We start from the raw sequence: 143,347 nt of genomic DNA on the forward strand, positions 1-143,347 counted from the left end.
TGTGAGTTTGAAATAAGATACAAACCCAGCTGGGAAAGGGAGTGACGTAACCCATAAATTTGCCACTTCTGGAACATTATCTGTAATCAGTGTTTTCTATTGTTTAAGTTTCACATGTAATCCTTGTCTTTTCTTGTTTGATTAGTTCTTTTATGACGTATCACGTATACGTCATAATACATGCCTTTTGCTTTTGCCTCAATTGCTGTGTGATTCGTGGCTTCAGGTAGGCAAAAAGCCACCATTGCAAAGTTAGTCTCTCTCCCAAATTCAGGGACCAGGTTTTTAGCAGCTCCACGCCAGACTCGGGTGCCTGGGTTTCTAGGCAACATCAGTACCCTGCGCATGAACAGGCCCATTTTAGGCCAACACTGTGCTCGTAAGAAAAGGAAAGTGTGCTTGCTTTTCCTTCCTTACTGCTGTCCACCAGCCCCATATGGCCTTGACTCCTCCTGGACAGAGACTTTAGCGATGAATGGAGTCTTTCCTTGCCTTGTTATCTGGGGCTCCTTTGGTTCTGTGGCCTCTGAAGATAGTCAGATAGTCGCTCGGTTGTCTCCTGCCATTTGCGGGTTGGATCACTGCCCTCTCCAACCTCCCACCCACCCACCCACCCACCCCTGCGGTTGTATAGGAATCAGGAGTGGTGATGACCACTTGGGTCTGGAAAATTTTCAGTGTCTTGTTCCAGGAGACGCAACTGCTGGCAGCCTGAAAAAAGCTGTGGTGCCTTCCTTCCTGAAGAGGCCATTGCTGGACCTGGTGATGTTAGACAACTACTGACAGGTTTGCGACCTGTCCTTTTTGGGGAAGGTTGTTGAGATGGTGGTGGTGGACCACAGCAACCTAGATGAAGTGAATTATCCAGACCCTTTTCAAGCCTGGTTTCAGGGAAGAGACAGCATTGATTGCTCTCCTAGTTGACCTGTGTTGGGAACTGCATGGGTGAAGTGTCCCCTCCTGGTCTTGATGGCTCTCTCTGTGGCTTATCATACCATCAGCCATAGTATTCCTTTCTACCACCTGTGACACTGGGGTTTGGAGGTGTTTCTTGCAATGCTTCCATTCCTTCCTTAGTAGGCAGTGTTGGTGCAGGAGATGAGTATCCCCTGACTCGTTGGGTGTCACAGGGTTGCTCTAATCTCCCCTGCTTTTAACATCGATATGAATCCACTGGGAGGCATCATTCCACATTTTGGGTTGCAGCATCATCAGTGTGCATCTATTGACTGTATATCAGTACCATAGGCTGGGGGAGTGATGCTGCAGACTCCCTTCCCCAGTACCTCAAGACTGTTTGGGTCTGGATGAGAGGAAACAGTCTGAAGGTGAACCCAGGCAAATCAGAGTTGTTGATCCATCAGGACCTGCTGTCACTGACAGAAATATTCCTTGATGAGGAAATATTACCTGGTTCATGGCTCATGGGAACAGCTTCATGCCTCATGGCTCCAGAAGGTGGAGTCTGTGGACACACTTCTACACCCAACTCTGCTTGGTATGCCAGTTCAAACTTTATTAGGGGGAGAAACACCTGGCAAAGGTAACTCATGCGTTTACCACCACCTGCCTAGACTACTGTAATGTTCTCTACATGGGGTGCCCTTAAAGGATATTAGGAAACTGCAGTTGGCTTCAAGCAACACACATACTTTTGGCCACCAAGTTTGGGGACATTTCATTGGTTGCCAGTTGCTTTCTGGGTCCAATCTAAGGTGCTGGTTTTGACCTACGAAGCCCTTTATGGCTTGGCACTTGGATAGCTAGAGGACCATCTTTCTTCTCAAGGCACTATCATCCTGATCAATTAGATCTACCAGGGGGAAAGAGCTGCAGATCCCACAATTTTGAGAGGTGCCTATTCTGTTGCAGTGCCTCTATTTTACACAGCCTCCCTGTGGAGATCCGGCTGGCTCCCGTCGCACTGGTGTTTCAAAAGCTCCTGAAGGCCAAGGTGTTTTAGAGAGCCTTCCCCTGATGTGATGTGATGTGATGTCATAATTTCCTTTGCATTGTTTCAGTGCTATTGCTCACTTATTATGCAGTGGATACATTTTGTATTGCACTGATATAAAAATATAAAATAAAAGGAATAGCTCAGAGGGAATGGGAAAACCTTGTCAACTATTCTGAGTTAACAACTGAAAAAGATTCTGAAATAAACTGCTAAGATTTTTCGTCATAATTATGGGAATGTTAGGCACTCTTGCAATGGAATTGGCAAAACAACCAACAAAATTAGAATTATTGGACCACAGAACTTTTAGTTTGCAAAAACAGTTTGCTTAGAATCACATATAGATTACAACAGACACAAAGCTTGATTTGTCTCTAAATTGCTAGCATTTGGGGAATATGCTTCATAAGAGACAATAGTAATAACAAATTGGATGGGAGGAGATGGGCGGGGACAAATTGGATAAATAAATCAATAAAATAAAATAAATGACAATGACAATATCCTTAAGAACAGTTAAACTACTATCCTAAACACGTAAAAAATACTTCCTGCTACAGTGGAGATTCTCTCTGTCTCTCTCTCTCTTCCTTTCTTTCTCTGTCTCTCTCTCTTTCTTATCTATCTATCTATCTATCTATCTATCTATCTATCTATCTATCTATCTATCTATCTATCTATCTGGTAATTAAATATATTACCAACCATCTCCCCCAAAAGATTGGTCTGGAACAGGGTTTGCAAACCTTGGCAAATTCAAGAATTATTGATTTCAACTCCTGGAATACCCATCTTGCATGGCCATTTCTACAAATTTTAGAACTTGAAGTCCACACAGCCTAAAGTCTATCAGAAATGTTTTTTTCAGGTGGCAGAGAATGGATGTCAAATTATGGTCTGGAAGGGGAAAAAAGCAGAAAATGAATCAGATATTACGTTTTCACTATCAGCTGCTCCTTTGTATTCAGATCTGGTCTTAGTAAAATAATGTAGCACTTCGGGAGAAAGATGCAGACCAGCAGGCCAGCGCTGGAGGTCAAGATGGAGAAGACCTGCACAGACACCATGTACTTGCCCTTGGTGCTCAGGTACACAGGCACAAAGGAGAGCCAGACACTGCAGAAGACCAGCATGCTGAAGGTGATCAGCTTGGCTTCGTTGAAGGCCCCGGGGAGGTTCCTGGCCAGGAAAGCCACCATGAAGCAGATGGCAGCCAAGAAGCCCATATAGCCGAGGGCACCATAAAACATAATGACGCTGCCTTCATTGCATTGCAGAACAATCTCTCCAGGCTGGGAGTGCATATCAGAATCAGGAAATGGGGGAGACATGCCTAGCCAGATGCTGCAGATGACCACCTGGACACAGGAAGAACAAAGGATGATGAAGTTGGCCAAACTCCTTCCCAGCCATCTCCTCACCCTGTTTCCAGGTTTTGTGGCCAGGAAGGCCAGGACCACTGTGATCGTTTTGGCCAAGATCGAAGAGACAGCAACTGAGAAGGTGATGCTGAAGACTGTTTGTCGGAGAAGGCAGGTGGCTCTCCTTGGCTGTCCAATGAAGAGGAGGGAAGTCAAGAAGGAAAGCAGGAGGGAGGCCAGGAGGATGTAGGAGAGGTCCCGATTGTTGGCTTTCGCAATGGGAGTGTCTGTGTATTTAAGAAAGATTGCTAACACTACGGCAGTAATGAAGGACCAGAAGAGTGCAAGTGAAGCCAAGATGATTCCCAAATCTTCTTTGTAGGAGAGAAAAGTTATTTTCTTAGGGAGACATTTATCTCGCTCCTTATTTGGATGCTGATCTTCGGGGCATTTGGTGCAGTAATCTGCATCTGAAGAGGAGAACAGTAACAGTATTTTCAACCACTGATTTAGCCTCTTCCAGGCCAGTAACAAGAAAACCTTATGGGGTAACCACTTAGCAGAAGGAAGAGAAGAATAAAAGTTGGGTATGAACTGAGGCTAATGAGGGACCGTGCAGCTCATCACCTTCAGTTCCATGAGCAGAGCGAGCCAGGTAGAATGAGGTGGCAGAACATTTACACAAAGGACCTGCTAAGTACTTCCCTTTTGTCAAAGCGCTGCCCATTTCCTCTGGAGTCACCCACCTTCCTGGGTGGAGAAGGTCCCTTCCGCACAGGGAACACAGCTGTAGCAGCAGACGGGCTTCCCTTCTTGACCCACCTTGAAAAATCCAGACCGACAACTTTCCACACACCGCGAAGGAGGCAGACTCTAAGCAGAAAAATGGGGAGCATAGAGGAATACAGTTTAGGGCTGGCTGATTGAAGGAAAGGAACAGTAAGGCAGAGTTGGCAAGGCCCTCATGGGAACTTCAGATCCCAGCCAAGCGTGACTTGACTTAAACTCAGAATCAATTGTGAACATTTTCATGATGGTATTTATCCTGATCAGGTTACTGTATTATAGATTCTTTATTCCATTTATTAAACTGAGCATTGAATCATGGCGGGAGTTTAAAATATCCCAGAAAAACATTACATCTGCCTCATTTTCCCATCTTTTCTACTATTCATTATAGGTTTTATTCTGTAGGCATCAGAGGACTACCAGCTCCCCGATCTGATCTGTAACGGGTGACATTTGGAAAGAGTTAAAAAAAAAATGGCAGTGTTTCAACCAGGAATCCAAAACCGAGTCCCTGAACTGGGTACAACATGGGAACATTCTTATTGCGTGTCTGAAGCACCTACCAAGATGTTTCTATACTGAAAGGATTTGCCGGTGACATCACCGTTGCCCGGGGGACGACCAAGGGGGCTCCTTTCATGTCCCTGTTATTTTCCCACTGAAGTCGTACCTATTTATCTACTTGCATTTGTATGCTTTCGGACTGCTAGGTTAGCAGGAGCTGGGACAAATTGACGGGAGCTCACTCTGTCACGCAGCTCACGCTCTTAGGTTTCGAACCGCCGAGCTGCCGACCTTAATGGTACTCTGACTCAGCGTCTTAACCATATAAATTAAGGCACGCACATTAGGGAGAGACTCTGCAGCCATTGGCAAGTTCTCCCCTTACACTTATTAGAACTGTGGTGACAAAAAGTGGAAATGTGGTAAATGAATTGCTTTTTCCCACCTTGTTCAACCATTGGGGCCACATAACAGCATCTTGGTCAACAACAAACTTGGCTTCCTGCGATCTCTGTCTTGCGAAACTTCCAAATTTCACTCTGACAAGGGACCCATTGGGAAACCTCAGATAGTTCACAATGTCAAAGTCAGCTGCCAGCTGTCGCTTCTGGTCCAGATATACCCCGTCCATGGAACTGTTGTGAAACTGGGGGTTTTGCAGGAAAGGATGAAGCTGGAATGGTAAGAACAACATTATCAACAAGAGAAACCTGCAGCCTTTTATGGAAGTATAACTTGATTGCCATTACACCATTCTCAAGCTTGGGTTTTCTGATTTACTAGATAAGTAGGAACTTCAAGTCCATTTCTTCATTTATTTCTTCCTTTCTTGAAGTGACTTTTAATTTCTGGTCATTTTCTGGACATATCAATGCAATTTGCTCAGCAAGGACATGGAAATACTTTGCCATTGCTGTCTCCTGAGCTGCTCTGTAACTCCTTACGCTGGTCTGCAGCCCTGGGATTTTCTGTGCATCTCCCACCCAAGCACTCACCAAGCCCAAGCCCACTTCGTTTTCAAGTCCAGACAAGTTCAACCAAGTGACGTCACCTGCCCCATCCTGATTGATTGCTGCTTCTATATTCCAGTTCCTTTGAACCCTCTTCATATTGGGAAGGAATCTGATATTTTACATATCATTTATGATCAGCATTTTATTTATTTGGTTAATTTCCTGCTTCTTCTTCATTGGCCTAAGGATGTATACAGTACATAGCATCCCCACTCTGCTTTTTGTCCATAAGAACAATCATCTGGATCTCCACAGTTCTGGTCCAAAATCTTCACTACTACTCTGAGAGTTAAGCCACGACCCAGAAGTTCCCTGGTCAGAGCTGTTAGTGATAGAAAGAAGCAACAACTCCTCGGAATACCTTTCTCTCAACGGCTGGAAATAACTTTAGACTTTCTGCTAAGGCAGCAATTAAGGTTTTCAGTAAGCTGGATAAATATGTGGTGTCAGTAGAGACACATAAACTTCCCCTTAAGAAGCCCACTCCATGGGGCCCATTTTATTCCCCAAATCTAACTATTCCATGCTGTATTAGTCTCAGTTTCGATCTATATAGTATGCAGTATTTATTCTATTGACTATACAGTAACTAGTCAATAGAATAAATATTTCTTGAGAAACCTGTGAGCCCCCCCTTCGCCATCGTCAACAGCTGATAGTAAGTAGTAGTATTGCAGTTAGTGATAGTGATTGTTGTGTTCAGCTGAGATCTCTTTGAGGGAGCAAGAAATACCTGCCAAGGTTGCACCCTTTCCAGTTGCCAGGCATTTCCGCCTCCCCGCAGCATCCTCGTCTTGGACCTGGAGAAGCAGGCAGCATCTAAGGCCCTCGCCACGGCCCAGATGCTGCTGTAAACATGGTAGCTGTCTAGAGAAAGGGTGTCTTCAATCTCCTCCTGCAACAGAGTATCCAGATGTTCTCTCTCTTTGCATCTAAGCCACTTTTTAGCAGGGAAGGCATGCTTTTCAGATGAACACGGAAAAGCTTTCATGGCAAACTGAATGATTGAAGAGTAAAGGACATCAGCTTTGTCATATTTTATCCAGCTCTTTGTTTGGATGGAGAAGGAGAAAATGCTGTCAACATGTCGGAAAGTTTGTTGTCTCAAATTCAAAGTGAGATCCCAGATAGCTGTTACCACCCAGATTTTTCTGATGGAAGGTTTCATCGAGAATTGAAATAATTTGTCGATTATTTCCATACCATAGAAATACATTCTCTGCAAAGTAGGCTCTGCATAGTAAATAAAGACATTGACTTGTTTCCATTTGTCGTATAAAGTAGATTCTAGGTTAAATGGATTTGTCCCCACCATTGTGATCCTCTGCATGAAAACAGCACAAATGCGATTTCTGGCCAGAAAAGGTGCCAGAGTTTTCAAGAACGTTTCTCCGCTTTCAGTTTCTGGAGCAACAAGAGCCACTGAGGTCCATCTGAAATAGTGTAGCAGTTTAACCATCCCTGCATATTGGATTCCTTCCTTTGGGAGCATCCGGTAGAAAAAGGGAAGTTGGGTTTTGTCATTCGCATCATCAGAAACAAAAGCGTACGAGATCTGGAGACAATGGATGGAAGTGGCAATGCCCAGTGAAATCAAATTTCATTAATTTTTCACTCTAAATTCTAAGTATTTCTAAATTGTAAACTGGAGGCACATAAAAAAGAGCAGGTCCCCAGTTCTAAATACTTGGGGTTTGTTCTGCACCATTCTGGGAAGCTCAGGTTGTTTCAAATGCCAGAGGAGTCCAGCAGCAATTCAATCCTTTTTCTTCAGAGGTGCCCAATAGATACCAGTTGCCCTCAAGGTTTTTGAAGCCAAGACATTATCCCAGCTGTTATATGGAGCTCAGTTAAACCCAGGAAATAATTATCAGAACTTGGAAAAGTTACAGTCAACATTTCTAAGAAAGCTATTCCAAGTGGCAAAATCTGTGCCTAATACTGCCCTGTAGCTGGAGGAAGGACTTAAAAAATCTTGAAACAAGGACATGGCTTAAATATCGGCTGAAGTTTCACTTCCAACCTCAAGGTCTGATGCAGCTAATATTAATTATTAATTATGATTCCTCCTGGAAAGTTCAAATTGAGGAAAAAAATAAATAATTGGTGTTTTGAAGGGAGATACTCATGTCCATGGGACAAGATGAGGCCATGGCAGATCCTTGATATAGAATTATAGTTGGAATGGAGTAAACCAGTGTTTCTCAACCAGGGGTCTGTGGAGCCCTGGGTTTCCACGAGAGGTCAGTAGGCATTCCCTGGGAGATCACAATTTATGTTAAAAAATATTTCAAATTCAGGCAACTTCACACAAAAGAGGTAAGTTTCGTTCTTTATTTTTAGTTTAAGAACACTGTTAATACATATAGACAGGCCTACAAATAAAACAAACCTAATAATTTTGTAACTACTGATCTATATTTGAGACTGAATGTGCAGGGATTCCCTGAGGCCTGAAAAATATTTCAAGGCTTCCTCCAGAATTGAAAAGTTCAGAAAGGATGTAGCAAACTGTCACCTGGGGTACAATTGGGACCCAGCAATGCCCATTTAAAAGCAGCATTGTACCTCGATCAGTGGCACTCATTTCACATGCCAGTAAGGTAATGCTCAAGATCCTGCAAAGTAGACTTCAGCAATTCATGGCTCAAGAATTGCCAGATGTACAAGCTGGGTTTAGAAAAGTCAGAGGAACTAGGGACCAGATTGCCAATATCCGCTGGATAATGGAAAAAGCCAGGGAGTTTCAGAAAAACATCTCTTTCTGTTTTATTGACTATTGTAAAGCCTTTGACTGTGTGGACCATAACAAATTGTGGCAAGTTCTTAGTGGTATGGGGATACCAAGTCATCTTGTCTGCCTCCTGAAGAATCTGTATAACGACCAAGTAGCAACAGTAAGAACAGACCACGGAACAACGGACTGGTTTAAGACTGGGAAAGGAGTATGGCAGGGCTGTATACTCTCACCCTACCTATTCAACTTGTACGCAGAACACATCATGCGACATGCTGGGCTTGAGGAATCCAAGGCTGGAGTTAAAATTGCTGGAAGAAACACTAACAATCTCAGATATGCAGATGATACAAGTTTGATGGCTGAAAGCGAAGAGGAACTGAGGAGCCTTATGATGAAGGTGAAAGAAGAAAGTGCAAAATCTGGCTCGCAGCTAAACCTGAAAAAACCAAAATTATGGCGACTAGCTTGATTGATAACTGGCAAATAGAGGGAGAAAACGTAGAGGCAGCGAAAGACTTTGTATTTCTAGGCGCGAAGATTACTGCAGATGCTGACTGCAGCCAGGAAATCAGAAGACGTTTAATCCTTGGGAGAAGAGCAATGACAAAACTGGATAAAATAGTTAAGAGCAGAGACATCACGCTGATAACAAAGGTCCGCATAGTTAAAGCAATGGTCTTCCCCGTAGTAACATATGGCTGCGAGAGCTGGACCATAAGGAAGGCTGAGAGAAGGAAGATTGATGCTTTTGAACTGTGGTGTTGGAGGAAAATTCTGAGAGTGCCTTGGACTGCAAGAGGATCAAACCAGTCCATCCTCCAGGAAATAAAGCCAGACTGCTCACTTGAGGAAATGGTATTAAAGCCAAACTGAAATACTTTGGCCACATAATGAGAAGACAGGACACCCTGGAGAAGATGCTGATGCTAGGGAGAGTGGAAGGCCAAAGGAAGAGGGGCCAACCAAGGGCAAGACGGATGGATGATATTCTAGTGGTGACAGACTCATCCCTTGGTTAGCTGGGGATGTTGTCGACTGACAGGAAGCTCTGGCGTGGGCTGATCCATGAAGTCACGAAGAGTTGGAACTGACTAAACGAATAAACAACAAAACCTAGATCAACTAACAAATAATACATTTTGATAAGCATTTACATTACTATGATTCAATAGTATAGCATCAGCAGAGCTGGATGGAAAATTCCATAAAATTCCATATGTGGAAAGGTTTTGTCCCTGTAAAGATGGTAATAGACAGTCACTCTTGTCTAGTGGTTAAGGTGCTGGGCTAGAAACCAGGAGTCTGTGAGTTCTAGTCCCACCTGAGGCATGAAAGCCGGCCGGGTGACCATGGGCCAGTCCCTCTCTCTCAGCCGAACTCACCTCACAGGGTTGTTGCTGTGGGGAAAATAGCAGGAGGGAGGAGTATTAGGTCTGTTTGCCGCCTTGAGTTATTTATAAAAATGATAAAGGTGGGATAAAAATTAATTAATTAAATAAATAATATTGAAAGGCAAACTCATATTCTGTTATATTGTAATTTTTATTTAGAGATACACAAAACCTGTTAACTCCTCTTCTAATTCCATTTCTGGGATGGCCTGAAGAATTTTATATGCATTTTTACTAGCAAATGAGGATTCCAAGATAATTCTTCCTGTTGCCAAGTTTGTTTTTGCCACCTGTAAAACTCACGTATGACTGATAGCAAAATAGTCCAAGCATGATTGTATATTGTTTATCCTATATGCCTTCTTTTATTTTGTATGTTCTGTTTTGCAGCTCAGCTCTGTAGGTTTTATTTATTCAGTTTTATTTAGTCTGGGTCATTGACTTGTAGTAAAGGAGTTGATTTAATTTGAAATTGTAAATTGGGAGATCATTGTGACAAGGAATAAGACTGGTTCCACTTCTTCAAAGGAGGTCCAATTAGTGAGGACATGCATTCCCCACTCATACTATTTTTCACTGACTATTTCTAACTATGCATTGAATTATACTGTTTAATACAGTATTTGTGTGTGTGTGTATCCAGAGGAAGAACTATCTTCTGATGAATACCCATCTATGCTTCATAGTGAAGTCGAAACCAAAAGATGGAGGATTCCCTAATCTTCTCCTTTGCTTCCAAAAGAGACGAAGCTTTCCAGAATTTCATCCCACTTCCCCAACTGTCTTCCACAGCACCAAGAAACACATCTCAGAATGGGGACCTGCTCACTTCTTAAGGACAACCAACAGCCAAAGAATGCATATCTATACCAGTGCTCAGTTAATTTTGTGGAAATACCCATTCTGCTCTTCTGGAACGTATCCATGTATTTATGTATATTTAGGGATCCCAGACCAGCCTATGACCCTGGGGGTATTCCATCCAAGTTCTAAGCAGATTCTGGTTGCTTCGGAGGAGGAGGAACAAGCAAGGTTTCCAAAGAAAATAGTGATCATCTCTTATCTTCCACTCTTTTCTTTGCCAGCCCACATGATTATTTCTCCACCATGTTATCCCTCTTTGTATTGCTTTTAAAGTTGAAATAATGTATCTGATACAGTATATGACCTCTAAACATGCTTGCTATGGAGAAAGTCCACAGCATTGCAGTAAAACACTCATAAATGGCTGGAGCCAAATGGTAGTATTTTTCACTGTGCTCAGTGAAGTCAGATTCAACTTTCAAGAGGTCGGCACTGATTTGGCATTTCAAACTTCATTGGCATAAAGAAGGAAAGTGAAAGACAAATTTCTGCCCAAAAGCAAGAAACCTCTATAAAATCATTTATGATAACCCTTTAAAAACAATATATCCCCTAGTCCAGCTTGGGGATATCTCTTGCCCATTTGCTAAATGCTCTGTGAGATTCCAAAGTCAAAATCAACCATGTCCTTTCCTCAAATCCAGAACTTTCCACACTTACCTGTGGGATTTTGTAGATGCTGAGCATGGTTGCAGTATGGTGGGAAAGGTCATAATCGGTCCCTTCAAGGACAGCCAGCAGGTTTTTCCGTCTTCCACATTTGTAGTTTGGAACATTGGCCTCCCCAGCAGAAAGCAGGTCCAGCAAGACTTCAGCATTCATTTCTGCATTGAAATTGCTGTCGTGGACATTGTAGCCCAGAGTGATGTTGGGCAAGATCAGGGGATTCTGGTTGATCTGGCGGACAGCGATCAGGAAGGACAAGAGGTACCAGATACTCACCGTTTTTCTCCTGCAATAATGTACAATATATAGTATCACTATCCTACATTCATTCTCAATATCAGGTTCACTTCTTGCTTGTTCAAGATAAAGAGGAAGAACGAAAAATCCTAACCCAGAGACATAAATATGATGTGACAGGTGTTACTGAAACATGGTGGGATGGCACTCAGGATTAGCACATAGCACTGGTAGGCTACAAATTACTGACAAGGAACAAACACAACCAATAGGATGAGTGTGTTGAACCAAAGCTATAGAAAAATGCCCCTGCAGAGAAACCCAGGAAGAGGAGCTTGAATATGAATGAAAGGAGCGGAAACAAGTGGGAGATGATCATGCACCCCGTAGGCAGTCAGAAGGTATGGAGGAGACCTTTCTCTCAGATGGCCAGCATTTCAGGCAGAAATGGGTAAGTGATGATACCAGGAAATGTTAATTATGCTGGCATCTGCTGGTAATGGAAGCAGAGCCAAAGGTCTACCACATTCTTGTCACCTCTTGCTGACAGCTTCAGTTTCCAGTTGTGTATATTGGAAGGAAGAGTCCTTTCTGCCTATCTGAACAGCAGACTTAGGTTTGTGCTTTGGATCTGAAAGTCCTAATGCTCTGTTCTCTTTGCAGATTTCAAAGGAGCGTAGCCAGCCGCATATTCTGAAGAAACAAGTTACACCCTTGGCAGTGCCTTGATCTTCATGCATCTGCAAAGCCTTTGTCCCCTCCAATAGCAATTTAGATACTGGGAAGAGGCCGTATTAAATTAGGAAAAAGTAAAATCAGTTGTGGGTGGATTAGCAGCAAGGCCATCCCCACATAATGACTCACCAGAGAAAAAATTTGCTGGAGGGAATCACACTGAAATTATACAGTGGCCGTATAGCGTTCCTGGCAGAGATGACTCCACCAATGACATAATGGCCGGGTCTGAAGTGATTTCTCCAGGCTGGTCCATGTTCTCCTAAAGTCAAGGGGCATTTTCTCTTTGGCATCTCCCAGGATATTGGGGGAAGCAGAAGCAGTAAAAGGAGGAGAACCTCTGTGTGCATATCTGTCACAGCCACTTGCTCCTCACAAGCAATTAAGAAAAGGGTCAGAAAGAGCTCAGATCTGAGGCTTTGATGGGTTTCCTAATGCGAAAAGAACCTGGGAGAAGCTGTATGTCTGAAGGAGATCTTAAAGAATGAATCCTTCTCATGTCCCCTTGTTTTGAACTTCAACGCTCAGTGGTCCAGGAGGCATATATGGTGTTCTGTTTTCAGAACTGGGGGCATGATGTCATCCAATGATCCTTTATTCTGATGTTTGTTTCAAAGGCAATCTTGGGAAAAATCCCTGGAGATTCATGAAGGAGCTAAAGTTAATTGCTATCATTTTCAAAATTTTGACTCTGTGGCATCCTGAATTCACTCTGTGGTTGCATGTACAGCCAGAGAAAACATGTTTTCCAAAGTTTCCAGTTGTGGCTGCCTTCCATTTTGTCACATTTAGTGACAAGCTTGTCAAGACAATTGCATTCTTATCACAGTTTGTTTGAATGATTAAACTCACGTTTAGGGTACATAAGAAGCCAGTAGCTAGCCATGTACCTGAGATTCTCTTGGATCTGAAAATGTTCCATTCGGTTCCTGTACCTTGGCATCTGTAACTCCATGGGTCCTCTCTATCTGGACTGTACGAATGTTGCCAATATCTCTATCCCAGGTTCTCCTCATGAAATCTCCCACGCCTTTCCCTAAGATTGTCTGATCCAAACCTCCCAACAGGCAAATCAACATAGGTCCCCTTCACTGGCATGAGGCTAGCCCAGTAAATGTTTCCAGAAGATGTGTCTGTAGGGACCCATCCTGTATCTCATTGTCCACCACAAAATTTGTGTCTTCTCTCTTATCCTGTTCCAGCTCTTGCATGTGGGCAATATCGTCCCTTTTTTGGACTTTCTGCATGAAACAGAAAATTATGAAATTATGATATATGGATTTGATGATTAGTAAAATTAGTTGATAACAGAAAAACATGGATGTCCCCCTTTCTGGGGGGAGATGGGCGGTAATAGAAATTTGAATGATAAATAAATAAAATAAAAGTTATGTTGTAATGAGTAAGAATTTAATGTATGTTTTACCTTTATCTGTTGTAAAAGAACTCAGAAGTTATTCTTTTTTTTTAATTTGTTTCTTTGTTTCTTTTCTTCTGCACTTCTGTTCTCTTTCTTTATTCTTTATTCTTTATTCCTTATTCTTTTCCATATTTTCCTTGATTATTAGGTTCTGTTTCATTTTATCCCTTTCTTTTAATACTTAATAAAGTTATTACACAAGGATTATTCTCATTGTTATGGGACAGACAAACAATCCTGATCAGCAGAGGTGAGACTTCTTATACTCACACAGCTTTTTTAGGGTGGCAGAGAAGAGAGGTCCTTCAACATGGCATGAAAACAGTGGAAAGGAAATGGCAGACAACCAACAGCCTCCATGAAACAGGAGGGCAACAAGCCGCCTTTGGAGGTGCGGGAGGTGCCGCATGGGTCTGGGAGGTTACAAGAAGGGGATTCTCAATATCTACCTGCACCTTCTCAGCTCCCCTGTATCCACCAGTGAAGATCAGAAACAAGGGTGGAACAATTTCCGAAAACATGTTCTGGGGAAGAAGCTAAAACCATAATTAAATCATCTCATTGTATTAAAAAAGCCAGAATTGCTTGAATTCTGTCAGTATGGAGCCGTTTAAGAACTTGGTCACATTGCTTATTCTGTTGACACCCCTTGACAGGTCAAAAGACGAAGGCTGTTTCTGCTCTGTCTGGCTCAGCAGGAAGCCTTTGGCCAAGGCCCCCACCTGGGAACAGGTCTCCACTCTGACTTAGCTGGTCTGGCACATATTCATGGAAAGGGAAGAGTGACGAAATTAAGGAGATGGGGGCAATGGTGTGTCTGGGAGGGTATGTCTGACGGCCTCAAAGTATTGAATAAATACATATGCAGGGATTTTTCGTTTATTTTTCCTCACAGCCTGGCAAAAGCAACATTTCCTTCCTCAGAGACACAATTACATTCTCACTCTGACATGCAGATTAGGTACAGACAACACGTCAAAGCTAAAACATTAAATGTCTGCCTTCAAACAAACTGCAGTGCCCAGATAAACCGGATTGTGGCTTAAGGTCATGTCCACACAACCTGCTAGGACAATACCTGAATTGTCAGAACAGCAGAGCCATAAATGGTGCATTGCCACTTTCACCTCCTCTAGCATAATCCTGTGAACCCCCTCACCCAGTCCCCTTCGGGCCTCCGTTCCCGCAAAACGTTTGTTTGTCCCCTTGAGTTTTTCAATGCAAAATCTACCCCGTTTCCCCCCATTCATCAGCTTTTTTCAACATCTCCCAGAAATGAAAGGGGGGGAGGTAATGATACCTCCAGATCACATGCTTTGATCAGATTTGGTCAAGCTTACGGTTTTCCTTCTTGCCTGTCACATGCATGGAAAGCAGGGGGATATGGGACCTCTTCCCAAGACTCAGAGCCTTGATGAGGACTTGTTCGGTTTTTAGTTTCCTCCCCAGCAGGAAGCCCTGGATGTTCCCCATCCTAACCCAGTCAGAATCATGTCCAGATCCCCATTCTTGCAAGTTTCCTGCAGCCTGGGAGTCTCTGTCTAAGATTTAAAGAGAGGGAATGCAGATTCCTAGAGAGGCAAGACACTTAGTACATCCTTCATTCCTTATTTTCCCTTGACAAAACCCATAACGCCAGGTACACAGTCAACTGTCTGAAGTGTGGGAGTGCCCAGTCCTGATATGTTTGCAAGGCCACAGACTCCTGCAAGAAATGGGTATCATTTCTTCATTAAAGTCCTGGGCCTCACTCGAAGGAGGGCAGAGCAGAACAGGGGTTCTGTTAGGTTGTTGCCAAGCAACAGAGTAAACATTCCGGTGAGTGGCAGTTGGCTGCAGCCTATAGGAGAGGCTCGGCTGCCTCGGTTCTCTTTGCTGGAAACCACGTCTAGCTCAGGGGTCATCCCTGTGTAGGAAGGTCACTGTTGATCCTTAGACCCGGGCACTGGCTGCCAACCTCGACCCGGCTCTTGAACCTTGGACCGACTTTAGACTTTGCAGGCAAGCCCTTGCTTTGTTTGACATTCCCAAGTCCATTGCTAACTCTCTGACCTGAAAATAAAATGGGTAATCTTCCCCGAAATTGTGTATGTGTGTGAGGCTGCAACCCGAAGTGGGACATCCACTCTGCTGGAAGCAGTAGACAGCAGCATACAAATAGCTCAACATAAAGAAAGAAAAACCATAACCCTGGAGTGATCACCCACTCAGGCACCTTGCCTAGGAAGGGAATGTTGGTCAAGGGTCTATAGCGGCTTTCATCCGGTGTGTCCAGATTTGCTTTCCTCAAAAGCAACCTGATCACTGCCTCTGGGGCTGGGAATTGCTCCCTCTTTCAATGAGGCCTTTGCATCTTCCGTGACCCAACTGGAGAGCCCCTGCCCACACCAGTGCCAGACCAAGCGTGTCTGCAGGGAGGTTGATGGGTGGCAGGTTGGCAGCACTCAGGCTATCCCCCCCGTCTGTCCCAATTGTCCAATCTAAGGTACAGACATAACAGTCCTCTGCGAAAGTCTGAGGCCACTATTAGATTTGCTGTTTGAGCAATGGTATGATGACCATATACTGTAGAATTATTCTCAGAGCCCAAGTCTATGCATGACTACTCAGAGGTAAGTCCCATTCTACTCAATGGGTTGAGGTGTTTGTTTCTGGTAAGTAGGAGCGTATTACACCTACTTCCTGCTGAATACAAGGGGCTGACTTCGGAGTAAGGTAAATAACCGTTTTCAAAAACACCTCTATCAATGGGGCTTACTCCCAGGTAAGTGTGGATAGAGTTGCAGCCTCAGTCTCTTTAGGCCAAGATGTTCTGGAAATTGTTCCATTCGGTTCCTGTACCTTGGCATCTGTAACTCCATGGGTCCTCTCTATCTGGATTGTACGAATGTTGCCAATATCTCTATCCCAGGTTCTCCTCATGAAATCTCCCAGGCCTTTCCCTAAGATTGTCTGATCCAAACCTCCCAACAGGAAAATCAACATAGGTCCCCTTCACTGGCATGAGGCTAGCCCAGTAAATGTTTCCAGAAGATGTGTCTGTAGGGACCCATCCTGTATCTCATTGTCCACCACAAAATTTGTGTCTTCTCTCTTATCCTGTTCCAGCTCTTGCATGTGGCCAAGATGGTCACTCTTTTGGACTTTTCTTTTTTTCTTTTCTTCTGCACTTCTGTTCTCTTTCTCTTTCTTTATTCTTTATTCTTTTCTCTTTTCCATTCTTTTAATTGATTCTAAGGTTCTGTTACATTTTATCCCTTTGTTTTGATACTTAATAAAGTTATTACAGAAGGATTATTCTCATTGTTATGGGACAAACAATCCTGGTCAGCAGAGGTGAGACTTCTTATACTCACACAGCTTTTTTAGGGTGGCAGAGAAGAGAGGTCCTTCAAAATGGCATGAAAACAGTGGAAAGGAAATGGCAGACAACCAACAGCCTCCATGAAACAGGAGGGCAACAAGCCGCCTTTGGAGGTGCAGGAGGTGCCGCATGGGTCTGGGAGAGAGCAGAGAGCTGTTGTCATGAGCACTGATGGGGAGCAGGAGGGGGCCCCTATCCAGGGGGGAAAACGCATGCGTAGTCCTGAGGAGTTAAGCAGCCATTCAGAGAGAAACAGATCAGACCCGCCTTGACTTTTGGGGTTTATCTGTCTGGGTTTTTCCCACGCTTCTTCAGTTTGTTAGGATTTTCTGTCTAATGTAGCAGTAATAAACACTAGAGACCTATTCCTTGTCTCAGTGTGGTTCCTGGCTGTTAGGACAGCTGCAGCAGGGGCCATGAAGGGTGCGCGGGGGTGTGCAAGAGCTGCCACATCAGTCGGGGCACGGGGGAAGTGGCGCAAGTCAGGAAAAGTGTGAAGGCTGTGCAAGAGGTGCCATGCAGGTCACGGAAAGTCTGTGAGGGTGTGGCAGAGGTCAGGAAAGTTTTGTGGGATGCACAAGAGGTGCTGTGTAGGTTGTGGAGGGCATGCGGGGGTGTAGCACAGGTCAGGAATGGTGCACGGGGTGCGTGAGTGGTCGACACAACTCAAGCACAGGGGGCTGGGGGGTTGTGTGGGAGGGGAGACTTACCTAAGCAACTTGCAACCTTCCCTGCCAGGTTCTCCACTGACTTGTGGGAAGCTGTCACGAAGCATTGGAAATGAGGATCACATCACCGCGGTAGCAGGGCAGCGCTGAAGGGGCTACAATTTCCCCAAATTTCAATCCCAGTGGAGTAATGGGTTCCAGACTTTGGATGCAGTCTGTAAGTTTGAGGTAGCTTAGTTCAAAAATTGTTGCCCTATCATTTGCACTGTTCCTTCCAAATGAAAGTTACAGACAGGAGAATTTTAGTAGTAGATAGATGGATGATGGATGATGGATGATGGATGGATGGATGGTCCAACATTGTGATTAGGTAATGGGTGACCCTGAGCAGGTCCTCCCAGTGAGCTTAGGAGAAACTCCAAATTGTGGATCATTCATTGATATATCAAATGTTCAAAGTCAAAAATAAAAATTCCCTAGAATCGTAAGATCTACAAACCCCAAACTACTCCATCTTGCAGAGATTCACTCAGTCTGTTCCTCCCCATCCAGACTCTGAGAGCCTCTAAGTCAGCACTTCCACCTCATTACCTGTTTGGCCCGGGGATGTGAAAACTAACTGGGTATCATCAGCATATGGAGGATACCAGACTCTAGGCCAACACATGACCTCCTCCAGCAGTTCCATGTAGATCTGAAAAAGGAGCAGTATGTGGAGAGATCCCTGGAGCACGCACATAACAGAGGTCTCTGGACAGATCTCTCTTCCACTATCACCACCTCAGGAAGGAGGAGAACCATGCAAAACAGTGCATTCCCTCAGAGGTGTTGCAGGAGGAGGCCAGGGTGTGGTACTGGAAGCCCCTGAGAGATCAAGGAGGGTTGCACTTCCCCAACTCTGCTCTCTCCATAAGTCATCCCTAAGTGCATCCCATACAATTTCCATGCTGTATCCCAGCCAGAAACTGAAGGAGCCAAATCATCTGCTTCATCTAAGGCTCTCTGCAGTTGCATGGCACCAGCCCTTTCAAGGACACCAGGTCAAGAATTGGACATTGCAAGGGCTAATGGAGCTCTGCAGTATTGTTGTGGGGTATAATAACATAATCTTGAAAGCCTAAGGTTGTCAAAAGCAGTTGGATTGAGAAGCCTTCCTGATCAGGGGGGATACGAGAGCCCCCTTCTTCCTGGCCCCCCATGGAAAATGCCGCCTTTCTCCCCTCTTTGCATGAGCACCTCCATTGCATGCAGAATCCACCAGGGGGCTCCTCTGCAAAGGGAAGGGAGGGGCCTGCGCTTCAGCACATGGCCACTAGAGGGCGAATGCCAGAGGCGGCTTTGCAGAGGAGGGAGGGAAGGAAGGAAGTGACCGCGCCAGGCCTTGCCCCTCTAGGACGCCCCACTCTCTCCCTTTAACCCTTTGGGCTCAGCACGCGGGGTCCCCGGCCGTTCAGCGCGGCGAGGGCGGGCGAGTGAGCGAGGGCGGCGCCTCCCGCCCCGATCTGTCGGGCCCTGCGGCGGGGCGGCCGGTCCGGGCTCGGGGCGGGTTGTGTGAATCCGACTGCCTGCAGCGGCGTGACTTAAAAGGCTCGGAAGAGGCGGACCCTGAAGAAGGGGAAATGGAAACCAGGGTCTTTTCACTGGCATTTCGTTTTATGGGAACGGAGCTTTCTTGGTTTGTTAACCTGTTTGGGGATGGCATGTTGTGTGAACCTTGCTGTAGGTAAATGTAGATTGAGGTTTTTAAAAAGCAAGTCCTTCGTTCTGAGGAAAAAAAATAGAAAATGCTCCGAAATTCATTTATTCGTACTATATTTTGCAACACGCACACACACTCAGAAGACCAATCTGCTCAATGCCACTGCAATCCTATATCAGCTCTGGGAGATACTTCCTTCCATGGGGATAAGTGTTGTTCAGTGGTTAAATCCACCCCTTCCTAAACCTTGGCATTTATTTTCCTTTCCATCTCAGATACACAACCTGAGGCCTTTGTCCATCCTCACATACAGACAAAAGTATATCTGGGGCACAGAGGGCTGAATGGCCTGCTGGGGTCACTCCTGCCGCAACAGGAAGGGTCCTGTGAGTGAAAAGGCGTTCAGAGATCCCTAAGATTCCTCGGACAGATTTGGAGTTGTGTTGCAGAACAGAGGAAGAATGGAGACACAACCTTTAGCAAGAGGTGGGAGCTGTGGGGAGATCTGGGCAAGAACTGGGCAGAAGACCCTGGAGGCGGAAACCCTCCATGCAGAAGTTCAGCCCTGGAACTGCAGGAGCGTCCAATACCAGGAGGCCGAGGGTCCCCGAGGACTTTGCAGCCGGCTCCACTCCTTGTGCAGTCGATGGTTGAGAGCAGAAAAGCACACCAAAGCGCAGATGCTGGACCTGGTTGTTCTGGAGCAGTTCCTGGCCCTGCTGCCCCTGCAGGTGGAGCGCTGGGTGCGGGAGTGTGGAGCAGAGACCAGCTGCCAGGCGGTGGCCCTGGCCGAGGGCTTCCTCCTGAGCCAGGCGGAGGAGCAGAAGGAGCAGGTCGGGTTGCAGGTGAGAGACCCTCATCCTGGGAGCCCAGAAGGGTTTGAACGCTCATCCCCTCCCTACCAGAGTTCTCTGCCATTGGTAATATATGGAGAGGCTTCCCTAATTCTTGTAGGACACTGTTCCATTATCAGTTCTTGAAGATAGATTTGGGACAGCCTCAGTCCCTTTCTTACTTTCCAGCCTCAGTGTTGGAGATTGGGGGCTTTGAAGTTGTGTTCAGAGAACAAGAATCCCCTTCATGATGTGTGAAGTGCATTAATTCTCCTTCTTTTCTCCTGCCTACTATTTCAAGTCCTTCACTGTGGAGATCAGAGATCCCGAGGGAAGGAGGAATCCATCCAATCCCCCTCCGGAGATGTTTTTCAGGGGGATCTCTCAGGAAGATCCAGGTCAGGACACCTCAGCAGGTACTCAAAGGTCCTCCCATTCCCCAGAGAGATCCGAACTGTCTCATTTTCTCTTCTGTAGAAGACCTCCGCCTAGTTTATTAATTGTGCATTTTAAAATTCTCTCTCCCTCACAGGGAAGACTCAAACAAAGTTGACTGCTCTATACGGTGGAGCTGAAACACTTGTTGGACCTCCAAGTCAAGTAAGAGGAGCAAATTTAATGATTAGACTTGTATTCTCCCTTTCCTCCAGAAAGACAAGCTGCTGTACGTAGTACTTTCTCCTTCAGTTTTTCCCTCTCGTTTGGGCTCGGGTATTTCCGTGTTCCTGAGCAACATGCAATGGAGAAGAAGAGGTTCAAGTTGCTCTCAGTCAGCATATCTTCCTCCCAAGTCTGTCGTTGGGAGGCAATGGTTTCTCATTTCTACCCTGAGATTCTCAGTAGGAAATATTTTTTTAAGACTCAACTCTCCTTTTTGCTGGTTACTCCTCCTACTATTAGTGTACGATAACTAATGTTTGAAAAACGTCCTTCAGCAGATAGAATGCTACTACTACAGCTGTAGCGACTGCTGAACAGAGACCCATTCTTTTTGTACTCCCTTCATTTGGAATTGTACAAGGCTGCCCAAGAAAAACTAAATACACTGGCACGCTAAAAGATAAGGCGGACTATTAAAATCCATTGAAGGTGGCCCAGTACAAAAGTCTCTAAGGAAAAATTGTCCGGAAAGAGCATATAATATATATGCTATAAATTTAATAAATAAACAAACAATCAATCAATCATCAAGGCACTTTTGGCTTGCAAAGTAATTTCTAAGGTCTGGATTTGGAGGCCAAAGTGTCCTTCTTTGCAAAGGTTGAGAAATGTCCTTCCCAGGAAATTTTCTCTGCTTTTTTTGACCGCAGCAAATTCCTCTGGCAACTAGCAGCTTCCGTGCAGCCTGAGGAGGAGCAGAAACTGGGTTGTGTGTCTTTGGAATCTTACCAAGTATAGACGTTTAACTTAGTGCAAATCTTTGCTCTGGGAATGAGTGGACAGTAGGACAGACCTTGCAAATCCTCCTGGGCTTATTCTGTTCTTTGTTCCTTGTTCAGGGGGGTCCTGTGTCCTTCGAGGAGGTGGCTGTGTGTTTCTCCGAGGAGGAGTGGTCTCTCCTGGATCCTCACCAAAAAGCCCTGCATTGGGAAGTCATGCTGGAGAATTATAGCAACGTGGCCTCTCTGGGTAAGGGTTTGCTACTCTCCAATCAGAGAATTCGGGAAGACATTTGGCAGTCAGATGCCCTCAGCTGTTTCTCCAACCAAATGTCATTTCCTGGGAGGGAGAAGGAAAAGATCCAGCCTTGCCTCCTCCAAGGCAGAAAATAGGTCAGTAGCTCTCTGCTTGGATGCATCCTGTGCCATTTCCCATCTGGTGAATTTTCCATTTCTGTTTAAACAGATGAGTGACAACCTCACTCCTTGGCTTGAGGAGATGCTAAATCCCATCACACGGATTGCAGCTTCTTGGGCTCCGATGCTTCCCTCTCTCTCCTAGGAAGGATTGTCATTTATTCAGGCACATGGGTTAATGACTTTTTTTCCTTTTTCACTTCTTTCCTGTGCCTTAGGATTAGGGCAAAATGGTGCCGTTTTTCCATTGCAAATATGCTGTTTTGGGTTCATAGAAGAACTTTAGATTTTTTCTGTGCAGCGATGTGATTTTGGCAAGAGAAAAATGAATAGCAGGTGGAAGTAGTTCAGGTAGGAAGAAAAGGCCGAGTTTCAAAATGCATTTAGTGCTCACAGGTCTCTGTAGGAATTGACCCCTCTCCAATAAATATTAGGTTTTCTTCCAATATGTCCTTGGATGTTTCTCCTGATTCTTCCTTTACTTACTGACTCTGGGTGAGATTTCACTATATAAGGATAATTCTAAGGACAAAGGATGTGTGAGATGTTTTCAAAGCTTTTATGGCTTACGAATACAGAAATTATCATTTCTATGGCATACCACTGTAAGCATGCAAAAGCGCAACATACTGGAATTTGGCAAAATTTCAGAAGGAAATTTATGACTTCCTAGCATTTGACCTTTTTCCCTAACCTTGCTGTCATTTTCACTCCTCTTTCCCTTTGAAGGTAATCGTGGGCAGGAGAATAAAGATTGCAGTGAGCCATTCCTGATGACCACGCAGGGAAAGAGAACAGGGGAGCCTTCAGTGCAAATGGAACTACAGAAACACGAGAGAAACGGGTCAGATAATTGGAATCAGGAAAGCTCATCTTCCATTGATGCTGCAATTCAAGACCTTTATCCCCCAGAAGGACAAATCCAGAAAAAAGATATTGGAAAAGGAGTAATATTATTCAAAGGCAAATTAGATGTCAATGAGCACTATCCAACCCACACTGAGAGAGATTATATATGCAGAGAAAGTGGAAAAAATTACAATTGGACTTTCACTCCTTCCTGTGAAAATGTGGGCCTTACATCTCCTAAAAGGATGCACACAGGTGAGAAACCACATGAATGCAAACAGTGTGGAAAGAGATTCTGTCGAAGTGCTTCCCTTACTTATCATAGAAAGGTCCACACGGGAGAGAAGCCATATAAATGCATGGAGTGTGGAAAGAGCTTTAGTACTAGCAGTTACCTTACTTCCCATAAACGGTTCCATGCAGGGGACAAACCATATAAATGCATTGAGTGTGGAAAGAGCTTTACTACTAGCAGTCATCTTACCTCCCATAAACGGATCCACACAGGGGAGAAGCCATATAAGTGCACGGAGTGTGGAAAGAGCTTTAATACTAGCAGTTATCTTACTTCCCATAAACGGTTCCATGCAGGGGACAAACCATATATATGCATTGAGTGTGGAAAGAGCTTTACTACTAGCAGTCAACTTACTTCCCATAAATGGATCCACACAGGGGAGAAACCACATGAATGCAAAGAATGTGGAAAGAGATTCTGTAAAAGTACTTCCCTTACTTACCATAAAAGGATCCACACAGGGGAGAAGCCATATAAATGCATGGAGTGTGGAAAGGACTTTACTACTAGCAGTCATCTTACTTCCCATAAACGGATCCACACAGGGAAGCCATATAAGTGCGTGGAGTGTGGAAAGGACTTTACTACTAGCCGTCATCTTAATTACCATAAACGGATCCACACGGGGGAGAAGCCATATAAGTGTGCGGAGTGTGGAAAGGACTTTACTACTAGCAGTTATCTTACTTCCCATAAACGGATCCACGCAGGGGAGAAACCACATGAATGCAAAGATTGTGGAAAGCGATTCTGTAAAAGTACTTCCCTTACTTACCATAAAAGGATCCACACAGGGGAGAAACCATATAAATGCTTGGAGTGTGGAAAGAGTTTTACTACTAGCAGTTATCTTAATTCCCATAAACGGTTCCACACAGGGGAGAAACCATATAAATGCATGGAGTGTGGAAAGAGCTTTACCACTAGCAGTCATCTTACTTCCCATAAACGAATCCACGCAGGGGAGAAACCATATAAATGCATGGAGTGTGGAAAGAGCTTTACCACTAGCAGTCAACTTACTTCCCATAAACGGATCCACACAGGGGAGAAACCACATGAATGCAAAGAGTGTGGAAAGAGATTCTGTAAAAGTACTTCCCTTACTTATCATAAAAAGATCCACACGGGATAAGCCATATAAATGCTTTGAGTGTGGAAAGAGTTTCTGCAAAAATGGGATTCTTGCTGTCCATAAAAAGATCCACACAGGAGAAACCACGTAAATGCACCGAGAGTGGAAAGAGCTTCAATCATCAGAGAAATCGTACTTCCCATAAAAGGATCCAAAGAGTGAGGAAGCCACATAAATTCAGAGTGTGTGGAACGAGCTTCAGGACAGGCGGTCCCCTTATTTCCATAAAAGGATCCCTGAAGAAGAGAAACCATAGAAATGTGTGGAGTGTGGAAAGAGCCTCAGGTGGAGCAATGACCTAATTTCACATACTCTCATCCATTTGGGTGGGAATCCATGTAAGGTCGCGATTTGGTTATTTAAATCTATGCATTTCCTTTTTGCCTATACTGAACTAGGAAGGGAAGGTTTTTTTGAGTCTGACCCTCACAACTGGCAGTCCGAGAGATGAATTTACCGATGCAGACAAAGACAGTGGGTACCTGCCGTTTTAATTATGAGCTGTGGATTTTTGGAGGTGCTGTCATTTAAAGGTGGCCAGCGCTATTGAGCCTCAATAACAGAAAATCTTTGTTGTTGTTGAGTTTACATTTTTCCCATTTTCCTGTTGATTCTGGCTCTGGGAGGGATGTGAACAGGCAGACATTTAACAGGGGCTGCTTCCCCAGGCAGTAGTAGCAGCTCCCTGATGCATCTCTTCAAGGCAAAGCTGTATTCGTCTTTCTTCCACTATAGTAAACCTGCAGATAGAAATTTAACTGATCCACAATCACTTCCCATAATTTAAGCTTGACTTCTCTTGCCTAGTCTTATTATAATTGTTTCCCCCTTCCTTTCTCATTCCTTGATACACTCGCAGTTTATCAGAGGACCCTATACTCCTCTCTCCTCTCAAAAAGTTGGAAATGGTGCAGCATAGATTCTGGGATCTGAAGCAATATTTTAATCCAAAGGGAACTCAAGTTCCATCAAAGTAAGCAGAGATCGAATGTGATATTGAATTGTCCCCTACAATAATTGTGATGTTGAATTAAAAGTGACAACTAAGAGCATTTGTACTTTAAATTTCTCATGACCTCCCTCCCTCCCTCCTTCCCTCCCTTTTGTCCCAAGTCAGGGATGCTCAGGAGAATGAGAACGAAATTGACTCCAGTGTGCTGACATTGCAAACAAGGAGACCTTTGGAAATCAGTGGGAACCAAAATGAAATAATATGAAATTAAGGAAAACTACTTCAGAAAACGAGTTCAGTTCCTCCGGACCAAGCAGAGAGAAATGAGAAGGGGAACTGCCTCTGGGATGTGAAGATAGCAAAAAATAATCAGGCTCACCTCCACGGGGTAGAACTGAGACCTGAGTCAACCAGTCTGAACGCAGAAGCTGAGAGACTGGGCAGGGAAAGAGCCAGACTCGAGTCTGCTAGCCCAGGCAAGCCCACTGCATGCAGCTGCCCAGGGCCGAGCTCTGCAAACAATAGCTGTCAGTCTCCAAACGCTGGCCTCTCATTTCCCTGTCTGCTTGCTGTTTTCTTATCTCCTTTCTCCTACACACCCATCCACGCTCTGTCTTAGCATTCGCTTTCTTAAGCTAAGGGTCTGGGTGGGGTGAGGCTGCCTCCGGACGTCGACAGGTCCTTGAAAATGCCGGAGTGCGGCCCAATTAGCCAGTAAACGGCAAGTGGGGAATGAACCTGTGCACGATTGCATGAGCCCGTCACTCAGGTTTCTGGGGCTGGAAACCGACTGCCCTTTGGGGAAAAGCATGAGCTGGGCAGAGCCTGGGGGAAGCAGGGTGGGAAGCGTTTCTGCCCGGCTGCAGCGGCTCTCGCCAAGCGCAGAGAGCCATCCCAGCTTCACTTCCTCTCAGGCAGACGCTCAAAATTAGGCCGCGATTACACGGAACATTGACAGGTAAAGAAATGGGCCAAAAAGAACAGAGACGTGAATCCCGTTCCTTTTAAATTGCTCTTTAACCACTTGTTTCCCCTCCATTTAAATCTCTCGTTTCGCTAATTTAGCCAAATCTCCTTTTTCTTGCATCGTCGCCTCCAAATGCAGAGGAAACTCTTCAAGCCAGTGGAGCCTTCAGCTCCTTTGGCTAGAACAAACTTTGTACCCCCTTTTCCTCTGTTTATCTGTAATCTGAGAATCTTCCGGTTGCCTTAAATTCTCCAAAGCTCCTAAGCTTCCTATTTCCCGAGCTATATTCCCTACCCAACCCCCACTCAATCTGTAAAACAGGTTTCTCTTTTTTTGCCTCATGGTATTTGAGCTTTATATTCACTCTTCACTACTTGCCTGCCTTCGTTCTGTAACGCCCTTTTTTCCAGTCACATGTGCAACACCACCATTCTCCCGCTCAATTCTCCACCAGGGCGCCTTGTTTTGAGGTAAAACTTCTAGAATGTCCATGAGTTTGAGCTTTTTCTCCAATTTGGAACTTGTTTTCTTTTGCTGCTACTTTTTCTTCAGGATTGTTTTCATTGTTACGGGCTGCTACTTGGTGTTTCAGGCCATCATTAGCCGCCCAGTCGTGAATATCAGAAGGGCAGCTGTATAAATTGAACTCACTAAATAAAAATCAATAAATATCTTAATTTTCCTAACCCGTCGCTTCCCTCCCTGTGTCCCTGCCAGCCCCCATCTCCCATCACTTCGGGCCTGAGTTTGCTAACAACCACAAGGCACAAGCCATGTTTCAAAGAGAGGCTCCTTGTTCTTGTTTTTGGACTGCCCTGCCGTTTCTGACAGGATTTTGCTCATTTTTGAGGCCTCCCTGAATCTCTACTTATCCTTCAGAGCGGCTGCTCTTGAACAAAGCGAGTTTTGATCCTCCACCAAGATTTTCTGAAGGTTCACAAGATCACAGATGGTTCCTAGACTTAGATAAGAGGAAGATCCAGAAACTGCAATGTGCTGAAGATGCCACCACCTTTCTTAGCTAGGCAATAAGTTAGAGGGGCCCTTTCCTTGTACTCCGGTTGGAATAATTTATTTCCTTGCAAATGGTGGCGCTCATTCTGCAAAATCATGAGGTAAAAGAAAGGCATGCTTTAAAGACAATGGACCAGTCGTTAATGTACAGGTTTCCTCAACAGCTCATTCTTTTCCCCCACCCCAATTATCATTCTTAATCCTTGTAATTTGAAATCATTTTCCCCTGAGTGCAGAGCCAGTAAAGAAGAACCTCCAGTACCAAGTCAATCTCAATCTCAGGGTTTGCACTCTGTGCAGGTACAGACACCCAGTGAAATCTTGGTGCAAACTCAAAAGATTGGATTGCGATGAATGCGAGGCTTGCAAAGCAAGGAGCAAATCTCAGGAAGTTATAAAGCTCAGTTTCTAAAAGTAGTGCAAATCTCCTGAAGGCGGGAGGGGGATCAGCTCACATCGGTTGTACGTGGAGGCCTGGTCTTCCCCTTCTGGCATTCATCTTCTCCCCCTCTGGTCCTGCCCTCCACCCATGGACCTTGCAGGCAAGAGGCAGGCCCGGGGAGAGCCCATCCTGCAAATGGGGGAAAGAAGAAGAAAGGGCTGAGGGGGAGACGTCGGATGGGCAAAGAGCCTCAGCTCAAGTTAGGGCAAGAAAACGCAAAGCCAGATGCCACCAACAAATCTCTTCTTCTGAGTGCTGAAGCCGTTCAGGAGAGACAGCAGCACCTAGCCGCTTACGAGCCACACACCTTAACGGAGCACAGGACTTCCCACACTTTTCGAGCTTGCAACCGATGAGTTCACACACCTCAATTCCTCCCGTGTACTGTAGCTGTGAAATCAGACAGACAACCCTGACCAGCAGAGGGGAGAGCTTCTCACTTGGACTCATGCGGCTTTTTTAGGGTGGCAGAGAAGAGACGTTGTTCAATATGGCATGAAAACAAGACTCACACACACTTCAAACAATGGAAAGGAAATGGCAGACAACCAACAGCCTCCATGAAACAGGAGGGCAACAAGTTGCATCAGGACACAGATCCTCATGGCTTCTTTCAAAAAGTCCGTGCATCCACACACAGACTCAGTGGGCTTAGTAAAAGATGCAGAGGCTCATTATTAACACTAAGCCAATGAGGATGATTAATAGCCCCAAGGCCAAGAAGGCAGCCAGAGCAGAAAACAAAGGCAGCTTGGGCTGGTACGGAGACATGTGCGGAAGGGGCCATTCTCTTGGGACTCGGACCCCATCAACCTACGCAGTTGTTGCCGGAATGCATTCTGTGGTTGCCTTCCGTGGTGATTGTGCCCACTGGGGACAAAGATCCTAAACTGGCTTAAATCTAGAAAGCCCCCAAAGGGTCCCCAGTTCTGAAGCAATGGCCAGTCTCCAGAAAGTGAGGGGAAGAAACGATCAGCTAGAAAAAAAGGATTCTGCCCGGCATGGATGAAGAGAATTGAGCTGAAAAGGAGGGCAAGAGAGAAAATGGATGGAGAGAATCAAGGAGATTACTGGATTGTCCTTGGAAGAGCTATCATTTAATTAAACAATAACCAAATCAATGATTTAAGGTGAAGGTTGCAATTACGTTGAGAAGCTTATTGCAGTTCCAACCCAGTTTTAAAAGAGCAACGGTTTTCTGCAGCTTGGAGTTTTTCTTGCCTTCAAAATGGTTTTTTGTCCTGTGTGGTTTCGTCTCTCTCCCAGTTTTCTTCAGCCTACATCTCCAAAGGCAGTCACCTCAGATGGATTTCCTCCTCCTCCTTCCTGCAGCCTGTCTTGTATCAAGAGCTGCGTTGTTGGGATAAGGCATTAAGTGGCCGTGAGCAGGGCCTCCCAGTGAGTCTAGGAGAAACTCCAAATTGTGGATCATTCATCGGTACATCAATGTTCAAAGTCAAAGATGGACCTTCCCTGGAACTGTACACACTACAAACCCCAAACTACTCCATCTTGAAGAGATTCACTCAGTCTGTTCCTCCCCATCCAGACTCTGAGAGCCTCTAAGTCAGCACTTCCACCTCATTACCCGTTTGGCCTGGGGATGTGAAAACTAACTGGGTATCATCAGCATATGGAGGATACCAGACTCTGGGTCAACATATAACCTCCAGCAGTTCCAAGTAGATCTGAAAAAGGAGCAGTATGTGGAGAGATCCCTGGAGCACGCACATAACAGAGGCCTCTGGACAGATCTCTCTTCCACTATCACCACCTCAGGAAGGAGGAGAACCATGCAAAACAGTGCATTCCCTCAGAGGTGTTGCAGGAGAAGGCCAGGGTCAGTGGTACTGGAAGCCCCTGAGAGATCAAGGAGGGTTGCACTTCCCCAACCCTGCTCTCTCCATAAGTCATCCCTAAGTGCATCCCATGCAATTTCCAGGCTGTATCCTGGCTGGAAACTGATTGCCAAGAAGATAAATCATCTTCACCTAAGGCTCTTCAGTTGCAGAGCTTTAGTCCTTTCAGGAAAGCCAGGTCAGGAATCAGACACAGCAAAGCCTACTGGAGCTCTACGATCAAGATAGAGACAGACAGAGACAGGCCAGCCAATGGATCCAGAAGGAAACGGGGGTGGCTTTCACTGAATGGCACTGAAAGTCCTGCAGAATCAATCAAGCTGATAAAAACTGACTGAAGTATTTCTTCATTCAAAGGCTTTGTGCTCTGTCCATTTTCTCACCTAAAGCTTGGAATCCTACCAAGCATCGACATTTAACTTAGTGCATCTTTGCTTCGGGAAATTGTGAACACTAGGATGGACCTTGCAAATCCTCCTGAGCTTGTTCTGTTCTTTTTTTTCCTTGTTCAGGAGGGTCCTGTGTCCTTCGAGGAGGTGGCTGTGTGTTTCTCCGAGGAGGAGAGGTCTTGGCTGGATCCTCACCAAAAACCCCTGCATCGGGAAGTCATGCTGGAGAATTATAGGAAATATAATTTCAACTCAGGAAGTCCTAATTCCCCTCTCTCTTTAGCAAGCATCTAGAGTAGCAACAATTAGTTTTTAACTCTTGGTTTTTAACCTTCCCATATCAACTTAGAAATGTGTTTTTCTCATCGCTTAAGTCACTTCTCAGAATTGGTTCTGAAAAAAAATGACATCCTGATTAGAATATTCATCTTAATCACAGAAATCCTTCCCAACAATAATTGTAGTTTATCCCACCTCAAGAAATCTTTTTTGACATCACTCCACACCTCCACATTATTCTGAAACAACATGCAATTCATGTTTGACAATGTAACCCCCATAATCAGGTTTTCAATCCATTGAGTAAACGGGCCCATACATTCACCTTTCCCAAGCTGCAATAGGAGTCTTTCGGCCATAGGAAAGGAATGGAAAATCGATTTACGTGGCCCAGTTGTCAAATTGCATGTAATAGGTACTGTATGTAATTCAAGAGACTCTTATCCTCTGAGAATGTTACCTTTTGTCCCAGTTAGAGACATTCTAAAGTTGTCGAAAGCAGCTGGAAAAGAAGGCTGCCTGACTATGGGGGACACGAGAACCTCCGTCTTCCGCGCCGCCCTCACCCCCCCCCCGGAAAATGCCGCCTTCCTCCCCTCTTTGCATGAGCACCTGCACTGCACACAGAATCCACCAGGGGGCTCCTCTGCAAAGGGAAGGGAGCGCCCTGCGCTTCAGCACTGGGCCACTGGAGGGCGAATGCCAGAGGCGACTTTGCAGAGGAGGGAGGGAAGGAAGTGACCGCGCCAGGCCTTGCCCCTCTAGGACGCCCCACTCTCTCCCTTTAACCCTTTGGGCTCAGCACGCGGGGTCCCCGGCCGTTCAGCGCGGCTCGGGCGGGCGAGCGGGCGAGGGCGGCGCCTCCCGCCCTGGTCTGTCGGGCCTGCGGCGGGGCGGCCGGTCCGGGCTCGGGGCGGGTTGTGTGAACCCGACTGCCTGCAGCGGCGTGACTTAGAAGGCTCGGAAGAGGCAGAGCCTGAAGAAGGGGAAATGGACGGCCTAAGCGGGGGTCTTTTCGCCGGCATGTCGCGTGACGGGAACGGAGCTTTCCTTGTGTTGGGGGTTTGGCATGTTGTGTGAACCTTGCTGTAGGTAAATGTAGATCGAGGTTTTTAAAAAGCAAGCCCTTCCTTCTGAGAAAAAAGAAATAGAACATGCAATCTGCTCAATGCCACTGCAATCCTATATCAGCTCTGGGAGATACTTCCTTCCATGGGGATAAGTGTTGTTCAGTGGTTAAATCCACCCCTTCCTAAACCTTGGAATTTGTTTTCTTTTCCATCTCAGATACACAAACTGGAGGCCTTTGTCCATCCTCACATACAGACAAAAGTATCTCTGGGGCACAGAGGGCTGAATGGCCTGCTGCGGTCACTCCTGCCGCAACAGGAAGGGTCCTGTGAGTGAAAAGGCGTTCAGAGATCCCTAAGATTCCTCAGACAGATTTGGAGTTGTGTTGCAGAACAGAGGAAGAATGGAGACACAACCTTTAGCAAGAGGTGGGAGCTGTGGGGAGATCTGGGCAAGAACTGGGCAGAAGACCCTGGAGGCGGAAACCCTCCATGCAGAAGTTCAGCCCTGGAACTGCAGGAGCGTCCAATACCAGGAGGCCGAGGGTCCCCGAGGACTTTGCAGCCGGCTCCACTCCTTGTGCAGTCGATGGTTGAGAGCAGAAAAGCACACCAAAGCGCAGATGCTGGACCTGGTTGTTCTGGAGCAGTTCCTGGCCCTGCTGCCCCTGCAGGTGGAGCGCTGGGTGCGGGAGTGCGGAGCGGAGACCAGCTGCCAGGCGGTGGCCCTGGCCGAGGGCTTCCTCCTGAGCCAGGCGGAGGAGCAGAAGGAGCAGGTCGGGTTGCAGGTGAGAGACCCTCATCCTGGGAGCCCAGAAGGGTTTGAACGCTCATCCCCTCCCTACCAGAGTTCTCTGCCATTCGTAATATATGGAGAGGCTTCCCTAATTCTTGTAGGACACTGTTCCATTATCAGTTCTTGAAGATAGATTTGGGACAGCCTCGGTCCCTTTCTTACTTTCCAGCCTCAGTGTTAGAGATTGGGGGCTTTGAACTTGTGTTCAGAGAACAAGAATCCCCTTCATGTTGTGCGATGTCCATTAATTCTCCTTCTTTTCTCCTGCGTACTATTTCAAGTCCTTCGCTGTGGAGATCAGAGATCCCGAGGGAAGGAGGAATCCATCCAATCCCCCTCCGGAGATGTTTTTCAGGAGGATCTCTCAGGAAGATCCAGGTCAGGACACCTCAGCAGGTACTCGAAGGTCCGCCCGTTACCCAGAGAGATCCCAGCGGTCTCCTCTTCTCTTCTGTAGAAGACCTCTGCCTAATTTATTAATTGTGCATTTTAAAATTCTCTCTCCCTCACAGGGAAGACTCAAACAAAGTTGACTGCTCTATACGGTGGAGCTGAAACACTTGTTGGACCTCCAAGTCAAGTAAGAGGAGCAAATTTAATGATTAGACTTGTATTCTCCCTTTCCTCCAGAAAGACAAGCTGCTGTACGTAGTACTTTCTCCTTCAGTTTTTCCCTCTTGTTTGGGCTCGGGTATTTCCGTGTTCCTGAGCAACACGCAATGGAGAAGAGGAGGCTCAAATTGCTCTCAGTCAGCATATCTTCCTCTCAAGTCTGTCGTTGGGAGGCAATGGTTTCTCATTTCTACCCGGAGATTCTCAGTAGGAAATATTTTTTTAAGACTCAACTCTCCTTTTTGCTGGTTACTCCTCCTACTATTAGTGTACGATAACTAATGTTTGAAAAACGTCCTTCAGCAGATAGAATGCTACTACTACAGCTGTAGCGACTGCTGAACAGAGACCCATTCTTTTTGTACTCCTTTCATTTGGAATTGTACAAGGCTGCCCAAGAAAAACTAAATACACATTAAAAGATGAGGCGGACTATTAAAATCCATTGAAGGTGGCCCAATACAAAAGTCTCTAAGGAAAAATTGTCCCGAAAGAGCATATAATCAAGGCACTTTAGGCTTGCAAAGTAATTTCTAAGGTCTGGATTTGGAGGCCAAAGTGTCCTTCTTTGCAAAGGTTGAGAAATGTCCTTCCCAGGAAATTTTCTCTGCTTTTTTTGACCCCAGCGAATGGCTCTGGCAACTAGCAGATTCTGTGCAGCCTGAGGAGGAGCAGAAACTGGGTTGTGTGTCTTTGGAATCTTACCAAGTATAGACGTTTAACTTAGTGCAAATCTTTGGTTTGGAAATGAGTGGACAGTAGGACAGACCTTGCAAATCCTCCTGGGCTTATTCTGTTCTTTTTTCCTTGTTCAGGGGGGTCCTGTGTCCTTCGAGGAGGTGGCTGTGTGTTTCTCCAAGGAGGAGTGGTCTCTCCTGGATCCTCACCAAAAAGCCCTGCATTGGGAAGTCATGCTGGAGAATTATAGCAACGTGGCCTCTCTGGGTAAGGGTTTGCTACTCTCCAATCAGAGAATTCGGGAAGACATTTGGCAGTCAGATGCCCTCAGCTGTTTCTCCAACCAAATGTCATTTCCTGGGAGGGAGAAGGAAAAGATCCAGCCTTGCCTCCTCCAAGGCAGAAAATAGGTCAGTAGCTCTCTGCTTGGATGCATCCTGTGCCATTTCCCATCTGGTGAATTTTCCATTTCTGTTTAAACAGATGAGTGACAACCTCACTCCTTGGCTTGAGGAGATGCTAAATTCCATCACACGGATTGCAGCTTCTTGGGCTCCGATGCTTCCCTCTCTCTCCTAGGAAGGATTGTCATTTATTCAGGCACATGGGTTAATGACTTATTTTCCTTTTTCACTTCTATCCTGTGCCTTAGGATTAGGGCAAAATGGTGCCGTTTTTCCATTGTAAATATGCTGTTTTGGGTTCATAGAAGAACTCTAGATTTTTTCTGTGCAGCGATGTGATTTTGGCAAGAGAAAAATGAATAGCAGATGGAAGTAGTTCAGGTAGGAAGAAAAGGCCGAGTTTCAAAATGCATTTAGTGCTCACAGGTCTCTGTAGGAATTGGCCCCTCTCCAATAAATATTAGGTTTTCTCCCAATATGTCCTTGGATATTTTCCCTGATTCTTCCTTAACTCAATGCTGACTCTGGTGAGATCTGACTATGTAAGGATAGTATAATAGGAACGGATGAGGTGCCTCCCCGTTGACCAGTGAGAGAGGCTGAGGGGGGACACAGAGTGTGGGGGCATTGGTTAGGCTCCTGCAGTGCCGAGAACGTGAGCTGGTGCACTGTGGTGCCGGCCACTGCCCTGGGATTGATCGAGTGCTGGAGATGTGTGAGTGGAGGAGGAGTCCCTTATTTCCACCCAGGGTTCCTGAAGGTCTGGGAGTGGAGGCAACTGGGCCTGGAAATCCTGGGGGCTATCGGGTGGGGTGTACTATTGAGGTGGTGATGGGTCAGGGTTGTTATGATGGGAACCAGAGGGCAGGCCACCTTCGGGGAAGACGCCCCCAGTGTTTGTTACCAATGGCGTGTTCCAGCCCTCTGGGTTCAGACCCAGGCTGTCCTAACAGTCAGAAATCACGCTGAGACGAGAGCAGGTCTCTAGTGTTTATTACTGCTACATAAAACAGAATCCTAACAAACTGAACAAGCGTGGGAAAAACCCAGACAGATAAACCCCAAAAGTTAAGGCAGGTCTGATCTGTGTCTCTTTGAATGGCTGCTTAATTCCTCAGTACTACGCATGCGCTTTTCCCCCTGGATAGAGGCCCCTTCCAGCTCGCCATCAGTACTCATGACATCACCCTCCCCTCCAGATTCACATTCCATTTCAGCCCCCTCCCTTCCAGAGGTTTGATCAGAGTCTATGTCTCCTTCTAAGCTCCCATGGGAACTGGGCAACGATGGAAAGTCTTCAAAGGAAAACTCCTCCAAGGACGAATCAGTGCTGCTCTCCAGGTCTGATAACGCTTCTGGCCCAGGTGGCTGCTGCTGGAAAATAGCTAGATAATTAGAAGAGTCGTCCCCCCTGGGAAATGCACGCCTGAGATGGAGGGCTGCGGTTCCCCCCCGCTCTTCTGTTACTGGTCTCAAGGCTTCAGGCGGGGCTGGAAACTGCAAACTTATGAACTCCTCTGCTTGAGATTCCTCTGCTTGCTCAGCCAAGTGAGGAATCTCTGGTAGAGTGCAAGGCTTGGGTTTGTGAGGGAAAAGCTGATGGAATCGATGAACCAGCGTTGGTGCGTGCAAATCTCTGGCATTCTCCCCCGTGTGCTCTTCCTCGGGGTACCCTTTCCAGTGTATGAAATATTGGATGCCCCTTCCCCTCCTCCTAGAGTCCAGAATTTCCTCGACTTCGTATTCCTCCTCCCCCTCCACAATTACTGGAGGTGGGGGGGCAGTTGCGATTGTAAGGCACTTGGGGGAGGGTCCTTGGCTAGCAAGGCTCTGTGAAAGACTGGATGGATTTTCATGGATGCTGGCAGCTTTAAGCGATAAGCCACTGGATTTATCTGCTGTATCACAGTGAAAGGACCCACAAACTTAGAGTCCAACTTCTTGGAGGGCCTGGTAGAGGTCAAAAACTTGGTAGAGAGCCACAGAGTCTCCTACCGCAATCACTGGCCCCTCTTGTCTGTGAGCATCTGCAGCTCTCTTGTAAGCACTTTTTGCCCTGTTCAGCTGCTCCTTTAACAACTCCTGTGCGGCTTGTTGCTCTTTAAGAAAATCAGCCGCGGCTGGAACAGTTCCCTGCTGGGAGGAGGTGGGCAACACCTGAGGGTTAACCCCATAGAGTGCTTGGAAAGGAGACATCTTGGTAGAGGATTGCACAGAGTTGTTATAAGTAAATTCTGTCATGGGGAGCAGGGCTGGCCAATTGTCTTGCTGATAAGTGGTGTAACACCTGAGATACTGCTGTAACCATTGGTTAATTTTCTCAGCTTGCCCGTTACTAGCCGGATGATGTGATGATGATAGGTGGATCTGGACCCCTAATGACTGGAAAAGGGCCCTCCAGAACCTGGAAGTGAACTGAGGGCCTCTGTCACTCACCAAGTGATTTACCATGCCTCTATACCTAAAAACATGGTCCATGAACAACTGCGCTGTGGCTTGCGCAGATGGGAGGCCCTTGCAAGGAATAAAATGCGCCATTTTAGTGAAAAGGTCCACCACCACTAGTATGGAAGTCAGCCCCTGGACTGGGGGTAAATCAGTGATGAAATCCATGGAGATTGTATCCTAAGGCCTACTGGGGGTGGGGAGGGGTTGCAAGAGTCCTGTGGGCTTCACCGGGAGAGGCTTGGCTCGTCTGCAGGTGTGACAAGAAGCATCGTAACCCTTTATGTCTGCAGTCATCTTAGGCCACCAGTAGTCTCTCAGAGCTCTATGGAGAGTTTTGAAAACACCTCCGTGGCCTGCCGTTTGATGGTCATGGCAAAGTCTCAGTACTCCTTCCCTAAAGGAGGGGGGAAAGTATAATCACCCGCTATGCCAGAGGATTCCTGCCTCCACATTAAAGGGGGAGGCAGTGTCTTGCGGGACCCTCTGGAGGTCATCCATCCTGGCCCTGGCATACGGGTCTTGTTGCTGCTGAGCTCTGACTCTTGTAAATAGGTCCTCTGCTTGTCTGCCTGCTGCTAAAATCTCTGTTTGGTTCCCCCTCATAGACTGCTGAAAGTTGTGAGGTTGTAATATAGTAGCCTGTACCTCCTGGTGAGTGGCGGGGGTTGCCTGAAAGGATCGAGACAGGGCATCTGCCAAACAGTTCTGCACCCCGGGAACATAAGAAATAACAAAATTGAAACGGGAGAAAAACTGGCTCCATCTGATTTGGCGTGGGGTGAGGGATCTGGTGTTCTGTAGAAGCTGTAAATTCTTGTGATCGGTGCAAACTTTCACAGGAAAGGCTGCACCTTCTAGCCAGTGCCTCCACTCTTGGAATGCTGCTTTAATTGCTAGCAACTCCTTGTTAAAAACATCATAGTTTCTCTCTGCTGGTGAGAGCATGCGTGAAAAAAAGGCACAAGGAAGTAATGTATTCTCGGTTTTGTTTGTATATTGCAATAACATCGCCCCAATGGCAAAATCAGAAGCATCTGAATGCATTATGAATTGCTTCGTGGGATCAGGGTGTTTTAACAGCGGCTGGGATGCAAAGCGTTGCTTAAATTCTTGGAAGGCTGCTTGCTCTCTCTCCCCCCAAATGAATTTTGATCCTTTCTTCAAAAGCTGTGTGAGGGGTCTAGCCCTGTCACTAAAGTTTTTTATGAACCGCCTGTAGAAATTGCAAAATCCTAGATATCTTTGTACTTCTTTAACATGTCAGGGAGGTGGCCAAGAGAGAATTGCCTGGACCTTAGAAGGATCCATGGATATGCCTTCTGTTGATACCTTATAGCCCAGGAAATGTAATTCAGTTAAATCAAAGGCACACTTCTCTAGCTTGGCGAACAGCTTGTTCTCTCTCAATCTTTGTAAGACATGACGTACTTGGGTTACATGAGTTGTAGCATCCTCAGAGAAAATTAATAGGTCATCTAGATAAATGACTAGATACTTATCTAGTAAATCAGAGAAATTTTGATTCATAAATCGGGAAAATATGGCTCCTGCATTAGACAAGCCAAAGGGCAAAACAAGGTACTCAAATTTACCAAACCTGGTGTCGAAGGCAGTCAGATATTCATGCCCCTCTTTCATCCGGATCAGATTGTACGCATTCCTGAGGTCCAACCTAGTAAAAATGTGTGCTTTCTGTAAGCGATCCAGCAGATCAGATATTAACGGCATGGGATAATTTTCTTTTATTGTGAGTTTATTTAAAAAACTGAAATTGTGGACCACTCTCACGGGTGCCTCCTGGTTTGCCGGTGCCAACGGGTCAGGCTTCTTTGGTACGAAGAAGGTAGGAGCAGATGCTGGGGAAGTAGTTGGTTGGATGAACCCCTTTTGGAGATTAGAATCCAACTAATCCTTTAAGGTGGCTAGTTCTTTGGGGGACATGGGATATTGTTTCCTTGCTGGAATCTTGGCTCCTGGTATCAACTCAATGGTGCAATCACAGTCCCTATGGGGGGGGGGGGTGCTGTGGCCTCTTGTTCGCTGAAAACGTCTGCGAAATCTGCATACTTGGCTGGCAACTGGACCCCCCCCCCCCGCTTCTGTGACTGTGTTGGTTGCTGGAGAGAGGAGAGCGGCTTGAATCTTGTGGTGCTGGCATTCCTTAGCTGGGAAGGAGATTGCTCCCGTAGTCCAGTTCAACAATGGGTTGTGGATCTTCAGCCAAGGTGTGCCCAGGACTATAGGCACATTAAGTGATGCCATAACATAAAGTTGGATCCACTCAATGTGGTCTCCCGTTGTTAGTTGCACAGGTTCTGTGAACCTTCTAATCGGTCCTGCCTTGAGGGGCTGGCCATCAATGGTCTCCACTTCTATGGGACGTGGCAATTCTCTGGTCGGGATGTTGAAGTCTTGTACGGTCTGTACATCAATAAAATTGGTTGAAGCTCCAGAATCCACGAGGGCCTCTAGCTTGACCTGGTGCTCTGGGTTTACGCGCATTATTACTGGTAAGTAGTAAAAGGATTGCCTGGAATCCTCGGAATGAGCCCTTCTTAACTGAGTGATGGTCTCCCTGCCGAGCTCTGTGGAGGGAGACCGACGGAGTTTCCCTGGTTGGAAGCAGAGGCGGAGATGGCTCTTGTTTCAGCTGCTTGCCTTGGGGGTCTTACTGAAGTTGCTTGGCCTCTCACTGGGCAAGCTCTCACCATGTGCCCCTGGGCTCCGCAGTAGAAACAAAGGGCTCTCTCTCAGCCTCGGAATTCAGCCTCCTGCTCGCCCCAATCTGCATTGGCTCCTCTTGTGCTGAGTGAGTGGATGCTACGGAGAGAGCTGGAAATCCTGGAAATGCTCTGAGGGTCCTGTTTCTCCCCGGCTACATCTGTCTGAGCTCTTCTAGCCTGGCATCTATGACTACCGACAACTGATATAAGGCTTCTAGGGTAGCTGGTGTTCCCTGGTGCACTAATTCATTCTTAATTTCCTCGTCCAGCCCCTGTTTAAATTGGTCTTTTAATGCACTCTCATTCCAGTCCAGATCTCCTGCTAACAGCTTGGAATCAGCAATGTAGATTCCCACTCTCTTGTTGCCTTGCTTGAGCTTCTGAATTTTCCGGCTGGCAGTGACCTCTCTGATCGGGTCATCAAAGTGTGCTTGGAACCCTGTCAGAAAATTCTGGTAGTCGTTGAGAATTGGGTCATTGTTCTCCACCATGGGAATAGCCCATTTGGCTGCTGGTCCCTTTAGCAGAATGAAGGTGACTCTGGTTCTGTCTGAGGGAAACTCTGCTGGTCTGCTGTCGAAAAACATTGTGCACTGTGTGAGAAAGGTTCTCAACTGTCCTCCTCCTCCTCCAAACTTCTCTGGTAGACTGCCCTGGGATCTCAAGACTATTGGTGGAGCTGCTGCTGCTGCTGCTGGCACCGGTTGTGGGTTAATCGGAGCTGGTTGTTGTAACTGCTGTAGCATGGCAGCTTGTAATGTGTTGATCTGGAGATCTACTTGTTGGTGTTGTTGCAGGGCTGCTGCCAATTGTTGGCTTGCCGAATGTCCTGGTTTTCCGAAGACATTTTCCAAATGTCTCTCCTTTATTTTTCTTTGTTCCTCCCTCTTTCAATGGGAGTAGGAGTTTGTTAGGATTGATGTCCTAACAGTCAGGAATCATGCTGAGACGAGGAGTAGGTCTCTAGTGTTTATTACTGCTACATAAGACAGAAAATCCTAACAAACTGAAGAAGCGTGGGAAAAACCCAGACAGATAAACCCCAAAAGTTAAGGTGGGTCTGATCTGTGTCTCTTTGAATGGCTGCTTAATTCCTCAGTACTACGCATGCATTTTCCCCCCTGGATAGAGGCCCCTGCCAGCTCGCCATCAGTACTCATGACACAGACTCTGGTCAGCGGATTCTTGAGGGCCCTGGTCTCCGGCTGCTGCTGCTCAACACCTGGTTTGTTAACAACAAGGGCCCCCTCATATGCGACCTGATCGCAGAGGAGGGGGCAGACCTGGCATGTATCACCGAGACCTGGCTGGGCCAAGAAGGGGGGTAGCCCTTTCGGGATTGTGCCTGGCTGGGTTTCAGGTGTGGCATAGCCGAGACACCAGGGCAGGGGAGGAGGGGTAGCGGTTGTCATCCGAGAGTCTCTGGTGGCCTTCAGGGGCCCTGCTCCGCAAGTCGCCGGTTGTGAGACCCTGTTCTTCAAGTTGGCCTCCCGAGAACAGTTGGGAGTATTGCTACTGTATCAGCCTCCCTGCTGTGTAGCAACCTCTCTTCCTGAGCTGCTGGAGGCTGTCTCGACGTTGGCAGTAGAGTTCCCCAGACTTATGGTTCTGGGGGATTTCAATCTGCCTTCCCTGGGGCGGGCCTCGGAGGCAGCTCAGGAGTTCATGGCAGCCATGGGCCTGTCCCAGATTATTTGGGACCCAACTCCAGACAGTGGCCTCACTCTGGACTTGGTTTTCTTGTTGGAGCAGTGGCAATGTGACCTGAGGGGAGAGCTGCATCTGTCCCCATTGTCATGGTCAGATCATGCCCTGGTGACCTTGAGATTCTCCAATGCTTCCCCCCTCCGCAGGGAGGCAGGACCTATTCGGCTGGTCCACCCCCAGTGACTGATGGACCCAGGGAGGTTTCAGAGGGAGCTGGGGGTTATACCTGAGTATCTGCTGCATGGTCCAGCAGAGGCCCTGGCCGCTACCTGGAATAGGGAGGCAGCCGGGGCCTTGGACAGGTTCACGCCTATGCGGCCTCTCTTGCCTCATCCAACCCGACACTCCCTGTGGTTTACAGAGGAGTTGAGGGTTTTGAAGAGGCTTAAGAGACGTCTGGAGCGCTGCTGGAGGAAGAGAAAGACCGAATCCGACCGAACACAGGTTAGAGCCGCTGTTAAGGCCTACCTTGTGGCGGTAAGAGCGGCAAAATGCCAATATTTCTCTGCTCTTATTGCATCCACAGAATGCCTCCCCACAGCTGTGTTCAAGATCACACGTACCCTTTTGGGGAAGATGGGCCCAGTGGCCCACCTATAGGGCCATGCGGAAGAGTTTTCTGAGCATCTGCAGGATAAAATCGCTCGAAGTCACTCCAAGTTGGACTCCAAGCATGAAGCAGGATCTGTGGAGATGCCAAGGGAACGTTCTTGCCTAGTTATCTGGGAACAGTTTGATCCTGTTGGACCCGAAGAAGTGGACAGGATCCTCCGGATTGTGAATGCCACCACATGTCATTTAGATCCATGTCCCTCCTGGCTGGTGAAGGCAGCCTGGGAGGTGACATGTGGTTGGGTCCAAGTGATGGTTAATACATCTTTGGGAGAGGGGATGTTTCCAGCTGCCTTTAAGGAGGCGCTGGTGCACCCCCTCCTCAAGCCATCGCTGGACCCAACTGTGCTGGACAATTTTCGTTTCATTTTAGGAAAGGTGGTTGAGAAAGTGGTGTCATTGCAACTCCAGAGGATTCTGGATGAAGTGGATTATCTGGACCCATTTCAGTCAGGTTTCAGTCCAGGATATGGGACAGAAGCTGCATTGGTCGCACTTATGGATGATCTCTGGCGGGAGCGGGATGGAGGTAGTGCATCCATCCTGGCTCTTCTTGACCTCTCAGCGGCTTTCGATACCATCGTATCGACCGTGCAGCAGATACTCGGGTATCCTTTTGGGACAGCTCAGGGAGTTGGGGGTGGGCGGCATAGTTTTGCACTGGTTCACCTCCTTCCTCCAGGGCCGTTCCCAATCGGTGATGATTGGGAGTGAGAGATCCAACCCTCGGCCCCTCCATTGTGGGGTGCTGCAGGGTTCAGTTCTCTCTCTTCTATTATTTAACATCTACATGAAACCACTGGGTGAGATCATCCGTCACCATGGGATGAGGTATCATCAGCATGCTGATGATACCCATTAATACATCTCCATCCCGGGTGAGGTAGGTGATGTGGTGACTGCCCTGTCTCAGTGCCTGGGGTCTGTGAGGGCCTGGATGGGGAACAACAGGCTTCAGCTGAACCTTGGTAAGACAGAGTGGCTGTGGGTTGATGGCTCTTCAGTTTCCAGGAAATTGTCATCTTTAGTTCTGGATGGGGTGGCACTGTCCCAGACAGACCCGGTGTATAATCTGGGGGTTCTTCTGGACTCACGACTCCTGCTCGCAGAGCAGGTGGCAGTCGTGGCCAGGAGGGCCTTTGCTCACCTTCAGGTTGTGCGCCAGTTACACCCATTCCTGGAGCAAGAGGCCCTCCGAACAGTCACTCATACCCTCGTCATCTCCCATATCGATTACTGCAATGCGCTCTACATGAGGCTACCCTTGAAGACTATCTGGAAGCTTCAGCTGGTCCAGAATGCAGCCACACAGGTTATTTTTAGTGCCCCTAGATCGGCACATATAACACCTTTACTGTGCGAGCTGCACTGGGTGCCAGTTTGCTTCCAGGTCCAATTCAAGGTGTTGGTTATGACCTTTAAAGCCCTACATGGCATTGGCCCAGGCTCCCTGAGGGACCGTCTCATCCCTAAAACATCGACCCGCCCCATCCAGTCAGGCAGAGAGGGCATGTTACGGACCCCGTCAATAAGAGAATTCCATCTGGTGGGGTCCAGGAAACAGGTCTTCTCTGCAGTTGCCCCCGCCCTTTGGAATATCTTGCCCCCAGAGGTGAGGCAGGGGCCTTCACTTCCGACCTTCAGGAGGGCCCGGAAAACCTGGTTCTGCCATCTTGCGTGGGGCGGGAAGATGGGTTGGCTCGTGCCTTAGACCCCCTCCCACCTCATCAGAATTTTTAACCTCTTGGATTTTATACTTATTTACATTGTATTTTATATTTGTAAATTGTTTTTATAAGATCTTAATTGTTTATTATTCTAGTCTTAATTTTATTTTAAACCACCCAGAGTCCCTCTTTTGCAGGAGATGGGCGGTAGCAAAATTGGAAAAATAAATAAATACAATATTAAACAAAAACGATGGTTTAGATATTTTCAAAGCTCTTTTATCTCCTAAATACAGACATTATCATTTTTATGACATGCCACTGTAAGCATGCAGAAGTGCAAGATATTGGAATTTGGCAAAATTTCAGAAGGAAATTCATGACTTCCTAGCGTTTGACCTTTTTCCCTAACATTACTGTCATTTTCACTCCTCTTTCCCTTTGAAGGTAATCGTGGGCAGGAGAATAAAGATTGCAGTGAGCCATTCCTGATGATCATGCAAGGAAAGAGAACAGGGAAGCCTTCAGTGCAAATGGAACTACAGAAACACGAGAGAAACGGGTCAGATAATTGGAATCAGGAGAGCTCATCTTCCATTGATGCTGCAATTCAAGACGTTTATCCCCCAGAAGGACAAATCAAGAAAAAAGATATTGGAAAAAGAGTAAAATTATTCAAAGGCAAATTAGATGTCAATGAGCACTATCCAACCCACACCAAGAGAGATTATATATGCAGAGAAAGTGGAAAAAATTGCAATTGGACTTTCACTCCTTCCTCTGAAAATGTGGGCCTTACATCTCCTAAAAGGATGCACACAGCTGAGAAACCACATGAATGCAAACAGTGTGGAAAGAGATTCTGTCGAAGTGCTTCCCTTACTTATCATAGAAAGATCCACACAGGAGAGAAGCCATATAAATGCATGGAGTGTGGAAAGAGCTTTACTTCTAGCAGTCATCTTACTTCCCATAAACGGATCCACACAGGGGAGAAGCCATACAAGTGCACGGAGTGTGGAAAGAGATTCGGTAGAAGTGCTTCCCTTACTGATCATAAAAGGATCCACACAGGGGAGAAGCCATATAAATGCATGGAGTGTGGAAAGAACTTTACTAATAGCAGTCATCTTACTTACCATGAACGGATCCACACAGGGGAGAAGCCATATAAGTGCACGGAGTGTGGAAAGAGATTCTGTAGAGGTACTTCCCTTACTTATCATAAGAGGATCCACACAGGGGAGAAGCCATATAAATGTACGGAGTGTGGAAAGAGCTTTAGTACTAGTAGGTATCTTACTTCCCATAAACGGATCCACGCAGGGGAGAAACCATATAAATGCACGGAATGTGGAAAGAGCTTTACTACTAGCAGTCAACTTACTTCCCATAAACGGATCCACACAGGCGAGAAACCTTATAAATGCATGGAATGTGGAAAGAGATTCTGTCAACGTATTTCCCTTACTCATCATAAAAGGATCCACTCAGGGGAGAAGCCATATAAATGCACAGTGTGTGGAAAGAGCTTTAGTACTAGCAGGTATCTTAATTCCCATAAGTGGAATCACTCAACGGACAAACCATATAAATGTGTGGAGTGTGGAAAGAGCTTTACTACTAGCAGTCAACTTATTTCCCATAAACGGATCCACACAGGGGAGAAACCTTATAAATGCACGGCGTGTGGAAAGAGGTTCTGTCGAAGTACTTCCCTTACTGATCATAAAAGGATCCACACAGGGGAGAAGCCGTATAAGTGCACAGAGTGTGGAAAGAGCTTTAGTAGTAGAAGTCATCTTAATTCCCATAAACGGTTCCACACAGGGGAGAAGCCATATAAGTGCATGGAGTGTGGAAAGACCTTTATTACTAGAAGTTACCTTAATTCGCATAAACAGTTCCACACACGGGAAAAGCCATATAAGTGCACAGAGTGTGGAAAGAGCTTTAGTTCTAGCCGTTATCTTAATTCCCATAAACAGTTCCACACAGGGGACAAACCATATAAATGCATGGAGTGTGGAAAGAGCTTTACTACTAGCAGTACACTTACTTCCCATAAACGGATCCACACAGGGGAGAAACCATATAAGTGCACGGAGTGTGGAAAGAGCTTTACTACTAGCAGTTATCTTACCTCCCATAAACGGACCCACACAGGGGAGAAACCATATAAATGCACGGAGTGTGGAAAGAGCTTTACTTGTAGTGGGCTACTTACTTCCCATAAATGGGTCCACACAGGGGAGAAACCACAGGAATGCAAAGAATGTGGAAAGAGATTCTGTAAAAGTACTTCCCTTACTTATCATAAAAGGATCCACACAGGGGAGAGGCCATATAAGTGCACAGAGTGTGGAAAGAGCTTTAGTACTCGCTGGTATCTTAATTCCCATAAATGGAACCATGCAACGGACAAACCATATAAATGCATGGTTTGTGGAAAGAGCTTTACTACTAGCAGTCAACTTATTTCCCATAAACGGATCCACACAGGCGAAAAACCATATAAATGTATGGAGTGTGGAAAGAGCTTTACTACTAGCAGTGAACTTACTTCCCATAAACGGTTCCATACAGGGGAGAAGCCATATAAGTGCATGGAGTGTGGAAAGAGTTTTAGTACTGGCAGTTATCTTACTGCCCATAAAAGGATCCACACGGGGGAGAAGCCATATAAGTGTATGGAGTGTGGAAAAAGCTTTCGTACGAGCAGTTATCTTACCTCCCATAAACGGACCCACACGGGGGAGAAGCCATATAAGTGTATCGAGTGTGGAAAAAGCTTTAGTTCTAGCAGTTATCTTACCTCTCATAAAAGGATCCACACAGGGGAGAAACCATATAAGTGCACTGAGTGTGGAAAGAGCTTTAGTACTAGCAGTCAACTTACTTCCCATAAAAGAGTCCACTCAGGAGAAACAACATGAATGCAAAGATTGTGGAAAGAGATTCTGTAAAAGTGCTTTCCTTCCTTGCCATAAAAGGATCCACACAGGTGAAGTGATATAAATGCTTGGAGCGTGGAAACAGTTTCTGCAAAAACAGGATTCTTACTGTCCATAAAAAGAGCCACACAGTGGAGAAGCCACATAAATGCAGAGTGTGGAATGAGCTTCAGAACAAGCGGTTCCCTTATTTCTATAAAAGGATCCCTGAAGAAGAGAAACCATAGAAATGTGTGGAGTGTGGAAAGAGCCTCAGGTGGAGCAATGACCTAATTTCACATACTCTCATCCATTTGGGTGGGAATCCATGTAAGGTCGCGATTTGGTTATTTAAATCTATGCATTTCCTTTTTGCCTATACTGAACTAGGAAGGGAAGGTTTTTTTGAGTCTGACCCTCACAACTGGCAGTCCGAGAGATGAATTTACCGATGCAGACAAAGACAGTGGGTACCTGCCGTTTTAATTATGAGCTGTGGATTTTTGGAGGTGCTGTCATTTAAAGGTGGCCAGCGCTATTGAGCATCTGGGAACTGCCTCTGGGACGCGAAGATACCAAGAAATAATCAGGCTCGCCTCCACGGGGTAGAACTGAGACCTGAGTCAACCAGTCTGAATGCAGAAGCTGAGAGACTGGGCAGGGAAAGAGCCAGACTTGAGTCTGCTAGCCCAGGCAAGCCCACTGCATGCAGCTGCCCAGGGCCGAGCTGCACCAACCAGTGCCAGCAACAGAAGACGCTGCTGGGGGGCGGGAGGGAGAGGAAAGCCCATTCGCAAATCTACAGAGCAGGGAAAAGGGGTTTTGCGTGCAAATGGACTGAGATTGGCCAGAAGAGCTGAAGACCTGGTGGAGGACAAAAGAGTTAAAAGAGCCCAGAACTAGTTCGGATGGGAAAACAGTGCTACAAACACAGAGACAGATATTGGTAGATTAAATAAGTAAAAATAGTTGTAAAGGTATAGTGAAATGAAGACAGTAGAATAAGATAGGTAAAAGAGTAGAAAGAAGCATAGAATTAGCAGTAAGTCTAGAAGTAAGGAACAGGAGCTTCATTTTGTACAATAAAGCAATTTTTGCTGGAAAAACCAATGCTATCTTTGGGTCTGTCTTCTGAACCGTATTAAGAAAGACACTAGCAACGACTTACCCATGAAAATTTTTGGAAGGATTTTGGGTGGGGGGCATACTTCAGGGTTTCAGAGGCTCATGCCGGTTTGAAGCTGTTCATTCAAATACTGCCCATTGGTGTTTCTGGTTCACTCTGGAGGAAAGGCACCAATTCTGGTTTTGTGTCCATTGTCAGTTTTTTCATTACAGAAGTGGAAATCAGATTGGCAGCGTGAGGGCGCTTTGCTTTCCGAGGACCGGGCGCACCACAGCATAGCAGATCTGTACACAATACTTCATTTCGGCACACGCCATCCCCAACAACAGGCTGCTCCTCTGGCTCAAGGCCGCCTTTCCAGTTGATGTTGTCACGTTAATACTCAATCCACACCAAAGTATCGAAGGCTGTAAAGTGGCAGACAGCCTTGGCCTCCTTCCAAAGGTCTTTGCACTGGTTGCAATGAGGGGCTGCCTCAGGTGGCTGCTGCTCTTCAGGTTGCTGCCGAGCTCCAAGCTCTGCTCTTAAGCAGGCTTGCTTTTGAGCACTCCAGCTGAGCTGCCAGGCCAAGCTCCAGGCAGGGATCCACCAGGCTTTGCTGCTCACAGTAGCTTGTGGTCCTGGCAGTTGACCGACAGCCCTCTTGCCTGCCTGTAGTAGTTCTCAATCTCCAGCTTTGCTTCCTCATCTGTTTGCTGTTTTCTCATCTCCTTTTCTCCTACACAATCACCCACATCTGGGTGGGACGAGGCTGCCTCTGGGTGTCGACAGGTCCTTGAAAACGCATCTCAGTGTTAGAATTTTTTTATATTTCCTTATCAGGTTCGTTTCTGAGCCGGGACCAAAGAAAACAGGCAATTGCATGAAAGTATCTTCTTTATTCTTCACCCAAGAGCGAAAGCAATGACAACAAGCTGTTGGGTGGGCGGCTGCGCAGGACCCTCTCCTTAAAGCACATTATGTACCTTCCATTCAACAACAACTTCAGAAGACCACCCCTTACTCAAGTTACCTAAGGATCATTCCATATTAGGAATTTCCTTCCTTCCCTCTATCTTAACATCATTCCATATAAGGAACTTCCTTCCATCCTTGCTAGGGCCCCTTGACCGTTATTAAACAATGCCTTTCCTCTGGAGAAGCTGTCCTTGAAATGTACACCTTATCTTGTTTCTATGGGCAAAGCTACCTATCAGGGCCTGTAGGCCTCTGAGAAAGGAACAGGAAGAATGTAAACTAGGCTGACCATACACCCCGTTTTGAATGGGACAGTCCCATTTTTTTAACGTTTTCAGACCATCCTGTCATTTTAATGTAAATGTCCATTTTGTCCTGTTTTCCTGCGAACCTGGCAGAATGCAGTCAGCCTTTAAATGGAAGGACGGGGAGCTCAGCAGAAATGGCGGAAAAAAGCCGCACAGCTCAACCAGGGGGGAAACCTAAAAAGAAAAAAACATGTTCAACTGATAGGCGGTGATCAAAGGGGTAAGCCGATTGGCTCCTGCCTTGAAAAGGCGGGAAAAAAGGAACCTAAAAGCAGAGCCAGAGGAGGAACGACTTGTCACTAGACTCTCCAGCCCAGCCTTGCCTCTCGCAAACGAAGAAATCCGAAGATTCCCAGCCCGAGAAAACCAGAGAAGTTCCTGCCTGCCGATCCAGCCTGTCGCCCAGTCCTGCCTACCTGTGCCTGCTCTACCACCGTGTCTAAATCCATCTCCCCTTTTGCAAACCACCGCCGAACCCTGTTTACCTGCTCTTCTAAATGCCGTAAGTCTTCCCCCTCATTCACTTCTTTTACCCTGCTGGCTCGCATGTCCACATGCATTCATTCTTGACCCCTTCTTACTTTATCACACACACTTAAGTCCTCCATTCCCACTGCATTTATTTTACACTTCTGTTTCTCCCGACATACCAAATTTTTATTTCCGTATAATGTAGAGGACAGAAGCCCCCTCTTATTATATATACTTACTTCGGCTTCTTGTGATAGACATTAATTCCTCACAACAGATGCATATTCTTAAACTGATTATCCTATAGCTAATAAATACTGTATAGTAAAAATCGAATTCTATTCCATAAAAAACATCAGAAGCAATATGATTTTGAAAACTGCAACGGATGTGAAAAAGGGATGGGCTCCCAGCTTGACTTTTTGTACACTCCTGCTAATGACACTCTCTCAGGGATGCTTTGGCTGCACTAAGACAAAGAAGGCAGATCCAAGGGACTCTAAAAGTAATTCAATTATTAAATTGTCCCATTTTTCTAGCTTCCCACAATCATTAAACCCTGACCTAACCCAGTCAGTTGAGTTTGTAGAACTTGCTCAGCTGCAAATACCTAACCCAGATTAAAAGTTTAATTTAGGGCATGGTGCAAGCGACCTGGTTAAACATGTTGTGAACACACAGCCTATAATGCTGTGCTTTGCTTCAACCCAATTTTGCATCACATGCACTGCAGCTGGGAATAGATGCTCTTGGGACTCATTGGCTACAGGAGACACTGAATTTTAAAACACCGTTAAAATAACCTACGTTCTCTGCCACATTAACCATTACATTAATGCAGAAGAGGGTAACGAAGTTCATCGAAACTCAAATAAGGGAATGTACGGATCCCCTTTTAGAACAGCTGCTCTAATTTCTAGTTTATTTCTGGGAACAGCGCATGATGGTAATCTCTATAACATCCTTAAAGTCTTTAGCCCAGGAGACCCAGGAGATATTCCCACATACTGTCTCCTAGGGAGCCCTCCCCTACCCCACCCAGTTCAGAATTCTCTTCCAGAGGAAGTATTGTATGTCTTTCCATCTCTTGATGTAGAACGGTCATTGACAATGAGGATTCCATTAGTCTACATCAGTATTTCTCAGCCTTGGCAACTTTGAGATGTGTGGATTTCAGTGGCTGGCTGGGGAATTCTGGGAGTTGAGGTCCACATATCTTAAAGTTGCCAAGGTCGAGAAACACTGGTTTACCTCAACCAATGCACGCTTGGAAGTCTGGCCTGCCACAACACCACTTTTATATCTGCTGAAGCTACTGTTGTTTTAGTGTAGTTTAAAATGGCACGTTTATGAATTGACAACTGCTTTAAGTGTCATGAGTATGGATGGAGAGCAGGGGGCTCCCATCCAGGCTGTAAAGTGCATGCGTAGCACTGAGGAATTAGGTGGCCATTCCAAGAGACACAGATCGGGACTGCCTTAACCTTTGGGGTTTATATGTCTGGGTTTTTCCCACACTTCTTCAGTTTGTTAGGATTTTCTGTCATGTAGCAGCAATAAAACACTAGAGACCTGTTCTTGTCTCAGCATGGTTCCTGACTGTTACGACATCAATCCTAAAAAACTCCTACTCCCATCGAAAGAGGGAGGAACAAGAATTTAAGGAGAGACATTTGGAAATGTCTTCAGAAAACCAAGAATTTTGGCTCGCCATCCAGCAATTGGCAGCAGCCCTGCAACAACCTTCAGCAAAGGATCGTTACCTTGTCGTGGTGCTGGAGCTTGAGCACCTCAATGATGCCATGAGCTAAACCGTGAAGGGCCACCCAAGACGGGAAGGTCATGACAGAGAGGTCAGACTAAATGCGATCCCTGGGGAAGGTAATGGCAACCCACCCCAGTATTCTTGCCGTGAAAACTAAATGGATCAGTACAACCAGAGATATGTCGGTATACCATCGGAAGGTGAGACCCCCAGGTCGGAAGATGGTCAAAATGCTACTGGGGAGGAACAGAGGATGAGCTCAACTAGCCCCAGACGTGATGATGCAGCTAGTTCAAAGCCGAAAGGACGGCTAGCGGCCGACGGTGCTGGTGGTGAACGGCGAATCCGATGTTCTAAGGATCAACACACCATTGGAACCTGGAATGTAAGATCTATGAGCCAGGGCAAATTGGATGTGGTTATTGGTGAGATGTCAAGATTAAAGATAGACATTCTGGGCGTCAGTGAACTGAAATGGACTGGAATGGGCCACTTCACATCAAATGACCACCAGATCTACTACTGTGGACAAGAGGACCACAGAAGAAATGGAGTAGCCTTCATAATTAATAGTAAAGTGGCTAAAGCAGTGCTTGGATACAACCCAAAAAACGACAGAATGATCTCAATTCGAATTCAGGGCAAGCCATCTAACATCACAGTGATCCAAATATACGCCCCAACCACAAATGCTGAAGAAGCTGAAGTAGAGCAGTTCTATGAGGATCTGCAGCACCTTCTGGACAACACGCCTCAAAGAGATGTTATTTTCATCACAGGAGACTGGAATGCTAAGGTGGGCAGTCAAATGACACCTCGAATTACAGGTAAGTATGGCCTGGGAGAACAAAATGAAGCAGGACATAGGCTGATAGAATTTTGCCAAGACAATTCACTCTGCATAACAAACACTCTCTTCCAGCAACCTAAGAGACGGCTTTATACATGGACTTCACCAGATGGACAACACCGAAATCAGATTGATTACATCCTTTGCAGCCAAAGGTGGCGGACATCTGTACAGTCGGTAAAAACAAGGCCTGGAGCTGACTGTAGTTCAGATCACGAACTTCTTCTTGCACAATTTAGGATCAGACTAAAGAGATTAGGGAAGACCCACAGATCAGCTAGATATGAGCTCACTAATATTCCTAAGGAATATGCAGTGGAGGTGAAGAATAGATTTAAGGGACTGGACTTAGTAGATAGGGTCCCGGAAGAACTCTGGACAGAAGTTGGCAGCATTGTTCAGGAGGCAGCAACAAAATACATCCCAAAGAAAGAGAAAACCAAGAAGGCAAAATGGCTGTCTGCTGAGACACTAGAAGTAGCCCAAGAAAGAAGGAAAGCAAAAGGCAACAGTGATAGGGGGAGATATGCCCAATTAAATGCAAAATTCCAGAGGTTAGCCAGAAGAGATAAGGAATTATTTTTAAACAAGCAATGCGCGGAAGTGGAAGAAGACAATAGAATAGGAAGGACAAGAGACCTCTTCCAGAAAATTAGAAACATTGGAGGTAAATTCCAGGCCAAAATGGGTATGATCAAAAACAAAGATGGCAAGGACCTAACAGAAGAAGAAGAGATCAAGAAAAGGTGGCAAGAATATACAGAAGACCTGTATAGGAAGGATAACAATATCGGGGATAGCTTTGATGGTGTGGTCAGTGAGCTAGAGCCAGACATCCTGAAGAGTGAGGTCGAATGGGCCTTAAGAAGCATTGCTAATAACAAGGCAACAGGAGACGATGGCATCCCAGCTGAACTGTTCAAAATCTTGCAAGATGATGCTGTCAAGGTAATGCATGCTATATGCCAGCAAATTTGGAAAACACAAGAATGGCCATCAGACTGGAAAAAATCAACTTATATCCCCATACCAAAAAAGGGAAACACTAAAGAATGTTCAAACTATCGAACAGTGGCACTCATTTCACATGCCAGTAAGGTAATGCTCAAGATCCTGCAAGGTAGACTTCAGCAGTTCATGGAGCGAGAATTGCCAGATGTACAAGCTGGGTTTAGAAAAGGCAGAGGAACTAGAGACCAAATTGCCAATATCCGCTGGATAATGGAAAAAGCCAGGGAGTTTCAGAAAAACATCTATTTCTGTTTTATTGACTATTCTAAAGCCTTTGACTGTGTGGACCATAACAAATTGTGGCAAGTTCTTAGTGGTATGGGGATACCAAGTCATCTTGTCTGCCTCCTGAAGAATCTGTATAACGACCAAGTAGCAACAGTAAGAACAGACCACGGAACAACAGACTGGTTTAAGATTGGGAAAGGAGTACGGCAGGGCTGTATCCTCTCACCCTACCTATTCAACTTGTACGCAGAACACATCATGCGACAAGCTGGCCTTGAGGAATCCAAGGCTGGAGTTAAAATCTCTGGAAGAAACATTAACAATCTCAGATATGCAGATGATACCACTTTGATGGCTGAAAGCGAAGAGGAACTGAGGAGCCTTATGATGAAGGTGAAAGAAGAAAGTGCAAAAGCTGGTTTGCAGCTAAACCTCAAAAAAACCAAGATTATGGCAACCAGCTTGATTGATAACTGGCAAATAGAGGGAGAAAATGTAGAAGCAGTGAAAGACTTTGTATTCCTAGGTGCAAAGATTACTGCAGATGCTGACTGCAGTCAGGAAATCAGAAGACGCTTAATCCTTGGAAGAAGAGCAATGAAAAATCTCGATAAAATAGTTAAGAGCAGAGACATCACACTGACAACAAAGGTCCGCATAGTTAAAGCAATGGTGTTCCCCGTAGTAACATATGGCTGCGAGAGCTGGACCATAAGGAAGGCTGAGCGAAGGAAGATAGATGCTTTTGAACTGTGGTGTTGGAGGAAAATTCTGAGAGTGCCTTGGACTGCAAGAAGATCAAACCAGTCCATCCTCCAGGAAATAAAGTCAGACTGCTCACTTGAGGGAATGATATTAAAGGCCAAACTGAAATACTTTGGCCACATAATGAGAAGACAGGACACCCTGGAGAAGATGCTGATGCTAGGGAGAGTGGAAGGCAAAAGGAAGAGGGGCCGACCAAGGGCAAGGTGGATGGATGATATTCTAGAGGTGACGGAATCGTCCCTGAGGGAGCTGGGGGTGTTGACGACCGACAGGAAGCTCTGGCGTGGGCTGGTCCATGAAGTCACGAAGAGTCGGAAGCGACTAAACGAATAAACAACAACAACAACCTGCAACAACACCACCAACAGGTAGATCTACAGGTTAATACATTACAAGCTGCCATGCTACAGCAGTTACAACAACCAGTTCCGATTAACCCACAACCGGCGCCAGCAGCAGCAACATGCCCGCCAGTTGTCTTGAGATCCCAGGGCAGTCTACCAGAGAAGTTTGTTAGGATTGATGTCCTAACAGCCAGGAACCACGCTGAGACAAGAACAGGTCTCTGGTGTTTTATTGCTGCTACATAACAGGAAAATCCTAACAAACTGAAGAAGCGTGGGAAAAACCCAGACATATAAACCCCAAAGGCTAAGGCGGGCCTGATCTGTGTCTCTTGGAATGGCTACCTAATTCCTCAGTGCTACGCATGCGCTTTACAGCCTGGATGGGAGCCCCCTGCTCACCATCCGTACTCATGACATTAAGTGCTACGTTTGTAAGACCTTTTCTGATTAAAAAAAACACACACCAAAGCACTGATGTAAAGATGTCATGAAGAAAAAATGATTATTTATTACAGCAGTAGCTTTAGAACCCCAACTCGGGTACAAAATAGCATGAAAACATGGAAGGTACCCAAAATTACCTGGCTATACCATGGGTTCAGCCTGAAATGTGACCTGCCATCATTGCTTTTGTGGCCCCCATAGCCTCCATTTGTGGCGGGGAAATGTTCAGAGAAGGGGTTAAAATCCTGAAGCCTCCCCTAAACATGGATCCTGAGACTGTCCACTTTTGAAGCCAAATCCTCAACTTGAGAGGCCTTGGGTGGCATATGAGCTGCTGCAAGGCCGGCATTGCTGAACAGAGAAGGAAGGGAGGAAGGGATAAGAAAGGATACAAAGAGGAAAGGGGGTTGTCAAAAACATCTATTAAGTTAGATGAGATATTGGAGGAGATTGCAGATATAATTTTAAAAAGGTGTGGGGGGCATTATTGCATTTTTCCTACCCATGGTAGTGGTGGATAAAATTATCAGTTCTATCACAGAGAATCTTCCAGGATTAGAATGTTCATCATATGTTTCCCTGGTCACTGCAGGAAGGAATCAGCTGGATTTTTTTCCCCCTTTCTCAAGTTTGACAGGGAGGCCTGTGTTTTTTTAACGTTGGGGGTATTATTCATGTGCTTGAGTCATCCCATCTTCCTTGGTAAATGAAAGCTGTTCTCTCAGGGCCAAGCTACGCACTCTGCTTCGACAGAGGTCGAAGGCCAGCAACTGCTTCTCTGCCACACAGAGGCTGCAGGCAGGAAGAAGGAACTAGGCCCTTCTGCTCTCCAAACCTTCCAGTTTTTGATCTAAACTCTGACATCTGGGTGAAGGAAAGACCGTTCTTCCAGCAAACTGCAAGAGAAAACTGAAAGACAGAAAAGGATGTGGTGTTTTCTGTTGCCATCCCTTTCTCTGATCCAAATAATCTCTCTCTTGTCTCAGCTGCAGAAGAGGAGTTATTTCTAGGTTTGGAAAATGCTCAGTAGAGTCTTTGCTCTTTGGCTTCCCCCCAAGCAAAGAGAGGGACCTTTCTTTCTTGCCATATTTCATTCTGGCCAGAGTTTCATGGCTTGAACAGCTGGATGGCAGCTGACACTCTGTACCTTCCCGACATAGAGATACTGCTGTAGAGAAACAAGGCCTTCAACCACCAAACCGCCCCTGGGAGAGTTATTTCAAAGGCAGGCCCTTGAAATAACAAAGGAGGATGTGCCTGGATCTCCACTTCTAGCCTGAAGTTCGAGCAGAACACCTGAAACCATTTTAATTAACTTAAACAGTGGTAAAATGTATGTCTAGCATGGAGGACAAGGGTCTGTTTTTTAACAAATGCCTTATTTACTACATCCTAAGAAAGTGCACGGGAGTTATTGGCCGGCCCTGCGAAAAAGAGTGTGCAAAAGTGAACCCCACCACAATCTGCAAGAAACTAGTCTTCACATAAGGGCATCTGTGGAAGTCAACAAAGTCAAGACGGTGGCCTCAACAAAAGGGTGGGGCTTCAATTGCATAGCTCCGGCTACCATCTTGACTTTGTTTGACACACACGTGCGCTCCGCAGACAACTCTGCTTCATATAAAGGTAAAGGTAAAGGTAAAGGTTTCCCTTGACATTAAGTCCAGTCGTGTCCGACACTAAGGGGGTGGTGCTTATCTCTGTTTCAAAGCCGAAGAGCCGGCGTTTGTCCATAGACACTTCTGTGGTCATGTGGCCGGCATGACTAAACAGATGCCATTACCTGCCCGCCGAAGCGGTACCTATTAATCTCACATTTGCATGTTTTCAAACTGCTCGGTTGGCAGGAGCTGGGACTAGCAACGGGAGCTCACCCCGTCATGCGGATTTGAACCGCCGACCTTCCAATCGGCAAGCTCGGCAGCTCAGCAGTTTAACCCGCAGACAATATATATTGGGGATCAGGCCAGTGCATGTTCTTGGAGGGGCTGTGGTTTCATTCATTTCATTCATTAATGTTCAATTTATTTCCTGCCTTTTGTATAGGAGTTCAAGGGGGTGCACAAAGGGTTCCCTCCTTCCATTTTCCCCCACAACAACCACTGTACGAGGTAGGATGGGCAGGGAGATGGCAGCTGGCCCAAAGTCACCTAGGAAACTTCCTTGGCTGAGGGTGTGCTAGCATCTAGGTCTGTGCAGTGCCAATCCAACACCTTCACCATTAGGCCACCTACCTATGTTGTGGTGCAGGTTTTGTTCCCTTTTTTTCGTGTGTGTATGTGTGTATTACACAAGCAGGACTGTCAATCATCAGCCTGCTATTCTCCTCCAGCCTTACAGCTTCTTCCTCTGTCCTCCAGCAAGGGAAGGGAGGCTTCTGCATGAACTCAGCAGGTCTAGCTGATCTTAGCTGAGCTCAAAATGCAGGATCAGGCCCAATTAGTATTTGGATGGGAGACCACAAGGAGATCCTAGGGCTGCAAGCTCAGGGAAGTTAAAAAAAAAAAAAAAAACTATAGAGGAAGGTAAAGCAATCCACTACTGCATTATTGCCCAGAAAATTACATGGATGAATATATAAAGTTTTTACAAAAAAATTATTTATTTATTTATTTATTTATCAGACTTTATCACCGCCCATCTCCCCCTAAAGGGGGGACTCCGGTCCTAACAGTCAGGAACCACGCTGAGACGAGGAATAAGTCTCTAGTGTTTTATTACTGCTACGTTAGACAGAAAATCCTAACAAACTGAAGAAGCATGAGAAAACCCATACAGATAAACCCCAAAAGTCAAGGCGGGTCTGTTCTGTGTCTCTTTGAATGACTGCTCAACTCCTCACCACTATGCATGCCTTTTCCCCCCTGGATAGGGGCCCCCTCCTGCTCCCCATCAGTGCTCATGACAGGTTTACAACAAAGATGTACAATTAAAAAATGTTTTGAAAACGTTTTTTTATCATCTTACTTTTTCATGAACACGGAATATTACATAAGTTTAACCCCCTCCTGTTTTGCCATCCCAATGTCCCGTTTTTGTCTCAAGGAAATATGGTCAGCCTAAAGTAAACAGAACTTTCAGGGCCATAATACAAGTGCAAATGTCTCTAATATATGAATACTACAGGTAAAATATATGAAAATGAAATATATTTGCATTTAAGTTCTATATATGTAAAATCCTCTATCATCAGTTAGCCAGTAAACGGTGAGCGGGGAATGAACGCGTGCTTAATTGCGGGAGCCCATCGCACACTTTCCTGAACACCTTATTCTAAGCACCACACAAATGTTTTGCATGACATTCATTAGTTTCAATCAATAGAGGAGGAGGGGGAGGCGGAGATGACAGAATCCCAGGCTAAGGAGAACACAGCCTTCCACCCAAGGTCCAACAAGCACAGCTCACTGGGGCATGTACAGTCTCCAATTCCTCCCATGTACTGTAGCCGGGAAATCGGACAAATCGCTCTGACCAGCAGGGGGGAGACCTTCTCACCTGGAAAATGCCCCCTTCCTCCCCTCTTTGCACGAGCACCTGCATTGCACGCGGAATCCACCAGGGGGCTGCTCTGCAAAGGGAAGGGAGCGCCCTGCGCTTCAGCACTGGGCCACTGGAGGGCGAACGCCAGAGGCGGCTTTGTAGAGGAGGGAGGGAAGGGGGTGACCGCGCCAGGCCTTGCCGCTCTAGGACGCCCCACTCCGTCCCTTTAACCCTTTGGGCTCCGCGGGCCGCGGAAAGGCTGTGGGAAGCCCTGCCGGGAGGTGGGGTGAGTGGGGGCCTCTCCCATGCAAAGAAAGGCAGAGGGTGCTCGTGCTGGAGCGGGGAGGGAGCGGCTCCGCTGGGAGGGCGCCGCCGGAGACTCCGCGCCTGCGCTCCCGCCGCGAGCCGGATGGGAGGTCTGTCGGGCCTGCGGCGGGGTGGCCGGTCCGGGCTCGGGGCGGTTGTGTGAACCCGCCTGCGTGCAGCGGCGTGACTTAAAAGGCTCGGAAGAGGCAGAGCCTGAAGAAGGGGAAATGGAAACCAGGGTCTTTTCACTGGCATTTCGTATTATGGGAACGGAGCTTTCCTGGTTTGTTAACCTGTTTGGGGCTTGGCATGTTGTGTGAACCTTGCTGTAGGTAAATGTAGATTGAGGTTTTTAAAAAGCAAGCCCTTCCTTCTGAGAAAAAAAAATAGAAAATGCTCCGAAATTCATTTATTCGTACTATATTTTGCAACACGCACACACACTCAGAAGACCAATCTGCTCAATGCCACTGCAATCCTATATCAGCTCTGGGAGATACTTCCTTCCATGGGGATAAGTGTTGTTCAGTGGTTAAATCCACCCCTTCCTAAACCTTGGAATTTATTTTCTTTTCCATCTCAGATACACAAACTGGAGGCCTTTGTCCATCCTCACATACAGACAAAAGTATCTCGGGCACAGAGGGCTGAATGGCCTGCTGCGGTCACTCCTGCGGCTACAGAAAGGGTCCTGTGAGTGAAAAGGCGTTCAGAGATCCCTAAGATTCCTCAGACAGATTTGGAGTTGTGTTGCAGAACAGAGGAAGAATGGAGACACAACCTTTAGCAAGAGGTGGGAGCTGTGGGGAGATCTGGGCAAGAACTGGGCAGAAGACCCTGGAGGCGGAAACCCTCCATGCAGAAGTTCAGCCCTGGAACTGCAGGAGCGTCCAATACCAGGAGGCCGAGGGTCCCCGAGGACTTTGCAGCCGGCTCCACTCCTTGTGCAGTCGATGGTTGAGAGCAGAAAAGCACACCAAAGCGCAGATGCTGGACCTGGTTGTTCTGGAGCAGTTCCTGGCCCTGCTGCCCCTGCAGGTGGAGCGCTGGGTGCGGGAGTGTGGAGCAGAGACCAGCTGCCAGGCGGTGGCCCTGGCCGAGGGCTTCCTCCTGAGCCAGGCGGAGGAGCAGAAGGAGCAGGTCGGGTTGCAGGTGAGAGACCCTCATCCTGGGAGCCCAGAAGGGTTTGAACGCTCATCCCCTCCCTACCAGAATTCTCTGCCATTGGTAATATATGGAGAGGCTTCCCTAATTCTTGTAGGACACTGTTCCATTATCAGTTCTTGAAGATAGATTTGGGACAGCCTCGGTCCCTTTCTTACTTTCCAGCCTCAGTGTTGGAGATTGGGGGCTTTGAAGTTGTGTTCAGAGAACAAGAATCCCCTTCATGATGTGTGAAGTGCATTAATTCTCCTTCTTTTCTCCTGCCTACTATTTCAAGTCCTTCACTGTGGAGATCAGAGATCCCGAGGGAAGGAGGAATCCATCCAATCCCCCTCCGGAGATGTTTTTCAGGGGGATCTCTCAGGAAGATCCAGGTCAGGACACCTCAGCAGGTACTCAAAGGTCCTCCCATTCCCCAGAGAGATCCGAACTGTCTCATTTTCTCTTCTGTAGAAGACCTCCGCCTAGTTTATTAATTGTGCATTTTAAAATTCTCTCTCCCTCACAGGGAAGACTCAAACAAAGTTGACTGCTCTATACGGTGGAGCTGAAACACTTGTTGGACCTCCAAGTCAAGTAAGAGGAGCAAATTTAATGATTAGACTTGTATTCTCCCTTTCCTCCAGAAAGACAAGCTGCTGTACGTAGTACTTTCTCCTTCAGTTTTTCCCTCTCGTTTGGGCTCGGGTATTTCCGTGTTCCTGAGCAACATGCAATGGAGAAGAAGAGGTTCAAGTTGCTCTCAGTCAGCATATCTTCCTCCCAAGTCTGTCGTTGGGAGGCAATGGTTTCTCATTTCTACCCTGAGATTCTCAGTAGGAAATATTTTTTTAAGACTCAACTCTCCTTTTTGCTGGTTATCCTTCCTACTATTAGTGTACGATAACTAATGTTTGAAAAACGTCCTTCAGCAGATAGAATGCTACTACTACAGCTGTAGCGACTGCTGAACAGAGACCCATTCTTTTTGTACTTCTTTCATTTGGAATTGTACAAGGCTGCCGAAGGATAACTAAATACTCACACATTAAAAGATGAGGCGGACTATTAAAATCCATTGAAGGTGGCCCAATACAAAAGTCTCTAAAGAAAAATTGTCCCGAAAGAGCATATAATCAAGGCACTTTGGGCTTTCAAAGTAATTTCTAAGGTCTGGATTTGGAGGCCAAAGTGTCCTTCTTTGCAAAGATTGAGAAATGTCCTTCCCAGGAAATTTTCTCTGCTTTTTTTGACCCCAGCAAATGGCTCTGGCAACTAGCAGATTCTGTGCAGCCTGAGGAGGAGCAGAAACTGGGTTGTGTGTCTTTGGAATCTTACCAAGTATAGACGTTTAACTTAGTGCAAATCTTTGGTTTGGAAATGAGTGGACAGTAGGACAGACCTTGCAAATCCTCCTGGGCTTATTCTGTTCTTTTTTCCTTGTTCAGGGGGGTCCTGTGTCCTTCGAGGAGGTGGCTGTGTGTTTCTCCGAGGAGGAGTGGTCTCTCCTGGATCCTCACCAAAAAGCCCTACATTGGGAAGTCATGCTGGAGAATTGTAGGAACGTGGCCTCTCTGGGTAAGGGTTTGCTACTCTCCAATCAGAGAGTTTGGGAAGACATTTGGCAGTCAGAGGCCCTCAGCTGTTTCTCCAACCAAATGTCATTTCCTGGGAGGGAGAAGGAAAAGATCCAGCCTTGCCTCCTCCAAGGCAGAAAATAGGTCAGTAGCTCTCTGCTTGGATGCATCCTGTGCCATTTCCCATCTGGTGAATTTTCCATTTTTGTTTAAACAGATGAGTGACAACCTCACTCCTTGGCTTGAGGAGATGCTAAATTCCATCACACGGATTGCAGCTTCTTGGGCTCCGATGCTTCCCTCTCTCTCCTAGGAAGGATTGTCATTTATTCAGGCACATAGGTTAATGACTTTTTTTCCTTTTTCACTTCTTTCCTGTGCCTTAGGATTAGGGCAAAATGGTGCCGTTTTTCCATTGCAAATATGCTGTTTTGGGTTCGTAGAAGAACTCTAGATTTTTTCTGTGCAGCGATGTGATTTTGGCAAGAGAAAAATGAATAGCAGATGGAAGTAGATCGGACAGGAAGAAAAGGCCGAGTTTCAAAATGCGTTTAGTGCTCACAGATCTCTGTAGGAATTGGCCCCTCTCCAATAAATATTAGGTTTTCTTCCAATATGTCCTTGGATGTTTCCCCTGATTCTTCCTTAACTTACTGACTCTGGGTGAGATTTCACTATATAAGGATAATTCTAAGAAAAAGGATGTGTTAGATGTTTTCAAAGCTTTTATGCCTCATGAATACAGAAATTATCATTTCTATGGCATGCCACTGTAAGCATGCAAAAGTGCAAGATATTGGAATTTGGCAAAATTTCAGAAGGAAATTCATGACTTCCTAGCGTTTGACCTTTTTCCCTAACCTTGCTGTCATTTTCACTCCTCTTTCCCTTTGAAGGTAATTGTGGGCAGGAGAATAAAGATTGCAGTGAGCCATTCCTGATGACCACGCAGGGAAAGAGAACAGGGAAGCCTTCAGTGCAAATGGAACTACAGAAACACGAGAGAAACGGGTCAGATAATTGGAATCAGGAGAGCTCATCTTCCATTGATGCTGCAATTCAAGACCTTTATCCCCCAGAAGGACAAATCCAGAAAAAAGATACTGGAAAAGGAGTAATATTATTCAAAGGCAAATTAGATGTCAATGAGCACTATCCAACCCACACTGAGAGAGATTATATACGCAGAGAAAGTGGAAAAAATTACAATTGGACTTTCACTCCTTCCTGTGAAAATGTGGGCCTTACATCTCCTAAAAGGATGCACACAGGTGAGAAACCACATGAATGCAAACAGTGTGGAAAGAGATTCTGTCGAAGTGCTTCCCTTACTTATCATAGAAAGGTCCACACGGGAGAGAAGCCATATAAATGCATGGAGTGTGGAAAGAGCTTTACTTCTAGCAGTCATCTTACTTCCCATAAACGGATCCACACAGGGGAGAAGCCATATAAGTGCACAGAGTGTGGAAAGAGGTTCGGTGGAAGTTCTTCCCTTACTTATCATAAAAGGATCCACACAGGGGAGAAGCCATATAAATGCATGGAGTGTGGAAAGGACTTTACTTCTAGCAGTCATCTTACTTCCCATGAATGGATCCACACAGGGGAGAAGCCATATAAGTGCACGGAGTGTGGAAAGAGATTCTGTAGAAGTACTTCCCTTACTTATCATAAAAGGATCCACACAGGGGAGAAGCCATATAAATGTACGGAGTGTGGAAAGAGCTTGACTACTAGCAGTCAACTTACTTACCATAACCGGATCCACGCAGGGGAGAAACCATATAAATGCACGGAATGTGGAAAGAGTTTTACTACTATCAGTCCACTTATTTCCCATAAACGGATCCACACAGGGGAGAAACCATATAAATGCATGGAGTGTGGAAAGGGATTTTGTCGAAGTACTTCTCTTACTTACCATAACCGGATCCACGCAGGGGAAAAACCATATAAATGCATGGAGTGTGGAAAGAGCTTTATTACTAGCAGTGACCTTACTTCTCATAAAAGGATCCACACAGGGGAGAAACCATATAAATGCACAGAGTGTGGAAAGAGCTTTACTGCTAGTAGTCGTCTTACCTCCCATAAATGTGCCCACACAGTGGAGAAACCAGAGGAATGCAAAGAATGTGGAAAGAGATTCTGGAAAAGTAGTTCCCTTACTTATCATAAAAGGATCCACACAGGGGAGAAGCCACATAAGTGCACAGAGTGTGCTAAGAGCTTTAGTACTAGCAGTCAACTTACTTCCCATAAAAGGATCCACTCAGGGGAGAAGCCATATAAGTGCATGGAGTGTGGAAAGAGCTTTACTACTAGCAGTTACCTTACCTCCCATAAACGGACCCACACAGGGGACAAACCGTATAAATGCATGGAGTGTGGAAAGAGCTTTACTACTAGCAGTCAACTTATTTCCCATATACAGATCCACACAGGGGAGAAACCATATAAATGCATGGAATGTGGAAAGAGCTTTAGTACTAGCAGTTACCTTAATTGCCATAAACGGATCCACACAGGGGAGAAACCATATAAATGCACAGAGTGTGGGAAGAGCTTTAGTACTAGAAGTTACCTTATTTCGCATAAACGGATCCACACAGGGGAGAAGCCATATAAGTGCATGGAGTGTGGAAAGAGCTTTACTGCTAGCAGTTCACTTATTTCCCATAAACGGATCCACACGGGGGAGAAACCCTATAAATGCACGGAGTGTGGAAAGAGGTTCTGTCGAAGCACTTCCCTTACTTATCATAGAAAGATCCACACTGGGGAGAAACCACCTAAGTGCACGGAGTGTGGAAAGAATGTTACTACTAGCACTTATCTTACTTCCTATAAACAGATCCATGCAGGGGAGAAACTGTATAAATGCATGGTTTGTAGAAAGAGCTTTACTACTAGCAGTCAACTTCCCATAAACTGATCCAAACTGGGTGGAAACCACATGAATGCAAAGAGTGCGGAAAGAAATTCTGTTGAAGTGCTTCCCTTACTTCCCACAAACAGTTCAACACAGGGGAGAGAAGCCATATAAATGCTTGGAGTGTGGAAAGAGTTTCTGCAAAAATGGGATTCTTACTGTCCACAAAAAGGTCCACACAGGGAGAAGCCACATAAGTGAAGGTTGTAAGGGATTGTTTAGGGAAAGCATTATCACTTAGTAAGCAGGGCAATGGAAAGACATCAAAGGCAAAGTCAGCCAGACAGGGTCATCAGTCTTGTTAATGGCAATGGAGAAGGAGGGTGAAGAAAGGATTTTTATTCAGTTCCCCATGAAACTTTAGTTGCGTCTTTGAGCTGAATGTGGGTCATTTCTCCTTATTAAAGAATTTATGTGTATCCTATGGCTTGCACTGTGAATTACTGGAAATCAGGGTGCAAGGGCCATGACCCTCATTCATTTCTATCCTGTGCCTTAGGATTAGGGGCAAAACGATGCCATTCTTCCATTGCAAATATGCTGTTTAGGGTGAATAGAAGAACTCATGGTTTTTCTTTCTCTGCAACCATGTGATTTTGGCCAGAGAGGAACAGCAAACGGGCAATAATTTGGGTAGGAAGAAAAGGATGAGTTAAGTTCTCAATGGTATCTGCAGGAATTGCCCCCCCCCTCCAGTAAATGTTAGGCTTTCTCCTAATACCTTCTTGGATGTTTCCTCTGATTCTTCCTTAATGCTGGCTCTGGTGAGATCTGACCATGTAAGTGTAATTCTAAATAAAAAGGATGGTTTAGATGTTTCCAAAGTTTTATGGCTCATGAATATGGAAATTGTTGTTTCTATACCATGCCATTGTAAGCATGCAAACCTGCAGATTAATTGGAATTTGGCAAAATTTCAGAAGGAAATTCATGACTTCCTAGTGTTTGATCTTCTCCCCTAACCTTGATATCATTTTCATTTCTCTTTTCCTTTGAAGGTAATCAAGGGCAGAACAACAAAGATTCCAGTGAACCATTCCAGATGATCAGGCATGGAGATGGATTCACTGGAGAGGGCTTGGTGCAAACTAAACTGGAAGTTTCCCAGCATTCTAAAGGAAATATTTATTTATTTATGTATTTATTTGAATTTGCATCACTGCCCATCTCCCCCCGACAGCAGGGCCGTTGAGTTTTTGCAAACATGTTTACTTCCAATTTTGTATAGGAGTTCTCGAGAGTGAGCCTGAAATTGCAGAGATGATGCCACCTCTTTAATTATCAAAATCGAAGTGATTTATTTTATTTATCTTCAAAAAGCTGAAAGCTTTTCTCCAGGGCACAGTTGGAATCAGGCCGCCTCACCTTTGGAAACCTATGGCAACCAATTGTCCCTGAGAACCCTCAAAGTATGTCAAGTCCCTGTACACTCAAACTGATGTAAAGGCAGGGCAGGAATCCTGTAGGAGATCTGCTGTTCATAGTGCTGAAGTGGTTGATTCCACCAGTGTTTGAAAAGTGGCTGCATGCTCCATCTTAAGATTTTGTCTTGGCTTCTAATGCATTGTAGGAACTGAGTGGAGCAGACCAAATTTCTAGAAGATCATGTTCAAACTGCTATCACTGCCCACGTTGATCTTCCTACCCTGTATGTTTTCTGAAAAGCTAAAAGCCGAGTGCCCTCTTAACTTCTTAAGGGATCAAAATGAACCAGCAAATTATTATAGGCTGGGGGAATACTTCATCAGTGGGATCATCTCAATGACACCTGTTCGGTTTCAGCCATACATCATCTACAAGCATCCCTCCATAAGGCTTAAGTAAGTAAGGTGCAATGTTTTTCCTCCCTTTCCACATGGTTTCTGTCTTATGGATTCTGGATACCTTTTCTGGGATTTGGATCTGGAGATCTGTTGCCCCAAGCATGGTTCCATGTCAAGTTTGTTTGGCCGCTTTGCATTCTGCAACCAGCAAGTTAGAATCATGGGCCTCAATCTGATCTGAAGGCTCCTTGCATGTTATTTCCAAAAGGAAGTATTTTGTTCCAATTCTTGATAGATTCTTGGTAGTTTTTCTACTCTGCAGTAAAGCCATCCGTTCATGTCAGCACATGCCAACACCCGACTATGTCTATAAAACAACAAATATTACTGAATCCATGAGGTCAAGGTAACTTTTTAGGAAATCAGATTAAATCTACTGCAAAATCCTGGAAGGAAAGATGATGAGTACAGCGGGGAAGTGATTCTAAGTTCAGCAATATATAAGACTGTCATTTTGTGTATATATGCTGTTTGGAGATCACTCTATTAAAAGGGTCACGTGTTTCTTTTCTTCTGAGGGTTACAATTCCCTAGACCCTATTCATTTGTGATCACTTACGTTCGACCAACTGAAGTCGTCTGAAGTAGTGTGGTAAGTTCCTTGTTAGGGAAAAAGCAAAACTTCATTTTTCCTTGAAGTGATGCTTCCTCATAGCAGGAATAATTCTTCGGCAGTTCTTTCAGAGGATCCTAAAGCAGTCCAACCGCTGCTCATGTAGGATTCACTATACCTTCTCTGACAAATGACCATTTCGTTCAGAAAATGCTTTTCTGTTCTGAAGAGACTTCTGATCATGCAAATGAATAGCTTATCAGCTGAAAAGCCAAAACTCTCTTTGGGCATATAGATTGGTTCATTTCTCAGTCATCCAAGAAGGTTGTAAATATGTAGTAACCTTTAATTAGAACTTCAGTTTAATCTACCGAATTACGTGCACTTTTGAATATTCATCGTCTTCTACCACTACTTGTCTTCTCTCCTATTGTCCTAACAGCCAGGAACCACGCTGAGACGAGGAATAGGTCTCTAGTGTTTATTACTGCTGCATAAGACAGAAAATCCTAACAAACTGAAGAAGCTGTCATGCGCTGCCTACCTCCGAATACATACTGCCCCCTGTCCGAATAGTGCCCCCCCCCCCAGTTTTCTGGTTTTTTACCAGGAGAGCTGTCAAAATGGTTTTTTTTTTTTTTTTTTTTGAATTTCCCGCCGGAGTATTTTTCGCCCCTCCCTTTGTTCCGCCCTCTACCACGTGCCTTTCTAGGGTGTGTTCTTAGTGCGCATGCCCAGGTCACACCCTGGGCGTGCGCATGCTCTGGCCACACCCTGTTTGTTTGGCTCAGTTCGACGAGGAGAGAGGCGTGGCTGGTCGGGTGCTTATCAGCTCCAGGTAGGGCCCTTCTTTTTTATTCTAAGTGCGTCGCCTTTGTTATGTGTGCTCCTGGGCGTTGCCCCCAGGATGCACTGTTGACTTGCTTGCCACTCCCCCGTGGGCCTGGGGCGGGGGGAGGGTGCTGGCGACCGCTTGTTACTGCCTCGTGGGCCCGGGGCGGGGGGGGTGAGTCCCGGGGGGGGAGGTCCACCCAAGTCGCGGGCTTGGGGGGGCCCTTTCCCTTGGGGCACGGTAGGCGGGGGGGGCCGCGGGGGAGGGGTTATGCAGGTGACGGTTTGCTAGTCTTGGTTTTGGCTTGTCAGGGTATGCCCGGTGAAAAGCCCGGGTTAGGTCGGGCGCGTTAACGTTGTGCGCCGCCACCCATTCTGGGTGGGGGAAATGTTTCCACCTGACCAAATAGTGTAAAGTTCCCCGTTGCCTGCGAGAGTCGAGTATGTCCCTTACGTCAAAGTGATGTTGCCCGTCGATCATCACCGGTGAGGGCAGTGGCGTGCTTGGGTGCCATCGAGAGGTGGTTGCAGGTTTCAGGAGGCTGGTGTGGAACACCAGGTGGAGTCTCCGTAGGTTGTGTGGCAGGTCCAAGCATATTGCCACCGGGTTCACTATCTGCGTGACTCGGAACGGCCCGATGTACTTAGGCCCCAGTTTTTTCGAGGGTTGGGGTGACTTTAGGAATTTGGTGGATAGGTAGACCATATCCCCCGCCTGGAACGTCGGTTGTTGGCGCCGGTGCTTGTCGGCCTGCTCTTTGTAGGCTGCCTGTGCATCCTTCAGCGCTGCCGTGATTATTGGCCACGATTCCGCAATCTTCCGTCCCCAGTCGCTAGCGTCCACCTGGGGTTCCGGGGGTTGTGGTAGCTCCGGTATGGGGACGAAGTCGCGCCCCGAGACTACCTCGAACGGAGTTTTCCCCGTGCTCATCTGGACGGCGTTGTTGTATGCGACTTCGGCGAACGGGAGCAGTTCGGCCCAGTCGTCTTGATGATAGTTGGTATATGAGCATATGAATTGCTCTAGGGTGGCATTGAGGACCTCTGTGGCTCCGTCCGTCTGGGGGTGCCAGGCAGTGGATAGGGCCTGTTGGGTCCCCGTCAGCTTTAGGAAGGCCCGCCAGAATTTAGAAGTGAACTGTGTGCCCCTGTCGGTCACCACACGTGCGGGACATCCGTGTAACCTGTACACGTGGATGAGGAAGAGTTTGGCTAGTTGTTGTGCGGACGGGACCGACGTGCAGGGGATGAAGTGGGCCTGTTTCGAGAAATAATCCTTCACCACCCAAATGGCCATTTTCTTCTGGCTGGGTGGGAGGTCCACTATAAAATCCATGGAGATTTCCTCCCATGGGCGGGAGGGTTCTGCCACCTGTTGTAAAAGCCCCGTGGGTTTGCCTGGTGCCCGTTTGGCCCTAGCGCACGTTGGGCAGGATGCTACGTATGCTTTCACGTCTCGTCTTAGCGCGGGCCACCAGAATTGACGCCTTGTTAGGTGTAGGGTCTTAAGGAACCCAAAGTGTCCCGCTTGCTTGGCGTCGTGTGATCTATGCAAGATCGCTTGGCGTTGCGAGTCCGGGACATAGATTCTGCCTTCCCCCCATGCCAGGTCCTGTGCCATCGTTACCTTGTCGGGGTTTGCCAGGAACCAGGGGTCAGTTTTGAGGGCGGCGGCGAGGTCCGTGCGTATCCCCCCTGGTAGTTGCGGTTGGCGTCGTCTGGTCACAGGTTGTCCCGCCGTCGGTTGCGCCGTAGAGTCGAGCTGCCTCCGAGCGCCGCTTCGGGTGGTCATGGCCATCCCCAGTTGCGAGGTGGATAGGACCGTCCCAATGGTGCCTGGGGCGGGCTCTTCGTCTTGGGGCAGTCGGGAAAGGGCGTCGGCCAGGAAGTTCTTTTTACCCGGCATGAACTTCAGCTGGAAGTTGAAGCGGCTGAAGAATTGGGCCCATCGGACCTGTTTTGGGCTGAGGCGTCTGGGCGTTCGGAGGGCCTCGAGGTTCAGTCCAGACCTCGAATGGTTGGGTGGCTCCCTCGAGTAGGTGTCGCCATGTTTCTAGCGCCAATTTTACCGCGAAGGCTTCTTTCTCCCAGACGTGCCATCGCCTTTCTGTCTCGGAAAATTTCCTCGACAGGTAGGCGCATGGTTTCAGGAGTCCTGTGGGGTCCTTTTGGAGTAGGATGGCCCCCAGGGAGAAGTCTGAGGCGTCGGCTTGGACCACGAACGGCCGTTCTGGGTCCGGGTGCGCGAGGATTGGCTCCATGGTGAACAGCGCTTTCAGCTTGTTGAATGCGGTCTGGCACGCGGGAGTCCAATACTGTGCCCGGGTTCTTGGCGCGTCGGGTGTCCCCCACCCCTTTGGTTTTGAGGAGGTCCGTTAGGGGGAGGGCTATCTCTGCGAACCCCCGGGCGAATGACCTGTAAAAATTCGCGAAGCCGAGGAAGCTCTGGAGTTGGCGTCTGTTGCGGGGGCGTTCCCAGTTCAGCACCGCCTCGACTTTTGCGGGGTCCATTTCTATGCCGTCTCCGGAGATTCGGTACCCTAGGTAGTCTAGGCGCGCTTTATGGAATTCGCACTTTGTGGGTTTGGCATAGAGCTGCACCCTTCTGAGCTTGTCGAGGACTTGCCTGACTAGGGTCACATGTTCCTTGTGCGTTTTAGTGTAGATAAGGACATCGTCTATGTAGACAAGGACCCCTTTGAACAGGTGTTCATGCAGGACCTCATTGATGAGCTGCATAAACACCCCGGGGGCCCCCGCGAGTCCGAACGGCAGCACTTTGTACTGGAAGGTGCCTAGGGGGCAGTTGAACGCAGTCTTCCATTCGTCCCCCTCCCTGATTCAGATGCGGTAGTACGCCTCGCGCAGGTCCAGTTTGGAGAAGACTTTGCCCGTGGACAGGTGGGCGAGCATGTCTTTCACCAGGGGTAAGGGGTATTTGTTGGACAGGGAAGCCGCGTTTAGGCCCCGGTAGTCGGTGCAGAGCCGTAGGGTGCCGTCTTTCTTCTCCCGGAATAAGACGGGGGCTCCGACCGGTGAGCATGCTGGCTCTATGAATCCCCTCTCTAGGTTTTTATCGATGAACTCCCGGAGGGTTGCCATCTCCTTCGGGGTCATCGAGTAGATCTTCGGTCTAGGTAAGGGGACATCGGGCAGCAGGTCGATCCGACAGTCCGTCTTGCGGTGGGGGGGTAGTTGGTCAGCTTCCGCCTCTCCGAAGACCTCGGAGAAGTCGGCGTATTGTTCCGGTAGGTCTGCTGTGTTAGCGGCGTTGTCCTGTGTAGTCGCCTCTGCTCGTCCCACAGTGGGGTTGGTTCTGCCCGCCGGAACTGGTGCCCGATACTCGCCGTCGCCAAATGTGAAGGTGCGGGTCTCCCAGTCGATGCGCGGGTTGTTTGTCGCGAGCCATGGCATTCCCAGGACTGCAATGGGCCGTCCGATGTGGGTGATGACGAACGATGTGCGTTCGGTGTGAGTGCCCATTTGCAGGGTGACCGGCTCGGTTTGCATCGTAGCTGGTTTCCCTCCCGCTGTAGAGCCGTCCAGCTGGTGGAATGCCAACGGCGTGGGGAGGGGGAAGCAGCGGAGGTCGAGTTTGGCGACTAAGTCGGGGTGGATGAGGTTTTTTGAGCACCCCGAGTCCACTAGTGCCGCGGCCGTGGTGGCTCCGTTGCCGGCAGACAGTTTGATTGCCGCCATTATCACGGAGCTTTCGCCGTTCCGTTGAGGTGGTCCGCGCTGCTGTCCCACCGCCTGCCTCGCAACGCGTTTCAGGGCAGGCGGGGAGCGTTTCCCGCCGGCTGGTCTGGGTCTACGTTGTCCTCTTCCCCCCAGTAGGTGTCCCAGCCTTCCTCTGGTGTCGCTGTGGCTCCGGTCATTCGGCGGTGAGGGGGCGGCGGCGGGTTAGGTGGTTTGGGGCTAGTTTTCGGGGTGGGTTTAGGCACACTGGTCGGTGGTCGGTTGGCGAAGCAATCTGCCGTCTTGTGCCCTAGTTTTCCACACCTCCCGCAGGGCCCCCGATTAAATTTCTTCTTTGGGTATGTGGGGCCGGCCGTCCCCACGTGTGATGTGGGTACCTGTTTGCAGGTGTTGTTCGTGTCTTCCGTAGTTGTCATGAGGAAGGTGCAGTGCGCGTGTTCTGCTTTCCCCGCGAGGTGGATCCACCCGTGTAGCGTTTCTGGGTCGTCGCGGTAGACGGCCCATTGAAGTACGTCGCGGTTGAGCCCCCTTTTGAACATTTCCAGCAGGGTGGTCTCGGACCAGTCGTTGACCTTCCCCGTGAGGGCTTTGAACTCGAGGGCGTAGTCTGGGACAGTGCGTGTGCCCTGTTTAAGTCTTTGGAGTGCACTTTTCGCCCTCACTTTGGCTAGTGGGTCCTCGAAGTAGCTTTTCATCTCATTGATGAAGGCGGGGAAGTTGGCGAGGGCGGGGGAGCTGGACTCGTACAGTTGGACGTACCAGTCCGCCGCCCGGTCTTGTAGTTTGATCGCCATGGCAGCGATCTTGTCCGCTTCGGAGTCGTAGGAGTGTCCGTGCCTCCCCATGAACTCCCTGGCGTTCGTGATAAAGAACGACAGTTTCGCGGGGTTCCCATCAAAGAAGATGGGGAAGTCCTTTGGGGCCCGGGCGTTTTGTGCGTCCCTTCCTCTCGCTTCCCGGCCTGTGGTGTCGTCCGCCTGGGCCGTCTGTTGACCTTCATTTGGCCCGTGGGGGTTCGGCACTTCGCTCGGGGTGTGGACCTGTGCGGGGACGTCGTTGGGCGGCGCGGGGGGCATGAGCGACTGAAGCATGGTCCGGAGTTCCTTCAGTTGGGTCTCCATGGCCGCGAGTCTAGCTTGTGCGTCCTCGTCCGCGATCCGCGCCGCCGCTGGGGCCGGTTCCGTCGGTGTGTCAGCGGGGGTGTGTTGCCGGTGGGGTTCAGTCTCTCTCGGCCGTTGGTCCACTTCCTCCGCCGTCTGCTGGGTTGCTTCATCGTCCTCCCCCGTGCTTACCGCCGTTGGGCTGTCGCTCCACGCCCGTTGCTGGGGTGCGATGTGAGGCGCGGGGTTCTCCGCTGGTCTCGGGAGGTATGTTGCTCCCTCCCGTGGTCGGGTTGCCTCCGTCGCCATCTCCCCTTGGGGTTGGAGCTGAGGCTCGGGTTGGGTCGGGTGGGCGTCCATGGCTCCGGGAGTCCGCGGTGCCTCTGGCCTCGATCGGTCCTCCTCTGCTTCTTGCCGTGTGGCCCGCCCCCCTTGTCCGCGTCGCGCCGGCCTCATCTTCCTGGTCTTCTCGCCGTCTACTCCTCCCGCGGCTCGTTGTCGTCCGGTGGGGCTCGGCGAGGCTGAGTTTATGACTCTCAGCTTTATGTCATGCGCTGCCTACCTCCGAGTAATACTCAGACGCTGATTCCGTGAAACAGGCTCTGGTTTATTCGCAGTGTAGATACAGTATAGGAAAAAAGCTGAGAGTGACAGGAGCGCGCCGGTGCGGGGTTTAAATACCCCGCGCCGGTCAGCGCCCCCTCACTCGCGGTTACGTCACCCCCCTTTGTCCAACACGCTGTCCTGCCGGTAGGTGAGGGGTTGCGAGGCCCCGCTGGCATTCCGGGATCGCCCATCATCGGTTTCCCTATTCCTCCGGTGATTGCTTTCAGCTGGGCGATCTCCGTTGCGTTAGCGCTAACAGCTTGGGTGTGCCTCGCGATCCGTTTAGCCATTGTCTCTTGCCCTTCAGTCTTTGTAAGTTGATGGCTACTTATCTTGAGCCCCTTCCCCTGTTTCCTTGTTGTTGTCATGTGTGCCATTGCGCTGATGTCTTCAGCTCAACGGCACTCATGACAGAAGCGTGGGAAAACCCAGACAGATAAAGAGTCTGGGCGGGTCTGATCTGTGTCTCTCTGAATGGCTGCTTTACTCCTCAGTACTACGCATGCGTTTTCCCCCCTGGATAGGGGCCCTCTCCTGCTCACCATCAGTGCTCATGACACATATAATCTGAACATCCATTTTCACCAAGGGCAAAATAACTCACCTTTGCCTCCTTCATAGTGAAACACACCCATACACATTTAACCTCCCATTTCAATTCTCCAAGCAAACAATGGAGGGAAAAAAATGGAAAATGGGCTTAATGAAGCTTGTGCTACAAGTACTTTCTGGTTCTTCCCTTGAAAAGTACCCTTGCCAAGAAAAGTAAAGGATCAAATATTTTAGAAAAACTATTTTCCCCTCCTAGTCCTGACGTAGCAAAGGCACCCAGTTTTATTGCAAAGGGAGTATTAGCTGATGGCTTTATCCCACAGTCATATGCTGCTGCTGACAGTGATGGAAATCACGAAGGTGAGAAACAGCAGGACTTGGGCATGTGTGTGTGTGTGTCTGTGTGTAATTTTTATTAAATTTTTGCAACGTTAAAAGATAAATGCAAAAAATATAGAAGAAAAGTAGGAAAGGAAGGAAGATAGAGAAGATAAACAAGTGTTGAAAACAAAAAGCAAAGAAAAAGAAAAACTTAAGTGACTTCCAATCTTCATAGCAGTTATAGACATATTTGATACCATTTCCCCCCCTTCAAAATTACATAACATGTTTCTCTTCTCCACAGCCATGTTGTTTCTAAACAAAAGGAAAATGATGTTCTTTTCTCCCTTCAGGATTGGGCAAAGAAAACATTGGAAAATCCTATCCTTCTTGTACACCATCCGTGAAGTTCACCAGTTCTTGCCCAATGCTACTTTAGGTTATGTCATCCATGACAACTATTTTGACCCGATATTAAGTTATGATGCCTTGCTAGACCAACTGTCCACTAAACAGGAAAATGTGCCAAACTACAAGTCCGGAAAGCAAAATAAGCTTTTGGCTGTTCTTGAAGAGGCTGAATTGGGCATCTCCAATCAGATTTCAGATGTTGAGCATCTACAAAACCCCACAAGTATGAAAGGATGGGGATTATGGCTTGTTGGAGGCCCTGTGATTCTCTTTTTCAGCATAAGTCTTATCACCAGCAATTCCTCCTGCACTCTCTTAAAGCAAGCTACAAAACATCCTTTTGCATTTTTTTTAAAGTGTGTCTTAAGTTACATTTTCTTCATCTCCAAGAACAATCAGTGGTGATTTCTATTAGAAACTGCAAGGAAAGCAGAATGAGTCTAGCTTCACATACTAGTTTCATCAAGTTTTTTTTCATTACAAGTTAATTTTTATGGCTGCCCATCTCAACAAGTGACAATTAGCTGATTTCAACCCATCTGCTGAGGAAGGGGAAAATGGAATAGCCTGGAACAGCACATGTCCTAGAAGTTGCAATGGCTGGCTGTCCCTTAAACAGCAACAATGTATGGTTAAAGTTTCCATTGGTATAAAATTGATTAAGGTGGTCACACCACACCCTGTCCTTTTTTGAATGTCAAGTGTCTGTGACATTGCCCTTCAATCCACCAACTTCAGTGTGGGCAAGATATACACTCCAGAGCAGAGAAATTGGTCATGCCTGACGCTTGGGAACGGTGACACTGTTCTTAGGGTTTATAATGTGCTTTCTCTTCTGACACAAAAGAGGACTGTAAGGACCAACCTTTTAGGTTGGAGGCCCTGGGCACGTTTAGCTTGGAGAAGAGAAGATGGTGGGAAGATGTAATTGTCATCCTGAAGTATCAGAAGGGCAAGTCATGTAGAACACAGGGCAGAATTGTTCAAAGTTGTTCCAGAAAACAGGACAAAATGTAATTGGGTTAAATTACATGAAAGTAGATTCTGGTTGAACTTCAAGAAAAAAAATACTGTTCAATAGTAGAGCAGATTGTGTTGCAAGGCAGTGGACTCTCCTTTGCTGGAGGCCATCTTTTAGGAATGCTATGGTATGGGATTCCTGCACTGGGCAGTGGGTTGGACTAAATGATCTCTAATGTCACTACTGTAATGAATGCCTATTCTAAAACACTCTCAGACTCATGAGCAGGAATGCAAAGATATCTGATTTATTAAAGAATAGTATGCAGGATCACAAAGAAAGCTGAGAATGATAAACTAAAAACCCTCAGTGCAAATGAGATCCCTCCCCCCGTAGAATCTTCCCAAGCTCACAATCCCAGGTGCTCCTAACGGCTTCTGTTGGTCTGCAGGAAAGTCCTTGAACAGAGCACATAACCCAAACACATTCCATTGAAATGAACATAGATACAGAGCTTGGTACAAGGTTTCACAGCAGCTCCCTCCCAAACAGAAACGTGCATCAGCGCCATGGCATGTGAAATGTTACGATGTACAGTGCACATTGAAACAGTGAACATGACATGCCCCACCCCCCAAAAGAAAGAAAACACTAAGCAGCAGGCTTTAAAGGGTACGCCAAGTGGAAATGGTGAATTAAATCAGGAACATGGCGAGCAGACACCCATTCAGGATGAGGAAAGTGTTTCCATCAGACCAGATACTGGAGGGTGCCGCGAAGCTTGCGAGAATCAGTGACCTCCTTGACCTCAAAGTGCTGTTGACCGTCAATCATGATCAGAGCAGGAGGAGGAGGTTGGGGATGCCAGCGGGAAGAGTGGTGGACAGGCTTGAGCAAGCTGCAATGGAAAACAGGGTGCAAGCGTTTCAAATTGTGAGGCAGATCCAACTTAACAGTAACTGGATTGATAAGACCAACAATAGGGAAAGGACCAATGAACTTGGGAGCAAGTTTTTTAGAGGTTTGTGGGGACTTGATGAATTTGGTAGATAGATACACTTGATCCCCAATCTTGAAATCGTGTTGCAAAGAACGATGCTTATTGGCTTGAAACTTGTAAGCAGCCTGGGCATCAGCCAAAGCCTGTTGAATCACCGGCTAGGAATCAGCAAGCTTAATAGCCCAGTCAGAGGCAGAACGTGTTTGGGGAGGGGGTTGTGGCAGTTCAGGGATGGGAACAAAGTCGTGACCAGAAACCACACAAAAAGGGGTTTGCCTGGTACTCTGATGGACAGCATCGTTGTAAGCCACTTCAGCAAAAGGCAGCAACTCCACCCAATTGTCCTGATGTTAGTTAATGTATGCTCTAAGAAATTGTTCAAGGGCGGAGTTTAAAATCTCAGTAGATCCGTCAGTCTCAGGATGGGACGAGGTGGACAACGCCTGTTTGGTGCCAATCAATTTTAAAAATGATTTCCAAAACTGGGAAGTAAACTCTGTCCTGCAGTTGCTGACCAAATGGGAGGGGCTACTGTGGAGACAGTAGATGTGGATGAGAAATAGGCGCGCCAATTGTGGGGCCGACGGGTTGGACGCACATGGAATGAAATGGGCTTGTTTGGAAAAATAATATTTTACAACCCAAATGACAGTTTTCTTATGACTGGGAGGAAGATCCACAATAAAATCCATAGAAATCTTGTCCCAGGGACAGGGTGGGCTGGCCACAGGCTGCAGAAGCCCCTGCGGTTTCCCCCCTTTTCACTTTGACATTGCACAAACAGGACAGGAAGCCACATAGTCTTTTACATTGCGTCTCAAGGTGGGCCACCAGAATTGACAAACCAAATGCAATGTTTTAACAAAACCAAAATGCCCAGTTTATCATCATGGGAATGCTGTAAAATGTCAGGTCATAAAGTTTCGGGTACATAAAGGCAGTGTTGCACCCATGCCAGACTGTTTTCAAAAGAAAAAGTGTCTTTATTAACTAGCAACCAAGTGTCAGATTTCAGCGCCTGGAGAAAATCTGTAACTGGCAAGGAACTTGCACTTTCCGTGTCCCAGACTGGGCTGGGGGCGGGGATGCCTGCGCACGGGTCTGGCTCTGAGTGACAGCAACTAAGCCCAGTTGTGGTTCAGTGAGAACAGTCCCAACCACATCTGCCACATGGTCAAGGTCCTGAGGTAAACGTGACAAAGCATCGGCCAGAAAGTTTTTCTTTCCTGGAATAAATTTTAACTGGAAGTTAAAGTGACTGAAAAATTGAGCCCAGCGAATTTGTTTAGGACTGAGACGCTGGGGGGTGCGGAGGGCTTCCAAATTCCTGTGATTGGTCCAAACTTCGAAAGGGCATTTAGCGCCTTCCAGGAGGTGACGCCAGGCTTCCAAAGCGGCTTTTACAGCAAAGGCCGCCTTTTCCCAAACATGCCACCGGCGTTCAGTTTCAGAAAATTTTCTGGACAAATAAGCACAGGGTTTTAAGTGATTTTCAGAATCTCTCTGTAACAATATAGCCCCAACTGAGGAGTCAGAAGCATCAGCTTGGACCACAAAGGGGTGTTCAGGATCGGGGTGCTGTAGAATAGGCTCAGCAGTGAAGAGGGTTTTTAACTTCTCAAATGCTGCCTGGCATTCAGGCGTCCAATTCAGCACTGCCCCAGGTTTTTTACTTTGCGTGTCTCCCCCAATCCCTTGGTATGGAGTAAATCAGTGAGGGGCAAAGCAATCTCAGCGAAACCCTGGATAAATTGGCGATAGTAATTACTGAACCCAAGGAAACTTGGCAATTGCCTCTGGGTGTGGGGACGTTCCCAACTTAAAATTGCCTGAATTTTTGCAGGGTCCATTTCAATGCCCTTGTCAGACACCCTATAGCCCAGATAGTCAAGTTGGGTCTTGTGAAACTCACATTTGGAAAGCTTGGCATAAAGTTTGGGATCTCTAAGCTTGCTTAACACCTGTTTGAGGAGGTGTTTGTGTTCCTCCTCGGTTTCAGTGTAAATGAGAACATCGTCTAAATAAACCAGGACCCTTTAAACAAATGATCATGTAATACTTCATTAATCAATTGCATGAAGACTCCGGGTGCCCCTGCCAACCCAAAAGGGAGGACTTTGTACTGAAATGAACCCAGTGGACAATTCAAAGTGGTTTTCCACTCATCTCCAGCTCATATGCAGATCCGGAAATAGGCTTCACGAAGATTGAGCTTGGAGAAAATCTTGCCCTTAGACAAGTGAGCTAACATGTCCTTCATGAGCGGAAGAGGGTACTTGTTGCAAATTGAGATGGAATTTAGCCCCCGATAGTCCGTACAGAGTCGAAGTGTGCCATCTTTTCCCGGAATAGGACAGGGGCCCCAACTGGGGAATTCGCAGGTTCAATAACCCCCCCTGACAATTTTTTGTCAATAAAGTCCCGTAATGCCTCAAGCTCCTTCTGAGTCATTGGATAAATTTTTGGCTTGGGCAATTGAGCGTTGGTAACCAACTCTATTGCACAGTCAGTTTTCTGATGGGGGGGTAGCTGATCTGCTTCCATTTCCCAAAAGACGTCTACAAAGTCTTGGTATCGATCAGGCAAGCCTTCTAAATGTGCCAAACTAGGGCGCGGCGTGGCAATTGCAGCCCTTCCAACCCCCGCACGTGAAACTCTCCCCGCTGTAGGAGCTTGGTAAAACCCATCCTTAAAAGTCAGAGTTCTGTGTTCCCAGTTTATATATGGGCTTCGATAGGTTAACCAGGGGATCCCCAGAATTACCAAGGGATTGCCAACAGGTGCCACTACAAATTTTAAAGTCTCATGGTGGCTGCCCATTTGCATTGCGACAGTTCCAGTGAAATGGGTTGCCGCCCCCCCCCCCGTTGAACCATCCAACTGTGCAAAGATCAAAGGCTGCTGGAGGGGGAAGCTAGGCAGGTCCAAAGCAGCAACCAGATCAGGGTGAATTAGACACCTGGAACACCCAGAGTCAACTAAAGCCCAGACCTCTGTAATTTTTGTGCGGGAGCCCAATTTCACTTTTACTGCTAAAGTGGGACAGTCAGCACTCACCATAGCATCCTTGTACCCATCCTCCTCCACCTGCCCGCAGGTGCTCTTCATGGCAGGTGGCTGGCATTTCCCGCCGGCTCCTTAGAGTCATCTCCAGCCTCTCCTGAGAAGTAGAATACCTCCTCAGCTTCGGCTGCCCCCTTGGCTGCTGTCATCCGCTGCGAGGGGGGGAGCGATTGGGCCGGCAGCTTGCCTGCTCGATCTCCAGCCTTGGCTTTTGGGCAATCAGCTGCTCGATGCCCTTCCTTTCCACATCGGAGACACTGAGCCCTCGCATAGCGCTGATCTCTCTCCTCTTCCCAGGCTCTATAGCCTGGCCGGGCAGCAGTAGCGGCACGTCAGGGTTGCCTCATGGTGGCTGGTGGTTTTTCAGGTCATCTGGTTTGCATGAAGGTATGCTGGGCATGCTCAGCCTTGCCGGCCAGACAGATCCATTCATACAATGACTCTGGGTCATCTCTACACAACGTCCATCATAGGACGTCCCGGTTGAGTCCCTCTTTAAACCGTTCTATTAAGGGGATTTTCCCAGCTAAAGCCTTAAACTCCAGGGCATAATCAGCTACAGACAGCTGGCACTTTTATCATTTTCAGCTTTATGTAATGAATGCCTATTCTAAAACACTCTCAGACTCATGAGCAGGAATGCAAAGATATCTGATTTATTAAAGAATAGTATGCAGGATCACAAAGAAAGCTGAGAATGATAAAAGCACGCCAAATGCAAACTAAAAACCCTCAGTACAAATGAGATCCCTCCCCCCATAGAATCTTCCCAAGCTCACAATCCCAGGTGCTCCTAACAGCTTCTGATGGTCTGCGGGAAAAGTCCTTGAACAGAGCACATAACCCAAACACCTTCCATTGAAATGAACAGAGATACAGAGCTTGGTACAAGGTTTCACAGCAGCTCCCTCCCAAACAGAAATGCGCATCAGCGCCATGGCATGTGAAACGTTACGATGTACAGTGCACATTGAAACAGTGAACACGACAACTACCAACCCTGTGTAGTAGATTCTTGCATGGGGCAGTGTTTGTTTGCTTTTTTTAAAAAAATATTTTTTATTAAAAATTTTGATTACAATAGTAAAAACACCCTTTCCTTATCCAGAGAGGTTCCACAGAACCAGTCTGCTCACTGGTTCTTTGGTCTTTGGCATGGCTGATGTCTCCGCTCATTCAGAAACATGCTAGTTCTCCAGGCCTCCCTGGGGCAGTGGTTTGGACCAGTTTCTCTCTATGGTCCCTCCAACCCTTACATTCTACAATTCTATGGAATAAATTCCTGTACTGGACAGGGAGCTGGGCTAGAGTTCCATTATTATAAGTGAAAACTGAAGGTGAATAAAAGCCTGTACTTTGTCTTGAAAAGTAAACCCAACATTCTTTCCTTCCCTCCCTTTCACAGATCAGTTACGAGCTCACTATTTCAGCCCTTCATAATAAAAAAAACAGTTCCCACATTTCAATTGGATGGACCCAAAAGAAGATCTTCAGAATGTGGCATTGTCCAACTGCTCCTGCATTTCAGACGGAACAGGATTGGGCTCTTAGCTTCAGATACAGACACTGGGGAGATGTTCGTGAGGACTCTTAACACCTTTGCTGGTCAGTGATGGAATTTGTGTGGCCTTTTCTGCAAGCATCCCAAGGCAGATAAGATACCTATTTTCCATAGAACTTGACCCTTTTCTATGGAGGACAGAAGCTAATGTATATGTTTATTATGGTGAGAGTCGCTCTTTTTGGCCTCCAATAAGCCTGATACAAAATCTAGTTCAGCAGCTGATGTCACCAGTGATGGGGAACGTCTGGATCACAACAGCTTTATGGGATATCACCTTGAACCTTTCTTACATTAATTTAGATTTTCGGCATGTCCATGGATTCTTTTCTTTCTTAATGTAGAACTCGAAAAGGATAAAATGTCAAAACCTTCAACTACTTCTCTCTCTGACATCAACACTTTTGTGGAGACAGTGTTTCACTGCTTATTCTTCAAGCCAGAATTGTCTAGAAAAGGGCAGACCAGGTGCAAAGAATCAGAGAAGCTGGAGACCCTGGTCCAGAATATCCCTGAAGAAACATTTTATCTGGACAACTACAACATGTATCACACTGTGCAGGCTGCGGCGTGTGCCTTCAATGCTGCCTGTTCATCCAGAGCCAAGTGAATGACAACTTTGGGCACTGACCCACAGAAACAGCATAGGATGGAACCATGGCAGGTAATCCTTTGCATTCATGGAAACTTCCACTGAAAGTAGAATGGTTCCTTCATGATGGCATTATGCTCTTGGATCCAGGTAGGAGGTTTCACATCAAGCATGATGGAGAGGAGTGAGCTGCAATGAAATGTGGCCATGGTTCATCTCAGCAGCCCTGTCTCTCTCCAGGGAATTGTAAGGTGTTCAAATGGCCAGTTTTTTGTAACTGACCCTCAACGGTTACTAAGCATGAATGTTCCCTGGAATTTCTTTGTTTCCCCAAAATGCTGCTTCTCTCAGCACTCAAGTCTTGTCCAACCACAGTGCTATATTTATGAAATGGAAGATGACCCTGAATTTAAGATCACCTTTCTCAAAGAAAACCGCCCAGAGTTGTTTTTGAGATGTGCAGTGGAAAAATATGATAGATAGATAGATAGATAGATAGATATAGATAGACAGATAGATAGATAGATAGATAGATAGATAGATATAGATAGACAGATAGATAGATAGAAAGATAGATAGATAGATTTAAAAGCTAAACCCATTAAACCCTCCCTCAAAAGCTAAACCCATTAAACCAGAGATCACTCTAAAGGATCTGTTGCTTTTGCTGCCACCGCCAATTCCCTTCCTAGTTTAGAAATTCTTTTAATTTTTCTTTTCTATTTTTTAATATACGTTTAAGGTAACATGACTAAGTGAAACATGGGGAAGTTATAGAACAGCAGTTGCTTCATTCGTGTTTAAAGAAGGACTCAATTTGGCTTTAATTAAACAGCTTAAAATTGGAGTAAACGGGTTCTCTTAATATTGCTTTATATTTACAGTATAGGCTGCCAATCTTTGGTATAAATTATGAACCTTCATCCCTGCATACTTATAAACTGTTAACTAATATGGCTACCAAATCATGAAATACAGTAAAGATACAGCTTCAAGCCATATTCTCCCTTGTTTCTGGTGGAGCTTGACAGTTATAGGTTACTGAAATTGATATTCAATCCCACTTTTGTATTTTATGTACCAATTTTTAAAAATGCAGAGAGCCAGGACTGAGGGGAGAGAGATCAGAGGAAAGATGGAGAAGTTGTTATTATTAGCATAACTTAAAACTGACATACGAATTTTGTAAGCTGAAGGATCCCATTTCCATATTGTTTTCTTCTAAAGTTATATGAAGGGTTTTTTTAACTTCAAATCTTGTTCTTTATTGATTCTTCATGAAGTATTCTTTAGCTCTATTAAAACTTTCTTCACCCCTGGGATCATAGAAATCTCTGTTCCTTGTTGTTGAAATACAATTTGCTTGAAAGGGAATCCCCATTTATATCTTATTTCTCATTTTGGTAATTCTTCTGTTGCAGGATTGAAGCCTTTTCTTCTTTGTAGGGTGGTAGGACTGATATCTTGAAAAAAATAACACTTTACCATCATCCCAATTTATCTCTTTTAGTTCATGACCTTATTGACTTTGATTTTTGCATTTGATTTGGCCTTAGGAGAGAAGACTTTAGGGGCACATTCCACATCATTATCTGAAAGCTTTAAATCCGGGGCATTGTTATTCAGTTTTGAGATAAGATATCCAATTAAATTAGTCTTCTCTGCTTTTCCCCTGATTCCTCTAATTCTCAGATGATTTCTTTGGTTCTAACCCTGTATATCAGACAAATCCAATCAAAGGTCAGTACAAGTAGTCCTCGATTTATGACCATTTACGGATTGCCATCGCTAAGCGATGTGGTCACATGACATCGCGCTTTATGACCGCATTGCTTAGTGAAGGAAATTCCAGTCCCAGTTGTGGTTGTAAGTCAAGGACTACCTGTAATATCTTTTTGAACTTTTTCAGAATTATTTCTATTGGGTTTTATGGATATTGAACTAGAAAAGAAATATGGGAAATTAATATTGAATGTAGTAACTGCAAGATTATTGTACACACAAAGATGGAAGAATAATGAAATACCAATAGTAGCAGATTGGATTGTACTGTAAAATTGTTGTAGCTTGTGGAAATGGCAAAGCTGACCAGTTTGGTCAGGGAAAAAAATGATAAAGACTTTTTTGAAAGACTGGAAACCTTATATGGACTTTTTTGTTGAAAGAAGAAAATACTGAATTGATGATTTATTGAATTGGGGATTAAAAAGGGTTAAAGAGGGAGGGGAAGAATCAGATGGCAACTACTCAATAGAAAGAAGAGTGGAAGTCATAATTCTATATTTTCTTTTCTTTTTTCTTTCACTTCTTTTTTCTTATTTTCTCTTTTAATTTTTTCTGTTTTTATTCTATTCAAAAATTATAATAAAAGTATTTTTTAAAAAAAAAAATAGAAAGGGGATTAGCCATGGGTTCAGTGTGAGAGCTGCAAACTACCTGAAGAACATGAGGAGAGGGAGTGAGGAGCCAGTTCTTCCCTGGGAGCAGCAGAGCCTGGCTCCTCACTTCCTCCTCACTCTTCAGCAAAGGCTGAAGAAGCACAAGAGACAAATCCTCTCAAGTCCGCTTCCAACCCTATGGTTTAATCTATAAACAGCCTAGTCGATGTGATGGCTTCACATTCTCCAGGTCAACTTGTTGAACAACCCATTTCAAGGAAAAGAAAAAAGAAAAAGAAATACGGTTGCACAATTTAGTTTGCACTCTCACATCCAAAAGAAGATTGAGAGATAGGAGAACAGTCATGACCAGATGGAAAGGAAGGGTCTCACAGAAACCCACAGGAGCAATTGGAGTGGAGCCTCAAATTTCCTATCACAAAAGGAAGTATTTCAGTTCAAACACAACACACCCATGTGCATCAAGGTTGCAACATGCAGATCTGGAACTGGATAAGAGAGAAGATGCCACTTCCAGAGTGGAGCAGCTAAAGCCATCCCTGGGCTGAAGGTGGACAATGAGATAGTCATCTCCCTCTAGCTATTTCTATGGCTTGGTTTCATCATCAGTGTGTTCTTCATTTCCTTCTGGTTCTTGTTATGTTCTTTCCAGATTCCTCTTTTAGAATAATTTAAAGTTCTTTAAATAACTCCTTGGGCTCTCTGTCTCCCAGTTCATTCTTTGAATCTGTTTCTCACTTCCATCTTATGCTCCTCTGGAATGGGTTCTAGTTATAGCTCATCAAGTTTGGATCTTTTCTACTCCTTTTCAGTCTGATGTGTATTTCTGTGATTGATAGCTGATGGTCAGCACCCGGCAGTGTTTTGCAATTCTGCATAGAGATTTTCCACCTGTTACTAATAAAATGTAATCTATTTGATTATGGTGTTGTCTCCCTTCTTGACCTTCCTCTTCATTGGCCAACCAAGGAGAGCCACCTGCCTTCTCCGACAAACAGCCTTCAGCATCATTTTCTCACTCTCTGTCTCTTCTGTCCTGGCCAAAACAGTCACAGTGGTGTTAGCCTTCTTGGCCACAAAACCAGGGAATAAAGTGCAGAGATGGCTGGGGAAGAGCCTGGCCAACACCAACATCCTTTCCTGCTCAGGTGTCCAAGTTGTCCTCTGCAGCATCTGGTTGGGCATTTCTCCACCATTCCCTGACTCTGACCTGCACTCACAATCTGGAGAGATTATTCTGCAATGCAATGAAGACAGTGTCTTTATGTTTTTCGGTGCCCTTGGCTACATGGGCTTCCTGGCTGCCATCTGCTTCATGGTGGCTTTCCTGGCCAGGAACCTCCCTGGGGCCTTCAATGAAGCCAAGATGATCACCTTCAGCATGCTGGTCTTCTGCAGTGTCTGGGTGTCCTTCGTGCCTGCCATCCTGGCCTCTAATGCTAGCCTGCTGGGCTGCATCTTTCTCCCCAAGTGCTACATTATTTATCTAAGACCAGATCTGAATACTAAGGAACATGTGATGTCAAAATAATAAAGTGATTTTTTGGAGGTGGTTCCCCAAAAGATCATTTACTGATGCCAAGAAACAGTATTTGACACTTTCATGTTCTTTAAAAAAATAAAATAAAAAAGCTCCAAGTCCTTTTTTTTTCAAGTCACATTTCTTCATGAGATAGAAATAGATGACTACTTTTTAATAAATATGTTTTCCCTTTTCTCTTTGATGCTGATTGTATAGAAATGTGTCCAACTCTGTATACTTAAAGCAGTGAGAGAGAGACAGGAGGCTTCCAAGTTATGCCTGTTCCAAAATGGTGGCTAATTAAGAGCAGAGTGAGGTAAAATAAAAGTTTACCTGTTCAGCAAGAAAGAAACATGAAAAATCCTGAAAAATAGTGGAGAATGTGGACCTTTTCCAGTTGGGCTTTGGACATGGTTTCAGTACTGGGATTGACTTACTTTCCCTTGTGAATGATGTTGTCCTCACAGCCATCAGCATTTATCTTAATATCTTGTGACATTTTTATTGAGGTATTTTGGAAGTATTCCCAACTAAAAAACCCTGAGGTTCGAAACTGTTTTTATTTTTATTTCTTAGAAAATACTGTGTGTGTTTTCCAGTATTTTTGAGTTTTTTGACATGACCACCACAGATGGCGGAATGTCCCTCATGTACCACAAGATTTCCAACCCTTTTATGATATAATTTATCTATTTTGGTGTTTATTGGCCGAGTTATATACTATTTATAAAAGATCTCTCAGCCACTTTCAAGTCCCTCAATGATGGTCTCCTCCTGGCTTGCCTCTGAGGGCTGAGAGTGGACTACAATGGTTCTCCTCCTCCTTCAGGGGTGTTGGCATGTGAAAATGGAGAGGAATGAAACCACACACACACACAGTGAACAAGTCTATGCAGAAGCTCAGGCAGTTATGTCCCTTCCTCCATCAGCATACGCTAGACATCCAATCTGTGAGGTGCTAATTAGCATTGCTAATCTGTTGAAGTATTTAAGCAAACACATGCAATTTAAGCTTTCCAGCATGCTTCCAGATTCAATTCAAGGTGCTAGTAAGGACTCACGAAGCCCTTCATGACATGGGGCCAGGTTATTTGAGGGACTGCCTCTCCCCAAATATTTATTTTATTTTTATTTAATTAAATTTATGTCACCACCCATCTCCCCCAGTGGGGGACTCTGGGCAGTTTACAATAAAATGATACTAAAAACATATCCACCTAATTTACTATTAGAAATATAAATAGAAAATAAATAGAAAATCCAAGTGGAGATGGAACATGATCACTAAGGGGTGTTATGGCGCCAGCCATCCCCAGATGGAGCTGTCGCTCTCCCCTTCCTAAGCAAGGCGGCAGAACCAGGTCTTCAGCTTCTTCCGGAAGTCCGAGAGCGAAGAGACCTGTCTCAGCTCCGGGGGCAAGATGTTCCAAAGGGCGGGTGCCACTGCAGAGAAGACTCGCCTCCTGGACCCCGCTAGATGAAATTCCTTTGCTGATGGGGTCCATAGCATGCCCTTCCTGCCTGACCAGGTGGGGCAGGTTGATGTGATGGGGATGAGACAGTCCCTCAGGTACCCTGGTCCCATGCCATGTAGGGCTTTAAAGGTGATAACCAACACCTTGAATTGCACCTGGAAGCAAACTGGTACCCAGTGCAGCTCGCATAACAGTGGTGTCACATGGGCTGTTTTACAGCCCTGATAACTGTCCATGCAGCCACATTCTGGACCAGCTGAAGCTTCCAAATACTCTTCAAGGGTAGCCCCATGTAGAGCGCATTCCAGTAGTCTATATGGAAGATGACAAGGGCATGAGTGACTGTTTGGAGGGCATCTCGGTCCAGGAATGGTCATAGCTGATGCACCACCCGAAGGTGTGCAAAGGCCCTCCTGGCCGTGACTGCCACCTGCTCTTCAAACAGGAGTCGCGAGTCCAGGAGGACCCCCAGGTTCCACACTGGCTCCTAATGGGGAAGTGCCACCCCATCCAGAACCAAAGATGACAGCTTCCTGGAACCCGAGGGGCCATCAATCCACAGCCACCAGGGTTCAGTTGAAGCCTGTTGTTCCCCATCCAGGCCCCTACAGCCCCCAGGCACCTGGAAAGGGTGGAGACCGCAACACTTACTTCACCTGGGATGGAGATATATAACTGGGTATCATCGGCATACTGATGATACCTCATCCCATGGTGACGGATGATCTCACCCAGCGGTTTCATGTAGATGTTAAATAGGAGAGGAGAGAGAACTGAACCCTGTGGCACCCCACAATGGAGGAGTTGAGGGCCGGATCTCTCCTCTCCTATCACCACCAATTGGAAACGGCCCTGGAGGAAGGAGGTGAACCAGTGCAAACCGCTCACCCCCAACCCCCTGAGCCACCCCAAAAGGATACCATGGTCGATGGTATTGAAAGCCGCTGAGAGATCCAAGAGAGCCAGGATGGATGCATTCCCTCCATCCCGCTTCCACCAGAGATCATCCATAAGTGTGACCAATGTGGTCTCTGTCCCATATCCTGGCCTGAAACCTGACTGAAAGGGGTCCAGATAATCCGTTTCCTCCAGAATTCTCTGGAGCTGCAACGCAATCACCTTCTCAACCACCTTTCCCAAAAAGGGAAGGTGGGAAACAGGGCAAAAATTGCCCAGTATAGTAGGGTCCAGGGATGACTTCTTGAGGATGGGGTATACCAGTGCCTCCTTAAAGGCAGCCGGAAATATTCCTTCACTCAAGGATGCATTAACCATCGCCTGGACCCAACCACAAGTCACTTCCCAGGCTGATTTTATCAGCCAGGAAGGGCATGGGTCAAGCTGACATGTTGTTGCATTCACAGTCTGGAGAATCCTGTCCACTTCCTCAGGCCCAACAGGATCAAACTGTTCCCAGATAACAGGGTAAGCACATTCCCCTGGCATCTCCCCAGACTCCACTTCATGCTTAGAGTCCAACTTGGAATGGATCTGAGCAATTTTATCCTGCAGATGCTTTGAAAACTCTTTCAAACAGCCCCATAAGTGGGTCCCTGAATCTACCTGACCTAGAAGAGATTGAGCAATCTTAAACATGGCTGTCGGGTGGTATTCTGTGGATGCGATAAGAGCGGAGAAATACTCACATTTTGCTGCTCTTACCATGACAAGGTAGGTCTTAATAGCAGTTCTGGCTTGAGTTCGGTCAGATTCAGTCTTGGTCTTCCTCCAGCAGTGCTCCAGACATCTCTTAACCCTCTTCAAAACCCTCAGCTCCTAAACCACGGGGAGTGATGGGTCTAATGAGGAAAGAGAGGTCACACAGACGCGATCCTGTCCAAGGCCCCGGCTGCGGCCCTATTCCAGGCCATGGCTAGGACCTCTGCTGAACCGTGCAGCAGGTCCTCAGGAATAACCCCCAGCTCCCTCTGAAACCCTACTGGGTCCATCAGTCGCTGGGGGCAGACCAATCAAATGGGTCCTGCCTCCCTGCAGAGCGGGGTGGCACAATATAATCTCAGGGTCACCAGGGCATGGTCTGACCATGACAATGGGAACAGATCTAACTCTCCCCTCAGCTCACATTGCCACTGCTCCGACAAGAAAACCAAGTCCGGGGTGTGACCACTGTCTCGACTTGGGTCCTGAATAATCTGGGACAGGCCCATGGTTGCCATGGTAGCCATGAACTCCCAAGCCATCTCTGAGGCACGCCCCAGGGATGGCAGATTGAAGTCCCCCAGAACCTGGGGAACTCCACTGCCAACCCCGAGACTTCCTCCAATGTTTGAGGCAGGGTGGTTGCTACGCAGCTGGGAGGCTGGTACCTGTAGCAGCACCCCCAACTGTTCTCAGGATCCCAGCTTGAAAAATGGTGTCATAATTGGCCACTTGCGGAGCAGGGCCCCTGAAGGCCTCTTAAGATTCTCTGATGACAACTGCTACCCCTCCTCCCCTGCCCTGGTGTCTCGGCTGGTGCCACACTTGAAACCCAGCCAGGCACATCTCAGAGAGGGCTACTCCCCCTTCTAAGCCCAGCCAGGTCTTTGTGATACATGCCAGGTCTGCCCCCTCCTCTGTGATCAAATCACATATGAGGGGGGCCTTGTTGTTCACTGACCTGGTGTTAAGGAGCAGCAGCCGAAGACCAGGGCTCACAAGGATCTGTCGTCCAGGGCCTGGGTGTGACCACGGAGGGCTGGAACATGCTACCAATAATAAACACCAGGGGCGTCTTCCCCGAAGATGGCCTGCCCTCCGGGTCCCAACATAACATCCCTGGCCCGTCACCACCTCGATTGGATAGCCCGCCCCACATCCCCCAGAGTTTCCTAATCTAGTAGCTTCCACTCCCAGACCTCCATAACTCCTGGCCTTAACCAAGGGTCCCTTTCCCCATGCATCCATCTTCTCACACAACATCTGCCTTGGGCAGTGAGAAATCCCCCCCCAGCGCACCAGCTTCTGTTCTTGGCATTGTTCGGTCACCACCAACATCCACACCCTTACTGTGCCTCCCCTCAACCTCTCTCACTAGTAGAGGTGGGACACACCAGCCACTCCTAGCCACCACCTGTCTCTCACTCAGGTGGGTAGACTTCCATATCAAGAGCCAATCCTAACCTCCTCCTGTGTCTCTCACCCACGGGGGGAGTATCACACTCACACTCATACCAAGGGACCCCAACCCTCTGCCACCTAATATAATGGGAATGGGCAATCCTCCCCTTTCCTCCCCTCCCCCCCCGAATCCCTTAAGATCTTAAAAAACCAGGGGATTTCTCCCGAACCCACTTCAGCCCCCAGTCCTTCACACTTCCCCCCCAAGTTCATCACCCCACCAGGCCTCAGTCCATTGCAATGATACCTGCTTTGCCATCAAGGCTGGTCTTCCTTCTTTTCTCCCAGGCCCTCCACCTCAAGGAAAAGGCATCACAGCCTCAAAGGCCACCGCCCCTCACTGAGGACCACCAGAGCCTCCCGGAGCCCATCGTCACTCAAAAGCCTGGTGCACTCCATCTCTCCACTGACTCCTTGGTGACCCTGAAGTTGCCCAGAATCTCTGCGGCCGTAAAGTCGCGCTCATCATCTCCAACACAAGCTTCAACCTGGAGGCTTCCTCCATGAGGCCGTGAGGCCCGTCATCCACCACCTTGCTGAAGCCACCAGCTGCCAGTCTATCACAGAGGCTGCCCAGCCCATCCACGGGTATCCAGGGGACACCGGGGGATCACAGGAGGTTGCTGGGATCCACCAGGTCCTCCAGGGTCCACAGGAGGTCCACCCGAGCCCACCCAGGTATGCTGTCATTCCGCTCATCTCCATTTCCAACCTGATTTAAATTGGGGAACCTACCAATGCCCCCCCCCCTCAGCTGAGCTGGGAGCCAAAAAGCCAAAAGCAGGCTTTATGGGGGCTTGCAGAGGCAGAATTCACCACCTAGAGAGCTGTGGTCAGTGTCTTTTTTGCCTTGGTCTCCATCTTGGAATCTGTCTATCTGTTCCATTATGCTGGGCAGGGAAGGATGCTCTGGGTCCCATCTATTAAGGAAAGGAAAGCCCACTGGCCCTTAGAAAGTCCTTAAAATATTGTTGAATGATTGGGCTTGGGGATCCAGATGTGTAGCAGGTACTTGCAATGGTTATCATGATTTGTTTTTATTGGTTCTGTGTTTTTTTTTTTTACCTTAGCTGTTGATTTCTAGAGTTATATACAGTACTTTAAGTTATTTTAAACTGTTGTTATCCATCTAGAGTCAATTTGGATGGGTGGCTATAGAAACTGAAATAATAAATAAAGAAATAAATATGTGTCTGCTTTCAAAAGATGAGCACCCATCTCAGCAGATCCTTGGCTAACATGATAAATATAGCCAAAGTCCACCATAAATCAAGACCAACTAAATTCATATTGATGTGTGACTGTACACACCCACACTAAAAATCTCTCTTGATGTTGATTCAAGTGAGATTTTTAAAATGAAAACGTCATTAATTTTATTCAAAATATGCAGAAAACTGAAAAGGATGAGGCAAAGAAAAGAAACCTACAAAGAAACCTACAGAGAAAAGAAAGAAAACTAAAAAGGCGGGAAAGTACAAAAAAGATTACAAAAGATTTCTAAAGAAGACTTTGGGGCCAAATTTTCATGTCTCACTTTGTGGTTCATCATCAGAGTTTGGACTCCATCTGTGACTTCTGCCTTTGTGTATTTGCCTGTTGACTCATTCAAAGTTCAGAAAGGTGATGTCTCTCCTCCTTACAATTATCAAAATCATAGTGATTTACTTGTTGTATTGGTGCTCAATTTCTAGAGTTTTGGTTGCAAACTTTAAAAAAATTGGCAAAAGATGTCAATAACATGTTTTTCCCTCAATTCCAGACTAAAGCCTTGTTGGCTGATGTCATGGCTTTGGAAAGTTGTAGGAGTATAAATGGTTCAGGAGAAAGAAAGAGCAAGGGGAGCCTTTGAGGGCAGGCAGGGTCTGTGTTTACTCCTCTCCCCTTGAGATGTGAAGCCTTGGCTGGATCCTGTCTGGATTAGGAAAGACTCTGAAGCTTCTGCCTTGGAAGAAGGCTCTGATGTTCCTGCATCTTCTTGATCTGTATTCAAAGCAAGAACAGGGCTGGTGTCTCAGTCAGGAACACAAGTCATGTTACTGCTTCTGCTGCTTCTGTGGCCCCAAGGGGTCTGTACGAAGCTCAAGGCCAAATGCTTCCTGACTCCGAAGAGGGATGGGGTGAACCCAAAAAATCATTACAGGCCAGGAGAGCTCTTCATTAATGGCATATACTCTGCAACTAGGGCTACGTTTCAACTCTTAAGCTTCAATGCAACTCCTTCAAATGAATTTTTGTGGTAAGTGAATCTACCTTCATTGCATTAAAGCCACCCTCCAGGCTTAGAAGGATTTGATTTCCCACTTTTCTCACCTCACTTTCCTTGACATCCTCTGAGTAAAGCTAGACTGTGGATGGACAAGAGAGGGTGGTTGCTCACTTCTACTCCTCCCTTACCCCCAAAATTGGTCAACATGGACACAAAAAGGCAGGACTACTATATTTTTTCCCTGCACTAAAAATCCACATTCTCTTTTCTGGAAAAAAAAAAAAATCACTGTTAGTATGAAGGAATCACAGATCAGAATTTATTTTGTGATTGAATTTCCAAAAGTCTGAGTCCAATTATGAACCAGTGCCAGGTACAGTAATCTTATCATGATTTCAATGCAAGTTAAGTCTCCACCAAAGATCATTAAAATCTAAACTTGTCCAGAAATTGAGAACATATTGCCCTCGTTAACAGTCACAGCTGCCCCTTGTATGTGTTTGTACGTATGTGTCTGAATGTGGAGATGATGGCCTAAGTGGCCTTTCCAGCCTTAGGATTTAGAGATTCTATATTTTATAAAGCGGGATAGTTCAAACTTCCAGGTATTGCAGAAGGTAACATTAGTTTCTTTGAAATTGATCTAATAACTTTTATTAATTTTTATTTTTTAAAGTTTTTTTAAAGTACAATATTTTTCAAAATAGCGTAATCCATTCAGAAGAATTCTTGGGCTTGGGTAGATTAGAAGTATTATTGTAAAAAAAAGGTCAAATAAAATCTTCCTTTCATTGTTATATTCTAATATGTTTATACTTCTAGGATAGCAATGCCAGAATACTGGAAAATGCTGTCCTTCCTTTTTGCCATAAAGGACATCAACCAGGATTCCCACCTCTTACCAAACATCACCCTGGGTTACAATATTTATGAAAACTATTTCAGTGCACAAATGACTTCGGATGCTCTGCTGGACCTGCTTTCAGACGGGGAGGCCAATGTTCCCAACTACAGCTGTGGAAGGGAGAGAAATATAGTGGCTGTTCTTGAAGGGGCCGAGATTGACATTTCCATCCAGATTTCAACCATATTTGGCATCTACAAAGTCCCACAGGTGTGTCTTTGCTGGGAAGATAATTTTTAGTCAAGCAACTTTCAGTCAGAGGTCCTCTATTGCAAGTGAATTAGGGAGTGATAATGTGTACATGGTAGGCAGTAAGGATGCAAGTTCAGGTTATTTAAGGGGAGGGAAGGATGTTCTTGTTTATTCGTTCAGTCCCTTCCGACTCTTTGTGATTTCATGGACCAGCCCATGCCAGAGCTTCCTGTTGGTTGTCAACACCCCCAGCTCCCCCAGGGACGGGTCCGTCACCTCTACAATATCATCCATCCATCTTGCCCTTGGTCGGCCCCTCTTCCTTTTGCCTTCCACTCTCCCTAGCATCAGCATCTTCTCCAGGGTGTCCTGTCTTCTCCTTATGTGACCAAAGTACTTCAGTTTTGACTTTAATATCATTCCCTCAAGTGAGCAGTCTGGCTTTATTTCCTGGAGTATGGACTGGTTGGATCTTCTTGCAGTCCAAGGCACTCTCAGAATTTTCCTCCAACACCACAGTTCAAAAGCATCGATCTTCCTTCGCTCAGCCTTCCTTATGGTCCAGCTCTCGCAGCCATATGTTACTACAGGGAACACCATTGCTTTAACTATGCGGACCTTTGTTGTCAGTGTGATGTCTCTGCTCTTAACTATTTTATCGAGATTTGTCATTGCTCTTCTCCCAAGGATTAAACGTCTTCTGATTTCCTGGCTGCAGTCAGCATCTGCAGTAATCTTTGCACCTAGAAATACAAAGTCTTTCACTGCCTCTAGGTTTTCTCCCTCTATTTGCCAGTTATCCATCAAGCTGGTTGCCATAATCTTGGCTTTTTTGAGGTTTAGTGGCAAGCCAGCTTTTGCACTTTCTTCTTTCACCTTCATCATAAGGCTCCTCAGTTCCTCTTCACTTTCAGCCATCAAAGTGGTATCATCTGCATATCTGAGATTGTTAATGTTTCTTCCAGCAATTTTAACTCCAGCCTTGGATTCCTCAAGCCCAGCATGTCGCATGATGTATTCTGCGTACAAGTTGAATAGGTAGGGTGAGAGTATACAACCCTGTTGTACTCCTTTCCCAATCTTAAACCAGTCTGTTGTTCCGTGGTCTGTTCTTACTGTTGCTGCTTGGTCATTACACAGATTCCTCAGGAGGCATACAAGATGACTTGGTATCCCCATACCGCTAAGAACTTGCCACAATTTGTTATGGTCCACACAGTCAAAGGCTTTAGAATAGTCAATAAAACAGAAATAGATGTTTTTCTGAAACTTCCTGGCTTTTTCCATTACCCAGCGGATATTGGCAATTTGGTCCCTAGTTCCTCTGCCTTTTCTAAACCCAGCTTGTACATCTGGCAATTCTCGCTCCATGAATTGCTGAAGTCTACCTTGCAGGATCTTGAGCATTACCTTACTGGCATGTGAAATGAGTGCCACTGTCCGATAGTTTGAACATCCTTTGGTGTTTCCCTTCTTTAGTATGGGGATATAAGTTGATTTTTTTCCAGTCTGATGGCCATTCTTGTGTTTTCCAAATTTGTTGGCATATAGCATGCATTACCTTGACAGCATCATCTTGCAAGATTTTGAACAGTTCAGCTGGGATACCGTCGTCTCCTGCTGCCTTGTTGTTAACAATGCTTCTTAAGGCCCATTCAACCTCACTCTTCAGGGTGTCTGGCTCTAGCTCACTGACCACACCATCAAAGCTATCCCCGATATTGTTATCCTTCCTATACAGGTCTTCTGTATATTCTTGCCACCTTTTCTTGATCTCTTCTTCTTCTGTTAGGTCCTTGCCATCTTTGTTTTTAATCATACCCATTTTTGCCTGAAATTTACCTCCAATGTTTCTAATTTTCTGGAAGAGGTCTCTTGTCCTTCCTATTCTATTGTCTTCTTCCACTTCCGCGCATTGGTTGTTTAAAAATAATTCCTTATCTCTTCTGGCTAACCTCTGGAATTTTGCATTTAATTGGGCATATCTCCCCCTATCCCTGTTGCCTTTTGCTTTCCTTCTTTCTTGGGCTACTTCTAGTGACTCAGCAGACAGCCATTTTGCCTTCTTGGTTTTCTCTTTCTTTGGGATGTATTTTGTTGCCGCCTCCTGAACAATGTTGCGAACTTCTGTCCATAGTTCTTCCGGGACCCTATCTACTAAGTCCAGTCCCTTAAATCTATTCTTCACCTCCACTGCATATTCCTTAGGAATATTAGTGAGCTCATATCTAGCTGATCTGTGGGTCTTCCCTAATCTCTTTAGTCTGATCCTAAATTGTGCAAGTAGAAGTTCGTGATTGGAACTACAGTCAGCTCCAGGTCTTGTTTTTACTGACTGTATAGATGTCCGCCACCTTTGGCTGCAAAGGATGTAGTCAATCTGATTTTGGTGTTGTCCATCTGGTGAAGTCCATGTATAAAGCCATTTATTAGGTTGTTGGAAGAGACTGTTTGTTATGCAGAGTGAGTTGTCTTGGCAAAATTCTATCAGCCTATGTCCTGCTTTGTTTTGTTCTCCCAGGCCATGCTTACCTTTAATTCCAGGTGACATTTGTCTGCCCACCTTAGCATTTCAGTATCCTGTGATGAAAATAAGATCTCTTTTAGGCGTGTTGTCCAGTAGGTGCTGCAGATCCTCATATTCCCTCCTTCCATGGTCCATATTAGGGGAGCTTCAATTTACAGGAGTCTGGAAAATTCTCCACTAAAGAACCAAAGGGGAAAGGAAGCAATTCATAAAGCAATTGCTGAGTAGATAAGGCCTCATTCTGAATGCTGTGGGCATCAAATAAAACATACCTTTCATTGCTTTTCAGATCAGTTACAGTTTTGTTTCCCAGACATCGAGTGATAAATTTCAGTCTCCTTTCTTCTACCCGATGCTCCCTGCTGAAGGAGTCCAGTACCCAGGGATGGTCAAGCTGCTCCTTCATTTCAGGTGGACCTTGGTTGGTCTGCTGGCTCCAGACACTGACCAGGGGGAGAGGTTCATGAGGACCTTGACTTCTATGTTGCTAAGGAATGGCATTTGTCCAGTTTTATCACAAACCTTTTCCCCAACAATCTATGATGTTTTCGTAAGTGATCTTCCATACCGCAACTGGAGACAAGTGAATGTCTTTCTCTATGGTGCTGAGGATTATTCATTCAATATAGGGCTGAAAATAATACAACAAGTATTTGAAACTTTTAAGGAGCCTGTTACAGGGAAAGTCCTGATCACAACAATCCGATGGGATTTCTCCATTTTTTTGAGGCATGATGACTTCCCCATTCAATTCCTTCATAGCATTTTTTCCTTTCTGATGAAGAGGAACCACATGGCTAAGTATGGTGGGTTTGTCCATTTTTACCCTACAATGCATTACCTTGCACAGAAATCTTTTAGATGCTCCTACACCAAGGATGCCTTTTCTGTGAAAGTCTGGAGACGGTGCAGAGAGAGAGAAGAACGGCAGGCTGTGCCTCAGGAGATAATTGATCAAATACTGCCACTGGACAACTACTTCACTTACAACACCATCTGGGCTGTGGCCCGGGCCTTCCATGCAGCCTATTTATCCAGAGCCAAGAGGACAAGGATAAATGGTGGGAAGAACCTGGAGACTCCAAGGCTGAAGCCCTGGCAGGTATTTTTTTTCCTGCTGCACATTTTTCTCCTGCAACTAAGAATCAGTTTTACAAATATAAGAAGTAGGCTTCTAGTCTCAAAATAAAAAAAATAAAAAATAAAATAAAATTCAAAGACAAACATTACATTGAATTCCAACTTTCCATTCCTCTCCCATTTGAATTCCCTTCACTTTTTTCCTTTCTTTTTCAATAGATTATCCTTTTAAACTTAATTTGGAAGAAATAATTTGGACACCTTCACTGTTTAGCCATCCTTCCCCTCATTCAATCAAATGTCATTTCATTTCCTGCCAATAATGGTTTCTTGGTTCGTCTATTGTTTTGCTTGCATGTCTCCCTTTTCTGACTTTTCTCTTTGCAAGCAGGAGCACCACCATCTCTCTCCCCCTGAAACCTGTCCCTTTCATTCCAATGATATGCGGGGTGTAGATTGCCTTAGCACAGACACAGTCCCTAATTCTTGGTTAAATGAGTGTTATTCCTTTGCCACTGTTTTCAATTTTTAATAGGATTGGAGAAACAAAATGGTGAAGGGTCACAGCAAGTGGCCAACCTTTTCTAGCCTGATAAACCGTGTAGGCTATGACCTCAAGGAAAGCAAAGATTCTTCTTTTTGTGTGCTACCCATTCACCTGTAAATCTTTAGAGGTCGAGCAGTGTTATGTAGATTTCTTGTGTAAGAAGTTGTGTTGTGTAAGGATATTTGTGTTTCATTTTGGCTTCATTTGGCAGATTTTTTCCAGTGTGGTTGTGCACAACATACTTTTTCTTCAGGTTTGTAGTGCAATGCCCTTCAAGCTGCCTTAAAGTCCTGGGAGAGGGAAGGAAAAGCTTATGTTTTCCTCCCACAAGTTTCTTTAGTTTTGACCTTCACTTTTTCTCCAGACTCAAGGTGGGATCTGGATCACTAACTCCTTCAATGTTTTCCCCAGAAGAACCCTGAAGACCACTTGGGCTGACTCAGAGCGAGCCACTGGTCTGACCTCCCCAAGGGAGCTGCCATGGCTCTTAATCCTTGGTCTCTCCAGTCCATCAACCTCAGTCCATTAACCATGACACAACCTTGGTTAAGGTTGAAAAGAAACTTGCTAGCACATTCAGTAGTTGGATTTCTTCTTACTAAGGTTAGATTTGAATTGCTTCTTTATAAACTCCATACAGTATATGTCTTTGTGTATGTGTGTATGTGTGTGTTTGTGTGTTATTAAACATTATACTGAATTACATTACATTAAATGAGCATTGAAGTTGTTACCTCGTTGGGTAATGAAATGTCTGCAAGAACACAATCTCAGAGATCACTAAGGACTTCACAGTTCAACCCTGAGCTACATACATTTCATTTATATTACATACAATTTCTATTACATACATAAAATTCATTTCTATTGGTAAACATTACAAATGGAACAATAAAAACGAATGTAAACTAAAAAAGAATAAAATAGTAAAAGGAAAAAATAGAAAGTGCAGAAAAGGAAAAAAAAATAGAAATAGAAAAGAAAGAAAAATAATATTATAGGAAAGAAAAAATACATAAAGAAATGACTACCCCTTTCATCACAAGTATAAACAATTTTAGTACCTTATCACCTTCTCTTAATATGCAACAAATATCTCATATCTCTAAACAAATCCTTAAAGCCTCATTGTTCAGTTCCGGTCAGCAAAAGTCCATTAAAGGTTACCAAGAACATATCTATTTTAACCTTGATCAAATAAACCAACTTATATTCCTTCCTTTTACTTTTAACAATCTTGATGTTTAATCCCTTCAAATAATGTCCTAGAACTTGATTTCTTTTCATTTTTTTCTTTTTTTCCTTCTCACAAAATCCTTCAAAACTTTAACAGGTCTCTTTTGTAAATACAAAATAGGAAAGTCACTCTTCTGGTTTGTTATTTATATATCCCTTTTAATTATTAAAATAGTTTCATTTGTATATCCAGTGTAGCATCTTTTTCCATATCATTCTTGTAATCTATCATTTTTAAATACACTTTCAAATCAGTCACAGTCTTGTCTGGTAAAACTTGTTCCTCTTGCATAACACATTTAAAACACAGTCTATATATAATTGAAGACATTCTTAAAATTAACTTCTGAGTCCATTTTTCACAAATAACCTTCAATATGTCCAATGTTAAAGTATTTTGCTCCATTCTGGAAAAGTAAGTCAAATTTAAGTGTTCTTCTTTCATTGTAATCTTTAGTTCTTTCTGGTTCCCTCTTGACTTCAACCATCAAAGTCCCATCCTATCATGTTTTATATTGTTTTTTTAGAATTCAAAACAACAGTGTTTTCCCATGGAAAGAATTCTTATAATTAATTTCAAAATCTTATTTCAAATCCATCTGGGCATTTAGTCCATTAGTAACTTTCTAAAATCAACATTCAAATCACCCTTTTGCTGTTCATTCCAAAAAAAGATTTTTTTAAAGTCCTTAAACTTGTATTAAAAACTTCTTTTGCAAAGGATTAAAGGGAACCCACCCGGTGACTGCTATAAAACTGTCACTCCAACAGTTCCTAATTGGTGAAAAGCAATTAAGAAATAATTCTGAAAGTGATTATGAGGCTGGGCAAACCTTGTGTCCATATCGGCTACATTACATCTCTGAGCTTGGTTGAAATCCCTGGAATCCCAGCCGTTCAACTCACAAGTCAACCACAAAAACCTCAGATTCTGCAATCTACTCATGAGGAGCAGCTGTCTGGAGTACGTGTGAGTGATCTCACCATCTCTCCTTTTTCCAGAGAGATTTTGCCAGTCAAAATTCACTATCTGGCTCTCGATCTCCACCACAATGGATTCCCCTCTCATTCATGAATGCCTGGTTCACCATACATATTTTTTTTCTTTTTTTACCTGTAAGGGATGTGTGTCTGAATCTGAAGTTAATCAGCTGAGATAGGTTCTGCAAATGCCATGATCATTCCTTTCCCCCTTTCCCCACTATCTTCAATTCTCAGCAGTTGAAGCTTATTTTGCACATTAAGGGACTTGCATCTTTTTCTGAGAAGATACTTTCATTCTGAGAGAAGGTGTATCCTATCACACCTTCTTCTAACTACAGAAAAGGCGAGAAAAGCTGAGTGAAAGAGGAGATTTCTCTTCAAAGGAGAGGCAGATCCTCATGAACAATCAGGCTCTGCAAAGGTTAAACAAGGGGAACTGTGGGGACTGCTGAGGGACTCCCGCATAAGAAAGCCAGAGGGGCCACTCTGCCACGTCCATCTCCATGTGTGTGTGCAAATGTGCCCTTTTTTTAGAGAAGTATATAGAGGAACATCATCAGGATCACCTAGGGGGGAAAAAAGATTATGGTTCAGAAATAGCAAATTAGATGCAATCGGAGAGATTCTCCAATACCTCTTGCCTTGTTCAACTATGGAGCTCAGTTGAACAATTTCTGAGAAGTGTTTCTGTGGTGGTTTTTAAGAACTGGAGCTTCGAAGAACACAATTCTATTCAGAAAATAATTTTCTACATTATTGTGCTTTGAAGAGGGCCAAACCAAAATAATAACTAATAACCAATCACTATTATTTTTTTCATTAATATTAGAAGCTAATAGTTTAAAGGGCAATGAAAGAATAACACAATTGGAAGTTTTGGGAAATTTATCACAAAGAATATTTGAGACTGGTGTATAAGGCAGTCAGATAGGGATCAGTTAAGCATCTCTGAAAATGTATGCCATTATTCAATTCAATGAGAGAAAGGCAAGCAGTTCAGAGGACGTGGGGGAGTTTTCAAGACTGATCATTTGACACCCTGTTCAGCTGTAGGAGAAGTCAGAAAGAGGAAAATAGGGACTCTTGGCACAAGACAGCCCACCAGAGTTTTGGAGGCTTCATGGCCAAGTAATAAAGACAATAAATCTACAAGACGTGGCATTCACCCTGCTCTTTCCCCGGGTCTCCTCCGTGTGTTTCTTAACTTTCTCAAACCTCAGTTCTGAGACAGCTGAGGACTCACACCAGCTGAGAGGGTGGATCTTCATACCCTGGTCCTTTGTTTGACTGATCAAAGAAATGCCCCAGGAAGAGTCTGTGACTTGGAGAACAGCCTTTATGTAGATATCCTTTGCCATATTTGTACTGGTTTACCAAATGTAGCAGATAGATAAATGGGAAGAGTTGAAGGAGACACCTGCATTGTTTTTTCTTTGGAAAGGTCATCCTTGGGCCTTTGAACATGATTATTACTTCCTGTTGCCACCTGATTTCCACTCGAAAGACAAGGATCCCAAGATTGTAAAGGAATAGAGAGCTGCTAAGGGATGAAGGTAAGGAATGAGCCATTAAGGAGGTGATTACATAGTCCAGAGAGAGAAGATTTTGGAAAGAAACTCAAACTAACCCTTGCCTGACTTTGTTTTTTTGTAAATTGGCACAGAGAGAGACTTGGACAAGCTTTCAAGATTGACATTAGCTGCTCCAGGTAGGACAGGTCAAGAAACAGACACTGAAGGGATTCCAGAATTGCTAGTTTATTGTTATTGGGTATAATAACAGAATCTTGAAAGCCTGTCCAGGTTTCTCTCTGTCCCATTTCAGTGTTTGTCCAGTTCGTGTAGAATGAAACTGTAAGATAGTAGGTTTTACAATTTATTTATTTATAGATTGTCACCTGAAGAACTTGGAAAATGAATCTGATACCTTCATTTGGTATATAGAGGGAGAAAACTTCAGCTCACCCCCAGCACAAGCAAAGGGTTTTAAAATAGAACATTGGATGCCTGTCTAAAAATACCCATGTTCTCTTCCATTCCAGCTTCATTCCTTCCTTCAAAATTCTCAGTTTTACAATAATTCCATAGAAGGGGTATATTTGAATGAGAAGGGAGACCTGGCATCGGACCTGGACCTTGTGAATTGGGTGATTTTCTCCAATCTGTCTTTTAGAAAAGTGATGTTTGGGAGTCTCAAAAGACAAGGATCCCAGGATTTCACATTTATGATAAACCCAAATGGGACTGCAGAGATGGAAGGGCTGAATGAGGTGGGAAAAAGTTTATTTCAGTCTCTCTGAAGCTCCTACGAACAGGGTTGCATTCTTTGGGCAGGAAATGGTTTTGGATGTCATTGAAGTTCCCCAAGAGAATTCCCTGTTTAGATGTCAAAGCTCCTATGGGAAATATACCCTTAAGTATTTATTTATTAGTCCTATAGGTAGGTTTGAACCATGGGGCAACAGGATAAATCTGGCCAAAGCAAAATATTCACCCAATCTTTCTTTGAGTAATTTAGTATATAAATACAGATTCTGAATCTAAATATTATAGTCTGTGAAAAATCAGGATAAAAAGGAAGCAACATGGAGCTGAAACTGTTTGATGAGCTCCAGTGTTTCCATAGGCTTCAAACTGACTAAAGCTCAGTCCTGAATTTCAGATCACTACGTCCTTCCTCCTTTGTCTCCTCTTGTCAAATAAAATTATTTTCAGAATCTTTTCCTGCCTCTCCTCAGCCCCTGCCTCCTTCCCGGTGTGTGGAACGCTGTCCTCCTGGATTCAAGAAGGTGGCTCAGGAAGGGAGGTCCATCTGCTGCTACGACTGTCTTCCCTGTGCAGAAGGAACCATCTCCACCATGGAAGGTGGGTGAGACTGCAGGAAAGGGAGAAACTCCTTACTTAGACATGTCCTGTGCAAGGAGCTTTTGGAAATCATTTCTCAATTGGATCCCATTCTTGTTCAATTCTTTATGCATTTATTTCATTCTGAGTGAGAAGAATTATCTTGGGAGTTTTACTGCGTGCCTTTTCTATTTTCAACTCTTCCCTACTGTGTTCATGATATACAGAATACAGTCCTCCCCAAACTCTACACTGAACAGGGATGGTAATGGCCAAGACTGCAGAGACAATGGTGGCGGGGGGGGGGGGGGGCTGAAGGAATAAAGAGGCAGGGTTTCATGAACACAGTTTCTTTCTAAAGAGTTACTCTTATGGGTTGGTCAAACTGTCCTCCGGTTCCAGACTTGGAGTTCCTCTCCAGGAACTTCTCGCTGCCTCTCAGCATTCCTTGGTCTTCTAAAGGTTTTATGGCTGAGCTGACAATGGAGCTTCCTTTCCCTCTCACCCCCTTATTCTCCAAGCTACATAATGGTTTTATGGCTGAGCTGACAGTTTTCTTTTCCTTAGAAAACTGCATTTAGGGAGAGGGGAGTTCCCTACCCTGGGATGATAACTTTGGATGAGGGACTTTCAGCTTGGTCCCTAAAAATCTCCTTCAGTGCTCGTTTCTGGAAACCAAATTGGTTCTACATTGAGGAACGTTTGGTGTCCTTTTTCAAAATGCAGACTGATCTTCCTTCACATGCAGTCATTCACACCACCCAAACTTCATGATGCAATTCTTTAGGGGAAACTGTACTCTTGCTTTTTTTTCAGATGCAGAAAAATGCAACAAATGTCCAGAAGATCAATATCCAAAGACAAGTCGAGATCACTGTATGCACAAGATTATAACCTTCCTATCCTACCAAGAAAATCTGGGGATCATCCTGGTATCTCTTGCCTTGCTCTTCACATTAATTACAGGCTTTGTCTTGGGAATTTTCATTAAATTCCAAGACACTCCAATCATCAAAGCCAACAATCGGGACCTCTCCTACATCCTCCTTGTCTCCCTCCTGCTTTCCTTCTTGACCTCCTTCCTCTTCATTGGCCAACCAAGGAGAGCCACCTGCCTTCTCCGACAAACAGCCTTCAGCATCTTTTTCTCACTCGCTGTCTCTTCTGTCCTGGCCAAAACAGTCATGGTGGTGTTAGTTTTCTTGGCCACAAAACCAGGGAATAAAGTGCAGAGATGGCTGGGGAAGAGCTTGGCCAACTCCATCATCTTTTGTTGCTTGGGTGTCCAAGCTGTCCTCTGCAGCATCTGGTTGGGCACTTCTCCCCCATTCCCTGAGTCTGACATGAACTTGCAGTCTGGAGAGATCATCCTGCAATGCAATGAAGGCTCTGTCACCATGTTTTATGGAGCTCTCGGATACATGGGCTTCCTGGCTGCTGTCTGCTTCACGGTGGCTTTCCTGGCCAGGAACCTCCCTGGGGCCTTCAATGAAGCCAAGCTGATCACCTTCAGCATGCTGGTCTTCTGCAGTGTTTGGGTCTCCTTTGTGCCCACCTACCTGAGCACCAAGGGGAAGTCCATGGTGGCTGTGCAGATCTTCTCCATCTTGGCCTCCAGTGCTGGCCTGCTGGGTTTCATTTTTTTCCCAAAATGTTACATTATTTTTCGAAGACCAGATCTGAATACAAAAGAACATTTGATGTCAAAATAAAATAGCACAGTGAGCTTTGGGCAAGGGGCTTCCAAAAAGTTAGTTAATAATTCCAGCAAACTGTACCTGACATGTTAATGTTCCTTTAATTAAAAAAAAAAAGCCACCCACCAACCCCCTGCCAAGTCCTGTTTTCTCAAATCTTTAATTTCTGTCCATGACAAATCAGATCTAGTGTGTCATGCACACATATACACACACATGAGCAGGGCCCACAATAATTTTGATCATATCCATGTTGGCATGGTGGCCATGAACTCAAAGCTTTAAAGATGATAATCAGCTCCTTGAACTGCACCTAGAAACATGCAAATCACACAGCAGAGATGTTACCTGGGTAAGTATTGGTACACCTAATACTATACACTCCACTGCTTTCTGGACCTGTTGAAGCTTCCAAATGCTTTTCAAGTGCAACCCCATGTAGAGTTTGTTGCAACAATCCAGAGAGGAAAGGGCTATCATGTGAGTGACTATGAGCAGAGCCTCCTGATCCAGAAAAGAGCAGAACTGGCATATAAGATGGATTTGTGCAAGGCCCTTCTAGCTCCTTCTGAAGCAGGAGTCTTGAGTCCAGATTGTGCACCAGTTTGGTCCCTGCAGGAATACTACCCTATCCATAATTATTGATAGAACAGCTCAAAAATCAGGTGACCCCGAACCCAGACACACTTAGTTCTTTCTATGGTTCAGTCATGACCTGCTATCTCCATCCAGACCTTCAGAGTCTCCAGGCACTGGAGTAAGCACATCTACAACATCACTTGTACAGCCCAGGGCAGAGATGTGCCACTGAGTATCATGACTATATTGAGGATACCTCATCCCAGGCTGATAGATGACATCACCTAGCGGCTTCATGTTTATGTTAAATAGGAGTGGAGAGAGAGGAGAGAGAGTGACTGGGAACTCCGAGGCTAGGCGTGAGTGTTCTGTCCATGACAAGGAACTGATGTCAATATCCCCAGATGCCCGATAGTCTCCAATAACAATCTCATCTATAGTTGAGACTGTTGCCATGAACTCCCAAGCCACCTTTGATTAGCTGCTCATAACAGGGCAGCTAATCAATCCTGGATATGAGTCAAAACCATCAAAACAACAGAAACCCCCAATCAAAACTCAATCATCAGCATACATGATCCTTGAGCCCACATCAGTAGATGATCTCCACCAGTGGTTTCATGTTGAAGAGGAGTAGAGAGAGTGCTGAGCCTCATGGCATCTCTTACTTGGTTTGGTTTGGCCTCTTACTCCCCACAACCAGCAACTGGAACCATCCCCTCAAGAAGGAGGAGAACCATAGTTGTACACAGAGGTCTTCAGTGGCAGTGCTGGACGAGGCCATGACTGATGGTATAGAACACCCCTGAAAGACCAACAAACACCAAGAGGGTCACAGTACCCCATTCTGATCCTTCAAAGGTCATTCACAAGGGAAACCAAGACAGCCTCAGTGCTAAAGTGCCAGTTTGGTCTAGTGGTTAAGGCAATGGGGTAGAAACCAGGAGTCTGTGAGTTCTAGTCCCACCTGAGGCACGAAAGCTGGCTGGGTAACTGTCATGTTCATCGTTCCAATGTTCTGAATACATCGTAACGTTTCGCATGTCACTTTCCTGATACGTGTTTGCAGAGTGGAGATTTCCAGCCATACCAGGCTGTAATCTCATTACTGTAACTGTGGAATGTGTGTTTGGGTTATGGAATGTCTTCAAGGTTACTTTCTCAGGCCGATGTGGGCAACCGTTGCTAACACCGGGGAGGGGGTGGTTGCTAAGCGGGAGCGAGGGCGGAACCGGGTTTGAAGCGAGGGTTTTTAGTTAGTATTTGGTGCGCTTTTGCTCATTCTCAGCTTTCTTTGTATTTGCACACTATTCTTTCAATAAATCAGTTTTCATTAAGAACCTGCTTGTGAGGCTGAGTATGTCAGAATAGGCAATCGTTACAGTAACCTTGGGCCAGCCAGTCTCAGCCCAACCCACCTCACAGGGTTGTTGTTGTGGGGAAAATAGGAGGAGGAAGGAGTATAAGGTACGTTCGCTGCCTTGAGTTATTTATAAAAATAATAAAGGTGAGATAGAAAATATATCAATAAAATAATCCATTTCCTGCAGAGCTTTGAACATTTCTTTCTTGGTAGAGCTACAAACAGGTTTTTAACCTCAACATCACATTTATTAGCCCAAATTTTGGTGTATGAGTAACACCGGATAGCCCCTGTCACTATCTGTTTAACCTAAGCACCTTTGCACGCACTCATACACTTGCACACTTTTCTATAAACTTGAGAGAAAAGGTTAAATAACATTTATTTAAAAATGGCAGTCAATACATTATTTGAGAAAAAAGAAACCTAACATTTGGGGAGAAAGACGGAGTCCAGCAGTCCAGCCCAGGAAGGACGCCCAGGTGCTGCAGAAGACCAGCATGCTGAAGGTGATCAGCTTGGCTTCGTTGAAGGCCCTGGGCAGCTCCCTGGCCAGGAAAGCCACCATGAAGCAGACGGCAGCCAGGAAGCCCATGTAGTCGAGGGGGCCATAATATAAGGGGACAGAGCCTTCTTTGTACTGCAGGATGATCTCCCCAGGCTGGGGGTGCAGCTCAGAGAATGGGAGAGAAGCTCCGAGCCAGATGGCACAGACGTTAGCTTGGATACCAGAGTGTGGCGGGGTGAGAGGTAAGGTATTGTACAAACCATGGATCAGGAGGCTGAATGCTTCTCCTCTGAGATTCACAAGAGGAAGTTTAGTTAGAAAAACTATACACTCCTTGTGTATTTAAGCCTATTATTTGCAACCTATCTGTGCCTAATGATAGATGACGTAAGTGACAGGTGACAGACCTTCAGGCGGTTCCCAATGTCCATTTCCCCTGTGTCCTTAAGCACCCCCCTTTCCCAGCAGTCAACACAATTCTTTCTCCAGCCTTTCCTTTAAGTCTCCTTCAAACTTCCTTAACTTACACTCTGCCCTATATTTTCTTCTACCCTCCAAGCTGCATAGATCTGTAGGTCCTGCTTGAGGTTGCAGTAGCCTGGGAATTGCTCCCTTTTCCTGAGTGGCTTCTCCATCTCTCAGCCCTTCTCCATTTGTGGGAGGGAATCAATTTCCGGCTGCTGGCGGGCTGTAGGTGCTCTGAGTCTTTGGAAGGCCTGGGAGACTGCCAGGCTCTGCTCCTCCTTGCTCAGCTGTGTCAGCTTCAGAGTCTTGTTGCTCACTCCACTGAACCGCTGATGTCCAGTGTCACCTCCTCCATGCACAAGTGGCTTCTCCTTCAGGTCCTTGACCCCCCCTTCCTTCCTCTCCTCCAGCGACACCCACGCCCTCTGCCTGCAGGGGTTCCCTTTGATGTCTCTGTGATACGGGCATGGTCTTTGCTCTCTGAAAGTATCAGAGAACACAAAGCCATCAGGAAGGAAACTACGTGGAAGAGGGAACCAGGGGGTCAGCAATACTGGACTTGATACTTGCTAATAGGGATGTGGTGGTTGATGGAGCGAAAGTTGTAGGAACTTTGTGGGAGAGCGACCATATCAGACTAGGATTCACCTAACTGCAGGCAAGGTAACTGAACCAAGTCAGATTTTAAGAGAGCTGACTTCAACAAACTAAGAGGAGGAATAGGAAGGATTCCATGGATGGAAATCCTTCTCAGAGTACGCGGGAAGCAGTTAGCCCAGATCAGAATCACACACCAGCATTTCTATAAAAATAAATTTATTTACAGAAAGCACCAAAACATTTTCAAACTTGTGCATGCACACGTTCTCAGAGCTGAGGAAAGAGGCTTCTGTGAGAAAAAGGAAACTAGTCACAAGCAAGCTGCCCTCAAGGCAATGCAGCTATTAACTCTTAAACTGAGGACAATTAACTTCAAACTTTTCACCCGGCCGATGCTTAAGGAAGTACTTAGTTACCATAGTAGCCAAGAGCAGAAAAAAATGCCATCAATCCTAAGGGGGAAATCAGTTCAGGATGCTTGGGAAATTCTAAAAAATGAGATAATAAAGGCCCAAACAAAAACAACGCCATAGAGAAGGAACAACGAGAGACACCTGACAGGACCAGTGTGGCTGCACAAAGAGCTTTCTGACAAGCTGAGGGATAAAAAGGACAAGTATAAGAAACAGAAAGTGGAGCTTATAACTAGAGCAGAATGCCAGCAAATAGCCCAGACCTGTAAGGACGGAGGCAGGAAAGCTCAGACTCAGAACGAGCCAAGCCTTGCAACAAATGCCAAAAAGAACAACAAGATGTTTTCCAATATGTAAGGAGCAAGAGGAAAGTCAAGGAAGTGGTTGGTCTGCTGGTGGGAGAAGATGGCAAGAAGGTGACGGGCAGCAGGGAGAAGGCGGATGTCATCTCGGAACCATGGAATGAAAGCTTTGAGAGCTCCTGGAGCACGGGGGAACTGCCAGAGGACTGGAAAAGAGCTGATGTGGTTCCAACCTTTAAAAAGGGGGGAAAAGTGGATCCAGGTAACTACAGACCAATCAGCTTCACCTCAATACCTGGGACAATCCTGGAAAGGGTAATCAAGCAGCAGGTTTGATAATGAGGCAATTCCTCCCCTCCCCAAAGGCCCTTTCCCTTTAAGCTCAGGCATAAATAGCCAGTTTGGTCTAGTGGTTAAGGCGCTGGGCTAAAACCAGGAGTCTGTGAGTTCTAGTCCTGCCTTAGGCACAAAAGCCGGCTGGGTGACCTCGGGCCAGTCCCTCTCTCTCAGCCCAAGAGCCAATCAGGTGTGGTAGGAGAGTTCTAGTCCTGCCTCAGGCATAAAAGGCAGCCGGGTGACCTTGGGCCAGTCCCTCTCTCTCAGCCCAACTCACCTCACACGCTTGATATGGGGAAAAGAGGGGGAGGAAGGAGTATTTGGTATGTTAACCACCTTGAGTTATTTATAAAAATAATAAGGGTGGGATAAAAATCAATCAATCAATTCAGAAGGCCAAGGAATGCTGAGAAACTGGGACAAGATCCCAGGTGACCCCAGACCCTGGGAACGAAGGACAGCTTGATAAAGCCCATAGCAAGAACTCTCTAGGAAGAAACTCGATCCATGAAATAATCCTTGTTTATTCTTTCAACCCTCCTCCTGTACATCTGTTGAGGTTTTCCTACTAACGATTAAGACTGCTATTGTACCTAATCATTTAGGCCCGGTGAAGAGGTTGTATTTGATTGTCTCCTCTCACGTGCTTCATGCAAATTGCCTGGGGGGAGGAAACCTGCCCGGACTTGTTCTTACTTCCTCTTTTTTTCTCTCTGCCGATATGTAGCCAAGCTAGGTAGCTCTCAATGAGAGCTAAGTCCTTTAAATATGTTTTGCTTTTTTGTAAATAAATTATTTTTATAGATATGCCTGGTGTGTGTGACTTTTCTGATCTCTCCTGGGCTAAAGGCTTTCCCAGCATTCTGCCAACAACATCTGCCCATTGCCTACGATATGCAGCCCAGCTGCTTCAATGACCGCACTATATACATAACGTGAACTATCCAGTCAAATACTTCCTGTTGCCCACATCTAATCAGTTTCCTGTAGACAATCAAATGTATCCTCTACTTTGCACCAGTTCATTAAATTGACCATAACTCCTCCCTTCTTTAGGCCTGTCTTCTCTCCAGCGCAGTCAATTCACCAAGTTGTGCTGCAAAGTAATTGGGTCCCAGGCTCGAGTTTATTTATTTATCACATTTTTCCATCGCCCATCTCAACAATGACTCTGGGTGGTAGAGTTCCAAGGTACCCTTGGGAAAATTATCTTACACCAACCAAAAACATTCATAAACCCATCCATCCAGTTCAGCTTACAATACACTCAAGAGCAAAATGAAAGGGCAGAATCATATATATTAACAAGTCATGCTCTATTTCTCTCATGCCATGAAACCAGGATTTAGCATTTTGTTTCTGAATTAGGATCATTAAAAGTTGAAGAGCTTTTTGTTGAAGATAACTGACCAGTCTGGGAAATACTTCACCCCAAACCCAGTATTCAATGTAATTTTGACATCAAATGAACTTTTGTATTGAGATCTGGCCTTAGAAGAATAATGTAGCACTTGGGGATGAAGAGGCAGGCCAGCAGGCCAGCACTGGAGGCCAAGATGGAGAAGACCTGCACGGCTACCATGTACTTGCCCTTGGTGCTCAAGTCTATTTTCAAAAAAAACCCGGCTCTTTGGCTTTGAAATGATGAGCACCACCCCCTAGAGGCAGACACAACTGGAGTTAATGTCAAGGAAAACCTTTTCCTTTACCTTATAGTTGGCAGAGAGGATTAAAATTATAGTGAGGAGGGACAATATTTAGTTATTTATTTTTTGATGAAAAACTGTCTGAAGGGCTTTTTATGTTTATTAAGTGGGGGGGAAATTGTTTTAGAAGGGAATGTTGTAGTGCATGTGGAAATGGACTATAGAAATAATGTTTAACACAGTTTTAAATTGGAGTAAGAGACACTGATATTCGTTTATATCTTTGCTGTAGAAAGTCGGAAGGTACTCTTTATGTAGGTTTTTTTTTTTTAAATGTACTTCCACGCTTTTAAAGATTTTTTTCTTTTTGTAGGTTGTTTTTGTTTTAGGCTTTTTAGTTTTACCTATATTCTGAAAATTTAATAAAGTTTGATTTTAAAAAAAGCAAGAGAGAACAGGAGCACACCAAAGAATCGTCGAGAGCCGGTCCAAGGTTTCAGAGGCAGGTCAAGGTTGTCAGCCAGCCCAAAGGTCAGCAGTCCAAGAAGCAGAATCAACACGGCATGAGTCGAATGTCAACAGCAAGACAGTGAGACAGTTAGATGTTGTTTTCAAGAAAGGATGTTGTGTCTCAGAACTGCTCCTTAAATAAAGCTACAGTAGATAAGCAGTAATCAGACTGCTTGCTCCTTTGCTTGGCAAGTAGCCTAATAGTCCTTGGCTGTTCTGCTCTCCTTTGGACTCATCTGGTGCAGGGACTGGCAGGCCTTACATCATCCTCACCTGATAGGTCCAGCTGCTCAGGGGCTGCCTGTGATCGATCAGCCTCATGGGATGCCTGGCTTTGTCCTTCCTGAGCCTGACACGCCACAGGCTCAGTGGGAGCAGCTTCCTCGGCTTCAGACTCAGAAGCCGAGTCCAAGTCTGAGCCATGAGACTCTGTCCTCAAGATGAGCTGTGTTTTGTCTCCTCAGGCAAGATACTAGAGTGCTTCAGGGTCCAAACCCTTTATGAAGGGTTTGCAAAGCCAGGTCAAGGCACCCACGGACACGTTCAGATACACTCCCTCGGCAAGACCCGATACAACGGAAACAGGATGTCTTCATAACCAAGCAACAAGGCAGCACAGGAATATAAATGTGCTTGGTTGCAAATTGATTAAAGGAAGATAATGACTCTTATGTACCCACTTGCTTGGAGTGCTTGCTATAGCCGCTCCGAGTCACTTGCTGAGAAGGGCGGCTATAGAAATCAAATAAACAAACCAATAAATAAATACCAGGCAGAGGGTGACATGGCAGGAATGTGAGAGCAGGCCACCATCAAGGCCATTGGGTCTGCTGCTGCAAAGCGTCCTGCTAGTCAGGCCTCGGCTTCCACCCTCAGTACCTGGCTGTTGAATCTTCAGTGGCCCTGGGCTCCAGCTGCAGCTCTTGAAAGCCAGGAAAGAGTCTAATAACCTGGTGTGTCTTATGGAGACTGAGTTGGGCCCAGGGAGGGGGTGGCTCCCCTCTCGTAAATGTGCCCAACTGTGTTTTGGGTTCTGCACCAGTTGAAAGTGGGGGGTGGGGGGGATGTTGCGATCAGTTTGTCGCTACAGGCTTGCAGAGGCTCCGCTCCACAGATAATCAGATGCGAAGCCCTCCAGTTCAAGTTAGCCATAGCGGAACAGTTGGGGTTATTGCTGTTGTACCACCTTCCCTGCTGCCTCCCTGCCTGAGCTGCTGGATTCTGTTGCTGGGTTGGCAATAGAGTCCCCACGTGTGATGCGCAGAAGGAGTAACCTTGAGGAACAGGAGGAAGAGCTTCACGCAAGGCAGTGCTCAAAGAAAAGAAATCAGAGTCCAGGGCAGAATTTCATTTGAGAAAGCATCTCAGACATGACCCTGCCTAGTTCTCATGAAGATAAAGAGAGGGAGGCAGGAAGTGCATTCAGACCTGCAAGATATTCTGTTATATTACAAGTGGTATTAGCTTGCCTGTCTTTGATTTCCAAGTTTGGTCTACCTTGGAGGGCTGACACCAAGGCTGTTGGTGCTTGGGGATTTTAATTGGCCACCCAGCGATGTTGAATCCAGGGCAGCTCCTGAGTTTGTAGTCTCCATGGCAACCGTGATCCTGTCTCAAGTCATCAACAGCCTGATACAGAGTACTGGTCACATACTGGATCTGGTTTTTGTCTCAGGGCAGTTGAGATGTGATCTGGCAATGGAGGATATTAACATCAGTCTGTTGCCATGGACAAAGCATGCTTTGCTTGCTTTTTGGCTCACTGTCATCCTACCTCCCTGCAGGGAGACAAGGCCTGTCCGCTCACCCCACCCCAGGTGACTGATGGACCCAATGGGGCTCCAGAGAGAGCTCTGAGTTTTCCTCGAGGTTCCACCAAGTCCCTCGTTGCTGTCTGGAATGAGGAGAAGGCTGGGGCCTTGGATCATGTTGTTAATGTTTTCTACTACAGATTAAGGTTACTATGGTAACTAATCATTTTGGCCAGGTGAAGAGGTTGAATTTAATTGTCTCCTTTTCGGATGTTGATTTTTGAACCTGGGGGGAAGAACTTGCCTGGACTTGTTTTAGTTTCAGTTTCCCTTCTGTGTAGGCATGTAGAGAGTTAAGCAGCTCTCACTGAGAGCCTGTAAGAATGCAGAAGCTTTTAAATATGTTTTGCTTTCTGTAAATAAAATTATTTTTAAAGAAATGCCTGGTGTGTGACTTTTCTGATCTCTCTTGGGCCAAAGGTTTTCCTAGCAATCTGCCAACACATGTCAGTCCTAGGCGGCCTCTCCTTGCCCCGCAAACCTGAACTGCACGTTGGTTTACTGAAGAGCTTCAGGAGATGAAGAACCAGAAGAAAGTCCCAGAGTACCATTGGAGGAAGAGTCACAGCAAGTCTGACCAGACACAGGTTAGCCCACATTAGGGATTCCTCATAGAGGAAGAATGTCTATGTGTATATAATTTTTATTGAAACCCTTTTTTACAGAATTAAAAACTACAAAAAACTAAAAAGAGAAAAGGAAGTTATCCAGTAAGAAGAAAAATAGAAAAGACAGAAAGATAAAGGAAAAAAGTGAAAAACCATATAATTCCAGGAAAAAGAAAGAGAAAAAGAAAAAAAGAAATATTTAACGAAGAGACCTCCGATCTGTTTTTGCAGCAGTTACAAACATCATTAAAGGGGTTTTGCCTTTAAACACGGCTTATCAAACCACGGATTTGAGCTCGGTGACCACTTAGCTGCACACTGTTGCATGGCTTGATAGAAGTCCCTGTAATTTCTTGTCAAGGCTTTCAAAGTCTGCCAGTTTGCTGGACTCATTGGTCATCAAATTTAAGCAAATTGTTTGCATCTCATCTGAATACAAAGATTGAGTGACTGTATGGGACAGAGAGGGAACGTGGTTCACCTTGTTCTTAAGGCTGAGGCATTGCTTTTTTTTTTTTGGCTTGTTGTCTTGTTCTTCTCAAAAAGTCTTGAGGAACATTAACAGGAGCATACAGTCCAGATCATGGGAAGAAATTGTTCTCCTGGACTGTGTGCTGGTTAGATCCATTTGGGAGTCCTCTGTCTACTTCTGGCCATAACAGATCAAAAAGGAGGGTGACAAATTGAAGCAATGCTACCAAGTTGGTGAAGGGTCTGGCAACCAAGTCCTGTGAGCCATCGTTTTTATTATTTTTAGTGTAAACCGCCCAGAGTCCCCCATTGGGGGAGAGGGACAGAAATATAAATCTAATAAATGAATGAATGAATGAATGAATGAATGAATGAATGAATGAATGAATAAAGGAGTGTGACAAATTGAATCAATGCTACCAAGTTGGTGAAGGTTCTGGCAACCAAGTTCTGTGAGCAATTGTTTTTATTATTTTTAATGTAAACCACCCAGAGTCCCCCACTGGGGGAGAGGGACAGTAATATAAATCAAATCAAATCAAATCAAATCAAATCATAGATAGATAGATAGATAGATAGATAGATAGATAGATAGATAGAGTGTGACAAATTGAAGCAATGCTACCAAGTTAGTGAGGGGTCTGAAAACTAAGTCCTGTGAGCAATGTTTAAAGGATCTGGGCATGTTTACCCTATGGAAGAGATGAGTGAGTGGAGATACAACACCACTATTCAAAGATCTGAAGGGCTGATTCATTTCTTTGGTTCCCCAGAAGGTACAACCAGTAATCAAAGCTACAGGGAAGGAGGTTCAGGCCTTACATCAGAAGGAACTTCATGACTTTACATGCTCTCACCGGTGCAACGGTTGCTCCTCAGAAAGAAGCTGGACAATCATGTGTCACAAATAATAATCGACTTCACCCTGCACTGAGGACATTTTCACACTAGATTACCTTGGTGGTCCCTTCCAGCCCTAGGACCGGATGGTTCCAATCCTGCACTGCAAGACAGATTCCTCTCACTGCTATAGATAATAAGGCCAGTTGAGTAAATTTGCCCATCTGCATTCCAAGTTGCTGTCTTTCATCACACGTTGGAGGACACAGTCGAGATTTGGTTTTCCAAGTCCGCGGAGGAGGGAAGCGTGAAGGGCAGGATTTTGAACCGATTTCTTCATTTTAAATCCACTTCATTGATTTCTTTATTTTAAAACACTTGATGGGGAATGGGAGCAGAAGTTTTCTTAGTGCTTTTTGAGGTTTCACGGATCTGCAGTTCTTTCAAATAACTAGATGCACCCATCTACATGGCAGGATGTGTCAACTCCCTCAGTTTTTCAAATTCCCAACCAATGTAATGATTTATGGTAAAAAGAGATGAGGGTTAATTGAGAAGGTCCAGAATCGCACAAACCACAGCATTCTGGACATGAATCACAGGGCTGAAAGAGATCTCGGATAACCCAGCTGATAACACATTGCAATAATCCAGTGGGAGACAAGCAGGACAGCAACCAGGAGCTGGTCTTCTGGAGATCCAGGAACTGGCAGATTTTGTCAACATTCAGTAAGTGTCACAGCTATTTCCCATTGACATTTAGATTTCAAAGAAACTATTTCCCTCTGCAAGGGGGACATGCCAGAAAAGTCTCTTCCTGGAGGCTAATGGATTCCAGAGGGCTCTGGAGGGCTTTGTGGATGATATGGTGAGCAGGAAGGTTGAAGTCCTACTCGCTCTGTGCAAGGTGGCCTTGGCCTGGTAATTTGACATAATTGCTCCTATAGGAAGGCCACTGTGGACATAGGGAAAGAAAGGAGTAGCTCAGCCAGAGGAAATCCAGGTTTGAAAAGAATGTAACCTCTTTGCAGGCTTGTCCAGCACGTCTTCTCCTAGTGAATGTGGGAGACAACAGGCTTTGTGAACTATATGATGCAGACTTAGTCTACACAGTTCACCTAAAAGTACAGATGTATGGAAGTGCAAAAGCATGCTAGGGTGGATGAAGGTAATGATGTGCCAAAGACTGGGGAAAGACCGAAGTGTGATTGACGGATGAAAGTAACGAGAATCAGGACGTGAACTTCCCTGATCAAGAACTGCCAAGAATAGCTGGACCCGTCCTTGAACCGCCTTCTAAGTTCTAACAATGTTCCATAACAGCCTCTCCCCTGAGATTCAGAGGGCCCCGACTTTCTTCACTTCGGGAACGACTGTTAAAACCTGGCTTTCCCCCCAGATATTAGGGCCAGGTTTTAGGGGAGCCCCATATAGGTGGGTCTGTTTTTGTGGAATTGCTCTATAGTACCTCTTTCTTTTGTGAACTGAATTATTTGCTTACAGGGTTTTCCTATTTTTTGGTATAACGTGTTCGCTGCCCAGAGTTATCTATCTAAGATGGGTGGATACATACATTTTCTCAATATATAAACTAACAAGCACACAGACTTAGGAAAAGGGCTTCTTCGCATACAAAATCCGTCTCCTCTTGAGTGAGAGCCGCCTCTAACACAAGTGTCCAGCAAAGAAGTTTCTGGAGCACCTTTCAGCTCTTGGTGTGCAATTATTGTGGGGGTAGCAAACTTCAGGTCCAAGATGGCACTTCAGTACCTGGCTAGTGCATGGCAGATGCTTTCTCTCACCTTCGCGCATTAAACGGTCAATATATTAAGAGACTGCTGTTTCAACAGGCCCTGTCTCCTGTCTGAAGGGAATGGGAGCAAGCGTGCCTCAAAGTCACCCGGTCTTCCTCCCCTGTCCTGGACTTTTCTCTAAGCTCTCAGCACACCAGGAAGCATTGATGGGCCAGTCCCTCCGGCTGAGGGAGCGAGTTGTCACAAGGGCTTCCCTCGTCCTTGTGTACCACCTGCAAGCAGGTCTGGAACTAATTCAGCAAGCTCAGAAGAATCCAAAACTGTCCACACTATATTCCTTATGGAATACTAACACCAGGATTCAAGCGACTGCAGAATTCCTACAGCCACCCGATTTCTGGAATCCACCTTCAAACCCTTTCATACCTCTTTCTCTTGCCCCCCATATAGAAGGGCCTGCTTCTCTCCCTCTTTCAGGCAGGAGGCCCGGGTCCATCTGCCCCTTGTTCTTGAGAGGGCTAGGCCTGATCTTAGGTTGTTCTCCTGTCATTATCTCAACAGTGACTCTGGAAATATTGAGGAACTTGATGAGTCCTCCTCATAGATTTAAACATTCAAAGAGAAACTGTGGTTAAAAGGTGGCTAATTTGTCACTCATAAAACCTCTGAGATGAGGAAGCCACATCTGCTCCATTAGGAAAACATGTCTTATCTCGCTCCATCTCCCCCCACCCCACCTTCTGCCTCCAAGCAAACTCAGAATATCACAGAGCAGATTTTCTTCACTTTGTAATTTTCAAAGGGGGATGATCCTGTTTGTCTTCTGAAGAAACCTCCAGGGATTTTCCCTCAAGACTGCCTTGGAAACAAAGAGCAGAGCAGAGAGGAACACAGGATGACTTCTTGCCCTGAGCCTGAAAGGACAGCAGCATAAATATCTCCTGGACCACTGAAGTTTGGAGTTGAAGACGAGGGCACGAGAGGAAGATTATTTCCACAAGATCCTTTCAGACACAAAGCTTCTCCTGGCTTTCCTTTGAATCACAAAAGCCATCAAACTCTTTTATTTGGGTTGCTTCTAATGCTTCTCCTAAGTGTTTGTGAGGAGCAAGTGGGTATGCCAGATGTGCAAGGAATGATGCTCCTCTTTTTTCTGCTTCTCCTTCCCCAGATGTCCTGTGTGATGCTGAAGGCAAAATGCTCCTTGACTTCCCAACGAGATCCATCAGAGTGGAACAATCATTTCAGGCCAGGCGATTATGTCATTGGGGGAGTCATCTCTGCAGAGAAAGGTCTCAATCCACTCTACACTTTCAACAAGATTCCCTCCAGCCAACCTTTCCTCTGGTGAGTCATAGTTTGGGGATGGAAATCCCGATAGTTCATTTGCCTCCAGTTTTCCTTATCCTGAATTTATTTCATTCTCTTCCGCTCTCTCATCCTGTCCCTCCTAAATTGCTGTTGGAGGCGAGCAAGGGTTTCGAGATGCTTCAACACTGAGGCACCACCAAATGCCTGACCTGCTCTTTCAGATGGAGAACCTCCTTTGGACCTAAAGAGGAAACTGACTTTGCGTGACTTCCAGATGCAAAGGAATAACCTTTAATGGTGCACTTCCGCATGGTAAAATCAAAAGAAAGATTCCCAGATCTCAGAAATCAGCACTAAGAACAGAAGTGGTGCTGATTAATTAAGAGTGTGAATAAATATGTAGGTCTTCAACTGCTGAATAGGAGTACTTGGATGGGGGAAATTAGTTTATTGATGAGATAGTTATTCGTGTAGTATTTTATATTGTTTCATGGCACAGTTTGACTTGTGAAACAATCTGAGCAATTACACTAATTTCTACCTCATCAATAAAAGAACTCTCCTGGTAGAACAAATCATCCAAGGTTTCTGCAGAAGGAATTGTTTGTCCTGCCCAGTAACAAGTGTAAAGGATTCTTGCAACTGTTCTCATATACAAAGCAGATTCCGGGTTGGAAAGAAAATTCAACTTCAGATTTTGGTGGGGGGATCATTCTATGGTAAATCAATTCTGCATCCATCTAATGACACAGTCTTTAACTTGCTCAGTTTCGGCATTGTTGACCTCTTAGTTTAGATGCTTTTTTAAAAGTTTTATTAATAAATACAGGTCTCTGAATTTTATGGTTTGTGCTTTCTGGCCCAAAGGCTGTAATAAAGGCTTGATTTTAGTTGATGTTGAACGTAATTTTTTTATACTAATTTACCCCCAAACCCATTAGAATACATTAGCATTGTCTCTTCAATGTTTGATAAACTTTCTGAGGTCTTCCTTTTTTCAGATCTGTGAAAGACCATTGCCAATCTGCCAATCATCAGGGTCACAGCAGCCAGTTCCACTCCTGCCGATCTTCCTCCATTAACATCTCATTTAAAATCCTTCTTCCTGTTTATATCAAGGTAGCAAAAAAGGAATGTGATATTGAGATTTGGAAAATGATGTCACATATCCTCCATTTCCAGGCACAACAAAGTGATAATCTGGTACCTCTTGTCCTTCCTGATTGCTGTTCGTGAGATCAACCAGAATCCCCTGATCTTGCCCAACATCACTCTGGGCTACAATGTCCACGACAGCAATTTCAATGCAGAAATGAATGCTGAAGCCTTGCTGGACCTGCTTTCTCTTGGGGAGGCAAATGTCCCACACTACAAATGTGGAAGACGGGAAAATCTGCTGGCTGTCCTTGAAGGGACCGATTCTGACCTCTCCCGACATACTGCAACCATGCTCAGCATCTACAAAATCCCCCAGGTAAGCAGGGAAAGTTGTCATTTGTGGTCAGTTTCTACCCTGTTTGTTATATCAAAACAATGCTAAAATTGCTGGACGAGTCTTGGCTAGCCTTTTGTGGAAAAGAGTGGGGAGGAATCAGGATAATGCTTTCTGTACCTTTCCTTCTAAGCATCTTTGTTCTGGTTGAGACTTGAATGGAAGATGAACAAGCCTTAGGATACACTGGGAAATCCAAAAACTTCCCGCAGCAAAGCACTGGAAACCCACCTCCATACAGAAGACAAGAAAGCTGTAGGGGTGTGTCCCAGGAGTCGCCAGATGCTGATCTCAGAGAGGCTTTTGCTTCCTAGATAGAGAAGGGCACTGCTACCAATCTGCCTTTCTGGCTACCACAGTATGTCAAGCAAAAGCTTATGGCATATTCATGATGACAAACTCCTGGGATTTCCATCACTCTCCTTAAAAAGTGACAGGTCCCCATTCGGAATTGTCTTCATTGGTGCTGCAATTACCTTACACTTTAGAATTACTTACGATTTGGAATGAATAAATATGAAATTGGATTTCACTGGTCCTTAACAATTACTTTGTATATTCTCCAGATCTCTTATGCTTTTGTTTCTGACGATCTCAATGATAAAACCCAGTTCCCTTTTTTCTATCGGATGCTCCCAAAGGAAGGAATCCAATATGCAGGGATTGTTAACATGATCCAGTATTTCAGATGGACCTCAGTGGCTCTTGTTGCTCCAGAAAATGACAATGGAGAAACCTTCTTCAAAACCTTAACACCGTTACTCACCCAAAATGGCATCTGTGCTGTTTTCTCAGAAAGCATTCCAGGGTACAATATGAATTTATATAACCTGAAGCCTGATTTATACCTGAAATGGAAACAAGTCAACGTATTTGTTTACTATGCAGAGCCCAATTTGCATGCTCTCTATTTCTATGGAATGGCATTCATTGACCAAACATTGCACTTCGTGGTAAAACCTACCATTGGAAAAATCTGGATTGTAACAGCGATGGGGGATCTCACATATAATCTGCAGTTTCAAGGTTTCCAACATGTTCACAGTATTTTCACCTTCTCCATCCAGACTAAGAAATGGATAAAAGATGATGCTAAGCTCTTTTTCCCTTCACTCTTTGAGTTTGGAAGCAAAGCTTTTCTGTGTTCACTTCAAAGACACCCCTTCTCTGTTAAAGGCTGGAGGAGATGCAAAGAGAATGAAGAAATGGAAAACCTGCGACAGGAGGAGAGTGAAGCCGCCCTTTCTCTCGACAGCCATCACATTTATAACTCCATCTGGGCTGTGGCACGAGCCCTGAACGCTGCCTGTGTGTCCAGATCCAAGAGGAGGATGTTGAAGGAAGGTGGAAAGGCCTTGGAAGTGGGAAGGCTACAACCTTGGCAGGTATTTCCTTTTCCATCGGATAAATCTCAGCTGAACACAGCAATGACTTTTAGCATAACTTACACAGGATCTTAAGGGGGAATTAGCATTTGAAGAGCAGAGGCCATATTTCTTTCATGAGATACTCACGGGAATGATTTGTGAAACGGTTGACTCTTTCTTCCATACATTAACCATCATTTGTACGGTCAATGAAAGGACAACTGGAAGGTTCTAGCATTGGGATCCTGCTCCATCTGGAATCTCATGGCAGGAAAACTTCCTCTCTCGGTCCCATTTGTTCCACTCTTATCCTGCCCCAATTCCTGAAGACAATGTGGTCACAACTGCCATTTCTGGTGGGATCCCTCTGTCTCTGGAGACTTGCGCCTCCCCTGCTCCTTCTTGGCAGGAAGATACCAGCCTTCCCTCCACGTGGAGGGTCTTTTCCCCAGCGTTAATCTGGCTGCCTCTCTTGGAGCCTTCCATCCACCTCACCGGTCATGGCCAACCACGCAGCCCTATAAGTTGAATGGATACAGAAGCCGGTTTCTGACTCAGGCATTTCCTTGTGTCTGCAGTGACCCCTCCTTCCCACCCACCCCCCGCATCCTTGCTACAAAAATGGGTGGTGCTGGGACCCTAGCCAAAGTCCCTCAATTTTTAATGAACAAGCTGCAATATGTCCTTTCCACTGCTTTTTCCTTAACTTTTAAGCTAATAGTATGTGGAGTGATTGACAATCACACTGGAGTTGGAAGCACAAAGAATACTTGGGGTGGGGAGCAAAATGTACTGCATGAATTGGCCATAACAGGTTTCTGATGGAGGCACTTCTCTGTCGGTGTTCACACTGCAGCCAGCTCAGTAAAAAACACGGCAGCTGCATGTGAAGAAAGGGTAAAGTTTGTGGTCAAAGCTGCTTATTAAAATGAGAATAAGGCACGCAGGCCCTCCCATCCATCTCCAACTGGGCGGAAAATATCCAGAAATTCAGCACAGAATGTCTATCAACTCATCTTTATCGCCACCTCTCAACTGAACCTGTTCCCAGCAACTCATTTCCTCTTCCCTCAAGGCAGATGTCTCCCGGTTCAGATTCAGGGACTTCACCTCCCCACTTTTCCCTGGAAAATCGGCTTTAGGCTTCCGACATTCTCTCTGAAGAGGCAGTTGATTGTGGACAATCCATGACTTCCTGCTCTGGAAATATCTGTCTGTGAACGTATCAAGCACAATTTCAGTGCTCTTTCACATTAGAGAAATAAAGGTGTTGATGTGCTTGGAGATACTGGATCGGTTGTAAAGTACCTTTTACTGGCCTGCACCACTCCAGTGATCCCTGGGTCCTCGCCAAAGAAATGTAGAAGAGCCCCCAAACCCACATGTTACAGGCTATATACCTTCCAAAGTGATACACAGGAGTTACCAAACCAGTGTAAATTATTGTTGGAGGTTCCAGCAAGTCAGCATGCCTCATGAGCACGTGGATGAGCTCATTCTAGGATGCACATTCTCTAGGTGCGTCTTGTGACCTTCACAGCAGGGGTGTAGCATCAAATAACAATGTGGGGTGACCTGGCTGTGGGCTGAGCAGGTGCCTCTCCCTTCTCTTTTTCAAAGGTGGCTCCAAGCCATCCTTTCTGCTGATACTAGCACCTTCTAAGCTAAACAGTGACATTTATTGTGCCCATATATTGACTGCCTTCATGCCAAGGAAAAGACAACAACTTGGATTCTGTTATATTATTTGCCCCCCCTCAAAATGTTGGTAAAGGAATAGGTAGAGGAATACCTATAATATATATAGGTTCAGTCTAGATTTCGTGTTAGTATCACTATGCAGTTCAGACAAAAATATATAAAATTGATAATTATCCATCTAAGGGCATCAACATCCACATCTCATAACACATAGAGAAAAGTATGCATGAATAAAATTGGGCCCTTTCAGACATGACAAAACTTGGTAGCCATTTTGAAACAGAGCCAGCAAGGAATCAGAACTGAGTAGGTGAGAAGGCTGGGAGGTTACAAAGGGTCATAGCTGGTCGGTAGGTGGATGGAAGACCACTAGTAACTGTAGGTATGCAAGCAAACTGAGAAGTTGAAAAAACCCTTCAGAAGAAACATGGCAAACTATTTCCAACTGCTTGCCAGAAATGAGCTTCGTTTTAAGGTCTTCACATTTCTATTGAGTCAGAAAACCCAAACTTGGGAATAACCAAACTGATATCAAGAACATTGGTTCTTTTTTAAAGGCTGAAGAGCTTTCTTGTTCATGTCGATGTTCTTACCGTTCCAGATTCATCCTTTCCTGCAAGATCCCCAGTTCCACAACCGTTCCATGGATGGGGTGTATCTGGGCAAGAATGGAGAGCTGGCAGCTGACTTTGACATTGTGAAGTGGCTTTGGTTCCCCAACAAGTCTGTGGTCAGAGTGAAATTTGGGAGTTTTGCAAGACAGAGATCCCAGGAAGCCCAGTTTGTCATTGACCAGGATGATGGTATCTTGCCCCAAAGGCTTAAAAAGGTGGGGACAGTCATGGAGTTCAGTCCTGTTTTGCCTCTTCAGGTTAGGATTAGGGTTAACACATTTTCTCTTGAGCTTCCTTGAAGTTCATGAAGTTCTTCTACTGTAGGGTTCATGACAATTGCAGGGAAACTCTCCCAAACTGTGTATCTTACATCTTCCCCTGCTTCACTAATTCTGAGGACTCTGATTTGAATTCCTAGTTCAAACAATGCCATTTCTTTTTCCTTTTATAATACAGGTAGTCTTTGTTTAGCAATGACGATTGGGACTGGTAATTCCAATTCTAAGCTAAGTGGTAAATCCTATGATGATGACTGTGCTTTATGGCTCGAAACTGAGAAGACTATTCAGTTTCCCACCATGGCTTTTCTTTTACTCAAAACTAATCTTCTGCCCTTTTGCATGCGAAAAAACAAGCGATTTCTGTTGGTAATCTCTCCTTTGCCTGACCCATTCCTCCCCTGCCACTTGCAGAATGGAGAGATTGGAGGGGAAGGACTCAGAAAAGAGTAAGCAGGAACACAACTGGGAATACACCAGGCTGTTTGCATAGCACGTTCAGGGCTGCAGGAGCCTGTGCATTCCTTTTGATTTGTAGTCCCTACTGCTGGCCTGTTTACTCTCTTCTAATCCCTTTCTCTCCAATCTCTTTACTCTGCAAGGGGGGAAAAAACCCACTGCTCAGGCACAGTGCAATACATCCTGACTGTAATGGCCATCATGTGACTGAGGGGTGCTGCGAGTGTTGTGAATGGTTGTATATTGGTGGAAAAGTTATTCTTTCAGCACCATTGTAACTTTGAACAGCCACTGAATGAGGCAGTCTATAAACAGGGATGAGCTGTAGTTGCCATTTTTACACAATCGGTGTAGGGAGCTACCAGTCCCAGGATACCTGCAGATTAAAACTGATAATGAACAATAGAAAAACGTGTAAAAATCAAGGCAGAAGACTTCGGGTAAAACATAGATTATTTCTTTATTTCTCTCTTTATGTATTTGATTTTGGACTGCCATAATAATGGAACTTCTGATTTTATAAACATGAAACACAAATAATACAATCGCCAATTCCTGAAATGCTATGCTGGCTCTTATAAAGGACTCCCAGAACAGCTCCATTTTACCATTTCTCTCAAGGGGCAACAGAGTCACGCAAATCGAATCTCCCTTTGCCAAGAATTCCACAGTCTGGAGGTGAAAAGAAGGAACACTCCTCCTAGACTCCTAGAGGGACTCTCCTAGAGAGACTCCCAGATTAAAGAGTTCCTCCAGTTAAATGAACTTGGTTTTGGGTACAGGCTGAAACTCATATAGTCTTTCTTGCCTTTGATGTCAACCCTAATCTGTAATCCTTTATGTTCCCACTTCTCTGCTCAGAGTCTGCCTCCCTCCAGGTGTGTGGAAAGTTGTCAGTTTGGATACTTCAAGGTGGGCCAGGAAGGGAAGCCCATCTGCTGCTACAACTGCGTTCCCTGTCCAGAAGAGACCTTCTCCTCCAAGGAAGGTTGGTGACTCCAGAGTGAAGCAGCCCTTTCACAAGAAGGCTACCACGTCTCTAGATACCATGTATGAAGTTTCTAGCTCTCGAAGCGAATATTTGTAGCTCAGGCTTGAACTGTGGAGTCCTTGGTGCTCTCTGAGCCTTGTTGTTTTGAACACCAGATGAACCATCACACAGCACAATACACCCTAATCAAGGAACTATTCACTCAGGCAATCAACCAAGCAGCAAACAACAGCCCAATCAAAGAACTCCCAAGGAGAGAACAACAACCATACCAACACAAGCAGGGCAAGCCACGGTATATAAACTGAGAGTAAGGCCCACTCCCTCTTTGCACTGAAGGTGTTGCCCAGTCTGGCAATGAAACGTCTGCAAGAAAACAACAAGGCTCAGAGAGCACCACGGACTCTATGATTCTACCTCTGCTTCCGATCTTTCCTGCTGTGGTTATGAAACAAATCATACATATTAATATTTAACTGAAGAGAAGGAAAGATCATAGGTGATGAATTGGCAGCTCATTAACCTAAGTCCCCCACTAACACTGAAAAGCAGAAAGATGCCCTCAGTGTTTTGATACAGTTAGTCACCGTCCCTAAAATTGTACCTTGGTTTTTTTAGTTCTTAGCCATGAAAGGTCTTTGGTGGTAGAATGGAAAAGCCCAGATGAGTGGCTTAAGATGACAGGTGTTGTTTTCTTCCTTTCAGATGCAAGTGATTGTACTAAATGTCCAAGAGATCAGCATCCAAATAAACAGAGAGATGAATGTCTCCCTAAGGAAATCACCTTCCTGGCCTACAACGACTATCTGGGGATCATCTTGACTTCGCTTGCACTCTTCCTCTCCTTCACTACTGCTCTTGCGTTAGCAATCTTTGTTCAACACAGAGAAACACCCATCATCAAAGCTAACAATCGGGACCTTTCCTACATCCTCCTTGTCTCTCTCCTGCTTTCCTTCCTGTCCACCTTTCTCTTCATTGGACAGCCAAGGAGAGCCACCTGCCTTCTCCGACAAACAGCCTTCAGCATCATCTTCTCAATCGCTGTCTCTTCCGTCTTGGCCAAAACAATCATGGTGGTGCTAGCCTTCCTGGCCACAAAGCCAGGAAACAGAGTGAGAAAGTGGCTGGGAAGGACTTTGGCCAACTCCATCATCCTTTCTACTTCCGGTATCCAGGTGGTCATCTGCAGCATCTGGCTGGGAGTCTCTCCCCCATTTCCTGATTCTGACATGCACTCCCAACAAGGAGTGATCGTGCTTCAGTGTAACGAAGGGTGGCTTGCCATGTTTTATCTTGCTCTTGGCTACATGGGCTTCCTGGGTGCCATCTGTTTCATGGTGGCTTTCCTGGCCAGGAACCTACCTGAGGCCTTCAACGAAGCCAAGCTGCTCACCTTCAGCATGCTGGTCTTCTGCAGTGTCTGGGTGTCTTTTGTGCCCAGTTACCTGAGCACCAGAGGGAAGTACATGGTGGCCGTGCAGGTCTTCTCCATCTTGGCCTCCAGCGCTGGCCTGCTGGGCTGCATCTTCATCCCCAAGTGCTTCATTATCCTATTAAGACCGGAACTGAATACAAAGGAGCAGCTTATTGTGAAAACTTAAGTCAATATCTGATTCTTACACAATTTTTCCGACAATCTCACCATTTCACACCAGGTCTATTTCCTAAAAAGTCTTCTAATGAAAAATATGTATTTTTATTCTGGGCTCTTATAAAAACGCATTCAAATCTGGGACTAGCTTTGTTTGTTTTGTTTTGTTTTGAGATCTCACACCTAATGTTCTTTTCTAAGGTATACTTCCCTATGCACTTCCTATTTTTTATAGTTGGATATTTAGGCTAATTTGTCAGAACTAGAATCTAAAACCATTTTTCAGACCCTTCTACATATTGACCTGTGTTTCTGTAGCAGTCACGGGATCAGGGCCTGATGTTTTTTATGATACAGAGCATTGGGGCTGACACCCGAGGTTTATGTCACATTATGCCGAGACATACGGGATGCAAAAGTTTGGATCCGACATTCTAAATCTGTTTAGTCCCTTTCCCCTTATTTCTCTGAGATTAAGCCCTTTGCTGGTCTTTTGTTTGTTTGTTTGTTGTTTTTTCGGCAAAGTTTGGCAAATTATGGTGACTCTATTATTCCTGTATTGCCTTCTGTCATGGCCAGCTCTGACTCTCATGGAGAAAAATTTCTATGAGGGAACTCCTGAATTTCTCTCCTGTTTGTGACAGAAAAGTTTTCTCTCCCTGTCCTGCTTCAGGCTTCAATCACTCAGGCAAGCTCCGTTTGAAAGATGTGCTTTGAGAACAGATGTATGAGTCTTCCGGTGGGGAGAATGGCGGCTTGAGCAAATCTTTCTACAAGCTCTGCAGGTTGAACAGCACAGCAGGTTTTTGGGGTCAGGCAGCCTTCCTTGGAGCCCAAAAGAACTCTCCGGATTAAGGAGAATCCCCGGAATCACCCCATATGTCCTCTGGATGGCTGGTCACAGCCAGAACAAGGCAATATGGAGCTTAGCAGTCGAGCAGTGAGTGCTCAGCTGGGAGGCAGGGTTGTCATCTTTTCCCAAGCTGCACTGAAGCCAAATAAACAGACTCTAAAACCAACCTCCGAAGCGTACCTATTAAAATCCTCACCTATGCAATTTTTCAAACTCCTCGGTTGCCAGGAGCTTGGACTTGCAGTGGGAGCTCACCCCATGATGCGGATTTGAACTGTCGACCTTCCGATCGGCAAGCTCAGAAGCTCAGCGGTTTCACCCACACTGCCAACGCGTCCCTTATAAAGTCTAGTAGCCTGTAAGATTACACTGCAACACCTCCCATCTTAAAGGGAAACATTAACTGGTAGAGACGACCACCATCCTGTGGTCTCCCGGATAGCTTGCATATATTTCTGCAGACCTCTTTTAAAATAAAATTTTAAAAGGCTTCATATTTTTATTTTCTTATTTATAATGAAGTTTGATTTTGTTTCTCTTTTAGGATGTTGCTCTACCTCTCCAAGAAGGGCAGAAACCTTTCCCCACACATTTGTAGGACAGTTCCAAGTAAGTTGCACTGGGTTCCATCCTGTCAGGTGATCTGGACTGAGTTTGATCCTCTGACTCCTGAGGATGTGGACAAGGTCCTCCATCCTGTCAGGAAGGCCACTTTTCTGGTAGGTCCTGAGCCCTCCTGGCATGTTAAGGCAGCCCAGGATGTGACCAGAGGATGAGTCCATGTGGTTGTGTATGGCTCTTGGTTATCAGCCTCTTTGATGGAGGGTGTTGTATCGCGTGCCTTGAAGAACATGGACTGGGCCCCCTCTTCAAAAGGCCATTGCTGGACCTCCCAGTTCTGGATAACTATCGGCCAGACTCCAATTTCCCTTTTTGGGGACAGTTTGGAGAAAGTGGTCAGATAGCAGTTGCAGAAGATCTTGGAGGAAATGGAGAATCTAGACCCATTTCAGTCAGGGTTCTGATTTGGATAGACTGTAGAACAGAGACATTGCTGGTCACTCTTGTTGATTACTTTGGGCAGAGCACTCATCCTTGTGCATAATAATCATCCTCATCCCTATTTCTCTATTATTATTTTTATTAAGGTGCAGGGCTAGAAATCAGGAGTCTGTGAGTTCTAGTCCTGCCTTACGCATGACAGCCGGCTGGGTGATCTTGGGCCAGTCGCACACTCTCCGCTGAACACACCTCACAGGGTTGCTGTTGCGTGGAAAATAAGAGGAGGAAGGTGTAAGAGTCTGACACAATTGTCTCAATAATGACCTGACTCGTGCATCCATTTAAAATGCAGATTTCAGGTTTATTGGAGATGTGTACAGAATAAAGGCAAAAGCCACAACTAAAGATTCCTGCTCAAACTACCGTATTAAAAGCAAACAGGCAAGCCAGACCCCCCCTCCACATTCCTTCCCCCTTTGCACCAGCAGGCCGGCATTCCACTTCCAGATGTCTCCGGTTGATACGGCCTTGGATTCCATCTTTAGACCAAACACTATTCTTTCCCACTCTCGTTAAATCTCCCCCTCCCTTCTGCTGCTTGACACGTGTTGATTCAACTGGCCGAGAACACGATCAAACGATCTACCCATTTTTTGATCGTGCATTCTGACAGGATGAGGTATGTTTGCCACCTTGACTTATTTATAGAAATAACAAAGGTGGGATAGAAATTAGATAAATAAATAAATAAATAAAAATGTATCTGCCGCGTGACTCCCAGCAATCCTGAGGGGTTGATCTCTTAGCAGCTTTTGATACCTCGACCATTGTATCTGTAGAAGGAATAGGCAATGGCCTTGAAGGACAGGAGGAAGAGCTTCTACCAAGGCAGTGGTCGCATAAGAGGAGCTTGAGCCCAGGTGAGGAAACTAGTTTGAATGAACATGTCAGACAGGCCCCTCCCTAATTCACACAAAGATAAAGTGAGGAAGGGGAAGCATATTCAGACGGGCAAGAGTCTGTTACTGCAGCTGTTACAATGAAAGTAACCCTGACCTGTTTGGCGTTGGCTTCTTAGTCTGCTCTACCTTGCTAGGCTGATAGTATCCTTCCGGATCTCTCCTTGACTTTGAATACCCCCAGCCGAGGTAACTTTCTGTTGAAAGAATGGACAGAAAGTATGAGGGAAAGACCTTTACAGATCCCTCTTCAAAATGGGATTATTTTTCTCCATAAGATGTTAACTGAGGATTTCAGCTCAGCCCCATGGCATCTTGTCAGCTTCCTGAGTTGTCCTCTGACCTGATCTGGCTCTTGACCCTGGGACTAGGGAATGCCGGATGATAATTTGGTGTCTTGGTTGAAAGGACTCACCCATCATTGCATCTTGGTTTCATCTTATCTTCCATGCTATCCATCATTTAACCAAACTCACTGATTCAGCTGTTTTGGTTGTAGCCTCCAGATCTAAACTTCCACCCCTCATGGAAGTCGGAGTCCAGAATTATCAGATATAGTTGAACCCTTCTCAGAGTTCACTTTAGAAGAAGGGAGAAGCCATTTAGAACCTTGGGGTAATGGCCTTGGGGGTCCTTTGGGCTGAAGCCCAAAGAAAAGAATAATTTGTGATAGCTGTGCCTACTCAGGGTCACAGTTGGAGAGGGGGGCTTCCATCAACAAAATGCTGTTTGACAACCACCATTTCTTCCTAAGATATGATGATGTAAACAATATGAAACAAGGGTTTCCTTCCTTGCACAATATGTTACTCTTGAGTGAGAGCAGCCTTGGTTCACAGCATCCAGCAAAGAAGCATCTGGGATTCAGCTGTTTGTGAGGAATTATTTTGGGGATGGTGACTTTGCTTACTACACGGTGCTTCTCATTCTAGTTCATGGGAGCAAGGATGCTTCACAGAGACCCAGTCTTCCTCCTTGTCTTGGACTGTATTCCCAGCATTCAGCAGACCAAGAGGCATGATGGATAGCATGGAAGATAAGATGAAACCAAGATGCATTGATGGGTGAGTCCTTTCAACCAAGGCACCAAATTATCATCCGGCAGTCCCTAGTCCCAGGGTCAAGAGCCAGATCAGGTCAGGGGACAACTCAGGAAGCTCACAAGAGCCCAAAAGCTTCAAAATAATATCCTTGATGGAATACTAACTCCAGAATTCCAACAATTGCTGAATTTCAAGACCAAACCTGCTTTCTAGAATCAACTTTCAAACCCTTTTGCACCTCCCTCTCCTGCCATCCACAAGGAATGGCCTTGTATTTCCCCTCTTTCAGGAAGGAGGGCTTGTTCCATCTGGTAGTGGCTAGGCCTGGTATCCGGGTGTTCTCCTCTCACTCTCTGAAAAGTAAAAGTAAAACTATCTCAAAATAGTTGAGATCCCTCTGTGTCCCAGAGGGTTAAAAGCTCAGCTATAAGCTAAATCTGTCCCTTCAGAAAACATCTGAGATGAGAGAGCTGAAGCAAATTTGGTGGTCTGCTATAACCACTGAAATGGAACAGAGCTTATAACGCAGCTGTGAAGCTGGCACAGAAAAAGGAGAAATTATCTTAGGTAGCTTCAATGAGCATACAAAAGAAACACAGGTTATTGGTCTTACACACTCAGCCCTCCCAAGCTTAAAGAATCACACTCTTAGACATATTACGTTAAGAAGTAAAAGAATTTCTTATTGGCTTTATTGTTGCTTCTGCTACATCCATCTTGGTGGAAAAGATGAAGTTCCTTTGTCCTTCTTTTCTTTCTAAATTCTTAGTTTTGCCCTGAACTCTCAGCCCTACAGCTGCCAAGAGCTGTTTGGAAGAAAGGGGAATTCCAGGCCCACCACAGAGTGCCCAGAATGGAGGAGAGCAGCACACATCCATGTGCTTGCCTCTGGTGGAGAAGAAGGAAGAGTGAAAGGGGAAGTGGGAGTGGCAACAAACAGCTTCCTCAGAGTTGCATCATGGGACAACTTAATTTACATGTTAATTCACATGCAAATGAGACATGGTGGATTTGCCAGAACTGTCATGTTCACTGTTTCAATGTGCCTGGTACATCGTAACACTTCACATGTCATTTGCTACTCCCGTATTTGATTTGTAACACTTCATGTGTCAGCTGTTAATTGCATGTTTGATTTTCAGGGAAGGGAGGCTTCCATACCCCGGACTGTTATCTCTGGGCTGAGGGAATGGAATGTGTTTGGGTTTTCTCAAATGCTCAAGGTTGCTTTCCAAGGGATGGTGAAGACAGTTACTGGCACCTGGGGGGGGGGGGGGGTGTAGAATGGCTGGGTGGGGGGAGGTCTTACGTTTTGAGCCGAGGGTTCTTAATTTGTATTTGGCGCGCTTTTGCTCATTCTCAGCTTTCTCTGTACTTGCATACTAATCCTTCAATAAACCAGATTTCATAGAGTCTACTTGTGAGCCTGGTTTTGTTAGGTTACGCAACCATTACATAAAGCTGAGAAACTTAAAACTCAAAATTCCGCTGGCCCCTTTCCAGGAGAAGGCAAGTTTGTCTGACCCTGTGAGGGAGAGTGCCAGCGATGACTGAACCTGACATCATGCTACTGGAAAGTGAGGAGTCGAGTGAAGGGGAGCTGGACTCGACTGTGATGCGCCCTGACAGACCTCCCCAACTGGGGGAGCTCTCAGCGATCCTAGAAGAGGCGAGTTCTGGGTCGGAGGGCGAAGCAGGAGGCATGAAAACTGCGCCAGAAACCACCGTAACCACCCCGGGTGAACTGGTCACCTGGGATGAAACTCGGGGGGACGTCTCAGTGGTGGGGGGCCCATCCTGGAGGCAGAGGTACCCGCTGTCCCCTACAGTGATCCAGGTGCAACCGAAAGAGGGTTCTCCCACTCCGGACCGTATCCGGGTGTTGGAGTCAAAAATGGACTCGTTGGAAACGATCCTGAAACAGATGAGTCTGGACCTGAGTTCGTTGAAGGAAACACGGGAGGGGTCAAGCCAATGGCATTCGACTCCTTCATCCCATGGGCAGTCCCCGGAGCGGAGAAGAGTGGCACGTCTGCGGGAAGGGGACCCGGCTGTCCGAGTGGGATTAGCGTCACCTCCCGTAAGGTCGCCACCAGCTCCTGAGCGGCGGCCGGCCAGAGAAGTAGAACCCACCGAATCCTCAGTGGGAGGGCGCAGCCCATCAGCGGGCGGGTTGAGGGATTTCCCCGTCAAATTCGATGGGGATCTGACAAAACTCTCATTTTTCCTAACAAATGCCAAGGCATACATGGAGGAGTGGGGGTCGCTTTTTCGTTCGGAAAAAGCGAAGATCATCACCATTGCTACCAAGCTGAAAGGGAGGGCGGCAGACTGGTATGTACAGATGTGCCAGTCGGAAGCGCCCGAACTGGAGAAATTCAACGAGTTCTTCTGGGCTCTAAGGCAGCACTTTGAGGATCCCTTGGCGAAAGAGAGGGCGAAGCGTGCCCTGAAGGAACTCAAGCAAGGGTCGAGATCAGTGGCTGATTACGCGCTGGAGTTTAAGGCGCTGTCAGGAAAGGTGGACGACTGGTCTCAAGCCACCATCATCGAGCTGTTCAAGGATGGGCTGAATACAGAGGTGCTGCGCTGGTCCTTAGGACGGGACGACCCGTACACGTTGTACGAGTGGATCCAGCTCGCTGGGAGGGCTGAACACGCACACGAGGTATTTGCCCAGTGGAGAACAGTGAAGTCGGGGCGAGAGGTGAAACCCAGTCGCCTGCTGAGTACCGGGGGACGACCCAGGCAAAGATCCTGGGAAGAGGAGAGAGAGAGGCGGTATGCGAAGGGACAGTGTCTGCGATGTAGCAAAGAGGGACATCGAGCGGCGGCGTGCCCGAAGGCAAAGGGTGAGGAACAACCAGGGAAGACGACGGCGAAGTCCCCTTCCCTGCCGAGGAAACTGAAAGCAGTGGTGGCCGAAAGTGAGGGAGACAGCGTGCCATTCTACGAAGACAAGGGGGAACCGGAATTATTGCAGCCGGTGGGAAATGGCAGCCACCTGCTTTAAAGGGTGCCACAGGGCAGGTGGTGGAAGAAGGGCGCGAGCCTACCTCGGTGAGTGGCAGTTACCGCATTCTCACGGTGAAGTTAAAGTTGGGCTCCCGATCCAAGACCATAGAAGTGTGGGCCATGATTGATTCGGGGTGTTCCAGGTGTTTGATGCACCCCGATGTGGTAGCAGCCCTGGAGCTGCCCACATTCCCCTTGCAACGACCCATTGCCTTTACGCAGTTGGATGGGTCCATGGCAGGTGGCAAACCGGTCACCCATTTCATGGAACTAGTGGCTTTACAGCTGGGCAGCCATCGGGAAGGGTTGTCATTTGTGGTGGCCCCGGTGGGGGGTCCCCTGGTGGTTTTGGGAGTGCCCTGGTTGGTCCAGCAAAATCCCCAAATAAACTGGGTTTATCGGACTATCACCTTTAAGGACGGATTTTATCAAGCACCGGAGGGGAGGGATTCCCCAGAGGAGGTGGTGGGGGTAGCGGCAGCTGCGACTCCGCATTGCCCGGCCCCTCCTCTGGAGGGCCTGCTGGTGGACTACCAGATGTTTACTGATGTGTTTGGAGAAAAGGAAGTGAATCAACTGCCCCCTCATCGGAAAACGGACTGTGCCATTGAGCTGGTGCCCAACACTCAATTACCTAAGCCAAAAATCTACTCCATGACGCAAAAGGAATTAACTTTGCTTAGGGACTTTGTGGACAAAAACTTGGCTCGTGGGTTTATTGAGCCAGCCAACTCGCCGGTGGGGGCACCGGTCCTCTTTCACCCAAAGAAAGATGGGACATTAAGACTCTGTACAGATTTCCGGGGGCTAAATGCAGTCTCAATTTCCAATAAATATCCTTTGCCTTTGATCAAAGACATGTTGTCTCATCTGGCCAAAGGAAAAATCTTCTCCAAACTTGATTTGAGAGAAGCCTATTACCGTGTACGAATCAAGGAGGGTGATGAGTGGAAAATGGCATTCAATTGCCCATTGGGTGCATTCCAGTATAAGGTTTTGCCTTTTGGTCTGGCTGGGGCCCCTGGGGTGTTTATGCAATTGATCCATGAGGTACTCCATGAACATCTGTTTAAAGGGGTATTGGTGTATTTGGATGATGTATTGATTTATACTGAAACTATGGAGGAACATGTATCTTTGGTTAAACAGGTGCTTTGCAAGCTCAGGAAAGCTGAATTGTATGCCAAACTGTCCAAATGTGCCTTTCACCAGACACAAATTGATTATTTGGGGTATAGAATTTCAGATAAGGGCATTGAAATGGATCCTGCCAAGGTCCAGGCTATCGTGGATTGAGAAAGCCCCCGCACCCGCAGGCAACTTCAAAGTTTCCTGGGGTTCAGCAATTACTACAGATTATTCATAAGGGGGTTCGCTGAAATTGCCTTGCCACTAACGGAATTACTTCGAACCAAAGGACTGGGGGATACTCGAAGAGTAAAGAATCCAGGAGCGCTGCTGCGGTGGACGCCGGCCTGTCAAGCGGCGTTCGAGCAGCTAAAGGCGTCTTTTACCAAAGAGCCAATTTTACAACACCCTGACCCCTCCAAACCTTTTGTGGTTCAGGCTGATGCCTCTGATTATTCCATTGGGGCATTATTGATGAAAGCCGCTACGCAAAAGGGCAATGCCTTCGGTGTGGGAAGGAGGGCCACCGAGCGGCGGCATGCCCGAAAGGGAAACCTGAGGAGTGCCAGGGGAGATCGTCGGGAAAGTCGCCCACCTTGCCCAGGAAGATGAAAGCGGCTGTGGCTGAGGGTGAGGAAGAAGGAGTCCCGTATTTTGGAGAGGAGGGGGAGCCCGATTTGCTCCAGCCGGCGGGAAACTGCTCTAAAGGGTGCCGCTGGGCAGGTGGAAGAGGGAGGGCATGACTACCCCACAGTGAGTGGAAACTTTCCTACATTGTCAGTGAAAGTTAAGCTGGGCTCCTGCACCCAAACTGTCGAAGCATGGGCGTTGGTCGATTCGGGGTGTTCCCGCTGCTTGATGCACCCGAACGTGGTGGATGCGTTAGAATTACCCACGTTCCCCCTAAAACACCCTATGATTTTTACCCAGTTGGATGGTTCTACGGTGGGGGGGAAGCCAGTCACCCATTTTACGGGTATGGTGGCATTGCAGATGGGTAGCCACCGGGAAGGGCTGCCGTTAGTCGTGGCGCCTGTGGGAGGGCCATTGGTCATTCTGGGGATGCCCTGGTTAGTCCAACAAAGCCCACACATAAACTGGGTGCACCGGACTTTGACATTTGGAGATGGGTTCTACCAAATCCCTATAGAAGACGACGCCCCACTGGATGCAGTGGGGAGGGTGGCGGCAGCGACCCCACATCTCGCGGCCGGCCCCCTAGAGGGCCTGCCGGAGCAGTACCAGAGTTTTGCAGATGTGTTTGGAGAAAAGGAGGCGGACCAACTCCCTCCTCACTGGAGAACTGACTGTGCCATAGAGTTGGTCCCTAATGCGCAGCTGCCCAAACCTAAAATCTATGCCATGACGCAAAAGGAGCTGGCAGCACTACGTGAGCTTGTGGACAAAAATCTAGCTAGGGGTTTTATTGAGCCAGCTAATTCGCCGGTGGGCGCCCCTGTCTTGTTCCGAGCAAAGAAGGATGGGACTGTGAGACTGTGTACAGATTACCGCGGGCTCAATGCGGTATCGGTCCTAAACAAATACCCTCTGCCGCTCCTAAAAGACATGCTAGCACATCTGTCTAAAGGGAAAATTGTTGGCAGATGCTGGGAAAGCCTTTAGCCCAGGAGAGGTCAAAAAAGTCACACACCAAGCATTTCTATAAAAAAAATTTATTTACAGAAAGCAAAAACAAAAGCAAAAACATATTTAAAGGACTTAGCTCTCATTGAGAGCTACCTGGCTTGCTACATGCCAGCAGTGAGAAAAAGAGGAAGTGAGAAGACAAGTCCGGGCAGGTCCTCCCCCCAGGCTATTTTGCATGAAGCACGTGAGAGGAGACAATCACTTGCAACCTTTTCACCCAGCCAAATGATTAGGTATAAAAGTAGCTTAATCTGTTAGTAGGGAAACCTTAACACTCCCCTTTTTACACTACAGATTAAGATGCAAACCAATCTTCTCTGACTTTATATGTCTTTCCATTCACATTACCATTATCTCCCCTTTGGTTTAACAGAAAGTTACCATTTTTCTTCCTGTGTTTTTTCAAACCTAGGTAATTGGTCACAACTCCAAGGCTTTTTAATATGAAATGGCTTTTTATACAGGCTTCAAAATCAAGCCTTTGTTTTTCTGTTGATGTGAATAGCAGCAAATCATCAACATAAATGCACAGATACATACAGCCTTGTTTGTCCTTCTTCATATATACACAGGGATCTGCTTTTCCTTTTTCAAAACCAAAATTCTGCAGTTTTTCATCTACTTTTTGGTTCCAGGATCTAGCAGCTTGTTTTAACCCATAGATTGACTTCTGCAGTTCACAGACTAGATTCTCCCCTTTTTCATAGCCAGGGGGTTGCTGCATGTATAATCTGTGGTCTAAATCACCATAGAGAAATGCAGTTTGAATGTCATAGTGGTTAACTGACATTCCCTTGAGTGCAGCAACTTTTAACAGTAATCTAATTGATTCACCTTTAGTAACTGGTGCAAAAGTCTTGTCAAAGTCTAAATCTTTCCTTTGAGTGAACCCTTTTGCAACCAACCTTGCTTTATATTTTTGGATTTTGCCATCAGCATCCCTTTTCAGTTTGAAAACCCACCTACAACCCAGACAGCGTTCATTGGGAGGTAGATTTACCAGTTTCCATGTTTTATTTTCTTTCAAGGATGCTAATTCCTGTTGCATGGCAGAATGCCAATTTTGTGCAATCTCAGGTGGTAAAGCATTCACTTGTTCTAAAGACTCAGGTTCTGTGAATATGTGAAAAGCCTTTACTGTGACGGTTGCCTACTCCCAAATACTCAGTCTCACAAGCTCGGGCTTAAAGATAACTGATTTATTAAAGGAATAGTATGCAAATACAGAGAAAGCTGAGAATGAGCAAAAGCGCGCCAAATACAAACTTAAAAGCCTTGCCTGTGAGCAAGTTCCGCCCCATCCCTCGTCAGGACGCTCCCCCTCCCAGGTGCTAGAAGCCATTAGACGCGCCTGGGAAAGTAACCTTGAGCAGGAGCGCAAACCCAAACATACATTCCAAGCCCTCAAAACAACGGAGGGCGAAGGAATGGAAATACCCCGGGTGAAGGAACACGGAACAGAATAGGACATGTGAAACGTTACAATGTTAACAGCACATTGAAATGAGAACATGACATATTGCCCCCTTAAAAAAACCTATGGAGCAGGTTTGTCAGGGTAGGCAGAGTGGAATTGAGCCACGAGTCGAGGGGAAAGGACATCTGAAGCAGCAACCCATTCAGGATGAGGGAAATGTTTCCAGCGAACGAGGTATTGTAATGTGGAGCGCTGGCGTCGGGAGTCGAGGATGGATGTTACCTCGAAGTGTTGCTGGTTGTCAATCATGAGTGGAGGTGGTGGAATGGGTTGTGGATGCCAGCGGTCCGACGACAGACAGGGTTTGAGTAAACTACAATGGAAAACAGGATGTAAACGTTTAAGGTTGTGAGGTAAATCAAGTTTAAACGTAACAGGGTTGAGTTGAGCAATAATTGGAAAAGGTCCGACAAATTTAGGGCCAAGTTTCTTAGAGGGCTGTGGGGATTTGATAAACTTAGTGGATAAGTAGACTTTATCCCCGACAGCAAAGGATGGTTCTGGAGAACGCTTTGCATCGGCATGGCGTTTATAGGTAGCCTGGGCATGGAGGAGAGCCAGTTGAATATTAGACCATGAGTCTTGTAGAGAGTCCGCCCAGTCAGTAAGGGAGGCTGGTAGCGGTTGAGGGTGAGGAAGTTCAGGAATAGGAACAAACTCACGTCCAAAAACTGTTTTAAAAGGAACTTGACCAGTGGTTTGATGAACGGCATTGTTGTAAGCGACCTCAGCAAATGGGAGTAAGTCGACCCAATTGTCTTGTTGGTAGTTAACAAAAGCTCTGAGGTATTGTTCCAGTGTGGAATTAACCGCCTCTGTAGATCCGTCCGTTTCCGGATGCCAAGCGGTGGAAAGTGACTGTTTTGTACCCAAAAGTTTTAAAAATGCCCGCCAGAATTGTGATGTAAATTGTGTGCCTCTGTCACTCACCAAACGGGCGGGGATACCGTGGAGGCGGTACACATGGGTGAGGAAGAGGCGCGCCAGCTGTTGTGCGGTGGGGATAGACGCGCATGGGATAAAGTGGGCTTGTTTGGAGAAAAAGTCTTTGACCACCCAAATGACAGTTTTGCGTTGACTAGGGGGTAGATCAACGATAAAGTCCATGGAAATGTCCTGCCAAGGGACAGAGGGGGTGGCAACGGGTTGAAGGAGACCTTGGGGTTTGCCCGGTTTGCGCTTTATCGCCGCACATACAGGGCATGCAGTCACATATGCCTTTAGGTCTTTGAGTAAAGTTGGCCACCAGAATTGCCGGCGCACAAGGTGCAAAGTTTTTACGTAGCCAAAATGTCCAGCCAGCTTGTCATCGTGGCAGCGCTGGAGTATGGTTTTTCTCATAGCATCGGGCACATAAAGGCGATCGTTGCGCCAGGCAAGATCGTTGGTGAAAGTTAAAATGTGTTTATTGGTTTGCAACCAAGTATCTGTTTTAAGGTGGGAAAGCAACTGTTGTTGCAAATCGGAGGGAATTGACAAATGCGGCGAGCGGCTGGAAGGCAGCACGGCTGGAGGTTGCAGTGATTGCGCTCGGGTCTGGCTGCGAGTCACTGCTGCCAAACTTAATTGTTTGTCGGTCCAGACGGTGCCTTGGACTGTTGGCCCTGGGCCAGCATCTTGGGGTCTGCGGGAGAGTGCATCAGCTAAAAAGTTTTTCTTGCCTGGTATAAATTTAAGGGTGAAGTCGAAGCGGCTGAAAAACTCAGCCCAGCGCAGCTGTTTGGGACTGAGTTTTCGACTGGTGCTTAGGGCTTCCAGATTTTTATGGTCGGTCCAGACTTCAAAAGGGCTTGAAGTGCCTTCCAATAGGTGTCGCCATGTTTCTAAAGCCGTTTTTACAGCAAAAGCCTCTTTTTCCCAAACGTGCCATCTTCTCTCCGTTTCAGTGAATTTGCGAGAGAGGTAGGCACAGGGTTTTAAGGCGCCCGATTGGTCAGATTGTAACAAAATTGCTCCTATGGAGAAATCAGAAGCATCAACTTGTACAACAAAGGGTTTAGAGGGGTTAGGATGCTGTAAAATTGGTTCTGTGGTAAATATTTGTTTGAGCGCTTCGAACGCTTGCTGACAGGCAGGAGTCCATTTAAGGAGCGCGCCTGGGTTCTTTGAACATCGCGTATCCCCCTGACCTTTAGTTTTTAACAGTTCAGTAAGGGGGAGGGCGATTTCAGCGAAATTTTGGGCGAATGCCCGATAGAAATTGGCGAATCCAAGGAAACTTTGTAATTGTCTCCTGGTACGGGGAGGCTCCCATGCCACAATAGCCTCTACTTTTGCAGGGTCCATTTCAATGCCCTGAGATGAAATTCGATAGCCTAGGTAATCAATTTGTGACTGATGAAATGCACATTTTGACAGTTTAGCGTACAACTCTGCTTTTTTCAATTTAGCCAGTACCTGACGCACCAAGTGGATATGTTCTGACATGGTTTCAGTATAAATCAATACATCATCCAAATATACCAGTACCCCCTTAAATAGGTGGTCATGCAAAACCTCATTGATTAGTTGCATAAAAACCCCAGGTGCTCCGGATAAACCAAATGGTAAAACTTTGTATTGGAAAGCCCCAAGAGGACAGTTAAATGCTGTTTTCCACTCATCCCCTTCCCTTATGCGAATACGAAAATAAGCTTCTCTCAAATCCAGTTTTGAGAAAATTTTGCCTCTGGACAGATGTGATAACATATCTTTGATCAGGGGCAAAGGATATTTATTTAATATTGAGACCGCATTGAGCCCGCGGAAATCGGTACAAAGTCTTAATGACCCATCCTTTTTTGGCCTGAATAGGACAGGAGCTCCCACCGGGGAATTAGCCGGCTCAATGAAACCCCTAGCCAGGTTTTTGTCAATGAACTCCCTTAGCGTAGTTAGCTCTTTGGGAGACATGGGGTATATTTTTGGGTGCGGTAATTTTACATTTGGTAAAAACTCAATGGCACAGTCTGTTTTTCGGTGGGGTGGCAAGCGATCCGCTTCCTTTTCCCCAAATACCTCAGCAAAATCCTGATACTGATTGGGTAGTCCCTCAAGAGGTTGAAGCGTTTGCACATTAGTATATGCTACCCCGCCACCCTCCATGTCTTCCAGTAGGTCCTTTTCGGGTACTTTGTAAAATCCATCTGCAAAAGTCACAGTTCTATGCAGCCAGTTGATAAAAGGGTTCTGCTGTACAAACCAAGGCATCCCCAAGATTACCAGAGGACCCCCCACTGGAGCTACCACAAATGGCAGCTTTTCTTGGTGGGAGCCCATCTGCAGGGCGACTAGTCCCGTGGAATGATTGACTGCTTTCCCTCCCGCCATAGTTCCATCCAATTGGGTGAAAATCATAGGTCTTGGCAAAGGGAACGTGGGCAGTTCCAGAGCCGCTACGACATCAGGGTGCATAAGGGAATGGGAGCAACCCGAGTCTAGCATGGCCCACACTTCCACAGTTTTGGTTTTTGAGCTCAGTTTAACTTTAACAGTCAGTGTGGGGAAATTTCCACTCACCGAATCGTGGTTACGCCCGGTTTCTTCCACCTGCCCTAGGGCGCTCTTCAGGGCAGGTGGTAGGCTTTTCCCGCCGGCTGCTCGAATTGCAACTCTTCTTCCTCTTCTCCGAAGGGTAGTTCTGGGGGGTCCAGTTCCGCGACGGCTGCTTTCAGTTTCCGCGGTGGAGCAGGAGCAGGCGACTTTACCGTAGGTTTCGTCTGTCGTTCCTCTGGACGGCGTCTCGGGCACGACGTGGCTCGATGCCCTTCTTTCCCACATCTGATGCACTGACCCTTGGAGAACCGTCGCTCCCTCTCCTCTTCCCAGGTTTTCGGTTTGGGGCGGCTGGCAAATCCAGATGTGCGCGCTCCTCTAGCAAGACGCGTTTGTCTAAGCTCTTTGGTATGGGCATAGGTTTGTAGGGCATTTTCTGCGCTGCCCGCCAACTGAATCCACCCATATAGCGTTTTGGGATCATCTCTTCCTAGTGCCCATCGAAGGATTTCGGGTTCTAGCCCCTGTTTGAACAATTCAATTATTGTTGGCTCCGACCAGTCTTCCACTTTTCCTGCCAAAGCTTTAAATTCCAACGCATATTTGGCAACTGAGAGGGACCCTTGGTAGAGTTTCCGCAGGTCATTTTTAGCTGTTTCTTGAGCTTCTTCGAAATGCTGTTTAAGTGCCCACAAAAAGTCATCGAAGTCCTCTAACTCCGTTGCCTCAGCCTGGCATAGTTGCACATACCAATCTGCTGCCCTTCCTCTCAGCTTGTTGGCAATGAAATTGATCTTGCCATGTTCTGACCGAAAGTTCTGACCCCAATCTTCTATATAATGCTTGGCATTAGTGATAAAGAAGGAGAGCGTTGTGGGATCCCCATCGAATTTCACCCCAAATGGTGGGAAGGTTCTCGCCGGCTCAGCTGGCTGTGGCGGTGCCACGAATGTCAGCGTACGCCGAGTCCCCATGGGTGGTCGATCCCTAGGAGGTCTTGCCTCTCGCTCCCCCCCTTGATGGGCTGATCGAGTCTTGCTTCTCCCCCGGGTTAATAGGGTACTGTGCCTGGGGTACTGTGACGGCTCTTCCTCCCAATCCTCCGGGGTGGGCTCTGCCTCTCTGGGTAGATCCTTAAGGATTGTCACTATTAAATCCATTTTTTCCTCTAATGCCCTCATTCGGGCTGGAGTGACCGGCTCTTCCGGAGGTTGGTTGGTTACCACCACCCTCGGTGACAAGAGGACTTCGGGCTCCCAGGACAATTGTGGAGACCCCCTCCCCGGTGCTCTTTCCATAACAGTTCTATGTTCACTCCTGAGACTCTCCTGCATGGATATCAGCAGTTCGTCTAATTGGATATCTCGCAACTCCCGACGTGCTGCTCTTTGCGCTCTCGAGGTTAGCGCTGGCCGGATTCTGGCCGCCTCCCGTTCCTCCTCGCTTCCCTCACTTGCGCGAAGCTGAGGTTCTGTCATCGCTAGCGTTCCCTCTTATCCAACGATTGGATGGGGCTAGCGGAAAATGGATGAAATGATTCTCAGCTTTATGTGACGGTTGCCTACTCCCAAATACTCAGTCTCACAAGCTCGGGCTTAAAGATAACTGATTTATTAAAGGAATAGTATGCAAATACAGAGAAAGCTGAGAATGAGCAAAAGCGCGCCAAATACAAACTTAAAAGCCTTGCCTGTGAGCAAGTTCCGCCCAATCCCTCGTCAGGACGCTCCCCCTCCCAGGTGCTAGAAGCTGTTAGACGCGCCTGGGAAAGTAACCTTGAGCAGGAGCGCAAACCCAAACATACATTCCAAGCCCTCAAAACAACGGAGGGCGAAGGAATGGAAAAACCCCGGGTGAAGGAACACGGAACAGAATAGGACATGTGAAACGTTACAATGTTAACAGCACATTGAAATGAGAACATGACATTTACTGTTTCAGCCTGAAAACGTGATGGAGGAATGCCTTTATTACTCCTCTGAGATCTGCGAGGTAATACAGGGCTTAAATTTTGACTCCTATCACTTTCCTGAGAAGCATCTATCTCATCAGACAGATCTTCAGTTTGCTTTTCTGGTTTAATGTCCTCATCAGGCAAAAGATCACCATCAGCAAGTCCTTGCTGTTCTCTTGTGGTGGTCAGTTCAACTGGAGAGCTAGAATTTAATCTCCCCCAGTTTTGTTCAGCAAAAGAAGCGCTTTTGCTAATTATTAATTTCTCTCCCATTATGAACCTGTAGCTCCTCTGGCTTTGTTCATAGCCAACAAAGATGGCTTTCTTTGTTGTGGGGCCTCCTTTCCTTCTCTGCTGTTTTGGAATGTGAACCCATGCAGTGCTACCAAACACTCTAAGATGGCTTACCTTTGGTTTCACACCATAAAACAAATGGAATGGAGTGTCCTGAATCATAGAGTTATACAACCTGTTCTGAACATAACAAGCAGTCGATAAAGCTTCTCCCCAGAACTTAAAACATAATCGTGAATCTTTTAACATGCATTCCATCGCATTTTGCAAGGTTCTGCCCTTTCTTTCAGCAACACCATTTTGCTGAGGGGTGTAAGGGTTAGAAAGAATTTGTTCTATCCCTTTTTCCACTAGGAACCTTCTGAATTTGTGAGAAAGGTATTCTCCTCCTCTATCACATTGGAGTGCAGATACAGGCCTAGGGAATTTTCCATTTGCCCATGTCACAAAACTTTTAAATTTCTCAAATGCCTAATCTTTATGTTTTAAGATGTAGATAAATGTGTATCTTGAGAAATCATCAATGATGGTCATTGCATACCTTGCTTGTCCAAGACTTGGAGCAAAAGGACCAATAATATCAGAGTGTACAATTTCCAAAGGTCTAGTTGTAACTCTGTCACTGTGCTTACTCACAGGAGCTTTTAGTGTTTTGCATTCTTTGCAAACTACACAATCTAAGTATTTATCACAGGGTTTTATCTTTAGGTCAGCACACAGCTGTGGCATTTGTGCTATATACTTGATATTAGCATGACCAAATCTCCTGTGCATCAGGTGTACACATTGGTCATGATATGGTGTGTTGCCAACTGCAGCCTTGCAGCTTGGCTTCCTTGCATTTTGCACAATGTACAAGGAGTCTTTTAACATACCAGTAGCACACAATTTCCCATTTTTACGTATCTCACAACCATTTTTCTTAAATGTTATGATATACCTTGTTGCAGCCAATTGTGCCACAGATAAAAGGTTTGATTGTAAATTTGGCACATACAACACACCTTTTACAGTTTCTCCTAAGCAGGATAAATACAAGTCACCTTGTCCCATAATTTTGGTCACAGACCCATCAGCCAAAGATACACTT

The 143,347-nt window shown here is 45.9% G+C and overlaps 4 protein-coding genes and 1 pseudogene across 4 annotated transcripts; all 5 read left to right on the plus strand.

Moving 5' to 3' along the window:
• The first annotated feature begins 19,845 nt into the window (after positions 1-19,845).
• On the plus strand, positions 19,846-21,011 carry LOC134492007 (zinc finger protein 232-like). The gene is made up of 3 exons (XM_063296131.1): positions 19,846-20,253; positions 20,543-20,657; positions 20,774-21,011. The coding sequence occupies exons 1-3, from the start codon at positions 19,870-19,872 to the stop codon at positions 20,911-20,913; spliced, it is 639 nt and encodes a 212-aa protein (XP_063152201.1). The 5' UTR covers positions 19,846-19,869; the 3' UTR covers positions 20,914-21,011.
• Positions 21,012-21,742: 731 nt separating this feature from the next.
• On the plus strand, positions 21,743-46,977 carry LOC134492025 (zinc finger protein 208-like; annotated as a pseudogene).
• Positions 46,978-58,672: 11,695 nt separating this feature from the next.
• On the plus strand, positions 58,673-80,681 carry LOC134488846 (zinc finger protein 197-like). The gene is made up of 7 exons (XM_063291179.1): positions 58,673-59,087; positions 59,377-59,491; positions 59,608-59,675; positions 60,527-60,656; positions 64,589-64,697; positions 80,039-80,115; positions 80,416-80,681. Exons 1-7 carry the CDS (start codon positions 58,704-58,706, stop codon positions 80,679-80,681), a joined length of 1,149 nt encoding a protein of 382 aa, XP_063147249.1. The 5' UTR covers positions 58,673-58,703.
• Positions 61,769-63,784, plus strand: LOC134491960 (zinc finger protein 493-like). The gene has a single exon (XM_063296057.1). The coding sequence runs from the start codon at positions 61,917-61,919 to the stop codon at positions 63,591-63,593; it is 1,677 nt and encodes a 558-aa protein (XP_063152127.1). The 5' UTR covers positions 61,769-61,916; the 3' UTR covers positions 63,594-63,784.
• A 189-nt stretch (positions 80,682-80,870) lies between the features above and the next one.
• LOC134488847 (taste receptor type 1 member 3-like) lies at positions 80,871-103,254 on the plus strand (the record flags this gene model as incomplete). The annotated part of the gene is made up of 4 exons (XM_063291180.1): positions 80,871-80,909; positions 89,661-89,857; positions 102,701-102,867; positions 102,899-103,254. Coding segments are annotated over exons 1-4 (759 nt in total), but the record flags the coding sequence as incomplete, so codon positions are not given.
• Positions 103,255-143,347: the final 40,093 nt, after the last annotated feature.

This window comes from Candoia aspera, chromosome 2 (assembly GCF_035149785.1).
Source record: "Candoia aspera isolate rCanAsp1 chromosome 2, rCanAsp1.hap2, whole genome shotgun sequence".
NCBI classification, from domain to species: domain Eukaryota; kingdom Metazoa; phylum Chordata; class Lepidosauria; order Squamata; family Boidae; genus Candoia; species Candoia aspera.

Coding starts and splice junctions, on each gene's coding strand:
- LOC134492007 (XM_063296131.1), top strand. CDS start 19,870: ATGGAGACACAACCTTTAGCAAGAGGTGGGAGCTGTGGGGAGATCTGG. Junction 20,254..20,542: donor AGGAGCAGGTCGGGTTGCAG/GTGAGAGACCCT, acceptor TACTATTTCAAG/TCCTTCACTGTGGAGATCAG. Junction 20,658..20,773: donor AGGTCAGGACACCTCAGCAG/GTACTCAAAGGT, acceptor TCTCCCTCACAG/GGAAGACTCAAACAAAGTTG.
- LOC134488846 (XM_063291179.1), top strand. CDS start 58,704: ATGGAGACACAACCTTTAGCAAGAGGTGGGAGCTGTGGGGAGATCTGG. Junction 59,088..59,376: donor AGGAGCAGGTCGGGTTGCAG/GTGAGAGACCCT, acceptor TACTATTTCAAG/TCCTTCACTGTGGAGATCAG. Junction 60,657..64,588: donor TAGGAACGTGGCCTCTCTGG/GTAAGGGTTTGC, acceptor TTTCCTTTGAAG/GTAATCAAGGGCAGAACAAC.
- LOC134491960 (XM_063296057.1), top strand. CDS start 61,917: ATGCACACAGGTGAGAAACCACATGAATGCAAACAGTGTGGAAAGAGA.